Genomic DNA, 121,451 nt, shown 5'->3' on the forward strand with positions numbered 1-121,451 from the left:
GTCCATCGGCTTTTTAGTTATGAAAGAAAAGGGCAGCCACCCCCTGGGAGCCCAGCTGGACTCGCAGCCAGCACGAGTGAGCTGGAACTCGCACGGACATAGCAGACGGGGAGGCTCTAACAAAAGGTAACGTAGCTCTTCAGTAGCCAAGATGAAGTGTTTCTTTGACGTTCCCAAACTGAATTTTGCATCCACAAGTGAAATATAGCTGGCTTGATAAAACATCTTCTCAAAATTCTGGGCATGGGAGAGAAAAGCTCTCCTAGGAGGAAACTCGAAGCCAGAACCCTTACGCCGTCCTCGAAATGCAAACACAGCCCACGGCGTGTGAGACGACAGCTTTGGCTCGATAAGTAGGATCTAAAACAAATAAACAAACAAAAACAGCCTTTTAAAACTTAAGCAGGAAAACTATGAGGTCTCTGTGTCTATCCGGATGTCTGTCCGTGTGTATGTTGGAAATCTGATACGTTTCTATCTCCAGAAGATATTATCAATATGAATTTATAAATGAGCTCTATTTAATTGACTTAAAAGTAAGCGCTTACAAGTGAAATACTTCTAAACGTAACAACAAAATGAATCCAAATGTTTAAAGGATCACATGGTCTAGGACTGATTTTTAATAAATGAAAACAAGCCTAAATTGTTGGTTTGATTAAGGCAGACATGTCTTTAGGATCTTCAACTTTAAATATAATATTTTTCTTATTCCTAACTTTACTTAAAGCCAGTAAGTTCAATTTATCGCTGTTAATGATATTTGTCAACAAGAAGATTAACTTGGAAGAACAAACAAAACCCAAAGTTAATGGAAGGAAAGAAATCATAAAGATGAGAGCAGAAATAGAGACTAAAGACAATAGAAAAAAATCAGTGAAACTAAGATTTGGTTCGTTGAAAAGATACATAAAATTGATAAACCTTTAGCCAGACTCATCAGGAAAAAAAGGAGAGGGCTTGAATCAGTAAAATCAGAAATGAAAAAGGAGAAGTCACAACTGGCATCAAAGAAAGACAAAGGCCCGTAGAGCCTGCTGCGAACAGTGGTAGGCCAAGCAAATGGGCAACCTGGAAGCCATGGACAAACTCCTAGAAAAGGTACAATCTCCCCAGACTCCAGCAGGAATTAATCAAAAAAAATATGAACAGACCAAAGACCAGTAATGAAACTGAATCAGTAACAACAGCAACAAAAACCCCGAGGAGGTCCAGGACCAGAGGGCGTCAAAGGTGAATTCCACCAAACATTTAGCGAAGAGCTAACACCGCTCCTTCTCAACCTGCCCCAAAACCTGGCATGGGAGGGAGTGCGTCCAAACTCAGTCTATGAGGCCAGCATCACTCTACACAGCAAATGCTAAAGATGCCACCAAGAAACTGCTAGAGCTCACCAACGAATTAGGTAAAGTTGCAGGATACAAAAACAGTACGCAGAAATCTTTTGCATTTCTATACACAGCGGTCAACTATCAGAAAGAGAAATTAAGGAAACAGTCCATTTACAATCGCATCAAAAAGAACAAAATACCTATGAATATACGTACCTGAGGAGGTGAAGGAGAACTGGATAGACATTCTTCCAAAGAAGACACACAGATGGCCAACAGGTGCATGAAAAGATGCTCAACACCACTAATTATTAGAGAAGTGCAAATCGAAACCACAATGAGATACCACTGAACACCTGCTGGAATGGCTATTATCAAAAAGACCACAAGTCATAAATGTTGGTGAGGATGTGGAGAACTGGGAACCCTCCTACACTGTTGGTCGGAATGTAAACTGGTGCAGCCATTGTGGAAAACAGTATGGAGATTCCTTAAAAAACTAAAAGCAAAACTACCATATGATTCAGAAATTCCACTCCTGGATACATGACCCAAGACAACAAAAACCTTATTTTGAAACAGACGTGCACCCCCATGTTCACAGCAGCACTGTTTACAGCAGACAAGACGTATTTGGCCTTCACGAAAGTGGGTCATCGCAACCAGAAACGTGCTGTCCTCACGTTAATTAAATGGGCAAAATTGCGCCTTCGCTGTCCGTGGTTGCACTAACGATTTGATTAAACTCGTGATGTCTGACTTTCTTACAGGGTTAAGTATATTTACAGGTGTAGGGACAGGGCGTGTGTGTATATACACACATTGTATCTACGTTTGAATGTTGTTCTACCTGGAAAAGTGTGAAATCAAGTGCCCCACCACTACTGTCGCCGTATAATGTGTTGTCCTAACTTGAACCATTTCTGAGTGAAAGGGGACCGTCATTAAAATGCAGGCTCACATGAGCACCCTCGGGGTGTCTAGGGCCCCTGGGATCATGCTCTCTCTTGCTGTTCATGACCCAGAGTCAGGACGCAGGGCCGAGGGCAGGGGTCAGCTGGCCTTCACCCCAGGCAGGCAGTGTCCTTCTCGCCTTGCTCAGGTCATGGGACGGAGTCCCCTCCGGTGGCAGGAGGGAGTGGACGGGAAGAAGCGGGAAAGTGGGGTCAGAGGAGGGACGATCTCTGGGGTGACGGGGACCCAGGGAACGGGAGAGGCTGGTTTGCCCTGGCGGCGGAGACTCAGAGGAAACAGGGAGTTCGAAGGATCATCTCTGGACCAGGGGACGGGTCGGATGCACAGGGTGAAGGACAGGGGCCGGTCAGGAAGGGATCTCAGGGTCTGGGCTGAGCAAGGGGGTAGACCTGGGCCATCTGCTCTGCCAGGCCCTTGATGCCTCCAGGCTGTGCCTGGGCTGAGCCCCGGACAGACATGTCCCTGCGCCTTTGACTTCCCCTACGCCCACCCCGGGATCATCTAAGGATCCTTGTAAATCCGCCTATTCCTAGCTTGGGCATCACCACCAGGACCAGTGAGGGTCAGACCAGCCGAGAACCTAGGAATCAGGATCTGCGTTGTAGCAAGTTCTCCAGGGAACTCCTATGCCCCTTAGTGGGTGAAGAGCACTGGTGGTCACTCCTACCACCCCTCAGTGCTTGGCTCAGGGCCACCTCCTCCAGGGAGCCCTCCCTGATGTCCCACCCACCCCAGTCTGCTGCAGGGACAGATGGAGAGCCGGGCAGGGCCCATCAGGGAGTGTCCAGGCCACACTCGTGGGCACCTGTGTCCCTGAGTCAGTCCCTTCCACGATGTGCACTTGCTGGAGGAAACTGGGTTCATCTCATGTCCCCACGGGGAGCCTTCCAGCAGCTTTGCTCAAGGGGCAAGTGCATCACACACGGGAATCCTCACCCAGCACCCCAGCCCCTCCCCCCTGCCCAGGGAGTCCCTGCTGGGGAGCAGCTGGGGGGTGAGAATGCAAAGTTTGGGTGCAGCAACCACGTGGAGTCCAGTTAGACACGTCCGACTCCACAGTCGGCTCCTCAGAGAAGCTGCTTTCCCGGGGGTCACCCTCCTGCTCCCGGAGACTCCCCAGGGCTCTCCTGCAGAGATGTCACTGCGTTAACTCAGTGCCCAAGGGCAGCAGGGTCACTAGAAGATTCTGAGTCTCCTCAGTCCTCTTCCCGACCCCGCAGCCACCCAACACAGCCCCGCCGTCCCCCTCCTCCGTCTCTGTGACGACCCCCTCTGCCAGCACCCAGGGCTCCACGCAGACCCCTGAGCGGCTCCCCCTCCCTGGCTCAGAGGACCCCACTCCCCTCCTCCCGCCAGGCCCTGGGTGGGGGTGGGGACAGCGTGCCTGTTGCAGCCCCTGGAGCCCCAGCCTCGGTCCCCCCTCCCTCCTGCCCCCGCCCGGGACACAGCCCTCACCCCACGTTCTCCATCTGCACCCCCTGCAGGAGGCTGTCTAGGTGGCATCTGGGCTGAGTCTCAGGGACCTCTCCCTTTCTGAATGTCAGATTTAGTTAGGAAACGTGTATCTCTATGAAATTATATGCCCACAATTGTTTCTCTTTGATCACCTTTATTCTATAACATTTTTAGAAATTTGCAACTCTTACATTTCTGAGGTCTATGAAACAACTAAAATTGTCTAGTATCTGCCTTGTTGTGTGTGTGTGTATATGTGTGTGTGTGTGTGTGTTTGGCATCAAAGAAAACGTTTTTATTTTGACTGCATATATTTAGAAATGCTAAATGACAGACACTGTCTTAAACAACACAAGGAAGATGAAGAAGAAATGACAAAACAGGAAATAGTGGTTGCAAAATCTCTAAGTTTTCTCATCTATGAACTGAACTACTCCTATGAATTTAGGACAAACTATAAATTGAGACTAAGCTAATAGAAATAATACGTAGTTTGAATGGGGTTGTCTTGCTTAAGTTTTTCTTTTTGTTCAGCTTCTTTTTTTTCCTTTCTTAAATTTTTTAATTTTAATTAATTAATTAATTTTGCTTAGGTTTTCAAACCAACCAAAATTTATTTGGGTCAATATCCAGGAGTTACTGCTACCTTGTAAACAGCAGCCTAATGCACAGAGAATTCTCTTTGTCTCCAACATCTCTACCAGGACAAGCTTGGAAGATGCTGTAGGTCACAGCAAACATTTAATTTCAACCAGAATACAGTGCTGTAGACCACACTGCTAAGGGTCCAAGCGGGGGAGGTGGGCAGTAACGAGAGGGCACTAACAAAGCCCGTGTGAGTGCTGCTCCCGGCGGCTACAACGCTCCACTCCCAGGAGACGCTGGGAACGACCAGCCCTGCCACACACACCAGGGTCCCCCAGGGAAACAGAAGGGTCAGGCCTTCCCAAACCAGCAGCACAGCGGCCCCCAGGCTCTCCAGCATCAGTGGGGATGCGGACCCAGGGGCAGGGAGCAGGCCCCCTGTGGCTGCCAGGGCCCCACAGCTCTGCCTCTGAGGCCAGGGTCCTCTGGGCCACAACTGACCGCTCAGAACCCTAAGGGGCGTTCCGTGTCCAGGTAAAGGGTCCCTGACGACCAGGGCAGACCATCAGTTGGGCCGGGGGAGGGGCGGCCAGCCAGGGTCTAGGGAGCAGTTCCCCCAACTTGGCTCTGGAATTAGAGTGATGTCGCTTCCCCAGGCACCGGGGGAGGGGAGAAGGGCTGGTCCCAGCCTGGAGCTGGGCCACTCTGGCCCCCGCCCGGCCCCACAGGACACCCGGGGGGTCAGAGCAGGGCCAGGTCAGGACCCTTTCTGTGCACAAGGGCAGGTCCGACCGAGTGGGGGGCCCCGTCCCTGGGGGAGGCCGTTCTCCTGAGTGAAGTTTCCCTCCAGTGGGGAGGGCTGTGCCCCCACCCAGGGCCAGGGATGTGCCTACCCTGAGGCTCCATCTCTGCTGTGGTGGGTGGCGTGGGAGATGGGAGTGGGGGAAGGGCGACCTAAGTGTTAAGGAAGGGACCTGGAGTCCAGGCCCCGACACTCGGGAGAAGTCAGTGGGAACGGGCAGGTGTGAGAGCTTCGTGGACTCAGCGCACCAGCAGGTCCCTGTTCACCCCAGGGCTCCTGGGAGGGCGCCTCTGCTCAGGGGGGCACAGACCCAGGTTGCCCCTCTCATGGCCCTGCTGTCACCTGCACGTGCTTCTTAAGGAGGGTCTGGGAAACAGACAGTGGGGGTGAGGCTTGCAGGTAGAGAGAGTGGCAGGCCTGCGGGCAGCTCCTCGGCCTTAGCGAGTCTGCACAGACTAAGTGATTGGCTAGTAACTACACACAGACACACACACACACACACACACACGGGCGGGAACCACACAAACACAGGCAGTGACTACACACACACGGGAGTAACTACACACACACGGGCAGTAACCACACACACAGAGGCAGTGACCACACACACACGGGAGTAGCTACACACACACAGGAGTAGCTACACACACACGGGAGTAACTACACACACACACGGGCGGGAACCACACACACACAGGCAGTGACTACACACACACGGGAGTAACCACACACACACGGGCAGTGACAACACGCACATGGGAGTAACCACACACACACGGGAGTAACCACACGCACACGGGCAGTGACTACACACACACGGGAGTAACTACACACACACGGGCGTAACCACACACACACGGGCAGTGACCACACGCGCACACAGGAGTAGCTACACACACGGGAGTAACTACACACACATGGCAGTGACTACACACACGGGAGTAACCACACACACGGCAGTGACTAGATGCGCACCGTGTTTCCTCAGAGGCGTCTCATCCCACTGGAGACGCAGCTGGGGTTGACCCGTCCGTACTGTGAATTTCAGGTCCTTGTATCTGGTCACGATTCCTTCTGCTCTGGTTTATCATCGCTCCTAACCTCCATTTCTTTCCAGAAGTCCCTTTGGGGCGCTCGTCCCTGCAGGAACACGTCCCGTGTTCAGTCTTGTTTGACTCAGAAGCTTCCCCGCTCTCCCGCCTTCTCTGAGGCATCTCTGTCCCGTTCAGTGGTTTCCCTTCACCCTGGCCCGCGTCTCCCTGGTACAGAGAAGAGCTTTCGGGTTTTGCCTTTTTATTCCTGACGCATGGAGGCCAGGTAATGAAAGAATGAAATCCTGTGACTCGAAGCCACCAAGTTTGGGGTCATTACTTAGAGCAGCCACTGGAAAGTAGAGTGGTGGGGTATCGAGTCAGCAGCCGGGGGTGAGGGTGATGGTTCTTTCCAGAGACTGTGATCAGGGCCTCTCGCTGCTCAGACTTGAGGTTGAGGAGGGGCGGGGGAGGGGGAGCTGACGCCGTCTCTGTGGGGCGAGTCCATCAGGTGACAGGCCTGCCTCCCCCCATCATTCTCTCCACTATGCAGGGGAGTCCAGGGACTAGAAGGCGCTGGGAGAAGGAGCTGGAGGGTGGAAAACCTGCGTTTCAGCCCAGGCCTGGTCCCTAACCAGCAGATGCTCCACATCTGGGTGCCTCAACTTCTGCACCTGTGGAATGGGCACATCTCCCTGACCCAGGGACCCGGACACGTGGGCGCATCCCCAGGCCTGCTGGGAGGCCACCTGGGCGGTGCCGTGTGCAGGGTTGTCCTGATCCTTGACCTGCACCGCCTCCACCTGCATCTCGTCCTCCTGAAGCCACGCTGTGAGGCCTGGAGAGAAAGCCTCTGTCCGGGACCCAGGCCCACCCCGTTTGGCTTCGACTCACATGAGTGTGTGAGGGGTCACAGCAGAACCAACCCCACCCCGGTCCCCAGGCCCCCAATTCCCCATTCTGAGCCCCTTCCCTGCCCCCAGCCAGGCTGTTCCCAGCTCTCCCGGCCCACCCGCCTCACTCCATCCACAAACATTTACTAGATGTCTCCTGAGTAGGACCAGATACACGGTGAAGTGAGAACAGACGGGAAGCCTGCTCCAGGCAGCAGCAGCCCCGTGGGGGGACACGCGTTAGACCGTGTCACCTGGAGGATGTGTCCTTACCCACTGAGGTGCCGGCTGGGGGAAAGGCTACGTCCCACGGGAGCCGAGGCCACAGAAGCTGAGCTCGATGTGGGATCAGGGAAGGCCCCCCAGGACCTGAGTTTCCAGTGGAGATGTGAAGTCTAAATGGGCAGGAAGGGGGCAGGAGGCCCAGCGGGGACAGAGGCCCCCTGGCAAGGGGGAGCTCCACCCCTGGAGGAGTTGGAGGGACCTGACCAGGAGGCTGGGGTGCAGAAAGGGAGGGGAGTGGGTGCCAGAAGGAGCTGGAGGGAGGGCAGAGTCTGGGGCTGGACACTGGGCAGAGCCGGGGCAGAGAGAGGACAGGTGTGACTCAGACGAGAAGCCACAGGTTTCAGTGGGGACATGGACTGAAGGAAGTCCGGGGTGTGCAGAGACCAGCTACTCTGAGGGGGCCCACCAGGGGACTCCAGGAGCTGGGATGAGGCGGGAGAGAGACCAGGAATCTGCCAGGTTCAGAAGGTGCTCAGGACTTCTGAACACCATGGATTAGAGTCAGAGAGAAACAGACAGAGACAAAGACACAGAGAGAGGTAGAGAGAGACTAGGAGAGACAGTGAGACAGAGACAGAGAGACACAGAGAGAGACACAGAGAGACAGAGGGCAGGAAGAGGACCCGAGCCCTGGCTTCAGCAGCGAGCGCACAAGTGCTGGCTCCGGGGCTGGGCGCGGGGAGCAGAGGAGGAAGTCCTCTGAGGTCTGGGAGTGACATTCACCTGGAAGGTCCTGAGTGTCTCCAGGATGACTCTGAGGTGTTCAGTGCAGACGTTGCCCAGGCGGCTGGATTTATGGGTCTGGAAAGTCCTGGGAGAATTCCGAGCTGGAGACAAGAGTGTGGAAGGCCTGGGCATAAAAGGACAGAACGCTAGGAAAGGGGGCTGCTCGAGCCCTCCTGGGCTGGTCCCTGCCTCACCTGCAATCAGAACCCATCAGCTGTGGCCCCGTCCCCTTGGCAGAGGGCCGTCCCCTGCTCTCCACACCATGAGGGTCACAGCCTCTTTCCAGAGCTGCCCGGGGACGCTTTGCCTCCCACCTGGGTTTGATCTCCCACACAGACCAGAGTAGACACATTTTCGTGTCCATATCTCTCTGGAGGGCTCCCTCCTGCCCTGGTCTCAGCTCTGTCTGGTGACCCTGGGCCCCTGCACGCCTGTCCCTCTGAGCACTTGTCTATACCTCCATGGCACCCATCCTAGACCACCTGGATGTATCTTTCCCCAGGATGCCTGCACTGACCTCTGCCTGCCCCCCTGCTCCGCCCCCCAGACTGTTCCCAGCACAGCACCTGGGGCCATCTCTGTTCCAAGTCAGCTCCGGGGAAGTCGCCTCGGGAGTCTGCCAGCAGCTCCCATCTCAGCACAGGCGTGTCCCGAGTCCCAGCCAGGAGCCAGGGTCGACCGCCAGTGCCCATCTCCTCCTCCATGGGCCTCACTTCCTCTGCCGGATGCCCTGGCCTCCCCGCACTGAACCCATCCCATCCCCAGGGCCTTTGCACATGCTGCTCTTTACCCTGATGTCCCCACGGCCCTGTCTTCACACCCTCAGCTCCAGTGTCACCTCCCAGAGAGCCCCCGGACCACACGGGTTTGAGTATCCCCTTGTGTCTTGAAAACCCTCAGACAGTCTGGTTCGCACACACTCCTTTGAGACTCAGCCCAGGTATCACCGTCAGAAACTCACGCTGGGTGTTGCTGTTCCGACTTCTACTGGGAATCCCCAAGACTCCAGGCCAAACGTTCCCCATCACTCGTGTGCTTAAAACTGGAAAGCTGGCCAGCGGCTCCTCACGCTTTCAGTACAAAGGGATCCCCGGGGATCGGTCGGACGGCAGATTCTGACTCAGTGACCCCCCGGCTGGGGCTCTGCACCTCTTCCCCGGGACCCGGGATGTGGCGTCGCTACTCCCAGCCCAGCTTCAGGGGTGGGGTCTGGACAAGCAGACGATCCTCGCCCACGCATCTGGGACACCCAGGGAGAGGCTGGGCCCCCACCCTCTCTTCCCACCGCTGGACGAGTCACCCCACCTGCCAAGTGTGGGGTCGGCAGCGCCCACTCTGCAGCACTCGCTCCACGATTCACAGGAGGGGTGATCTGCGGCTGGACACGGGAGAGGGCTCAGTGGACATACTCCCGGGGCCCACATCTGGGGCCCAGGGCTGACCTCTAGCTCTCAGCACCGGCCGTGCCCGAAGACCCTCCTGGCTGTGCGCTCCCTCCCGCTGAGTCATCCAGCCCCTCTGCCCCGGCCCCAAACCCCCCACCCAGACAGGCCCAACAGCGGTGCCTTCCCGGGCCGTCCCTCCCGGGGAACCTACACATTCACCTTGACTTTCTCCTGACCCAGACCAGTCCAGTCAGCCTTGGTGATGGCTGAACATGACCATAATGGCCTTACCCTATGTGGGGACCCTCTCTGTGCCCAGTATGGCTGTAGCCCTTCCACACTGTAATCTGGCCCAGTCCTCACCAGGGTCCCGAGGGAGGGCTATCCTCACCTCCTCCAAGACGGGGAGATGGAAGTGAGAGGCTGGGACCACCTTGCCGGGACCACGATGCTGTGGGGTGAGGGGGGAGGCAGGGTCCAGGCAGTGGGCAGTCGGCTAGTCCCGGGGCCTCGCCTCTCCACTGGCCACCGAGTCAGGGCCCGGCGAGCGAGGGCAGACGGGGGTGGGGGTGAGGAGAAAGGACACGGTCCTGCCCTGAGGGTCTCCCAGGCCCAGCAGAGAGCACAGGACACACTGTCCTCCCTCAGGTGCACACGCGCCCCGACACGCACACACACTGGTCCACACTCACTTGTGAGCCCCGTGTGCTGGGCGCAGATGAGCGGGAGGTAGAGGCCACTCAGAGACATGGGGCTTCTGTCCGGGGAGGGGATGGGGCAGGAAGCAGCAGCTCACATGTGGGGACAGTGATAAAGGACGTGTTCCCATATGGAGGTGCAGCAGGGCGTTGTGGCTTATACATGAGTTACCTTGGATCTGAGGCTGAAAAAGCCTGTCTGTGGCCCGTCAAACATGCGCTGTCCACCTGCTCTAATTATTACAGAAAAGGGTGCACTGACCAGAAGTAAAGAAGGTCCATGTTAAAAGTAAATACGAAACGCCCCTCTTTGCAGGACACCAGTGCTGGCCCTCCTTTGAAAATAAGACCCCCTTCGCGGGTGCCGAGGCCACACTGACTCACCGTGCACGTGCTGGGCTGTTCTTTTTCACTTTGAAACCTTGAAGAAATGTAACACTGACTTGTTTAATGCTCTTTGTTCTGACAAGACAGAAAACTGTGCTGGAAGCCCTGCTTCTCCGAAGCGGTTTCTGGGAGGAGCCTGGGAAGCACGCTTCCGGACTGGTCCTCAGTTTGGCTCAGATAAAACCCTTTTCTATTCTTATTGTTGATTGTTTCTTATTTTCACTGACAGTAGCCATGTCTCCTGGGCAGATCAGATGGACTCTGTAGAACTAGACGGGTGTTCAGAGTAGGCTTTAACTCCTTCTGCATTGGTTTGCCGGGGCCCCCAGAATTAAACACCACGAGCTGGGCGGTGTAAACGACGGACATTTATTTTCTCACAGTGTTGGGGGCCAGAAGTCAAGGTGAAGGTGCCAGCAGAGCTGGCTTCTCCTGAGGTCACTGTCCTCAGCCTGTGGGTGGCTTGCTCCCTCTGCGCCCAGGGGCCCCGGGGCCGCTTCCTCTTCTTGTGAAGAACGCCTCATGTTGGATCAGGGGCTCCCCAGGGCCCTCATCTTGTCTTTTTTTTTTTTCAAAGTAATATTCTCTTACTATGATTGCTATTTTACTTATAATTTTATCTGAAAGAACCAGCAAGCAAAATAGACAAGAAAATTCACAAATAGTAATAACAAAATAGTATTCTTTTTTTTTAATTGAAGTATAGTCAGTTACATGTCAATTTCTGGTGTACCGCACCACGTCCCAGTCATGCATATATATACATACATTCGTTTTCATATTCTCCCTCATTTTGTCTTAATCACCTCTGTAAAGACCTCATCTCCAAAAACGGTTACGGTCTGAGGTGCTGGGGGGGTGGGACTTCGCCATATGAAATTTTGAGGGTGCACAATTTAGCCCTTAACAACTTCTTTTGGTCCATGAAAAATATGTTAAAAAGTAAAGATGTTAAAAAGTAAAGATGTGAAAACCTATAGTGCGTAATAAACTGATGAACATAGTTCAGATTCTCTGCCGTGAAGGGAAAAAAAACACCCTCTTTTCAAGAATCCACAGAACATGGAAACTGGCCTGTGTTAAGCCACAGTCAGTCCCAAAGTTTGGACATATTACAGATAAAACTTACTGATCCCAGTACAACCAAAGAGGAACCTGGTAGGAAACAAAAAGTTTTCCAAAAAATTCTCTACATCCCTACGGTGAAGGAGGAAAGAAGCTGAAAAATGACAGAGTTTGTAGAAAATAATGATAAAGACACTGCATGTCAGAATGTATGAAATACAGTTCAGCCAGCACTCAGAGGGGTATTTACTGCCACCAATGCTTTTATCAATAAAACAGAAGGAAAGCAAATAATCAGTCAAAAATTAGAAGGGAGAGAGGAATAAAAGTAAAAATGGAAATAAATAAGAGCAGGAAACAGCAGAACTAACCAAGGGAACCTTTAAAAAATAAATCCCTAACATCAACAATAAAATGGACAAGTCATGAGCCACCTGATATACATACTAGAAAATGAACACAAATACACAAAACAGGAAATAAGGAGAAAAATGACTACTACAAAAGCAGGAGAAATGGGGGAAGGAATCATAAGACAGTTGTGCCCAACTTTTAAATGTAATTTGGAAATCTGGATTAAAATGGATGCTTTTATAAGAAATATAATTTATCAAAACACTTTAGTAGAGAGAGAAAAATCTAAACAGATTATTTCCATAGCAGACAGAGAAAGTTGTCAAGGTGCTAGCTCTGCAAAGAACACTGTGCCCAGAGAACTTCTTAAGGGAATGCTACCAAACTTTTAAAGAGCAGATATTCCACTTCTGTGCATACGCTCTTCCTGAACACAGGAAAAAAGATTAAACATCCAATTCTTTCTATAAAGTGAAGGCAACATTGATCATACCACCGGACAAACTGCAGAAAAGAAAACTCGGCCTGTGAATGTGTTTAGAAAATTCTAAGGAAAACATGGGCAAACAGAACCTAAAAGCACATGAAAGGAACACCACATCATGACCAAATGAAGGCTACTGCGGAAGTGCACATGGTTCAGTATTAGGAGATGTCATAATGCAACTCAGGATGTTATTAAATCTAAGAAGGTAAAACCCAGTAATCTCCCCTAAATGATGAAAAGGCACCTAACAGAATTGTAAGATTTATGATGATGTTTTCAGTAAAAGCAGACTAGATGGTGTATGAGTCAGGGTTCCTCAGAGAACCAACAGGAATTTGGTTCCCGTAATTGTGGAGGCTGCCAGGTCCAAACTGCAGGGCAGGCTGGAGGCTGGAGACCCAGGGAATTGTTGATGATGCAGCTCAAGTCCAGTCTGGAGGCAGAATTCTCTCTTTCTTCAGGGACTTCAGTCTTTCTCCCTTAAGACCTTCAACTGATTAGATGAGGCCCACCCATATTCTAGAGGGTAATATGCTTTACTGAACATCCACTGATTTAAATGTTAATATCTTATAGTAGCTTCATAGAAACATTGACACATAAAGTTAATCATCACAGATGTGGATATTCCTCAATGTAATAAATTATATCTTTCTCAGCCACTGGTGTCAATGTTTAAAGTTGGGAACAAGATAAAGATGCCCATTACTATTTTATCCTCCATTAAATGTACTGGGCAATGTAATGAGACAGGAGAAAGGAAACAGGTGTAAAATTGGAAAGACTGATGTGATACTATCACAATCTACATGATACAATTGTACACCTGCAAAACCCAAAATACTCTTGAAAAATCTCAAACAAAAGAATTCACTAAGAAAGCACAATACAAAATTAATACACAGAAATCATCAGCTTTCATATTCCCAAAAAATCAACCAGTTAGATTTAACAGGAGAAAAGATCTCTTTCACAATAAAAAAAAAAGACTACATAGAAATGAATTTAAGAAGAAATTGGCAAGACTATATCAAGAAGCTTAATGTTCTGAAGGAACAAAAAAGAAGCAATTAACGAGTAGAGACATATTTCCTCTTCTTGGATAGGACATCTCGACATCAGAAAAGTGTCAGGTCTTCCTAAGGTAAATTATTTATGTGATTTATGTGTATTTTGGGGGGCATCTTTATTTTTTTAACATTTTTTATTGATTTATAATCATTTTACAATGTTGTGTCAAATTCCAGTGTTCAGCACAATTTTTCAGTCATTCATGGACATATACACACTCATTGTCACATTTTTTTCTCTGTGAGTTATCATAACATTTTGTGTATATTTCCCTGTGCTATACAGTGTAATCTTGTTTATCTATTCTACAATTTTGAAATCTCAGTCTATCCCTTCCCACCCTCCACCCCCCGGTAACCACAAGTCTGTATTCTCTGTCTGTGAGTCTATTTCTGTCCTTTATTTACGCTTTGTTTTTGTTTGTTTGTTTTTGTTTTTGTTTTTTAGATTCCACATATAAGTGATCTCATATGGTATTTTTCTTTCTCTTTCTGGCTTACTTCACTTAGAATGACATTCTCCAGGAGCATCCATGTTCCTGCAAATGGCGTTATGTTGTTGGTTTTTATGGCTGAGTAGTATTCCATTGTATAAATATACCACATCTTCTTTATCCAGTCACCTGTTGATGGACATTTAGGCTGTTTCCATGTTTTGGCTATTGTAAATAGTGCTGCTATGAACATTGGGGTGCAGGTGTCATCCTGAAGTAGATTTCCTTCTGGATACAAGCCCAGGAGTGGGATTCCTGGGTCATATGGTAAGTCTATTCCTAGTCTTTTGAGGAATCTCCACACTGTTTTCTATAGTGGCTGCACCAAACTGCATTCCCACCAGCAGTGTAGGAGGGTTCCCCTTTCCTTGGGGGGGGGCATCTTTAAAAGCTAATTCAAATGTTGATATGAGAAAAATAAGAACAGCCAGGAAAACTTTGAAAAAGAAGAATGTTGTGAGTGAAGTAGCCACAACAACTATTAACACATAGTATAAAGTTTTAATACCACAAGAAGAAAACATGCTTATAAGTTTCTCTGTAAATCTGGAGTTGGAAAACTTTTTTAATAGAATCAAATCAGAAGACTTACTAAAAACTGTTTAGTAGATTTGAACATGTGTGTGTGTATACACTTTTCTCAAAGGTAAAAACAGAAAACCAAAAACCCAACATAAGGAAAGCCAGAAGACATGACAAATGGAAACAAAAATTTCAAGTGATAATCTCACCCCTTTTTTTGAGCAAAACAGTTAACCATCACATGTGGTGCTTCCTAAGCGGCAGGCATTGTCCTGAGCACTTAAAAAGATTGAGCTCAGTGATGCAGTATTATTATCAACCCCATTTCATGGCTGGGAAAGTCAAGCAGGAAGGGTTATTTTGCTGAGTAATTTGCTGAGATCACAGAGCTACTGCAAACAGACCTCCGTATATAAAGCTGTAATTTTTGGGGGGTGTCCTTGTGAAGATCTTATTTTCTTTTTAAAAATTTTTAAAATAATTTTTTTTAATTAAAGTAGAGTCAATTTACAATGTTGTGTTAATCTCTGGTGCACAGCATAATGTTTCAGTTATACATACATATACTCCTTTTCATAGTCTTTTTCATTGTAGGTTATTACAAGGTGTTGAATACAGTTCCCTGTGCTGTACAGCAGGACTTGGCTGTTTATCTATTTTATATATAATCGTTTGTATCTGCAAATCCCAAACTCCCAATTGATCCCTTCCTACCCCATTCTCCTCCCTGGTAACCATAAGTTTCTTTTCTTTGTGTGTCTGTTTCTTTTTCCCAAATAATTTCACTTGTGTCATTTTTTTAGATTCCACACATAAGTAATATCATACAGTATTTATCTTTCTCTTTCTGGCTTACTTCACTTAATATGACAATCTCCAGGGCCATCCATGTTGCTGCAAGTGGCACTGTTTTATTCCTTTTTATAGCTAAGTAGTATTTCATTGTATAAACACACCACAACTTCTTTACCCAGTCATCTGCTGATGGACATTTCGGTTGCCTCCATGTCTTAGCTATTGTAAACGTTAAAGCCTGTACTATTGATACACCAATATATATGACTTCCTAGAAAACAACCCAATAGAAAAACGGGCAAATGATTGGAAGAGTTTATAGAAAAGGAACTCCAGTTGGCTGTCAAATACATGAAAAGATGTCTAAAGTTGCTCATAATAAAAGACAGGCAAATTAGAACTTTGCTGAAAAATCATTTTCCACTAATCAGCTTGGCAAAAATTTGAAAGCTTAAAAATCACCTTCCTGATGAGAAAACAGGGAAACAGGTATACTCACCCACCACTTGTGGGAGAATGCCTTGGAATTGCTCCCAGAAAGGGCAATTGGACAGTGTTTGAGGGGTTACAAATGCAGGCATCTTCTAACCCAGCAATTGCCTTCCTGGAAATGAATCCTCCAGGTGGTCGTGGCCACATAACGATGTTTGGATAAGGTTATTCACTGCAGCAATGTTTGTCAGAGCAGAAGGTGAGATGCTGGCGACATGAGACTGGTGAGACGGAGAGTGACACATGCACTCAGTGGCTGTGATGCCTCTGGAAAAGTATCTGGAGCCATTTCCAAGGTAAACTACGTGAAACCAGAAAGAAAGCAGACCAGTGTATGTAGTCTGTTACCTTTTCATGGAAAAGAGAGGGAAAATAAGAATGTATGCTGATCAGTACCTAAAGATAAATTGGAAGGCTGCTGGCAAACTCATAAGAGGTCACCTTGGCAGAGGTGGGGGGCAGTGGGAAGGGGTTGAAAGTAGGCAGATGAGAGGTGAGGGGTGGGAAGGAGATTTTTCACCATATATTGTTTTGATCTTTGAAATTTGTGAATGCATAACCTATTTAAACTTAAATTAAAACTGGCTTAAGCATTGTGTTATATGCCACAATAGGCATTAAAAAAAAGAACATAATATAAAAGGCACAAATATTAGAAAGGAGCTATGATTACCATTATTTGCAGATGACATAATTTTCTTCTCAGAAACCCCCAGAAGATTAAAGCCAGGAAGAAACTTGTTAGAAACAATAGTTTACTAATGTGGTCAATTACAAGATGGACACAGAAAAATAGGTGTTTTCCGATATTTGACAATAACCAATTTTAAAATGTTATAGAAAAAAATATCCCACTCATAGTGTCAACAAAAAATTCAAAACCCTTGGGAACTAAGTTGTCAAGAAGTAGGCATGGATCAACGTGAATTTAAATTTTACTGAGGGACGTGACAGGTGCCAAACAAAGACACAACTACACCATTCTGTTGAAGTCAAAGGCTCGGTTTTGTAACAATGTAAATTCTCTCTAAATTCATCTGTAAATTTAGCATGATTCCAAAACAGCCCTGAACAGGGTATATCAGAGACATCATCCAGCATTTCTGAAGGATATCCAGAAAAGAAACACATGGTAATGTCACCTGAGAGGACTAACCAGGGGGATAGCATATATTAATCCTGTATTAGTATTAATAATATTATTCCTCCTAGGAATTAAGTCACATCGGCAAGTGGACCCAGGTGCAAAAGCAGATCCACATGGAGAATCAGAGGGGGACAGAACTGGCCCTAATAAGTGCAGGAATCTAGAAAATGCTCAGGGTGGCAATTACTCAATCAGCAGGATCAGTTCTGTTGGCTGGTCACGTAGAACGCAGCATGAATGTGACTCTGGAAACATGGAAGCAGGTACCAGGGCAAACCAGACTAGGGGGCTGCCTCTGCACAGCAGGCTCTAAAGGTGGGTAGGGGTGAGGCCGGCGACCACTGGTTTTTGTGATATGCCTCTCTTGAGATTATTTGAATTTTTTAAAATGATGTAAATGTGTTACTTTAATAAAAATAAAAGTTAAAAATCCCTAAACCATCCTTTTCTATCCACGAGTCCCACTTCGTGGCGTAACAGGTTAGTGTGAATTTCACATACTCACTAAACTGTTACATTTTATACTCTCACATTCATATTAACATATTTCTCTTTAACCATGGATGCGATATTGGCATATTATTCAGCAAATTGCTTTTCTTGCTCTACCCTAGTTCCTGGTCTGTCCACATTTCTGTTTCTTTAGAACAGATTTCTAAGAGAAGCATCGATCCAGCGATGGCTTGGCTGTTTTTCGGGCTCTCTAAAATGACTTCTCCAGTTTACACTCCTCATCAGCAAAACAGGAAATCGCTCATGCCTTAGGCAGCTTTGTGCATAAAACCTTTGTGCATTTGATTTTTAGCTACTTCAACATTTTGCATACGTTATTAATAAGGCTGAACATTTGCATGTTTCTTAATCATTTATATTCCCACTTTTGTTAGCATTTGTTCATAATCTTTCCATTTCTACTGGGCTCTCATGTTCTTCTTTGGTGTTTTAAGGGTCCTTGGGGTTTGTTTAAATGAGGTAAGACACACAGAAGCAGAAATAACTGTCCTGATGGCAGAAGTGTGTTTTGCTTACAGATCACTAGAGACAGGAGGCGGCTTGTGCCCGGGGGGAGCACCATGTTGAGGGAGGGGGCAGCGGGAGGCAGAGAGGACACAAGAGCATTTATTGTGGTTTCTGTAGGATGGAATGGGGCAGGAAGGGTTAATGGGCTTAGGGTTGTCTAGACTGAATACCTCCAGCAGTCTTTGGGGCATAGGGACTGTCTTAAATGGTTGGTACCTGACCCTGGGGTGATGAGGGCAGGGAGACAGTGGCCCAGTGTGAGAGTCATAAAGGATAAAGAAGGTCTTAGGGATGAGGGTTCTGGATTGGTTGGTTTGCATTTGAAAGACACACACCCAGGTGATTTGTTTGCTTGCAGGTGAGTTTCTTGTTCTCTCAGGAATTGGCCAACCCTAGGAGTCCATTTTCTTCAGGGTCAGCAAGTTCCCAGAGGTCAAAGCATCAGAATATTTGGAACATTTGGATGTAATTTTTATATGCAATGAAACTTTTCAGTTTTATTTATTTACTGCGATGACACTTAAGACCTTGGCCTGTGGAATCTCATTCTGTGGACTGAGATCTTCCTTTCTCTGCACCTGGAATCTGTCCTCTCTGTGTCCCCTGCCTTCCACTCCAGGATTTAAAGAAACAATTTTAGGAACAATGTGTACTTGATAGGGCTGTTCTGAGGATGAAATGTAACACATCTAATATGCCAGAATTTGCTATTCAATAAATGTTAGCTTTTTTCCTTATATTTGTTACAAATATTTTCCCCAGTATTTTCTCTTGTAGCATTTTAATCTTAGCATATATCCTATTTAATTTTTAAAAGTAATTTTCCTTCCAGTCTTTAACCTTAAAAAGACGGTAGCTGAATGGTTGAGCTCATGGGTCTGGTAATCAGACAAGCTGGTTTTTCCAGTCTGGACTCTGCCAGGGCAGCGAGGGCCTGGGGACTTTTTGGCCCCTCACTGACTCAGTTCACTCCACTGTGCCATAGCCAAGGACCTGGCCACCAGCTGGAGATACGTGTTTGAGAATTGCTTCCAAGATTTACTACACATCCAGCCAATATATTTTGCAGATTCTATTTTGGAGAAGAAGGGAGAAGTGGACATCTTTAGTTGCTGGATGTAATTTAATTACAGACACACTCGATTAAAAGTTGCCTGTGAAAGCCACAAGGAATGAAAAAAAAAAAAAGCACGTTAAGTCCTTCCATAAAGTTTGACAACAGCCCCACTTAGCGGCAAACACGCGGAATCACATCCGCAACGCCACCCACAGCAGGTGGATGGAGAAACTGATCAACCTGGAGTTCCGCGTAAGTGAGAACTGCAATCAAACGGTCTCCTTCGTTGTTAGAAATTAAATCTCCTATTCTGTTCCTCCAGTAACTATTGCTTCGCTTCCAAGTGGTTAGACCTTCCTCTTTTTTTCCCCCTTGTCCAGGTACTGTCAGAAAGCGTCTAGTCACTGAAAGTGTCCTTTTCCGGGGCTGGTGCAGCAGCTTACTCCTGGCTCGTGGATGAAGGGCATCTCCACTGAGCATTTCTGCTTTCTGTGAGTTGGCGCACACCCCTCCCTGAGAAGGACCCACTCACCTGGACCCTTAGGCTTCTGGAAGGTATGACTTAGCACCGCACCTGGGAGAGAGTGTGGGGCAGAGAGAGCTTTGGTCCTGGCGGTGGACAGAGCGGGGTCCACTCCAGGGACAGCCGTTTCCTGACTCTGTTCTCCGAGGCACCTGACTTGGAGCCGCTTTCTCACCTGCAGAATTCAGAGAACACACCATCCTTGCTAGGTGGTTGTGGGAGTGGGTCGGCTTGGACATTCTCAGTCTGGACATTTTCAGCCCCCAGCCCACCCCTAGCCGCTTACCTGTGCTTTCTGAGTGCCTTTCCTACGGGTTTCTCTCCCCTCCTCCCCGGGATGGTTCTCACTTTCTCAGGTAGTTTATTCTCCCTTTTCCAGCATATTTTATACCTTAATGATTGGACTTGGACTCTCCCTTCATTCAACTTTATCTCTGATACTTTCCAGGAACCCACATTAAAGCAGTGGAGGTAAGCAGATGATGACACGTCGCCGACTGTAATTCCAGAAGTGTGACTTGAAATAAGTGTTAAAAAATAAATCCAAACCCAACACGTTGGAAGTATTATTTATTCAAAGAAATCAAACTCTTTTATCTCCTTTTCAATGGTATACATCCCAAATTAGTGGAATATACAGGTATAAAAATAAGACTATTGTAGAAAATTCCACTTTTGAGGTACGTAACAGTTTGGATACTGGTCAGCAGCTCAGATGGCATCTTCTAAAGTGGAATGAAAACCTCTGTACTCCAGCTCTTGGTCCTATTACAACTTCAATTTAAATTAACACGATATACTAAAAAATAGAGGAAAATTCCAAAGCATTTTCAGAAATACAAGTTACACTTAAGAATTGTGTGTTAAGAATGTAAGTCCGAGATACACACATAAAAGACATTTTCCAAAGCACTACTTTTAGCTTTTTTTTTTTTTTTAAGAGTACAAGGTTTGCAGCTTTTCAGCCAGTACAATTAACACTGCCAGTGCAGAAATTACTCTTTTTGAGAAAAAAATGAGTGGCTTCTTTAAGTGACTGAACAAAGGGATTTTAAACTTTAAGTATATTTAAGTGTGTGAATCAACACAAATAGCAGGAAATACAACATTCTAGATGACAAAAAGTCGTCTTTCATCAGCACATGGTAAATCTCATCCATTCTTTTCCCTCTCATTGTACCAATTCCAACCCTAAACAGAATTTGCAGCCTCACTGATGAGAATGTATAACGTTACATCCGCAATCAGTAAAATGAGAAAAAAACAATTCCAAGTCTGTTACCACCAGCAGCAAAGAACACAAAATAGTACAAGAGACTGGAGTCATGGAAGTTTATTTTTGGTGACTTTCATTACAAATCAATAGATCCTTCATTAGCTTTGCTTATTTTTCTGTTTCTCACAAAGACAATTTTTTGGGAATGTGAGGCTCATGGGAAATTTTATTTCAACAGGTGAAATGACACAAGCTGAAAACTTACACCCGGGAGCTTTCAACTCCACCCACATGTAGCGTGTGACAGAGGAAAAGACAAGCCCTTTTGGAGACATTTGCCTTCTCATGCTCTCCTGACCCATGCCTGCATCCTGAGTAAAAATACAAATATGACAACCGAAGTGCGGAAATCCCATGGGAAAACCTCAATGTCAGATTGGGCCAGGTTGCAAAGACTTCCAAGATTTCGTCTCCTTTTTGTGGTATCAGTTGTATGACAGCTGTACTCGACTTACTCAAAATCATATTTTATAAATCTACAGTTTGTAATTACATCATTTATAATGATAAATCTCCATTGGCAAAATACTCGACTCAGACTGATATGAGCGGGTACCTCTGTGTGCTGTGCACAGTTGAGACTTCACCCAGTTGATCTGACACAAGTAACTCTCCAGCTGCGGAGAGAGCCGCCCACTTCTCACCCCTGCTCCCAGGGCACAGGCACTCTCCAACCACCAGGGATCTAGAGGCGAGACAGACATTTCACCCTGACACCCTTTCCGGGATCCTGAGATGCTAACTGGACATGTCAGGAATCACCGGCTCATCAGCGACGCCCCAACAAGCACCCGAAGGCTTCATGGGGCACGTGAAGGCCCTGGAGCATCAAAGATCAGGCGCCCAGAGTCGCTCGTGCTATGGCTGTACGTGGGTCTATCAGGAGCCTTCATGTGCCTCGTGCCAGCCTTCAGGCACCCGGTGCCCTGCAAGAGCACGTGCGCTGTGCAGACACACAGCACGACGCGGTTTAGGAACACTGGGCACCTGTGTGCCTCCTCTGGCTCTGAGAGCCCAGAGAGCGGAGGGACTGGGAGGAAGCACTGTGCTGACTGGGTGATGTCGTGTCCTTGAGACATTCGTGCTTATTAACTCCAGAATCTGCTGCGCGCAGAGGTTTTGCAGACACACTGCAGCACCAGGACGCCTGGCTGTGCGCCCACGTCCACATTCCACAAGGCTGCTGACTCGGGGCATCGGGCTGCCTCCACCCGCCCCGGGAAAGGCACTCTCACCAACCCAGGGCGCAAGGCCAAGGCAGGGGCTTTGCGTTCATGGCTTCACGGATTCTAATTAGGACCGGTGTGCACTTGGGGATGGCGAGGACCACGAGGACACTGTGCACAGGTGCTCAGAGGGGATAGTGGTGCCCCGCGGGAGCCTCCCGCTGTTCCTGAAACTCTTCTTTCTGGAAGCGCCCCTGACAAAAGGCGTCCCGGAGGAGTGCAGTCAGGAAGCTGCTGGACTCTAGGTCGGCGGGCTGGCCAGCAGGCCGGGTGGGAACGGCTGTCTGAGCTCCCTGGAGGCCGCGGTCAGGAGCACTTCCCCGATGCTCAGATCCCAGGCTTGGTCAGCTCCTGACCCTGCCCTATGAACTTCCCAGGTCACAACCTTGAACCCGCAGTCTGAGAACAGTGTCCTGCTTGGGAGCTCAGGTATCTCTAGTTTTGTTAGAACAACAGAAGTGACAGCTGCAAAGAACGTTTCTCTTAGACAAATTATAACTCCTGAGAGGTTCCTTTGGAAAATTCCTCACGAGGCGGCCGTGCCAAAAACTTGGGGAAACGAGTTTCCAACGTCCTGGGATGTCCTCAGTTTGCCCAGACCTCAGCAGTCATCTGCTGACCAAGGGATATGGCTTCTGACCCCATCTCCCTTCCCAGGTTCTCGAATTTTCCAAGTCCCAACCATCGCCTGCTCTTCCTTGAATGAACCAGTCTTCCTCTGGCAACGTAAGGGTAAGGGGCCACCTTTTCTCACTTTGTCCACGACCGGGTCATCTGGCACACGACGCCAGCTTGAATGTTCTTGAAGTTTGGCATCTGAAGCAGTGTCAAAATAAATCACATCTCCAACGGATCCAGCAACGTCCAGGGTGAAAGAAATGTGAGGATTCCTGACATTGAAGCTCCTTTTCCAAAAGAGCTAATCCTGCTGATTTTGTTAAGCACACTTTTGACTATATTTTTATTTTCCCTCCCCACTCTCAAAACATATTCTTCCACCTCACTATTTAACTGGTTGACGGCCATAAGTTCAAATCTGAAATTCTTAAAACCCACTAGAAATGTGCACAGTAACTTCTGTTGTGTGCCAGTTTCTTGGCACCAGACATCTAGTCTCTCTCTTGGCAAAACCCATAATTTTACATTTTATGATGTTTAGTTGTTTTCCCTAAAAAAGAAAAAAAAAATTGTAGTGGCAAGTTTTTCCTCAGAACAGTTCTGTAATCAATTCTAATAAGTTTGTGCAAGAGAAAAACTCCCTGGGATTCCACCCAATTATTTGGTTTCTACTAATAAGGATAAAGTCTGGGGAACTTGATTATTATTGTTCATGGAACAGGCTGCTGGGCAGTGATTTATTTCAATGATATGCAGTGGCACATGGCCAGAACTTGGAACTGAACATGCTCGGCAGCCCCACCAGTGCAGGAGTGGGGGGACCTGGTTAGAGGCACTTAACACGTTTCCATTTGAGAGGAGAATCTATTAAATAAAGAAATAATCCTTCCTCTCCTCTTAAAGGAGATAATAGAACCCTCGAATCAAAACTGCTTTGCAAAATCTATTACCCAAAGCTCTGAGGAGTTAATGCCGCATGGCTGTGAGTTACTTTCATCGTTTTCAACCATAACTGACCCCAAATTTACTTCCATCCCAAACCGCTGCATTTCACAATGAATCAGATTTAAAAAAAAAATCCTTTCCAAAAGTTTGGGAGTCAGCTGTGTTCAGGGAAACGTTCCCTGCCGTCACATACAAGGAATCTGTTCTTTAAAGCCAAGTACTTGTTTTTGGTTATAAGGAAGATGAAACAGTATATGGTAGATGCCAGGTGATCTGACACCAATGACTTGTGGTGCTTTTAAATTCCAGAGGAATAAACAGAATCAATCCCCATCACGTTTCTTGCTACGCTTCATAAACAGTTTTGGTTCCTGAAGAAAGGATTTCATTTCGGGCTTCTGAATAACTTATCAAGAATATAAAGCATCAGCCTATTTTAAAAAACGATGGTTCACGTAGAAGCATCCATTCCCATCAGAGAGCTGACAAGGTTCTGACAACAGCCTAATGCAAAGTTGCATCTTTCAGGAGAGGACCATCCTCAACACCTTCCACAGTGCAGGGTAAAATCAACACCCCCCAAAGGACCGCTGCCTCCTTTCCTGCTCAAAGCAAGCCTCCTTGAAGCTAGGCCAAGCTAAGTATCAATTCACATAAGTGGAGGAGGTGGGTGTCACGAACAGGGCTTTGACTCAAAGTCCAATTTTCAGCAGCAAAGCATGCCAGGAGAATGTCCCGCAGTCAATTGTCTGTTTCATTCTTGTTGCTAAGTTATGCTTTTGTAATTTAAGTCTTTCCATTAAAATGTCACATCCAATGACACTGGAGATGAAAAGGTAGAGAAATCTGATACGAAATACAGAGCATCAGCACAAACTCCATTCAAATACCCAAGCTTGAAAGCAACCCTGCTGTTCTCAGATACTCTGGGCACACTGCCGGCTTAGTGTGCTGTAACAGGAACGCTCCCCGGCTCGGACACTGCATCTGAGACGATGAAACAGAAGACGCCCACGTGAAGAAATGAGCAGCAAAACTAACCGGGTCATACCTGCAATTCCCTCCTTTTATTTCGGGGGTTTGGATTTTTTTCAGAGCAACAGGAAGGCACTGTCTAGGGGTGTTGCCTTCACTGTTAGGTCAAGTGGCCCACAAAATGGGAGCCCAAGAGAAACCAAGACGGCGAGGAGAAAACTGGACTTCCAGAGGTTTCTAACTCTGAAATGTATTTTGGAATTTTTACCTCACAAATGGCAGAGACCAGAAGTGATGATGAGGTTCTGATAACAGAATGTCCTGCTCTCATCCAATTTCAAGAGGGCGTCCCCGCCATGGCCACGCCTGAACTGCATCTTGAACACACCAGATTCGTGTTCTAAGATGCAACGCAAACCTTCTCCACAAGAATCCTACAGATTCTTGTGGCTGCTGGAGAGTCTGTGAGGACACCACGACACACATCCATGGCTCCACAACTCTTGGGCACAGTCATGCATTTCTCAATACGGAGGTGACCTGGGGGGACAGTGAGCAGGGCAGGTGGCTAGAATGTCCATATGGAACCTGCTTTGAACACAGATAACACTCCAGCCAGAGGAGACACCTCCTAGTTAGCCCTTCCAGTGGGACTGGATGATACATCCAGCCCATTCCAACAGCAATGCAAAGGGAACACAGCGAGAAATGGGATACTGGCTTTAAACCCTTCTTCTAATGACATCAAGTTAAAGGCTTCTGCTTTTCTTGGCCAAAGGCCTCAAATAAATGACGGCAAGGGGGGAGTTCCCCAGATAAGGACACCATTGCACACCCAACTTGTCCCAAAGACTGAACAAGCCAAAAGGAAGCAGCAGGCAGGTCAGCTGCTTGACAGGCTTGGTTAGGCTGTTTCAGACGGGTGTGCCTGAGCCTGGGCGGGGGTTCAGGAAATGCAGCACATGGTTTCAAAGCACAAGGACAAGCAGAAGCTCCCCCACATCCTCTGCATGTCGCGTGCCTCCCGTCCTCTGAGAGCTGGTCGGAAGAACAGGCATTCAGGCCTGTCTCTATTTCCCGAAAGAGTAATAAGCAACCTGCCTTCAGAGAAGACTTGGAAAAAGGAACGAGCTAAGTGAAATAGAATTTGGTTTTTTCTCCTTAAAAACAGTGTTTATTCATTTTAAGTGAAGAGTAAGCACATGTGATGATAACCACCTTGCTGACAGAGCTTCTCCAGGCCGAGGTGTGGTTCTGCACCGGGGACGTCTCGCCTGCTGGAACGAGGCTGCTGTTCGGCGAGGGCAACGGCTGGAACCAGGCTGCCTGTGCCCCCGCCCAGGCACAGGACCCCGGGCAGAGGCTCAACAGAGGTAGTTTTTGCTTTCATACCCACAATACTATGGAAGTACTGAGTACAAAGGAGAAGGTTTTCTCCCCACTCAAAGGCCTTCCATCTTCAGAAGAGGCTGGTGAAGACGTGAGTGATTCTCTCTTCCTAGTGGACTCCAGCTCCTGTTCAGAGCGCAGACACACCCAGAAAGGGAGCCTGCCACTCTTTTTCTGACTCAGAAGGGGACAGGATGGTTAGATCATCCAGCCCCAGCCTTCTCCTGCCATCTTACTGGGAGCCTTCTTGTACCGTCCTGACCCAGGTTGAGGCCTGGCACAAAACACCCTTAAATGCAATTAATACAAAAAGCTTCCCATTAGTTAAGAGGAGTTATAAACTATATGCACTTGTTTTTTCCCCAGAGGTGGGAAGGAGAAGAGAACTAGCCAAGGCTTGTGGGGTTTTTGTTTGGTTGGGTTTTTGGTGGCACACCTAGATAGTTTGGCATAACCAGCTACAGAAAGCCTGAAGCTCAATTCACTCTGTTTTGATTAAGAATGAGGTGTCTTTTATTGTCATTTTCCTTGGAAGTAAGGGAGAAAAGAGGAAACTTTAAAATCAAGGATCAAAATACAGTGAACCTGGAAGGCATCTGGGAGCAGAAGAGATTTAAGACTAATGGACACAGGAAGAAACCCTGCCTTATAACCCCTGCCTGCTGCGCCTGAATTTAATTGTCTCCATAGTTGAGTTCAAGGTCGGGTGGGTTCAGCCCTGCTCTTCATTTCCAGCGATGCCGGACCAGAGAGGACTCGTCGTTGACAACCTCGGGGTCGCGGGGGAGATGCCGACACCGCAGCGGAAGTAGCAGCAGGACGATTAAGGTAAGAAGGATGACTCCACACACGCTCATCAGAGCATAGGAGACAATCCACAGAACAGGCTCATTCAAAGGCAGGGCGGGGACGCAGTTGCTGGCTGTGTCGTCTGTTGAGAAAGGCCCAGAAATTTCAGACACCGGAGCACCTGCGATTTCTGAGGAGACAGAAGCGGGAGAAATCCACAGCTATGAAATCAGCAGTCCGCCTCCACCCCACGACAAAAGAGAGAGCCCTTGGCTTTATCAGACCACAGTCACGTCACATTGGTACCCGGGCTCCAAAGGCCTTGGCACCTGAGCTCGCACCGAGGGAGGTCTCGGGGGCTGTGTGTCTCCAGAGGGTCCGTCCCCTCTGTACGGACTGACAGCCTGCTTCAGGGTCTGCAAGCGCTGAACCCACGTGGCGAAGAGCAACGGTGCAGAGGGGCACGTACGCAAGCATCAGGCGCTTGGTGGGGGCTGGCAAGGCCAGAGCGCTGCGCTGGGTGGGGCGCCGCACTGGGGGAGGGGAGCACCGCGATGGGGGGGGTGCCACGCTGGGTCGGGGGGAGCACTGTGCTGGGGGGAGGAGCGCCGTGCTGGGGGGAGCACTGCGCTGGGGGGGGGCACTGCGCTGGGGGGGGGGAGCACCGTGCTGGGGGGGGTGCCACGCTGGGTCGGGGGGAGCACTGTGCTGGGGGGGGAGCGCCGTGCTGGGGGCGGCGCCGCGCTGGGGGGGCGAGCGCCGTGCTGGGGGTAGCGCCGCGGTCAGTGCCCGGCAGGGAACTGTGTTGCTGGTGCTTCTTCAGCGGAGATGAGCAAAGAAAAGTAAGGAGAAGAGCAGGAGAGTCTGGAGCAGAAAACTCAGCCGCACTTGCCTGAAGCCTGGGGCTTTCCCCGGGCGGAGTCAACCTGAGCGCATGTCCCGTGGTGGCTTCCACGTTACGCAACACCCTCACAACAGCCTCACCCACACTCCCCCTAGGTTCCAGGACCAGAGGGGTCGGCCTGGCTCCGGGGACCCTTCCCCGCCCCACACTTGTCCTCTGTCACGTCTGCAGTGTACGGAGCACCCAGAAACAAGAGTGGTAAGTTGGTGCGATACTATGACATAACTGGTAACCAAAAAACATGGCTGCCATCACCTGGTAACTTTTGCAAACAGACTCTAGAAAAACTCTCTTCCTGGGGAAGGAAGCTGAAATGATTTCTTAAAGCAGGTTTGGGGATTACTAGCATTTCATTTGTCTACACTAGACTTAACTGCTCCTTTCAGAAGTATAGAATTTGTTTGGCATCCCAAGTTTTACTTGGAAAAAGAAAAAAGTCTCATGACCCATTTACTCATATTTAATTGCAGAAATGAATATATTTAGGTGCCAGAAAATAACATTGCTAAGCATTTAATTTTCCTGTAACTAAAGCCTCAAGATCCTAAGCCCTGCCAAGTAAGATCCTTTTTTATTGAGGAAAGAAAAAGTGGAAAAAAAAAAAAAAAAAGGAATAGCAGCCTTGAAAATAAGCTTTAAAACGAGGGAAAAGACAAAGTTGATTGCTTTGCAAAGAGGCTACATTTTCTTGCTACAAATGTGGATTTGGTTGATGTGGATGCATGGCTTTTTCTAAAAGTGCTGGAAGAGAAAAGCAGGGACCAGAGTCTGCAAATACCTACGAACAGAGGGATGCTGGCTGTCAGTTAATCTAGACACCCAAGTGCCTACGGCCAGTCAGCAAATGACAGCCCACGGGCCAGATCTGGTCTGCCAGCTCCTTTGAAAATCAGGTTTTCTTGGAACACAGCCACTTTCATTCATTTACATATTTCCTGCGCTTACTTTTGTGCTGTAACAGCAGAGTGGGGCGGCTGTGACAGAGACCATCTGTCTCGCAAGCCTAAAATATTTACTACCTGGCTCTCCATGGAAGAAGTTTGCCAATACTTAGCCTATAGCATTTAACAAACATTTTAAATAACAAAAAATAACCCCACTCTTCTTATCACAAAGGTAATGCATACTTATGGTAGAAAATTTGAAAATACACATAAGGAAATAAAAACCCACTCATAAATTCACCCAACTCAGAAACAGTCAATAATCACATTTCAGACATAATCATTTTCTAGGTATCAATTTTTTAAACAAAGATGGAATCACGTAGTAATGCTGTTTTGTACCATGGCTTTCACTTTATATGTGATAAAAATAGCTCATATCATTTGATTTTCAACCATGCCACTTCTTTGACTACACAAAAACCGTACTATAGATGTATCAAGTTTGTTTACCAGCTTTGCTTGTGACCATTTACGTGGCTTTCAATATTTCCACCATTATAAACACTGACCTATGAAACATCTTGTATTTAAATCTTTGCCCATATTCTTATTTTTTTCTGAATGAGTTAATAAAGTAAAACCATGGGTCAAAGTACGGTCACTTTTAAGCATCTGGATGTATGCGGACAAATTGCCCATAAGAAAGGCTGAGCCAGTATGTGTGTAACAGGAAAGAACAGATCTGGCTCCGTGTGAGATCTGTCCCTCTGGCTCTAACCCTGTGCCCTGCTTTCCAGGCTTTCTTGCTGGCTCTGCACCTTGTGTGAAAGAGTGTTGCCTTTAGCCTGAAATACACAGACAAACCATTAAAAAAAAGACCTAAATCAAACTTCTAGAGATTCAACACTGCATTAGGAGAGATGAAAAAACACACTGCATCGTGTTAATAGCAGATAATACACCACAGAAAAAAAGATTAGTGAACTTGAAACCGTAACCGTAGGAACTACTGAAATGAAACACAGAAAGAGCAAAATACTGAAAAAAATAGAAAACCAGTAAACTGTGGGACGACTGAGAGTAATCAGAGAGCCTAAATGAGAGGAAGGGATGGGAGACAGAAAAGTACTTAAAGAATAACTAAAAAATTTCCAAATTTGATAGAAACTATAAACCCATGGATTCACACGGCTCAAGGAACCCCGAGCACAAGAAATACGAAGCAGACTACACCAGTGAATTGCTGAAAGCCAGGGATAAAGGAAACATTTAAAAGCAGAGAGAGGAAAAAAGAAATATGTACAAAAGAACAAAGAAAAGGATTACAGAAGATTCCACGTCAGCAGTAAGACAGTTATAAAACCATGGAGCAAGATGTTTACTGGGAGGAGAAACCCTGCCAACCTAGAGTTCTATACCCAAGCAAAACATCTTCCAGAAGTGAAGACAAAGATGTCTTCAGACACACATAAGTGGAAAGAATTCATCACAAGCACATGCACACGCATGCGCGCACACGCGCGCGCGCACACACACACACACACACACACAGAAATAGTACTCAGTCTTAAAAAAGGATATCTTGCTATTTGCGCCACACGGATGAACCTGGAGGACGATGCTAAATGGCACAAGCCGGACAGAAGGACAAATACTGCTTGATCCACTTACATGTGAAATCTCAAAAAGTTGAACTCGATTCAGAGAGAAGAATGGTGGTTGCTAGGGCCTGGGGTGGGGTTAGGAGGCGATGGTGGTCAAGCACCCAAAGTTTCAGTTGTGCAAGATGAGCAGGTCAGGGGTGTAATGTACAGCCTGGTGACTATAGTTGACAATATTGTATCATACACTTGAAATTTGCTAAGAGGGTAGCTCTTAAGTGTTCTCACCAGCACCAAAAACAGAAAAAGAAAAGCAAAGAAACTACTAAGTATGTGAAGTGATGAATATTTTACTTAGCTTGAGTGTGGTCATCATTTTACAACGTACATGTATATCAAAAGTTCAAGCTGTGCACCTTAAATATACGCAGCTTTTATTTATCAATTATACCTCGATAAAGCTGAAAAAAAAGCAAGCAGGCATCACGGCAGATCTGCACTGTAAATGCGCTGAAGGAAACCCTTCAAGCAGAAGAAAAATGGTATCAGGTGGAAAAACAGATTTATGCACAGAAATGAACACTAGAAGTGGTAACTACGGAGGCAACTGTAAAGCCTTTATGTCTAACTTTAAATATTTAAAAAGATAGCTGACTGATTAAAGCAAAAATAATCACGATATACGGGGTGGTTTGTAAGTCACATCTATGACAGTGACAGCACACAGGACGGGGGAGCAGGGACGCACACTGTGTAGGTTCTTTTACTGTAGGAATTGGTAGATGTGACGAAGTGAAGGTGGACGGTACAAACCCTGAAGCCAATAAAATAACACAGCAAAGAGTCACAGCTAATAAACTCGCCGAGGGGAGCAAAATAAAAATACTCAACTCAAAGGAAGGCAGAAAGAGAGACAAAAGTTGGGGGTGGGGGAAGAAGACATGAAGACAGAAAACAAATAGCAGGCCTGTAGACTTACACCCAACCACACCAATCATTGCATTAAATATAAACATTCTAAACTGGGGATTTGCTAACTTTTTCCATAAAGGACCAGGCAGTAAACATGTTAGGCTCTTTGGGTCACATGCCATTTCTGCCACATATTCTTCTTGATTTTTTTAATAACCTTTTAATAATGTAAAAGCCATTCTTAATTCATATACAGGCAGGCTACATGCCAGATTGAGCCTATGGGCTGTTATTTGCTGATGTTTGGCTTAAACAACCCCATTAAAAAAGAGAGATTGTCAAACTAAACAAAAAGCAAGTCCTGATTTTATGCTGCCTACAAGAAACCCACTTTAAGTATAAATACTCAATTATGTTGAAAGTCATCGGATGGAAAAAGACGTATCAGCCCAATGCTGGTGAAAAAGAAACTGGGAGTGGCTGTGTTCGTATCGGACAGAACAGGTCCAGGGCAGAGAGTCCTACCAGATAAACACGGTGATTTCATAATGATAAAATGCTCAGTTCACAAACACATATCAATACTAAATATTTTTGCACCTAATAACAGAATTTCAAAATACATAAAACAAGAATGGTAAAACCGCAAGGAGGAACAGACAAACCCACAAATATAGTCAGATTTCAACACTCTTTTCTCAGTAATAGATAGAACGAGAAGACAGAAAATGCGTAAGGAGATAGACCAGCTGAACGATCCTATCAACCAACCTGACAATTACAGAACACTCCACACACACAGCAGTATATATACACTGCCTGCAAATGCACACGGAACATTTACCAAGATAGACTGTATCCTGGCAATTACGAATTAGTACAAGTTTCAATACATTTAAAAGTATTCAGTTCATGCTAACTATGTTCTCTGGCAACAGTGCAATTTACACTAGATACCAACAACAGAAAGATAGCTGGAAAATCCCTAAATATTTGAAACTAAAACTATAAAAAACACAGGAGGAAATCTTTGTGTCATTGGGTTAGGCAAAAAATTTCTTAGCTCTGACACCAAAAATCACAATGTATGAAAGAAAAATATTGATACATTTTATTTCATCAAAATTAAGAACTTGTCCTCCTTGAAAGATGACGTGAAAAATCTGAAAAGACTGGGAGAAAACATTTGTGGGTCACGTTCCTGATAAAGGATTTATAGTCTGAATATAAAGAATCCCCAAAACTAAAAAAATCAGAGGACAAACAACTCAGTACAAAAATAGGCGAGAAATTCTGAAAAGACACTTCACCAGAAAAGACGTGTGGAATGGCAGTAAGCATGAGAAGATGTGTAAGACCTTCAGCTATTAGGGAAATGCAAATTTAAATTAAACCAAAACCTATTAAAATTAAAAAGACTGACCATATCACTTGTTGGTGAGGATGCAGAGGAACTGGAACTCTCATGCTGGTGGAAATGGAAAATGGTACAGTCAACTCTGAAAACCAGCTTGGCAGTTTCTTAGGAAGTGAAACATACCCCTCTCCCATGACCCGGCCATTTCGCTCTTAGGTATTTACTCAGGAGAAATGAAAATTATGTCCAAGGACTTCTACCTAGCGCTCAGAGCAGCTTTACTTATAATAGCCAAAAATCCTGGAAACAACCCAAAAGTTCAGCAGGTGAAGGGGGTAAGCCAACTACGACCCAGCTATACAATCGAGCACTGACCCTCAGTAATAAACACGAGTGAACTACAGACGCGTGAAACAAAATGGGTAAACCTCAAAATAACTACTCTGAGGGAAGGAAGTTGGAAAAAGGAATGCACGTTATTCCATTTGTATGAAATTCTACGAAGTAAAAAGTAAGCTATAGTGACAGAAGGCAGATGAGTGGCTACCTGGGTTTGGGGTCAGGGTCAGCGAGGGCTGGGAGGCAGGCAGAGCGAAAAAGGACAAGGACACTGGGCTTGATGAGAACGTATGTCATCTTGTATGTGGGGATGGTTTCCAGGCTGCGCACCTTGGTAAAACTTATCAAATTGTACCCGATAACACAAACTGTTCGTTTTATGCCAATTATGTCATCATAAAGCTATTTAAAAAATCAGAAGAACAAATCAAAAAATATGTCACAGACTAACCTAGGTGATACGACTGCATTTCGGTTAAAAAAGAAAAACAAAACTAACCCCAGCCCTGCTGGGTACCAAGTGGAATGCCCAAGTTTACACATGTTGGCATATATGACACACACACGCACACACCTTCCTCAACTTACGGTGGGGTGGCGTCCCAGTGAACCCAAATGTCATTGAAAATATCGTTAACTCAAAAATGCATTTAATACGCCCAACCTACTGAGCATCCTGGCTCAGCCTCGCCTACCTTAAATGTGCTCAGAACACTTACATTAGCCTACAGGTGGGTAAAATCATCTGACACAAAGCCTATTTTATAACAAAGTGCTGACTGTCTCCTGTAATGTATTGAACACTGTACGGGAAGTGAAAAAGAGAATGGTGGTCTGGGTCCAGAACGGTTGTCAGTGTACTGACTGTTCACCCTCCTGATGGGGAGGTTCCCTGGGACCTGCGGCTGCTGCAGCCCAGCCTCACAAAAGCATCAGTCTGCATAGCGCTCATCTGGGAAAAGATCGAACTTCACAATTCGAAGTACAGTTTCTGCTGAATGTGTATTGCTTTCACACCATAGTCAAGTTGAAAAATCGCAAGTCAAACCCTCGTAAGTCGAGGACCATCTGTACAGATATATAAATACAATAAACCCAACAAAATCAAATTTTCTTTAATGTACATGTACTATTTTTATCATCAAGAAAGTTCTGTATTTTGTTTTGAGTTTCTGAAAACTAGGACCAATTTAAAGTTGTCAGACATAATGCATTGTCTGGAAACAAGAGCATTCTCACATTTGCTTACTAGCTACTCAACGTTGAAGGAAAGTTGATTTAAAATTACTTCTGGAGGGTATTTTCTAGAAATGCCATTCACTGGATGGTCTGCACATTTATTACATATATTATTAATTCTGTGGTCACAGGACAGATTTTAATTTTTCATAGTGGATCTATTTATGAGAGGCCATGGTGTGCCGTGGCTAAGACCACGGTCCCTACGGTTCAAATGCTAGCTGCCACTAATGAGCTGTGTCATTCTGGTCAAGTAACTTCTTTGCCTCTCAGCTTCCCCATCTGTGAAGATAATAATAGCAGTCTTGTCAATAGACGTTTAGACTTTATACAGTGCCTGGGGTAAGGTCAGTGTTCACTAAGTGTCCGCTGTTAATATACTGTTACTTTAAATTTTCATCAAGGTCTTGGGTTAAAATTTTAATTACGTATTTTCCGTCTTGTCTCCTGGAAGGTCAGGATCATTTGGTAATGAATGCCCGGGGAATATATCTCCTTTTACCGACTATAAAAATCATACGGTCAGGTCTTTTCCACCATACCATACAAAATAAAGTGACTTGTCTCCTCGGATGGGTTGGGTGGTTCTGAGATGCTTTTTGAGCAGGTGTGGTTTACGTGTAAGAGTGCCCTGGACCCACGGCCACTCTGCTCTGCAACCGTGTGAAGCCACTTACTCTCCCAAGGCACCAGTGTCCCTTTCTGTAAAATGAGAAAGCAGGGCTGCCTAACCTGTGTCTTGAAGGGTCCTTGGTTTGGGCATCTTTTGGTTATAATTGTAAGTATATGGCAGAGGCATATCTCTGAGACTCTGTTCTTAACAGCTAACTTTCCTATTTTTAGACATGAACCAGTTGATCCAATTTCAACCTGCAGCAGGGAAAAATTCCCAGTGAGACGACTGTCACAATCCACACTGCATCGCAAGTTGTCTAAGCTGAAATCTACAGTTCTTGGGTGCTAAATGTCTCAATCTATAAAAAGGGATGGATGGTATTTCAGAAGCTTTGGATACATTAAGAGAGAGTTGTCAATTTTTACACTCTATTATTTTCCGAGCTATAGGACCCTCGTCCCAGGCAGCAGAGAGGCAGTTCAAAGTGCTCCTGTCCCCAATATCTGTTCCAGGTATGTGAGACCCAGGTTGGCCAGCTCCATGACACACCTTATTTATCTGGCTCTGGTGTGAGACTAGAATAACAAATGTCCGTAGGAGTGGAGGGTGAGTTGAGGAGAAGCAGGGGCAGCATAAGAGAAGCATCTGGAGATCTTTTTTCAAAATACCCATCACCCTCCCACCCACCACCATTCTTATATACCTTGGCTGAAAAAGGAGGTGAGGATGTAGAACGTGCATCCTTTAAAAAGCTCCCCAGGAAATTCTAATCAAAGAGCTCCCACTCACTGCTCTTCCCCTCACCCTGCTCCAAGCCTTAAAGAGAAGCCTAGTCCTACAAGCTAAGTGTTGTCTGACAAACAGATTATTATGAAAACCAAAATAAAGATACTGGGGGAGAAGGGCAGCCCCCCCAAATTTTTCAAGTGCTGGTTTGTGCAAAGCTAGAACTTCCTCCCACTATAACACATAGAGCTGAGGATAAAACAGCCCTCAATTTTAAATATGTAGCTGAGCCCAGAAATAGTCCCTAGGGGTTCCAATAACCAGAGGATGGGGGGGGGGGGGGGCGGTGGACAGAAGACTTGACTCCAGCACCAAGGACAGGGGCGCTAGAGATGGGATGCCAGTGAAGGCTGGCCCAGCAGTGAGGGAGCCAGGAAAACTCTGCCAACAAGGAAGGCGGGCTTTTTCCAAGACCTGAGCAGGGGTGGGAGCTGAGGGCAAGGAAGGCTCTCCCATGAGAAACGGAACCTCCAAACAGACACCTCGAGCATGGCTGGCAGCTAAATTTACACAGTTTGGTGTAGAAATCCTGCACTTCTCATAGTCTGAAACCACTCGACAGGAAAATGCAAAATTGCTTTATAGTAGCATTTTTACAATCCAAACTGCACTGAACTCTCTTGGGTGAGGAAAAAAAAACACTCTTGCTAAAGATTAAGCTCACAACAAAAAACGACAACCAAGTGAGAAAAACATCCCCCACAAGAGAACAGGCATCAGACACAAAAACAAGCAGATTAGGTTTCATAAATGACAGAAAAGACAACAACCTGCTTGAATTATACAATAGCTGTGTTTTATGCGATTAAAAATTCACTGAAATGCCAACAAGTTTTTTTTTTTTTAACTAAACCAGCTAATTTGAAAGTTCATAAAGGAAAAGAAAATTAAGAAAGAATAGCACGGAAGTTTTGAATAAAGAAGAATAATGAAATGATTACTTTAAGACATATCAATGGAATAAAATAGGAACTCTAGAATAAATATTTATCTCCCAGTATGGAATTTGGTATGTAATAATAGTGGGGCTTCAAATTAGTGAAGAAAAGATAGATCATTTGATAAACGTTACAGAAATAATCTGGCAGTCACCTTGGGGAAAAAGATTTAATCCATACATTCTATGCCAAGGGAAGTCCAACATAAAAGGTCTTAAATATCTCACAAAATAATTTCAGTGAGGACGGTACTGAAAATGGGACATTAAACCCAAGAGCCTTAAAAGACTGATTTATTTAAATGCATGAGAGTAAACATGTTTACACTATAATTCATCATAAGCCAAGTTTAAAAATAATTTATTATTGAAATACGAATTTTACTGTTTTTTTCTCCAAGTGGTTACTTACTCCATTACATAAAGAGAGCCTACAAACTGATACAAAAAACTAATAACCCAACAGGAACAGAAATGGGGAAAAGAGTGGATAGTTCACAGACAAGGAAAAACAAACACCTTTAGATGTAGGAAAGGAAACTCAACCTCATCCGTATAAAGTAATGCAACTAAAATTACACTGAGGCAGTCTTCCCCACCTATCAGATTGGCAAAATCCCCCAAAGCATGACACCACGTTGGTGAGTCTGACTGGAGAAGCAGGCCCTCACATGCCTTAGCGGAGAACTGGTGTGGCCAGGTACAAAGGCGTGTAACCCCGTGCAAGGCCACACGCCACGGTGTCAAGGTTGCAAATGCTCCACCCTTCACCCCAGGAATTCCACTTCTCGGAATCCAACCTAGACGTGTATGTTCTTACTTATGGGCGTATGTAAACGGTGACCACCACAGGGCTGTCATAACAGCAAGATTAGGAACCACTGAAATGTCTATCCATAAGGGTTAGTTAAATAAACAAGGAAACATCCACACAACAGGAGATCATGAGGCTCAAAAAAAACAGTAATGAGGGAAGACTATGTACTTATGTGACTGACTCAGAGAGTGGGGCACAGTATAACTCACTGTACCTTTCCAATACTGCCCAGCTGCTTTTTAAAATTAAATAAAAAATGATAAAGGAGATAAAGGGAAGCATAAGCCACCATGAAATTATTACAGAACACTACAGAAAAGTAAAACAGTACGTTTGAGAAAGTACAGAATAGTTTCTGGAAATGAACAGCACAGTCTGTGTAATGAAAAGCTCACTGAATAGGTTAAGTAGTAGATGGAATGTAGCTGAAGAGAGAATCCTCCAATCTAAGACGCACCCGAGGAACCTTCACAAGATGCAGCAAAGATACAGAGGAAGGCAGGAACGAAAGGTCAAGGGATGTGGAGGGAATGATGAGACCTCCCCACGTTTACTTCTTCCAGGACATCCAGATGGAGAGACTAGAAAGAATGCGTGTGAGGCAAGAGCGGAGGAGGTGATGGGGAGAATTTCCTAGGGCTGATGGTGAAAACCATGAATTATCAGAATCAGACAGTGAGTCTTGAGCAAGATGAAAAAAGTAAGCTCTATCTAGATACATCACGATGAACGTTCAGAACACTGACAGTTACAATAAAAGGAGTCTCAACAGCAACCGGACAGAAGGAGCACGTTGCCCTTAAAGGTGAAACAGCTGAAACTCACCGAGGTCTGTGCATCAGCAGCTGTGACGGCAGGAGATTAAGGACACAGCATCTTCAGAACACTAAGGGAAGACGGCAGACTTAGATCTGCACGCAGCTCAATTATGATTCAAGAGTTGCGGCAAAATAAAATTTACCTTCCACAGACTTTTATAAAAGAAATCCTAAGGTTCATTCTTCAGCAGAAAGAAAATTGCTGTGTAGTGTAAACAACTTGTTTATCCATTCTCTTTTGGAGGACTGTGGGCTGTTTTTCAGTTTGATAAGAGTCACAGTTTCACGTAATTGCTAAATGAAAGCAGCCTTTCGGTTAGTTTTATGAACAAAGCCGCTTCTGGTCAAGTCCGTGGGTGGTCACGCACATGCATCTCTCCTTTGCACACACCTGAGAGCGACCTTGCTGGGTCACTGAGGACGAGTTTGTTTAACACTAGTAGAAAATGTCATTTTTTTTTTCATTCATACTAAACAATTTCAGCAGCTGGGAATCCCTTAACGGAGAATTAGAAGGAGATTCCACAAACCTATCCAGTGCATCATGCTCCGTGGTGCAGTACGATGACTATTCTGATTAAAGTAAGGAAAGAGACAAAAATGTCCATCACCATTTCTATTCAATGTTGCCTCTAAAGGCATCACAGAAGAAAAATAAAAGATATAAAGATATAAACAAAAGATCTAAAATGAGAAATTATTAAAAAAAATGTGTTATTTGCAGATCATGACTGCACTGAATTTACAGACGAACTGGTCACGGAAAATCCAGCAACCGTAACGCTGAGCGGTGAAGGCAAACTGACAGCCTGTGCGCACCACCACGGAGCTCACGGGAATTAAGAAGTAGCAAAAGGCCCAAACCAACCATCCCGTGTTCAGTTGTGAGCACTTCTCCACAGGGACATGGCAGGCAGCTTTAAGGTGGCCCCCGCCAGCCTGCTGCCTGGTGTGCCCTCCTGTGCAGCAAAGCCGCCACCCGTCTGGCCCCAGGGCTGCTCTGTGAGACATGGGAACGGGGCAGCGGGGACAGCACATCGCCCCTGAGATCAGGTTATAAACACCTGCGGTTCTGTGCTGGGGCTCTGTTGGGCGGTCTCTCTCTCTGGGGTCTCTTGCTCTGGGGCGACCAGTGCCCCACCTTGAAGACATTCACACAGGCCTGTGATGAGTCCATGTGGTGGGAAAAGAGGGCTTCTCCAAACAGCCACGCGAGGCAGCTTGGAGGTGGCCCTTCCAGCCTTCAGGCGGCTGCAGCCTCGCGGGAGACCCTGGGCCGGAACCACCCAGTTAGACTCCCCCTGGACTCCGGCCCTCAGCACCTGCACAAGGCCCCAGGATGCTTCTAAATTTGGGGTTAATTGTTACACAGCAATAGATTACCAATCCCGGGTACTGATAACCACATAGTGAAATTGTAAGTGCACAGTGATTATGAGAAGAACATACACCAATTTCAGGATAAAGAGTATTCCTGGGGAAGGCGGTGCGATGGGGTGTAAGCCATATTTGTTTTTATTTCTGTGACAAAATTTTGAAGAAAACATGACAAAATGTTAGCATTTGTTAAATCTGGGTGCTCCATAAGTGTGTACACAGTACAGGATTTCTTGCAACTTAAAACATTTTGTTATATAAAACATGTTATAACTTAAAAATAAACACTTTTTAAAAAGGACAAAAAAAGGCAGGGCATCTTTTCCATTGACTCTGGTGCTTTAGAACACAGTCTGGCTCCTAATTGCTGTCCTGAGGGAAGTAATTACTTGAACGGCTAAACAATTTGCACTAAAGAGGAGGCATATCATGGAATATTCCCATCGCCTATGAAACCTAACGTTTAAGTACCCTGACCTTAAACACAGCTTTAAAAAACAGCAACAAAGAACTTGTATAAGAGCACCTAACAGAGGATTCACGATGAAACACAGGGAAGAATGCTGCTTTGCTTGGAGATGCTTAATATTAAACTATTTCCAACAGCAATTCACCCGGGAAACATGCGGTGATTACGCTGTCTGCTGATTTAACTACAGTGGACGCTGCAGCAGCTGTTGCCATAGCACCCTCTGCTTGAGTGGTACTTAACCGGAGAACAGGACTTGTGGGGGGAGTGCTGTAGTTCTTAGATCCTCTGCGTTAACAGAAGGAAAATACTCATAGCTGGGAGCCACAGAGAAAGGTCTCCTTCAGTGATAACCTAACAGACTGAAAGAGTTAATACGCATCTGAAAAGTAAACAGTTACTCGTGACTAAGAAAAAAATGGCAAGCCTCAAGAATGTGGGGAGTCTGTTCACTGATACAAAGTCAAAGAAATCTGCACTGGTATTTAAGAAGATATATTGCAACTTTCCAAATATGTACATGGGGTTGGGTGATTTTATTTACATGGAATATGAACTGACCTAATGTTCCAGATACAATTTTTCCACTTAACATTTCTCTTCTTCTGTTCTCCAAACTGTTATTTTACTTTGTGGGAATAGACAGCGTGTTGGAAGAAGGCTATAAAGCATCACTTAACTGCTTTATTTACCTGGCTCCTATTTGAAGACCACGATTGTGGTAGTTAGAAATAATAACTGAACATACTTCACCTCCCGAATAAATCAGCTGCGATCACCTGGCATCCTGCCTGCACACCCTCCCCTCCCTGGCTCTCCTCCAAACTCCTCAGGTGGTTTTAAATCAGCGAAAGTCTGGTCAGAGCTGAGGCTGCCAGCGCGGTCAGCCGGCATTCCTGCCTGTCCCACAACTCCATCTCATGTTTAGGACTTTTTTCCCATCAAATTCATACTTCTTTTCCTTCACTCCATGGGGGTCTTGGATTTCGCTACAACCCCCAATTTTTGGTTGTCAGTTCTTTCCCTGTCTCATTTTTTAAAAATTATTTTTACCTCCTTCATTGTGGTATGGTTCCTGCACAGTAAACTACACACACTTACATATTTCAGATGTATTCTTTGATGCATTTTGACAGATGGACACACCAATGAAACCACTACCACCATGAGGACAGCTAACATTTCCTTCACTCCCCAAAAGGTGCAATTTTCAAATTCCCAATTTATTAATTCCCCTTTAACCCTGGTACTTTTTTTTTTTTAATGGAGCTACTGGGGATGGAACCCAGGACCTCGTGCATGCTAAGCACACACTCTACCAGTGAGCTCTACCCTCCCCCAAGTATCTCACGTTTCTTAATGGTTCTCCCCCTTAGCATGGTACCAGCACGGCTTTGGGATTTCCTTCTGTTCCTGACCCCAAATCCAATGTCCTGGGATGCTTTCGGGCCTCTGAAACCCCACCTTAGGCGCCGCAGCCCTCCCCGCTTCCCCCTGGGTGCTCCTTCTCCACTCCCCCCCCCCCAATTCCGTCTCCTGCACTTCTGTGATTTGCCTTTTCCTCACTGGCTTGGGCTGTTCATCAAAGGACCTGATCCTCCCACTAAACCGTGTGCTGTGTCAACACTCCACTTCAAGCATGCTGCTAACTCTGCAGGCATTTCCAGGTGGACGGGGGTTAACCGTCCTATCAACTTTATTGGTCTCTCCTGGTTTCTCTGGAGATCCACCTAGTCTTCCAGCTGGACTTTGCAGAATAACACTGCTGGGTCACCCTCATACCATCTCTCCAAAAAAAATTCCATGGGGGCAGGAGGGATAAATTGGGAGTATGGACTGAACAGACGCACACTGTTGTATACAAAACAGCCAAACAGCAAAGGTCTACTGTGTAACACAGGGAACTATATTCAGTATCTCGTCATAAGCTATAGTGGAAAAGAATCAAAAAAGAATATATATACCCCCCCCACACACACACCAGACATACGTATAACCCAATCACTTTGCTGTACCCCTGAAACTAACACAGCACTTGCAAATCAACTGTGCTTCAGTTAAAAGAAAATACTGTGAGAAGAACAGGCTCCTTGTTCTCATTATTTCAGGACTTCGGGAGATAACAATGACAGGTGTTTACTTCTTATTTCTCACAGAGGCTATTGTCTTTGAGGAAAAAGTACACACAGCTTATCTATGAAGTTTCTATTTATTCATCTTGCTTTCACTGTCAGAAACCTGAAATTCATCCCCAAGGTCCCACAGAGTATTTTCACTGCTGGTATGAAGTGCCGTTTTAAGTTTAATGTGAGAGATAATTGTAATAACTAACGTTTATTGTGTATTTGCCATGTGCCAAGCACTGGGCTAAAAGTTTGCCATGGATCGAGGGAAATACAACATTATCAGAGACCGGCCAGAGCGATGCTTTGCCACACAGCAGAGAGACGGAGCCTGGTCAGTTTCAACAGGGGGCACAGGTCCCGGGCCAGTGGCTCCTTCCCATCGCTGATGCAGGGCAACTGTCCTATGTGCGCCCTTCTGGTGTTGCCGGGGAAAGACCCTAACCCTTCCCCACAGCATCTAGGAATACTGAGAGCTGGGGGCCTTTGACATTCATGCTTCAGCAGAACAGAGGTACACTCACTGCACCTAAAACAGAAACCACAGTCCCGCCCAAAGTGATGAACCCAGAACAGGCTGTATGGCTTTTCTCTCTCGGTAGGGCGGTATTCCAGCCCAACGCTCACTCTTACGTGGCTGAATGGAGGCTGAAAATTGCGTGCACGAGGCTGCCTTTCACAGCAATAATGATGTATTAATATTGGTTAATTTACTGTGACAAATATACCGTACAAATATAAACTGTTCTATGGGAAATTGGGGGTGGGTGTATGGGAACTTTGCACTCTTAACAATTTATCAGTAAATCTAAAACTATTCTAAAATTAAAATTTTAATTCAAAAACAAACAAACAAGTTTGCCATGGATCATTCTCGCCCGTTCCTCTCTGCAATCCCATGGTACATTTTATTGATAAGACTAATCGCTGATCGCAGGTATGACGAAATAACTCAGCGACAACTGATTTGTCCCTAAGAGTTGCTTACACCTGGCATGAAGCGCCCTCGTCGGGCCTCCCCGCCCGACGCGAGCATCGCTCACCTGCACAGGGGCTGCCTGCAAAGCCCACCCGCTTCCGAGCTCTGTCAAAGACCACGTAGAAGCCCTCCATCACGGTAGCACCGATCACCAGCGCGTTCGTGGACGGCGAGATGCCGAACCGGTAACATTCATAATTCAGGCCAGCCCCCATCATGGGCTGGATGTAAAGCTGTTTAGAGGGAAAGAGGAAACAAGAAACACGAATCAGGCAGTGTCACAACACCGTTGGGGCTGCAGTGTGCTCAGACTCTCCAGGGCGCCCTGGGTCACCTGCCTCACCTGTAAGCATCAGAGAACTCCAGGGCTCTGTCCTCCCCTGTCTTCCCTCCCCGGGACCCAGCAGCCCCACGGCCCTCTGCACCTTCCCCGTGCACTGTCTCCAGTCGAGACCTTTGCTGCCATAGCTGTAACTTTTATGTCTACTTGCCTACTCACCCCTCAACTGGCATCTCAAAGGTAACATCTGAAAACCTGAACTCTGGAAATCCCCTGCCCCCACCCAGATCTGCTCTCCTCTCAAGGTCCTGTGTCTCAGTAAGTCCATGACTCACCCAGTTACTCAGACCCCAGGGCACTGGTCAGTAACTCTTACCCTACCTCAAAGCCCTGGCCAGAGTCTGCAGGGCTTCCTCTGAAACTGAACCTGAATCTGACCACACCTGCCATCTCCATCACTGCTCCCCTGGTCCTCTTCTCTCAGGAGCTACTGCAGGGGCCCCTAAGTGGCCCCAGGATGCCATCTTTTCAAAGTGATCATGTCACTTTCTGCCAAAGAGAATTTCCCAAGTAGGCAGCATGACAGAGGTAGGGTGGTTTCCTCAGTAAGAGAGAGAGACCATCACAATCAGAGAGGATGCAGCATCACCAGAGGAGGAGTCTGACCCGTGCGGGGACCATTTCTGGCACGTTCCATGCAGTGTTCAATACACACAGGGTGTGGCCCTTGAGATTCCCCTAGAAGCAGAAGTCTTTGGGGAAATGAGTCAAAACTTAAAGCAATCAGCGGGCAAATCAATTATCATGTCAGGAATAAAAATCTCTGTTTAACAGCCAAGTGTTCAAAGTTAGGGAGTTAGGAGAACAGAGTGGCTTAAGAAGACAAAATGGCAAATATTTTTTTAAAAAGTTAAAAAAAAAATAAAGTGCAAAATAAGTAGGAAAAAGGGACATTCTTGTAATGATTAGTCCTAAAGGGCAAAAGCATCAAGAAAGACTTGGAGGAAAAAGCTGAGATTCTCCAAGCAGCCAAGAATTCTAGGACTTGCGGCTGGAGGGTGAGGGGTGGTGGTTTTGGGGGGAGCAGCAGGGAGGGGCTGCCCTGTGATGACCGAAGGAGAGGATGCTGTGTAGGGGGCAAGGTGAGGATGGGCCTGGCAGGGCAGAGCGCTGGGCATCAGGACTGGGAAGCACAAGAACAGTAAATCTGAGCAGAAAAGGCAACCAGGCGTTGTGCTGCAGAAAAGGTCTGCGATCAAACTGACACACGAAGAAGATGACGGTCATTGCACTTGCCACTCACAGGGAGATGAGCAAGGACCCACTGGGGCGGAACCTGGAGTCATTGGTCCCCACTGGACATCAAGAAGCGGCCGTACCCAGGGGCCGGTTCCAGTGGTTAGAACCCTGCACTGACTGGCACATCTGCCTGTCAACCCCTCTTCAAGACAAGGGCTCATTCTAGTCTTCACTGTATCCTTGGCACCTAGTACGTGCTGGGCGCACAGTAGGGCCTCAGTAAACATATGCTAGATTGATGAATGATGCCAAGCTTGGTCGGTGTGATGAAACAGACAACTGCTCCTGAGGGTCAACATCAACCAGGGTAAGGTGGCAGATGTACTCAGCTGCCGCCGAAACATGTGCACTTCGGGCTCTGTAAGCAGGGACCAGGTACGTGTGCGCACACACAGACACCACCTCTGAGTGAACAAATTTCATAATAAAACCCCCCAAATTGCCAAATACAACGCAACCAATGACACTGATGCAAACACCATGCAAACTGTTTGTATCTTTCCCCCGTCCTCTGTGTGTCCTCGCTGACTTCCAATAAAAATTCCAGACTGCAAATTCTGCACCACGACGGGAAAGCTTCAGTGTTGCTGGTTCTCAGAATAAAAATGCCTGCCTTAAAACCAAAATAGCACAAAGAGACAAAGCCGTGGTACTGAGACTGAAACTATGTTACGTTTTTAGGATTATGTGGAAAAAAACCCCAGAATCTGCCTGGGGGCTGGGGCTGGGGCTGGGGGCTGCGTTTTTAAACAAGTCAAACAGGATTCAGCCCATGTGTTTTGGGCAAATAGTGCAGGGGCAGAGACACTGTGTCTTTTGTCATGGCTCTTCTGGGCACTAGCAATCCTTGGTCCGCCTACTGCTGCTGATGCCCGAGTGCTTCTGGGCAAGGGCCTTGTTCTAAAACGCTGGTGATAAGCAGGCCTGATCGCTGCCCTGGATGCTAGGAGGGCTTCAGTTGGGCGGAAGTGCGGTGCTGGGAGGGCGCCCGCAGCACTGCCCCCGTGGGGTATCGCTGGGGATGCGGAGCTGGTGGGCTTCTCCCCAGGTGATGGTTCACAACTGCCTGTCACGATGAATAAGAAATCAGGAAAACAGAGGGGAAAGCAGATTTTTAAAGACTGAAAATGTGGACATGTCAAAGTCAACCCAAAAAATATCTACAGTCTCATAAGTGAGAACAGAACTGGATTCTTATGCAGAGATATGCAAATTAAATGCAAAACTGCCAACCCTCCCTCATTATACGGTTACACTCACCCAGTGCTCGTCCTAAAAGGGGCTGACGGTCCCCAGTGAACCTTCAGCTCTGATGGCTGCTGCCTGCCCTGGACGTAGTAACCGATCTCCCCCTGAACGCCTGCCTCCTCCTGCTTCTTCTGAGTCCCTGCCTCCGCTGACCAGCACACATGCCATTTACTCTCCAGTCCACAGTCACCTGTGTCCTCAGGCTGGGTTGTAACTTCCGTTACAAACTATTGATGAAATAATGTCCACATTTTGCTCTTCGACTGACCAAAATTTAATCACCAAGAGCACATTATTTTAAAGATGCTGAAAACACATCACTCTAATAACATCACTCTATGCTGGGTTGTTCATCCAAGGATACTGCAGGCTTCCAAAAATGCCTTTGGCAGGGATTACTATTTCTCCTTTACAGTTAAAGAGACAGACAGAAAGGGCTAAGTGATTTGCTCAAAGTTACAGTGTGAGTCAGGAGCAGTGCTGAGAATATAACTCAAGCCTCCAGCTCTCAGCATATGTGTCCTCTGTTGGGCTGTATTTCTCCTAAAGCTTTCAATCCTTTCCCCAACAACTCTCCATTTCTGGAACATACTTCTCCACCCATAAAGTTGAGAACAGGGAAGAGGCAATATTATCATCTACCTTTTTCTTCCAAAATGGTTCCTCCCTCCCTATCCCCCAACCCCACTCCTTTATCCCAAATTCACCAAACTGCAACCAAGACACATTGCTCTCCCACAAACACCATCACATGGCTGTGTGAGGGAAGGAAATCTCATGACTGTCATCTTCAAGGAATTAATAATTTAATGGAGGAAGAAATAAAAGTGTATGTGTGTGTATATAAAGAAAAAAGACGTCAAATGAAAAAGGCAACAGCATAAAATTATACCCTAAAGATATGATTCCACGCCAGAAGAGTAAACTAGGAGACACGCATTATGACTTTGAAGGGCGAGCTCACAAATGGGTCATTCTCCTCAGCGGATGTTCAACAAAGAGGGGTTGTTTGAATTGGGTCTTAAAGGATGGGAAGAATTTAGACACGCAGATGGAGTGGGGAGGAGACAGCATTTTAGGCAGAGGGGTTGGTGGAAGCAAAGGTTAGGAGATGGAGGCGGCACCCAGAGCTGGAGAACAGCCACCAAGAATGGACGGTCAAGGGCAAGCAGGAAATATGTTGGAGAGCCAGGAGGGATCCCATGAGGTCACTGAAAGCCACACTGGCCAATGAGGCCTCCGGGGTTTAAGGAGCGGGGCTGAGCGTGCTGCGGCTTAGGAAGATGAATCTGGGAATAGTTTCAAAAGGAAGAGGGGGGGTGGCATGCATGGAGGACACACTAGAGGGTCCTGAAATGGTAGTGGGTGGGGGGCATGGAAATGGAAAGGAGGGGGATGTAGTGAGACGTGTGACTCAAGAAGATGGAATTTGGTCTATTTGACCAGATGCTTAGGATGAAGGAGGAGTTGATGATCTACTGAATATGGAGAAAAAAAAGTCATCTCTGAGAATCCAGTTTTAATCTTCACTTAGAAATAAATCAGAACTAAACATATATGGGTGTGACTGTAGATACTGCAAAAATGCGCTCAATTCTTTATGTTTCTGTGGACCCACACCCTTGTGATGTGACTCTGCAGTTCTTTCCATGGAGGGGCGGCATCTATCTTCTCACCTTGGGAGTCTGGGCTGCCCTCGCCTGATTTTGGAAACACCATGTAAGAGATGGTGGCCAGTGCCAGGTCTAGACTTCAGGGACCCCTGTGTGTTTCTTCTTTCTCCCAGGACTCTCCCAGCACTGTGCGAGCCAGCCGGTGCATGATGAGAGCCAATGGCCCCATCACGCTATCAGCCGAGCCACCAGATATGCAACTAAGGCCATCTGAGACCATCCTAAACCGAGACCAGCCTATCCCTGGCCAACTACCAGCTGCCCAGAGACATGTGAGCAAGCCCACTGAGGCCAGCAGACCTGCCCAGACTCGGAGCAGAAATAAAGCTCACAGATTAAAATAGCCAGCTTTCGAGGTTGTTTGTTACACAGCATTCTCGTGGCAAATGCTCTCTAATACAGGTGCAATATCCCAATATGCCCATCTTGCATGAAGTGCTTTACTTTTGCACGGTCTGTGTTAGAAAGAGAAAAGCACAAATCCAAGTTCATACCTGAGGCAGGATAGTTAGACGGAAGGATCTGCTGGAGTTCTCGTCTCTCAGGTAGATGGAGATTTTGGGGAAGTAAGACCAAGGTGTATCAGAATTTGCCCAGCATGCCAGCTGGGACCCAGTCCAGAAACCATCAGAGAATTCTGGAATCTAGACAAAACAAGATCATGCGACAAACAATGACTAGTCTGGCACATCAACAGGAAGCAGCTCTCAGCTCTCCTCGTCACCTCGCCAGATGCCCACAGCGATAAACAATGCTTAATTTGGACAGCGAAGCGGAGACATCAGTCCTCTGGAAGAGTGATGGTGATGACAAAAATCACAATTACTAAAATTACTGAGACATGCGGAAGACTTACTGGTATTAGGCACTGCTATAAGCACTTTGCAGCAATAATTACTTTAATCCTCAAACACCCGAATCAGTGCAGTAACAGTATCCCCTCCACTTTACAGATGAGGAAACCAAAGCACAGAGAGGTGAAGTAACTTGTCCAAGGTCACACAGCAGTAGGCAATGACCTCTAAAGAGAAGAGAGACCAGATCTTCAGTGTGGCGCTTATCACCTCTCCTCTGAATTCCCTGAGCCCAGCGAGTTTCCTCCTGTGTGCATTCTCTGTTCTCCTGGACCATCTTTCTCCTCCTCCAGATCTCAGCTCTGATGCCACCTTGCCCAGGGAACCCTCCTTGGCTGCCCCAAAATATGCTGGTACCTCACCATGCAGCTCTCCTCCTTGGCCTTTCTCCTTGCAGCAGCTATAATTCTACATTCATTGGTGTAATTGGTTAGCTTTTGTTTCCTGCACTCGAATCCGAATCCTCTAAGGACTCAGGTCTGCTGTCCGTCACCCCATTCCCTTTCCATAGTCCTAACCGCAGCCCACAGGAAACACTCAGGTAGTGTTTGTAGGGGAAAAAAAAGAATGGCCAAGAACACAGAATGTCCACCTGCCCCTCTCATCAGGGGGCTAGGAGTGCGAACTAGCTTGTCCACTAGTGGCTGAATCTGCAAGTTTTTACGTGTTGCTGCTGTGCCAGCTCACCAAGCCCAGGGAAGTCTCCCGAGCAGACCTGCCCTGTGCCTGCCGGCTCCCAGACGCAGGGGCTGTGTTGAATGTGCCTCTTTGAACACATGCTGCACAGAGCCCTGCTCAGGTCGGAACTAAAGGAGCATGAGTTGGGGGGGAGCCAGGAAAGCAACGTGATGGGCGGAGCTAGGAAGGCGTGTGATGGGCGGGGCTAGGAGAGCACGTGATGGGGCGGGGCTAGGAGAACACGATGGGTGGAGCTAGGGGAGCACGGGATGCGGGTGTGGGCCGGAGCTAGAAGACTACTGACTGGGAGGCAGTGCTGTCCCTCAAGGTCCCTGAGGAAGAAGCACACGAGCTGAGCTGAGGGGCGGGTGGGCGTCAGGGAGACGTGGTGGGGGCGGGTGGGCAGAGCAGGGAACCTGCCCCGCTGGACAACACGATGACCGCCAGGGAGGCTGGCGCTCAGGACAGGAAGGGGCGGGAGGTGAGGCGGGGAGGGACGCACAGGCACCATCATGCATCCACCCGAGATCATTTATCAGGGATCTGAGTTCGGCAGCACGTTGTGGGTGATGAAGGCGCCCACGTGGTATTTGTGTCTGTCACTGGTTCTCTGAGTCTGACCTCCAGGGAGTCGGCCCGGGCTGGACAGACACATTTGAGAGTCAGTGACCCGGGGTGGGAAGCGATGGTTTAGCCGAGGATGGGGTTGCTTAGGAGAGGCTACAAAAAGAAGAGAGGGGCGTAGGCCCCACCCTGAGAAACGGGCCGGCCCGCAAAGGAGACGTCCCCCTCCCCCACAAGAGGAGCAGGGACCGGAAGAAGTCCGGGAGGAGGGTGCTTCGGAAGCGGAGAGAAGAGGTAAGTCAGGTAGGCAGGGCTGCTGCGGAGGTCGAGGGGGACAGGAACTGGTGTCTCTGGATGAGTATGAGTGAGAGCTGCCTGCTGCGGGGCCGCAGGGCAGGTGCTGCCTCCCTGCCGGGGGCGGATGACGGGGAGAAGGCGCCCTGCGGGCTCTTCACCCATCCTGGGTTCTCCACTGAAACTGTCACTGCTGATCTGTGAAGTCTCTAATGCTGGCCTTAATACAGCTCCACCTTTTATAAGCATTAAGTAGGTCTGAAATATGCATCACAGGGAAGAACCCCTTGCGGGATGAGTTGGTAAGCGGTGGGGCAGTCATTTTGCTGGATTCCAAGAAGAGCTAAGTGTGGTGGGCTCAGAGCTCAGATTCCCAGATGAAGAATGAGGCTCAGAGGGGCCAAGTAATTTGCCTAAGGAGCACAGCTCAGGACTGGATGGGGGACCATCTGGAAGACCTCCCTGGGGGCTAAGCTTCATGCCCTGGGGGGACAGTTTTGACACTCGGATCACAGTTTAACGTCAGAAGTCAGCTTTCAGAAGGTGTCATCCTGCTCCAGGGTTTTACAGATGGAGAAGGGTCCTGAGCCACGAGGGTGCCACAGCTGGGTAGGAAGGGAACCCAGATTCCCACCAAACACAAAACTCCCTGCCAGGTACAGCTCAAGATACAGACCAGTAAACCATTCATTTCTAAAATCCCATCTGAAAAGTCCAGGCCCAGAGTCAGAGCCCAATATCTGTACTGCGTTTAACTCCCCGAAGCCACTTCTTTCCTAACTAGAAAAAGAAAAAAAAAAACAACCCAAGCCAAGAGAACTGGTTGAGATGACGCCAGCAGAGAGAGAACAGGAGCATCTTTGGTCCATCACACGATGAGACAGAGACAGCACCCACCCTCGTGGAGCCCCCTGCCCAAGACAGACAGCCTCTCCAGGCTTCTCCTTCCTGATGCAGGCACTGAAATCAGAGGATAATTTTAGACAAGGCAAACAGATTTCATCATCTTGTTCCTTCTACCTCGTGCTTTTTTTTTTTTTCTTCACAAAGTCAGTCACTGCTGAACACATGCTTCGCTGACCTCAGAAGTGCTGGCACCCCTCTGCCACAGACCCCCATCCCACTGAAGTCCCAGACTCTGCCCAGGCCCGGGCTGGTCATGGGCTTGTTGGAGTTCCACACTGATGCTGTAAGCAAGCATGCCCTTGGGATGGTTGTAAAACATTGATAGCTTGGAATATTTAATTGGAAGATGCTCTGGCTGAACTACAACGGTGTACACCAGAAACTGACACATTGTAACTGACTATACTTCAATTTAAAAACATTCTGAAGATGCTCATGTTAATTTTGCTGAGGACCTTTTTAATATCGGAGAAAACCAGCCTATTGCTTTGCATTTCCAGCACCGTCTGCTTTTCAGCCAGTGTTCTAAATTTAAGGAACTAAAAAAGTTACCTGTCTTTTTTTTTTTTTTTCCTGATTCAGCAGATATCAGACAAGACAGCAGTTGGCTCTGGCTTTTTGGTCCACTGCTCTCTTGAGCTTTTAGTTCACGGAAGACCTCGGTGTTGCCTCGTCTTGATTTGCCCCGCCCTCATCCTTTGATTCGCCTGCTGCTCGGCCCACAGCCGTTTTAGACTTTTGAGGTTTTGGCCAGGGACGACCACAAGCCCACTCTTCCTCCCCTCGTCCCCTGTAACATAGCACCTGTAACAAAGCAACCGCTGTGCATCTTCTATCAATTGTTCTTTGAATTCGGCCAGCCCAGTGGAGTAGTGGGACTGTCAGCACCAGGATAAAGACTTCATGCAGGAAACACTCAGTTTGGTGATCTTGCAAGAGTGGTCCTGCGTGAACAGATGCTCATGAAAGTGCCCAAGAAGCCAAGAGAAATGCTTCTCTTGCGTCCAAGCAAATAGTAGTAGCACTGTGGTTTGGGTGTTAGGTAGAAGCTCTTCTTAACTGCATGCCCATCATACCAGGCTTTTACCCTCAACCCTCCTAACAACCCTATGATGAGAACACAGAGGCTCTCGGGGGGCATGAACCCCTCCCAGACACTCAGCTACTACGTGGCAGAAACTAGACCAAATTCCATTCCTCTGCCCCGGAGGCCTTGGTCCTTCCAATCAGTCAGTATCTTATGGTCCATCCTTTTGCACTGAACTAACTGGAAAGTTGGGGTCACACTGGGAACACTGTTAACCAGGCCCTCAAAAGGCATGTGGTCCTTGACCATGATTTTAACTGTATTTCAAACCATGGCCATAAAGTAATGATTACATTGGCAGACTGACCTTTGTTTTCTGTGAATCACGTTCTTTTACAGAAGTAGGAATTAAAATCCCAGCATGGCTTGAATGAAAGTCAAAAAAGGAGTACAATTTTTGGTTTGTTTTAAAGGCTACAAACATATTCCTGGTTTACTACTTACTTGAATATAGTGTATTACCAAGGGTTTTCCCCCCCCACCTTAGATTAAAAAGTGCTATAGCAACTAGACTATTGCTCGAAATACTGAAAAGCCTTGCACCTTCAGATCTGAGTCCTCTGAGGTTGAAGTGAAGGCATGACTGGCTGGTTAACATCAAAGAATAAGACTGTGAACTTAATAAGTAATAGTTGAAAAAAAACCCCAAATCCTCAGAGGCTGTTAGAATACATGGTAGTACTCCCCAGTATGCGGTCATGACCTGGTGTGACCTCCGAGATTCGTCAAGCATCTTGAGGACTCACCAGAGACGTGCTGGCCACGGCGTCCACCACGGCATTGAACACTTTCTGGGGCAGGCGCAGCAGTGTGGTGCCGCTGTCCACGATGGCCTTGTCCGCGTTATACTAGAACCAGGGAGAGGAGGTGGGGAGAAGGCACGTGAGGGACCTGGCACCCACCTCGATGCACGGCTCTAGCCTGCCATCCCAGGACATCGGTTATAGACAACCTTGGTGGTCATGGTCCCTCCTTGGTTCACTTCGTATTCTCATAACTTGGGGAGCCAAGGACTCTCCAGCCCAACATTCTCCCTTCACAGATGAAGAAACTGAGGCCAGGAGAGGGAAGTGATGGGACCAAAATCAACAGCCCTCCTAAGACAGAGCATTGCTCTTATTCAGAGGTGCCCAGATTCCTTGTCAGGGATCCCCCAAAGACAAAGTTTTATCTTTAGAGGCTGAAATGACACACTAAATGCCATTTATACAAATCATGCAAAATCAACTCTCTACTCCCCTAATGGAGACACAGGAAGAGGAAGGGCAATTTTTCAATAGACTCTCCCAGATTTGCATTTAGAATGGGACCAAAGCCACGTTCAGGAGGAGAACCTCGCACACACGCAGGCATTGCCAGCCCTGTCCCCGCCTCAGTCTTTCTTCATGTAGTTGAGTGAGATGAACAGAGGTCAGTGGGCCAATCCCAGAGAAGCCACTCCAACCTCTAGGGACATAACCATATGAACAAGGCTGCCCAGGAATGAAATGGGTCATGGGCAACTCCATCCTCCTGCTTCCAGGACAAACCCAGGAGTCATGTGACCAAATACGCCAATCAGGCCAAAATGAAATAAGGATTTGTTTAGGTAGCAGGTGGCAAGAGGGAAGAATTTTGAGAAATTGACATAGAGCAATTGATTCGTATGCTTTTCAAATGTAAAGCTAACTGCAGTTTAAAAACAAGTTCAGTGTAGATATGATCTAGTTTGTTCACAAAATTATCGCATTTGTATGTGGAAGAGAAGCTAGCACGCCGAAACGCTGGGACGGGGCATTCTGGGTTGTGTCGTCTGCTCTGCTGGGGTGTGGCTGGTGGACTGGCGGGCAGGAAAGAAACAAGAATATAGGATCAAACTTCCAAATACCTGCTTATATTCTCCAGCACACCCTCTCACACACACACACATACACGTGGATTTTGTGCTTCATTTTAGATTCTCACATTTGATTCTACCACTGGGATTCTGGAATGGCAAATGCCTTTGGACAATAAACACAGATCTGTGGACCCTGAAACAGCACCACAGTGGAGTGCACCATCACTTTATCAACCTTTGTTGGTTTTTCAGAGGCATCGGTGTCTATGAGAATTTATGGTGCAATGTGATGGTTTAAATGAAAGGAAGTGATGGCCAGTAGGAATATAATGAATGCTGATGAAGAGCTGGTGGTTTTATGAACCTTTCTGCAAATGTTGCAGAGGACCAAGGCTCCCTCAGATCATCACAGTCATGTCATTATGTATCACAGGTCAGCCCAAACCCAGCGGGGGTGCGAACAAGGTTAACGAGAGACGTGATTCACAGCTGTGCATGTCTGCCTCCTTTTAGCCTCAGCAAGCGTCTTTAGAGTGTAATGTTTCTTCGAGTGAGAACTGTGTACTGGGGGGAATGGGGCGTAGCTGTGAATGGAGGGTAAAGCTGACAATTTATTTCTGGTTTCATTTTGCTTGTTTTTAGTCCCCCTTTGTCCCCTCACGTGGACAAAACCCCGCTCACTTCCTCCCCTAGGACAGAGTTCAGGTACCATCAGGCCAAGACGATGTAGTTCTAGACAGTTCTCTTCACTCACCATTTGATGCTAATTCTCCCCTATTAAGACAAGCAGTTGGAAGGAAACATTTTGGAAGGGGAGGTCATTGATGTGAAATTATCTATAAAAAGGCCCTATAGCTTTTAATGTCATCAATCTTTGATTTACCTTGTAATGTAATGTACCCTCTGATTTCAAATTCAGGTTCCAGCTGTAATATGTAAATGACCCAGGCACACACAGACAGTCGACAGAAGGAGATCACAGTGGAAATACCTCTCTGCAGTCCAGATTAAGGCTCTGGCCTCCGATTTCCAATTTCAGAATTTCTATCTGATAATACCACTCCTCCTTAATAGGGGTATACCAGATGTCTCCCTTGTACAAAGTTGGTTCAATTCCACCCAGGACCTGGGAAGAAAAGCACTTAGATATGAGAGGAAAGGCATACAGGCATATAGCAAGGTACACAGAGAGGCAAGACTGCACTTGAAGCACTTTATTGTGATACTGTAATCGAATACATATGCCTGAAAATTAAACAGGGAGCATTTTGGGGCCATGTATCCAAAAGTCAAAGAGTATTATGCCCCAGTCTAAGCAAGGTGCTGTGGTGGCTTCCCTCATCTAAGGGAAGTACACAGAATTCCAGCTTTATTATATTGAGGTCCCCACCCTACCCCCCCACCCCCAGCAAAGAAATGCAATAAGATGGTTAACCACTTAGATCGACTAAAGTTTAATTCCTTAGAAGACAGAGGATGCCTTCCTGCCCCACGCATTTGGCATGGGAGTAGAACAAAAGAGCTTCCTTAATCAAAACTTCATTTTGCGAAACTGTGTAACGGCACACTCCGCAATCCTAGGCTACCTTCTCCCCTGAAAAAGGGATGAAAAAAGGTGTTAAGAGTGGGTGTATTGTTAGCGAATGGAAGCAGATGAGAGTGCTTCTCACAGCCGGAGAGCAAAGGGGTCAGCAGCACCCCGCCTGGGGCCCTTCTTGTACACTCCACCTCCCCATCACCTCCACCTAGCGATGGGAGGGCGCCCATCACTACCTCCTGGGTGCAGGGTCCATCAAGGGGGCCTTGGGCTACAGCACGTCCACGGTGTTGACTCTCTTTCACTGTGTGTGTGTGTGTGTGTGTGTGTGTGTGTGTGTTGAAAGAGAGAGGATATGCAGGTGTCCCTGTCTCCCCACAAAATTTATGGCATTACAGGCATCCCCGTTACCTCCTCTCCCCAGAGCAGGGTCCTCCTGCCACAGCTCCCACTGTTCCGCAGTGCCCCTCCCGCACCCAACAGAAACAGTTATCTTTCAAAGGAACATTTGAAAAAAACATTTTAATGGAATTTGGAATCATCTTACTAGACAGCAGGATGATCAGGAAAGAGAAAAATAACACCTCATTTTATCCCTTTTATAAAGGCTCTATAACCAAGATTATCGAAATTTTGCAGAACCTTTGTATGCCGACATGTCTAATATTTCTATCCGGGTCTGAATAAAGCAGAAAAAACTGCCCACTGATTTGTGATTTTCCCCCCTTTAAGACTAAAAGATACCCACAAGACTACCTCCGTTGGTACCAGATCCGGCTACCGGCAACCCAGCCCCGCACATCTGCATGGAGAAAACGTTGGGGATTTTTGCTTGTGCCACGAGGGAATCAAAGAACGTCTCCAGAGAACTTGACGGCTGCGGGAGGGTGAGAAAGGAGGACAGGGCTTCAGCGCAGCACTTGGAGGGATCCCACGCAGGCACCAGGCATGAAACACAACATTGCATTTCTTCCTGTGTCGTATTTTTCACGGCTCAACAAGAAACAAGCTTACAATTAAAGGGCAGTAATTCAGGAACCTCCAGCAGAGCTACCTACTACTTGGTACTTTTCCTTTAGGTTCAGCCCTGTTGTAAAAATGAGACAGTGTTTCCAGAAGCTACTGAGATGCTGCCCTGCTCACCCCGCCCGACAGCCTCGTGAGCCGGGCGGGAGAAGATGTGGAAGTGGGTTACCGAGGTAGGTGGTGGATTCTAATCTTAGACATTTCTGAGTAAGGAGAGAGCAGTGTCTCCAGGAGCTGCCTTGGCAGCTTCAGAAACAGTTTTGATTCACCCGTTTTCAGCCAAGGTCGTGCATCACGCCAATGACACGTACCTGACCCTGAGGACAGTTCACCCCCGATCCTGGACCCTGGGCTGTGGCTCAGCTCTGCCAGCTGTCGACTGACCTCTGGGGATCAGTAAAGGAATGACGCTATTCTCCTGAAGTTTGAAGGCTTGATTCCCCACAGCCATGCTTCAGTAATTTGCTCGGTGCCTCCCTTACGTGAAGCGATACCTTCAGGGAAGAGTCCTATTTCTCCAGGACTGAAAAGAAGGGAGGGTCTGTGAACAGGTCTTAGTTGGGGTTGGGCCACAGGTGCTGGTGGTCAGGAGGGAAGGTTACAGACTTACACTTAGACTTGGCTTTGACAACAGGGAGCGATTAGAGTTGGTCACTGTGAGTGAAAACAGTTGAAACATCATAGATGCTCTAGGCATACTCTGACCACCTGCGGTTAACATAGGGATTATTTATTTTCCAGAAGTGCTACACATCTAATTCTGGAGGGAGGGAGGAGAGCCTTGTGATCAAACAGACAGAAATCTCCCCATCTGTTTAGTTCATTTGTATTTGGCCCCCTACCTGCTGCTTTCTCAGCTTCCGTGGGCTCTCTGGCAGAACCTGGCACCATCTCTATGTGTGATCTTTGTCTAAACACTTGGGGTTCAGGTCAAGGAGTGGGATGAAGCCCCCTCTTGAAATGGGCTGGGTCTGGCAGTGACCGGGTCTGTGTCCACCTTCTTGGGGGGCAGCCAAGTCAACACTGCCTGGAATTGCATCCTGGCTCCAACGCCCACCGATAACCATGTGATTTGTTCCTTTGTTTGCCTATCTGTAAAACGGGGAGGACAGTAGCAGCCTAGAGCTCCCCTGGGGCTTAAATGAGGCCGTGCACACAGAATGCTTGGACGAGTGTGCGGCACACAGGACAGGTATCACTATTACCCCTTTAAAGGTTTAAAAGCACACCAGCGGCCAGGACCCACCAAGAGAGCCCGATCCAGCCGGGGTGCTCTGGAACCCAGGCAACGGTGATGTCAAGAGACCTCACAGGTGGTTCTGACCCACATCCTTGGTGCAAAGCACCTGGGGCTGGTACTCTGTGATCAGCACTGGGTGTTCAGTTAGCCCACTTCAGAAACGCCTTTGGGCCACCCACCCGGACCCCTCTGCCAGCCCTGTTTCTGGACCTGCTCCACTTCCTACGAATCCTGTGCTTGTCTCCTCAGTCCTGGGGAAGTGAAGCCAATTGTTGGAAATCTTGCAGCTTCAGAGATAAAAAGGTAAAAGATGACATGGGGAGTCCAGACACTCAAAAGAACCCTGAAGCAGCTGATTCTCAAGGAAGCTTTACATGTTACTAATTCCAGATAATTTAGCTTTGCACTAACCCCTTCCAAACAATCAGCATCAAATCAGTCGTACTGCTTTCATTTTCAAAGTCATGTGAAGATCAAATGTTCTGCCCAAGGTCACACCGTCTGTTACAAGTAGGAATCTAAGTTATTACAGGGCCCCAGAAGCCATCCGGGCTGCACAGACAGGGCTCTGTGCTCTGACTGCCCTCGGCGAGGGCTGAACCCCTCTGACGCTCAGCCCACCCAGCTCCAGAACAGAAATGACTTGGCCCTACAAAGTCTGCCTTGTGGGGAAGTCCTGAGCCTCCAGTGAAGGTGCCCTGTGATGTTCTCAGCCCAGTGCCTCGTGAGAAGCCACAGCGCTGGCAGACACACCCTGCCCCCTGCCTGTTGCCCCCACCCGCACTGCCTGCACCACTCGCTAGTAAACTTGAGCTGGAACAAATTCCTTATGGAGAGAAAACAGGCCTTTCTGCACCCACGATTCTGTTTCACACTTAGCTCTGGCTCAAAGCCCAGCTCTGTACAAGGAGCTGTGGTGCCTGATGACAGGCCAGGGGAGGGGACCTCTCAAGTGCATGCAGACCCACCCGGTCTCCTGGAACCCGGGGGGCACACCCAGTGCCAATTCCGCCGCCTCTGACATCCCTTCCGGGTGGAAACCCCCCCCAGCCCGCCGCCCTCCTCCTGCACACCATCATGACTTCCTTTGGGTCGCCACAAACTGGAGAACGTTCAGTTCTGTCCTTCCCTGTTTTGTGAAGGTCCTGATGCTAATGAGCACAGGGGATCCACAGTCTCTTTGATGCATGGTTACTTAGAGTGCCCGGAGACCCCCGGGTGCCTGCAGCCTGCCTGTGCTCCGACTCCGGGGTGAGGGGAAGGCCGCGTGATGCCCCCCCCACCGCCGGCCTGGCCGCGCGATGCCCCCCCCACCCCCGCCTGGCGGGGGCACCTCTGCCTGCTGTGGTTCCAGTGCCGCCTGGAGGCTCCGTTTTCATTCGACCATACAAATTTAATAAATGTGTTTTCTTTTACTGCTACCCTAATAAAAACTCCTAAACAAACACTATAATCCAGGTGATTCAGAGTGTGTTAACATCTGTAAACTGTACAAGTAAAACAGACAAAAGACAAACAAGAAAAAGTCATGCCATGGGTGTACCTTGAAGGAAGTTTCAAAGAACCTTGCCCTTTACCTTAAATTGTAAAAATGCCTAGAGATATATAATTCATCGTGTGAGCGCTGGTCTGCTTCAGCCACGCGACTTTCGCTGGCTCCCGCAGCCAGGCCCCACTGTCAGCCCTGCAGCCACTGCTTTCAGAATCTTGTCCCATCGCTGGGTTTTCTCAGATCCGATTATTCTTACCTTGGCCAGGGTAGCGTAAGCCAGTCCCAGTATCCCATTCCATTTAATCCCAGGCAAGAAGAAATTCTCTGACTCGAAGATTGTGGCAATGTTGACAAGAAAGGAACTATTGAAGCCTTTGGGGATGGTGACAACGTCCTCCCCGACGAAGCCAGTCCAGCTCCCTTGTGTGTACTTCACAGTGACGTCGAAGCCCTTGGGGCGGTAGGTGCTGGACCTGGAGAAAGAGAAGAGGCATCGTGATCTGCATCCCGTCCACGTGTCCCTGTTCTGACAAGACGGCCGGTCACGGCTGCCCAGGCAGCGGTCAGTAAGCACAGAAGGTCCACGTAAGCAATTCTTCATGATGATCGGGCCTGTGCTCTCCAGGTGGCATTTCCCAAGAAATAACTAACATTTGGGTAATGGCGTCTTCTGAGCTATGTGTGAGGGGGTCCTGGGGTTAACATGTGGCCCCCGAATTTAAGTCTTTGCCGAGCCTTAGTTCAACCGCATAAGTCAGGTGTTGACTTAACTGCATTGGCCTTGGACAGCACAACTAAATGTGGGCACCCGCCTGGCCCTCTGGCTCTGCGGGGACCCTGCACTGCTGCTCTGGAACACAGAGAAAAGCTGGCAGCCCAGAGGACGGTGCCACCAGCTTGCGCCCGCAGTGGCCTGGGTTTCAGAGTCACACACACAACCAAGGTGACGAATAAAGACCAAGCCACAGCCCGACACCAGGGCTGTTCATCCCCAGGGCCCGTGCTGCCTGCTGGTGTGTCACAGGTCCCTTCTCAAGGCTGCCCCAAGTGCCCGGAAGCTGGTTACAGTCATACCAAAACACGAGGACGACATGAATGATACGCTGTGACACAGATCGCTGTGACAGCCCCACACGCACACAGCCCTGAGGGTAAGAGTTACTGAGACAGTCACGTGAACAAGACCAGACAAGGGGAAGGGTGATGGAAATCCTGCTCTCGGGATTTCAGAGACAGACAATGAACAAAGGAACAAACAGGCAAGGACAGTGGGAGAAGAGCTGTCCAGGGAAGGGAGCTGGGGGAGGGGAGGGCAAGGGCCCTGTGGGTCACTGAGGCCTCTTTGAAAGGATGACACTTGTGTAAGACCTGGATGAAGACAAGGAACCACATGGCTGCCTGTGGAGGGGACATCCTGGAGAAAGAACAGCAGATGTCAAGGCCCTGGGTGTCCAATCCTATAGTCATTCTTACACTCATTTGAGTTTGAAAACTTTGTCAGACTAGAGAAAGGAACACAGTGAACAATCTAGGCAAATATGTGGGCATTCCAACCATGCTCTCCTTAGGAAAACTATGCAGTTTCTAAGCCAAATGTCAAATCAGCAAACAGATCATTGCTACGTGTTCCTGTTTGCAGTTTTCACTTCACTTTGTTTTAAGATTAAATCTCTGAACATTAATACATGTTAATAAGTCTTTGCTGTAGGATTATATGAACTAGTGTGGTCTTGTTTGGAGTTAGGCAGGAAGTCAGAGAATATATAACCTTTTTTGGGGTACATATCATAAGCTTTAAAAATGTTAACAGTCTTTAATTTGATAATTGTACTTTTGAGAATCAGATCCTACGGAAATGTCCATTTTGCAGACAGAAATTCATGTTTTATTTATAACAGAAAATAGATGGAAACAATCTAAATGCCCAGTAAAAAGGAAATAGTTTAGTAAATTATGGTATATCCAAATGGTGGAATATTATGTAGCACTGAAAACGCTGTTGACTAAAACATTTTCAGTGACAGGAAAAAATTAAGGTCAAAGAAACATTTGTACATCTGGCAGAATCTTCTTCAAAGCAAATTTATTACACTCAGATAGTAACAGTGCTACCTCTGGATGGTGGGGTTTTGTGGAGGGAAATTCACTCTTGTGGTTGGGCCCTTCCATATTTTCTGCATAGATAAATTTTATCATCAGAGAGAAAAAAGGTTATTTTTAAAATGTCTGGCAGACACACTTTGGAGAAATTTAATTTATTCTAACTCCATCATGGGATATGAAATATGAAGAATGTTTAGTTTTAATGTTTCCTTACTATTTTGGCTAACTCCACCATGATCTTCAAGAGAGAACAGCATTAAGTGAACGTTTTCTGCACACATATTTTCTAATAAGGGCAGGCACAGACCAAAAAGTAAGAGTGGATGGACCCCAGGCACAGGGACCACTAAGGGACCCATCAGAAATTACACATATAAAGCACACAATGAGGGCACTGAAATGCAGGCGCTTGAGGGCTGGTGTTTTAGTGCCAAGTTCTAGTGCCAGCATCAATGCAGCTACGCCTGGCACACAGCAGGGGCTGCACACACTTACGCTGAAAAGCAATGAAAAGACTGAATTGTCAGTCCCTTTTGACAATTCAGGGTCATTCCTCAAGTTCAGCACCAAACTGTTGTTAATGGAAGAGGCTAATTATTTTGAAAGGCTTAGAGGATATCAGGGAGCATGGGGTTGGCCAACTTTTCCTGTAAAGGGGCCAGACAATAAATGTTTCAGCTTGGTGGGGGGGGGGGGTGTCACGTGATCTCCGTTACAACCACACCCAGCTCTGCAAGTATCCTGAAGAAGCAGCCACAGATACAGATCAACAAACGTGTGTGGCTGTGTGCCAATAAAACTTTATTCACACAAACAGACAGCAGGCTGGATGCAGCCTGTCAGCCCTAGTTTGCCAGCTCCTGATCTAGATTATTCGTTATCCCCCGAAGCACGCTATAGTAGCATGCCTTTCTTTTAAGAAGTTGTTTTGTCTTCCATTTGATTTTTTTTTAAGTTGAAGTATAGTCAGTTACAATGTGTCAGTTTCTGGTGTACAGCACAATGTTTCAGTCATACTTGTACATACATAGATTCGTTTTCCTATTATTTTTCATTATAGGTTACTACTATAAGACATTAACATGGTTCCCTGTGCTATACAGAAGACATCTGATTTTGAGAAGTTGTCTTCTTCTTACTCTGTCCAGCCTACAGAAGACTCATCAGCATCTCAGCGTGTCCTCTATGGTGCACTGATCTACTTGCTGCTTCCCTCACGGGCAAACATCCTGGATACATCGGTGCCATTTGCAGACAGATGTGAGGCAGCTGGAGTTACACTGCCTGGGGTCAGACACGACTTCAACCTGGGGCAAGTTATTTAACTGCTCTGCACCTCAGTTTCCTCAGCTGAAAAGTGGGGGAAATACAGTTCCACACCTCATTGGGTTAACATTGAGGATGAAAAGAGGTCATGCTGTCAACCATGTAGAACAAAACCCTGGAACACAGCAGGTGCACAACAAAAATAGCTGCTAGTATTATAATTATCCAATCACTTGCTACCTTTAGTCAATCTATGAGCTGGTGTTAGAAAATGTAAGAATTTTTTCCCTAGAAAATGTTCCTATAGACTTATTCTTACTGACTATCCCAAACTTCCTCATTATGAAGTCCAACAAGCTCCATGAAGACAGGCAAGTCTTGGGTATGACTTGGCTACAATGGTCAGGGGAAGAGAGGGGCCTTCACATTTCTAAAAAAACAGAGTTCTTCTGGGTTCTAGCCCAGGACTGTCCAACAGAACTTCTACAATGACAAATATTCTCTATTGATGCTTCCAACACAGTAGCCACAGGTGGCTATAGACCTGAAATGTGATTCAAGATCTTCAACATGTGACGAGGTCACATCCTGATAAACCCATCATAAGTTGAAAATATCGATGTCAAAGATGCATCCAATGCACCTAACCTACCTCACATCCTGCCCTACTTTAAACACTCTCAGAACACATACATGAGCCTACAGGTGGGCAAAATCATCTGACACAAAGCCTATTTTGTAATGACATGCTGACTATCTCCTGTAATTTAGTGAATACTGTCCTGAGAGTGAAAGACAATGCGGTCTGGGGCCAGCACGGTTACAGGTGTATCTGTCGTCCACCCTTGTGACTGCGTGGGTGCCTGGGAACCGCAGCGGCCACTACCTGGTATCACTGGACAAAATCATCCTGCATATCAGCAGCTTGGGAGGAGATCAAAATCCAAAACACGAAGTGTGGTTTCTACTGAGCACGACTGCTTTTGTACCATCGTAAAGTGGAAAAAACCCTAAATTGACCCATCATAAGTCAAGGACTGTCCGTTCTTTTTAGTTTGTCTAAAGAGCTGAACTTGTATTTAACATTAATTAATTTAAATTTAATTGCCACCTGTGAATAGTAGCTACGCTTGCAGAAAGCGCAGTTCTAGATAATGTGAGAGAAAGTAATTCTTAGTTCATACTCCCTGGGCTCCTCGAACTAAACCTCAAAGAGCAAAAACCCCAGAGATGAACCGTAAGCAGCTCTCAGAGTTATTAATATTTACTCCCCAGTGCCAGGCTTAAAAAAAAAAAGTGCATTTCTCCATTTGGTGCATTTGGCACTAAAATGCTTTGGCTCTCGATTGCGCTGCACATTAATTAGCTACATCGAGAGCAAACCCCAGATTGGCTGCTTCTTGCAGTGTCCATCCTGGGTATGCAGAAAGCCATCCATCAAGGATGTGGGGAGCCCGGGAAAAGTCCGCTCACAGCAATAAAACCACTTTGAACCAAATTCAGGAGACATTCTGCCTCTGATAAGAGTGTTCGGGAGATGCAGGATCAAAAAGTGAAATCAATTGAACTGAGGAGCAAAGAACCACGGAACGTGTTATTATTTTAAAGAAACTCATGTTGCTTTCAGAGAACATACAGTCAGACAGTGGAAGGGCAGAAGTCAGAAGAGCTGAATCCTGGGGTCGGCTCTGTTTCTCTGAAGCCATCCGACCCCTGAAATGCCGAGTCTCCTGAGAAACTCTGCCAAGACGTGCCTGGGGCTCTTCTGCACATTTCAGAGTCTGGAGTCTATCTTTGAGGATGGTTGGCCTCGACCAGGTGACCAGATACCCCTCTTACTCTTGTGAGGTCTGAAAGTGGCCAGAGTGAAGGGCCCGCAGACAGCCCAGGGATGCTCAGTCAGCCTGCTCAGCCCGGAGGTTTCCCAGTATCCTCGGCAGCGGCGACCGCTGTGGCTCCAGCACGGCAGGGCCCCCTCCTGGACAGGCAGGTGCTGGGAGGCTCCATGCATTGTCCAATGGTCAGTCAACGGAAAGGTGAGACATTTGGCCTCAAGGGTCCAGCTCCTTAAGGAAACGACCTACTAACTTACTAATATTCCAATTCTACTTACCAGCATCAGTTGAGGAAAAGAAATGGCTCCCTTGCCACAGATACTCTGTGGGCTTCGCCCCAGACACAGTACAGGAGGAGGAGATGTTTTAATGAAGATATGCTTAATTTCCTGAATAGATTAGTATGAGGTCAGGGGGATAAATACATTGAGTCTCTCATCAAGTCAATCTGCTGGGGGCTATTTTACTGCCTAAAGAAGAAAAACATCTGAAAAAACTTACATGACTGTCTTTTTGCTATATAGTAATTCACTGGAACATTCACCACCACGAAAAGAGGGCTCCTGATGGGACAAAGGGACACAAATGACTAACGGTAGCCTGACGGCTCATTCCACAAATCAAAGAGATCTTGTCAAAGAGCCCCAAGTCAAACCTCCAATTACGGGGAAATGTTCCAGGAAGCGTTCAGCCTGAACACCCAGAGACGCGGGACTTGACTCAGCAGCTGACGAGCCCAACCGGAGGCCTTGTTATAACAAAGAGATCAGAGGAACAAGCAAATGCGGGAACATCACAGGGCAGGAGCCACGGCTCAGAAAAGAAACCTTTGTCAAACACTGAGAAAGGAAGTGAGGACATTCTCTCCGCTTCCATCAGACACAATGGTGGACGGTGTACCTTAGGCCAATGCGGAAGTTCGCTGAAAGCATCACACAAATTAATCGTACATAATTGACATAGGAAATTACGTTCATCATTTGTATCGTCATAAGAATAAATCTGTGTTAACAAAAGCCTGTGAGAAGCATGGAGAAAAAACAGAGGAAAGGAAAGAAAGAAAGGTTAATATAAATCTAACCAAGTATTTAACCGGCAACATGCATATGTTAGTAGAAATGCAGTTGATGGAACAGAACTTCCTAAAACTCAGAAATGTGAGGCTTCACATCTGATTCAGCTAAGAAGAAATCTGATAGCCCCGTGGAAGCACTGATCTCCTTAAAAGAAGGGCAGTACCAGGGCTGGGGGCCCAAAGGGGGTCAAGTTTCATGAGGACTCAGTAAATGTCAGCAATACTTGCAAATGAGGAAGGCAGGTCAAGGTCTGAATGACGGAAGTGCCACTGGGAAGAAACCGACAATGCAGGGGTCCTGGGTTCAGGCTGGCAGGTTCCGCTGTATCTCTTTTTATTCGCTCACAAAAGGAGAACTCGATGAGAAACTTGAGCGCTCAAGCTGGGAGGGACCCCTGAATTCTCTTGTGGGGTTAGCAGGAAGGCAGGCCCAGTGGTCATGGGAGCTAGGGAGGTTCCCAGGAGCCTTCACATTAAATCAGGTGTGAAGAAACCAGAGAAGCTCAGTCTTTAAATAAGAAAGACAGGAGCCACTTGCCACCCGAAGCCAAACCTGGCCAGGAGGAAAGCTGTAAGGATGGGCCCCACTGAAGGCTGAAAGAAAACCATGATTCAGGCAAACAACGAGCAAAGTCGAAGACATGAGGAGGACACCCAGGTGTCTACCGCCCCGATTAAATATTGTACACATATTAAATGACACCGCATCCAGCATTTGTAACACGGACTATTATTTACCCTTGAAAGTTTCAATAACTGCATCTGCACTGCAAAAGGATGACGGGGTTGAAAAGCACACTCCGACCTTTATCAAAGCCCAGCACTTACCTGCTGGGGAGGAAATGACCACCCACGGCACTAGATTCGCACATTTAAATCTATAGAGTAGATGTACACCCACCCAAACTTGGCTTGACTGTCCTGCACTTTTCCCCCCCCATTTGTATCACAGGTCTACAGATGTGTGATGGAAAACAAAATTACTCCAGCGGAGGAAAACCGTTAAAGATGTACCTGAGCTCCAAAGATGTCTATTCTTCCTCGACGGCAGGCAGAGCCCGCGGTGGGCGTGGGGAGGCGGGGTAAGTGTGCGGTCTGGGAAGAGCCTTGCAGTGGGAAAGACGCAGAGCTGGGACTGCTCTGCCACCAACACATTCTTCACCTAGTGTAATAGACATGGCATTTCCCGGAATGTAACTATTGTGCACATTGAGGGAAGGTGATACTTTGGGGGGAAACTTTACCAAGAGTCTTCACCCATCTGGAAGAATCATGTCATCAACCCAAGCTGCTCTGGGTGTCGGAGTCAGTTTTAATCAGATTTTATCAGTCTGTGCTGGGCGCTGCATGGTTAGGTCGATGCTCACAGCCTCACACACCCCCCGACTTCACGTGTCTCCTACCCAGAGTGCTTACATATTGAGGTACTGATCACCTGTAAATTGCCTTCTTTTATCCCCCCACCCTCCCATACTGCATCAGGGCATTCAGAATTACATACATTGGTGACATATTACCTTTGCATAGTTCAAGGCATTACAAAGCACTTGTTACAAACAGGGGGTGCCAGGACTGAAGTTTTGCACCTGCTGGCCTAGCAGCCTGGACTCGGGCCAGTCTCTAGGCTCCTGGACCTCCTGTGCTACATGAATAAAGAGAGGTTTGGTTCCATGATGAAGCGACTGAGGGCAGGAGGCTGTCTGGGGCCGGGGATTTGGATGAACCACAGTCTGAGCGGGAACAGGCCAAGGGTAGTGGGTGCATCATAAGCCAACCTCCTTCCCCCGCCTGCACACCCCTTGCCCCATCTCACACACATCTGAGGTTACACCAGGAACTTCAGGGTGCACGTCGGCCTCTTGATCGCAACCGGGAGTTCCATCGGGAATTTCAACGATAAAAGGTGGTCAACACACTGAGTCCCACATTAAGCCATTGATTCCTTGAAGGAGGGGCCAACCATATATCATGGTAGCCCCGGAGGCCCACAGAGCACCAGCCCCCACTCCCCTCCAGCTGGACTCCCAGGGGACCACTCCTCTCTGTGCCACCAAAACGGAGACCAAGACGCACAGGGAGGAGGTAGGCGGGCGCTTCTGTGTAAAAGATCCTGCCTCATTAACAGGACTTTCAGAAGCTTCTCAGTTGTCACTTTCCCTCCTGTGTGTCCTTTCTTTTCTTCCCCAACTAAAGTCGGGGTTTATTCCCCCAAACAAAAGATTGAGGGTGAGGAAAGCGAGAAAGGAAAGACACAAGGATTTGCAGCAGGGAAGTGTGATGTAGCAGTGCCTGACCCTAAAAGGCTAAGTCTGTGTCAGCTTGCCTGTGTTAGCTGTGGCGTCCACACCTTAGCGTCACAACAGATGGGAAGTTAAAATGCGCAGAGCATTAAGGCAGAAACAGGTACCAACGACAGTGACTCTGACCCCACGGGCTCCTCCAGAGGTGACCAGTGACACACACAAGGACCCGGTGGCTCTCCTGAGGGCCCACCCAGAGCTCCCCGGGGCCCAGGGTCCCAGGCCTGCACTGTGCAGAGCTGGCCTCATTCCAGAGACCTCCATCCAGGCTCCACTCTTTCTCCCAACCCCGCCTACAACTGCGGAGCCCCGTCTCAGGCCTGAACGCTGTGTGCTCACAACACATCCTTTCCAAATGGGTCATGGATTTCTCTCTCCAGGCACATCTGCCTGCATAGAAATGGTTTCTGTGAACCACCTTGACCCCACTGAACACTGGGGCGATGCAAACGTGGCTTTCCAAGCCACCGCCCACAACAGTCTCACACTCACATCCAATGCTCCCCTCCCTGCTGGAGCCCACCTCCATGCTAGGACTGGAGGGGCTCGAGAAACAGCAAAGGGTCATGTGCTCCCTGCAACTCCAGTATGATGACAAGGCTCCTGTCTGACTTGGATTTGCATCGAACAGATCTCATGAGGATGCACCAAGGTTACTAGGAGAACCCTCCTATGTTCATCTGGAACGAATGCACACGTATACACGTGCACGTACACATGCTCGCACATGTGCACCACACACAAGTATACACGCCACCACACGCACGTGCACACAGATATCTGCACGTGCACACAACTATATACGCATATACACAAATACACATGCCGCCATGTGCACACAGATACCTACATACGCACACACGTACACACACACCGACAATCACAGATACGCACATGTACACGTCTCCCTTGACATGAAATAAGACTTTTGGCTGCTTTCTTCCCGGTGCTTTCTGCAGGGCTCCTGCGGTGCCCCCAAACCTGCCACGCCAGGCGCGGACCCGTCACTCACCTCTCCGCGTCGAAGTACGAGTCGATGTAGGAGTGCGGGGCTCCCGCCACCGCGAAGTTGCTACTCCCGGTGTCAACGAGTATCTGCAGCTTTTATTTTTTAGGGAAAAACACAGAAACCATCAGGTTACACTCCTGAATACTTCTTCTAAAAATGAAGTACCAAGAACAATTTACTACTTGGAAAAACTTCTATCGATCAGAAATTTATTGAAAAAACTGTTACAAAACTGAACCCTGAACACAGTCCATTAGGAAGTTCGCACAGGAGGGGGAACCAGTTTTGCCTCAGATACATGCCAAACCTTAAAAGAAGATAAATTCAGCGAAATAACTGGGGTTTCCTTTCTCAGTCCCTGGTACTTGGTAACAAGGCAAAGCCCCTTCCCACCCCAGACTGTGGCTGGGGTCGTCACTTGGCTGGTGGCCCTCCTCCTGCCTTTCCAGTGTCACTCAGAAATCCTCACTCAACAGTGCCTCCCCACCAGGACGCCTCCCCGGCCCCCTCCTGGCAGTTGGTAAGCACCTGGGGAACACCTGTCACAGGTATTTTTTTTCTTTTTAGTTTTAGTGAGTTATTTATATACAATAAAAATGCAAGATCTTGGATTTTCCACTGGGGAGTTTGGACATGGTGTTTTCCCAAACCAAAATACAACAATTCTGATTATTCCCAAAAGGTTCCCTTATGTCCGTTTCCAGTCAATCCCTCCTGTTCCTCAGAGGCAACCACTTTCTGACTTTCTATCTCCATGGACTGGTTTCACCAGTTCTTGAACATTATTTAAATGGAATCATGCGTGTTGGGTTTTTTTGGGGGGGTGGGGGCTGGTGAGGGGAGGGTCTGGCTTCTACTCAGTATGTCTTTGGGCTTTTCTCATGTTGTCCTGCGTACAGGTGCTCTTCACCGTTGAGTAGGGTTCCCCTGCAGGAATACCACGACTGGTCCATCCTTCTCTTGATGGGCATCTGGTGGCTTCCAGTTTTAGGCTGCTATGACTAAGGCTGCCATGGACCTTCTTGTGCAAGTCATTCTGTGGACGTAGTTTCCATTTCTCTTAGGTAAATACCTAACAGTGAAACTTGTTGGGTCCTGGGCTAGATGGATTTTTAATGTTTTCTAAAAAACTGCCAAGCAGACCTCCAAAGTAGAGGTACCACTGTACTCTCCCACAAGCATTTATCAATAGTCCATTTTATCCAATAGCTCCATGGTGCTATTAGTCTTTTATAGTACAGCCATGCTAGTGGGTGTGGCATGGTATCTCACTGGGGTTTTGATGTGCAGTTCCCTAGTGGCCAGTGAGACTGAGCTGTTGCAGCGCCTTTTAATTGTCTCACCCATCTTCCCCAGAAACAGTCGTGTCCATGGGGAGGTCCAGGCGTCTAGTATCCATCCTTCAATGCTCAGCCTCTACCCCAAGTCCAGACACATAGCCGACTGTTTACCAAATAAAGAAATCTTCTAGAAATAGACATAGAACACGAAAAATACAGCCCCAGAGATGGACACTCAAGGTTTCACGCAGGATAATCCCATCAACAGGGAAGCTGTAGTTTTTGTCAAGACCCGCAGGGGGGCCAAACCCAGTGTTCTCCAGCCTCCTCTGACTCAACCCATCAGCCGAATTTGACTCAGTCCCTCACTCCCTCCTCCTGGAAACGCGCTCTTCACTTTGGATCCCGGGACCCCTCGCTCTCCTAGTGCTCCTCCTCCACTTCTAACCACCCATCTCAGGCTCGTTGCTGGGGTTCCCATCTCCCCCACATGCTGCAGCTTCCCGGGGGTTCAGCTCTGGCACCACTTCTGGGCTCCAGCCTCACTCCCTCTCTCGGTGACCCCATCGAGTCTCACAGCCTTAAGCACCTTCCATGTGCCCACGACTTCCCCAAGCTTCATCTCCAACCCAGGCCTCCCCTCTAAGCTCCAGGCTTTTCCTACTCAACACCCCCACCTGGATGTCGAATAGCCATCTGTTACGGGTTCAGTTGTGTCCCCAGAAAGATATGTTGAAGTCCTAAATGCCCAGGACCTCATCAGGTGACCTGACTTGGAAGCAGGGGTTTTGTAGATGTCTTCGAGCTCAGATGAGCTTAGAGGCCGGGTCCTAATCCAACATGACCCATGTCCTTAGAAGAAGAGGCACAAGCCACGCAAAGACCAGACGCCCAGGGAGAAGGCCACCGGACGACAGAGGCAGCGATGGGCGCGATGGGAGATGCAGCTGCCGGCTAAGGACCGCAAGGGTGACCGGCCATCCCCAGAAGCTGGAAGAGGCAGGAAGGATTCTAATCAGAGTCTCAGAGGGAGTGTGGCCCCACTGACACCCCGATTCCAGACTTCTGGCCTCCCAAATTCCTGTGAGAGAAGGAATTTGTACTCTTTCAGACCAGTTCGTGGTACTTTGTTTCAGCAGGAAACAAATACACCCTCTCAAGTCCGATACATCCAGAACTGAACTCCCAGCTCCAAAACCTGTTGCGCCCACAGATGTCCCCATCTCAGTGGACGGCGGCTTTGTCACGTCGGCTCAGGGCAAACAGCTTGGCCTCGCCTGCCATGCTTCCCTCTCCCCTGTGAACAGCTGAGCCTGAGTTCAGTAACACGGCTACGTGTTTTTCTTAATCCAGTGACGCCCTGTGTCACATTTTCTGCTTTACTCCTGCCACGTAGTTTTCTGGGGGCCTCATGGGCAGGGATGATTGATCACCTCACTGGCCACTGGTGATTGATTTAACCTCCAACGGCTCTCCCCTCCCTGGGAATGAAGCTGGAAGGGCCCGATCTCTAGTCTCAGGGTTGGTTCCCCATCCTTAGGGCCTTTCCAAAAGCCAGCTCGTTGGCATAACTCAGGGCTGCCAGGAAGGGGCTTTTTCTGAATAACAAAAGACCTTTATCACTCTTGTTGCTGAGGAACTTCCAAGGGTTTCAGGAGCCCTATGCCCGGAGTGGGGATGAAGATCAAATATAGATTTCTTTGTATAAAGATGTATTTGTTCATATAAGTCACAACATCACACAGGGGTGATGGGAAACCAGCAAGGTCCAGAACCTCACCCATCGTTTAAGTAAAGTTCCAAAACGCTGTGTGTCAAGCCTGAGGCTGCTGTCCTGCCAGCAGACAGAGTCCCAGCTGACCTGATAATCCATGTGACTCACAGGGCCCTGCGTCCTCAGCCCGGTTTCCATGTCCTGGATTTAAATGGTTCCTGAAGGCAAGATGAGCTTTCAAAGTTGCTTGGGTGAAAATAGTAGAGAGGTGAAGAAGAAAGGGAAAAAAAACAACAGAATTCCTTCATGGGGCAAGTCAGGAAATTTCGAACCTTTAAAAGAAGTGTGTGAAACAATCGGATAAGACACATCAGCCCCGCCCCCCCCCCAAAGATACCCGATTGCATAACGGTGAGAAATACTTTTTCTCAGTCATTGAAAGTCACGAATAATAAAAGCTGCAGATCCTGCACAAGGACGCCATGCTGCTTTTACAAGCCTTTCCGGGGTCTCACTGGGAGACAGCCCAGCAGGATGCGTGTGGAAAGGCCAGGCCTCCTGGCAGCCCGGGCTCCCAGCTAGCGCTCCACATACTGGAGGCTGCTGCACAGCCAGTCACGGGCAAGGCAAACAGGACTCCTTTCCTGGGGATAATGGCTCCGGTGACCAGGGACTTTCTCTGCAAGCATTTCCTCGGGGTGGAATTCCACCCACCGCCTCCACATCACAGCAGGACCCAGTCCCCTTACACACCCCTGTCCTCACTTCTGCCACACTGCACATCGTGCCCCCTCACAGAGGCAGGCGACACAAAACAAAGTCACACCAAAACACAGACGGCATTCTTTGACACAGAGGACTTCTAAGTGCCCAGGCATTCGGCACCAGCAGACTTCTCCAGCTGTTTCAACAGAAATCAGCTTTCAAGAAGATTCAATTCGGAGTCATGGCTTGGCCAAGCTGGTCCCCACCCCGGCTCTTCCTAGAGCATATGATTAGAGGAGAGAGATGGCCCCATAAACGAAGCAGCCGCAGAGTTGGGCAAGGAATGGATTTCCAGGGAGCAGTAAAGCCTCTGAGTTGGGCTTCAGGTAACGAACGTCTGAGCTGCAAACGAGCCAACAGTTTTTTCTGTGTGATGACCTGGAAACAGACATTTCTCACGTTGACTTCTTGCCAGGGCCACAGCTTCCCTTTTGCAAGTCCTAGTCTCAACCACAATGGGAAAAAAAATGCAGTTACTTGTCCTATAAACTTTACAGGATCCACCCTGAAGCCAGTGACATGTGAAGGCTCAGAGCGCAGGCGCCTCCTGGCCACCTCGCCCTGCTCCACATGCACAATATCACCTGCTGAGTCCTTTACCCTGGGGATTTCCAACATCATCTCCTGCCTCCTCGGGTTCCACTCCAGGCAGACACAACAGTCCAACCCTGGAGGACATCGTTCAGCCCCATAAAGGGACACTGAAAATACATACATAGTCTCGAATTCGGGAAATGTTTTGCACTTTCGAAACCCAACTGAAAATGACTCAGAAGCGTGTAAGGAACAGCATCCTCGCTTGACAACAAGAAATGCAGAAATGCCGGGGTGGGGGGTGTGGAAGCCCCACTTCCTTCCCAACACCAAGCAGCCCACAGAGCCAAGAACCCAGCAGCGAAGTACGAAGTGCCTACCTGCCTGTCCTCAAAAGCTACCCATGATCCAAACCATAAGACCTACAGAGGTTTGGAATCACAGGAGTTGATGGGACACATTTACTGTCCACTTTTTAAAAACAGCAAAACCCAAACACTCTTCCTGGAGCTACTGCTTCTTCACAGCCGAGCATCAGTGGGCTTGCCTCATCTCAATTCTTGCCTTTCTCTCCACAGTCTGCTGACAGGCGGCTTCTGCCTCACCCCTCCAGGGCCGGCCAAGCCCACCAAGGACCTCCGTGCTTTTAACCCATGGTCACTTGCGAACGCTCTGCTATGTGGTCTGGCCTGCACGCAGCACCGTCCACCACTGACCAGTCCCTCCTGGAAGCTTCAGAAGCTCCTGGTTTTCTCGCCACGGCCCCTCCTTCTCAGTCTCTGTTGCAGACACCTCCTTCCTCTAACTGTGCTCTTGGAAACACCTAACAGGCTGTTCCTGAGAATCCCACGTCCCCAGCCTGATGCATCATTTTCACACTGGAGCCTTTCTTCTCCCTAGAACACCCCAGCACAGGGCACCGCCGTGAGAGCAGGGTGGGGTGGGGGGAACATGGAGTTATGGGCCTCACCCATCAGTACCTTGGACAGCGCCCAAGGCAGTCGCCGAGTAAAGGGGAAAGCTGGGACTAAGAGACTTGCACCGAAGGTGGATTAACAGGAGAGACGCATGTTCCAGGGAAACAGAATGTGTTTATTCACTTATAAAAGCAACCTGCACGGTACACCAACCAATTATACTCATAACTTGGAGACGGCAAAAGACCTTAGATGATCGCTTCCGGAGGACAAGAAGGACAATGTGTGGAAATTCTATTATCCTTCAAACGAAGACTTTCTTCTTTGAAAGATGCCTCTTTGATAATACTCTCCAATTCCAGCAGTCCCACTCAAACTTGCAGAATGGGATTTTATAAAATAATCACGAAACGAGGACAGCCGTTACACACAAATTACTAGTGAGTGGGAACCAGATACCTTTCAAAGATGAACAGCTGTATCTCCGTGTCAGGAGGGCAGTCCTGTCTTCATGTCACCATGGCTCTTCACTTTGCTGAGCAGTGACGGAGCGTGCGGCGTCTGGGACCAAGTGGCGGTCCACCGCGCCCGAGCCTGTGCGGGGCAGTCCTTCTCCTGCCCTGCCTCTCTGCTCCCTCATCTAGGAAGCAGGTAACTGACCTACATGCAACTTTCAGCGGGAGGCAGGGAAACCTGAGGTCAGCTGTTGACATAAACTCCATAACAATCCCAATGGCTGATTCTGGAGCAATTCGAATCTAAGAGATTCTCCAGGAAAATTCCTTCAGGAACATTCTTGGGGACGGTCAAGACTTCACCACCATGCCTTGCTCTGCCTGGACAAAGCTTACTTGTTTTTAAAGTGGCCCACCTTGTGGGGTTTCATGTTCCTCGTTTTGTTTTGACATAATTGGAAGCCACCTCTCACGCTGTCTGCCAGGCAGCAGAGGGTAAGTACAAACCACACACGCTGCTGTCTTTGAGACCCAGGCTGTCTCACGCCCTCCAAAGGCCTTTCATCTTCAGCCCTGATTCATTCTTCTCCCCTGACAGTCGTGCCCTGAGTTTTGGCCCCTTGGTTGCCTGATATCTTTTCTGGCCTCTCATTTCTCCAAAGTGCACATCTTTCCTCTCAATGAGCTTGTAAGTTGCTTGAGAGCAAACCATTTTTTCTTAGTCTCTTTAGGACTGTCTCCATTAATGACTGCCTCTAATAGGAATTCGCTAATCACCATAAGGTGGGGAAGAAGCAGGCATGAGCTCCGCCCAGGCGTGGAAAGCTGACAAAGGCGGCCAACCTGCCAATAAGCTGGAGTTCACCCAGCCAAACTCCTGCTACGGTTGTGCACAGACTTCATTTAGCTTTTCTAGACTTGGCGAGGGTGGCTAACTTAACTTCCCAGCTGCTGTCTCCAACAGTCACAGGCTTCCTCTTAGATATCCAAAGCTAACCAGAGTTAGGAGGGAGGGGATGAGCAGGGTGCCCCCCACATGCCTGGCACTCACGCCAGCTGCGGGGGCTCTCCCAGCATCCAGGGCAGGCCTGAAGGGCCAGGGAGTGAGCACTCGCTCCTGGGAACAGCCCTGAACCCCCCCACATGACAGCTGATGGATGAAGGCTTCCACCTCCTTGATCCCCAGGTGGACAGCCCTGCACTGCCTCCCAGGAGGCCCCATAGGAGGCCCTGAATTAGCCTTCTCCTCCTTGCTGCCTCACTGCCCCGTCCCCACCAGTGTCTCAGGGTAGAGAGGAACAAGGGAAGGCTGGCTCACACAGACCTTGCCTAATGCCCCGCAGAGTCCAACATCCCTCGAACAAGCTACCACACCACAGCCTCGCCACCCAGTTGACACTTAGTGCACACCTCCCGCTGTCCCTCCTAAACTCTGCATTGGGCAACAGCCCCACAGAAAGCCACTTGCTAATTGCCGGACTAAGGTAAAAGGTTGTATGAAAGGGCAGCACTGTTTAGGCATCCAGTCAGGGACAGCAGCCTGAGATGTCTCAGATATCACTGCCTCTTTTTCAGCAGGTTAATAGATAGGAAAATTAGCAGATCATTTAAATAACAGCTCGTTTAACACAACGATTCCTAATTACATTAGCAGCCCATCTGCTGAAGTCTGCCGGCAAGCGGAGCCCCCAGCAGCGGGATCCTCCCCGGCCCAGCTGCACGGGGCTGTTTGCCCACAGTTACCACATGTGATGCAGGCACTGATCCTGTTAATCAGGTTTGCTCAGCGCTTCGATGGTGGAAATGAATCTCATTTACTTAAACACGTCTTGTTGAAGGAAGTGAAAATAATTGCCACACGCCATTTCTCCACGTTCTAAAATTAAGGTTGTTTTTATAGAGAAGGAAGAAAAAAAAATCATTTTGCAAGGGCTCCGCTTAACCCAAACAGCTGTTACAGAAGTCAGCGACAGGGGCTTAATTACACACCGTTCAGGGGCGGGGTGGAGGGGGTGTATGCGTGTGCGTGTGTGAGTGCGTGTGTGTGTGCATGCATGTGTGCACATGGGCTTCCCTCTTACAGACGGGGCTCTTACTAGAAAAACACAGTCCAGAGACCCGCAGATTCCCTGGCTCCTGGGAAGACCGCAGCTGCCAAGCGGCTGCTGGAGAGAGGACGGGCACCAGCTTGGCTGCCTGACCCGAACGTGGTGACGGCTTTCCTGAACGCTTAGGGCTTGGCAGGTTAGGACTGGCTGGGGAGGTTGGGGGTGTAGGAGGGCTGGTGTGGGTGTCTCTGTTTTAGAAAACTAAAAGTCACCCTGAAATCAATCCTTCTGGACATGGGAGCTGCCACTACCTTTGCAGCTGACACCTGTCACTGGGGTAACAGGCCAGTTACTGGAGGTAGGGGTGGCCCCCGTCTGAGTTGTCAAACTTTTCAAACAACCCATCCCTCTTAGGATGAACGGAGAGGCTGGATCTCTGAGGTGGGGGAGGCTTTATCACAGACCCACGGCTGATGCCCTTAAATGTGCTGTGACCATGTCTCTTCACAGGAGGCTGGTTTCAAGTTCATTTCCTACCTGTGGTCCCAGGACACACCCTGTACTTTCTCCAAAGCAGAGGAGCATGAAAAAAGGAAGGTTTTTGCGTCTCTTAGACCTGGATTTGAACTTTGGCTTAGCCTCCTACCCGCTGTGGAAGCGGCGTAAAGCACCATTTCTGAGCCTCGGTGTAAGGGAGGGTGGTCCCTGGGGGGGGGGGCCGCCAAGAGTGCCACTTTGAGGGGTCCAGGAGATGATGTATGTGTGATGCACCCAAAGTGGTTCCTGGCACCTCGGGGTGGTTCAATTTCTCAGACAGGGGCAATGTGACGTTTCTTCTCGCTGCGGGGCTGACATCTCAGATACCTCACTGCGCCAAACACGACACGCATCGGATTCCCCAGCAGACTTTCACTGCAAGTCTCCGCACTGCAGCTAGTCTGGACGCAGCCCAGAAGTGATGTGCACACGCTCCAGAATGGACACTGTGTATTTAGCGGTCAGTCCCCTGGTGCACAGCGGATGGTCCTGCGGCAGGTGATGGACGTGACCGCGTGTCAGCAGCACCGGCAGCAGCTGGGACAAGGCAGGGATCTGCCCAGGGGTGCTCAGATACAAGGCCACAAATGCTGTTTTCACTAGGCTGGCCTTTTCTTCCTCACCCTGGTGAGCAGCATCCCCACCCCCAATGCCCAAGCTCCCTCGTTCCCTTCCCGTGCTCTCTGCCTCCACTTGCAGGAGTCTGTGTGTCCTATCAATCTACTTCCAGAATATTCCTGGAGCTGGCTGTGTTCCTCTCTCTCCCCTTCCACCTCCTTGGATCACCCCAGTGATCTTCATGTGGCTAGCTCTGAGCGCAGTGCCTGGCACAGTGAGTGCTCCGTAAAGGTTGTTGAATGAATGAGTGAATGAATGGTGCCCAACATCACTGAGGCCATCCTGTCCCAGGAGACTCAAGTCCAGTCAGTGTCAGCTTTCTGGCTGGCTTTTCTCAGGGTCCAAGCCTTCCCGGGGCTTTGGTGAGCTCCAAGGTCTCCCAAGCGCAGCGTCTCCTAAGCTCTGAGGACAATTTTGAACAGTGTGGTAACGGCATCAGAGTGCACCTGAGAAAGACGAGAAGACCGTCCTCTAAACCCACCGCCTGATGAAGCTGCATCTGTAAACTCTCCAGCTCTGGGTCACATCCTCGCAAGTGAGTACCAACCCCGGGCTTTTTCACGTAATAGTCGGAAGCTCCAGGCATCCGTTTAGGCTGCTGGGAATCAGAGGCGACACCCGCACACAAGTCTAGGTGTGACGACGCAGCCGGGCTGCTCCTGGACCAGCAGAGGCAGGGTCAGAACCCGTGCCACTTCACCCCTGGGCTCAGAGCTGAGTCCCCAGCATCGCAGGTGAAGAAGGCGCCTGGTTGTTTGCCAAGAGGCTACACGGGGTGGCACTGTCTCCAGGGATCACAACAGCCAGCGCCTGGTTCTCTGCCTCTTGGACGGAGAAGCCAAGGATGGACTGAGAGGGGAGCCACTGTAAGCCGCCTCACGTCCACCAAGCTTCTGGAAGTGAGAGTCGGAAGCCAGAAAGTCCCTGTAAGTTTACAAGGGGATATTCAGAGACAGGTGGGCTGGGTGCTTCTGTCTGCTTTGCCAGCCCCTCTGTCTCTGGAGGCAAACTCGGGAGGGGGGTAGGGATGGGGAGAAAGAATGCAAGGGACAGCTTTTCTATGGAGGATGCCAAGGCCCCAGGGACCTCCCTGGGCTGCAGAGCTTCCCTCAGCCTCTGAGGCTACACAATCTACCTGCTGGCAGAATGCAGCCCCACTGATTGAAGAGTGAAGATGGATATTTAAACAGACGTGGCTTGGGAGTCACAAGGCTGGACCTCATCACTGCCAGTAAAACGAATGATCCTTTTTCCCACTGAAAGGAAAGTGCAAGCTGAACTGCTTCTCAGAAAACACTACTAAAAAAGGACAGAAGCAGGCCTGTCCCACATTCTGGTGATGGGGCGGGGAGGGGCCAAGTAGGGAAGTGTCTGTCAACAGAGGGGAAAGCTAAACTTTTCCTCCCCGAAGGGTTAACTAAGGCTGCCCCCCAAAGCCCATCACACATTTCCAGGGATTTGAGAAGACATCATTTTAGCTAGAAATTGGTTCTTTCTGCACATTTTCCAAAGGACTTTAAATAGATTCTCATCAAAGGTGTAATGTCTTAACTCTTAAGACGTTTCTGGAGTTTCACGAAATTTTCTCTTTTGCTCAAGAGTTGATAACTGCAAACAGAAAGTCATTTCAGATCTGAACTTTCAGAAAAAAAAAGACACAGGATTAACTTCATCCTGGTTCCCAACATTCAAATATTGTTAGAATTTTCAGTAATATTAAAAAAAAAACAACGAAGATACAGCATGCAGTCGCTGGAGCAACAGGTAAGATTTTCAAGTTACTATTATTATAAAATGGCTACTCCTCGGTATGATTCCAGGTGTTCAAACTCATTTTTTAACGGTAGTAAAACACGTATAATGTGAAATATCCCATCTTAACCAACTTTTAGTGTACAGTTCGGCAGCATTAAGATGCTCACATTGTTGCTGATATCACCACCATCCAGCTCCAGAACTTTCCATCATCTCAAGCAGACACTCTACCCACTAAACAGCTAACTCCCTGTTTCCCACTCTCCCAGCCCCCAGAAACCACCTTTCTACTTTCTCTCTGTTAATTTGACTCCTCTCAGGACCTCTCTTAGGTGGAATCCAGTATTTGTCCTTTTGCGACTGGCTTATTTCACTTAGCATAATGTCCTCAAGGTTCATGCAAGTTGTGGCATGAGTCAGAACGTCCTTCCCTTTTAAGGTTGAATAATATTCCATTGTATGCATAGTCCACGTTTTTTTTTTTTTTTTTTTGGCCTTTTATCCATCAGTGGACACTTGGGTTACTTCCACCCTTTGGCTATTGTGAATAATGCAGCCGTGAACAGAGGTATATAAATATCTCTTTGAAATCCTGTTTGGATTCTCTTGGGAAGATTCAGTTTTCAATAAATACTTGGTAAGCAGCTACCATGTGCCTGGGCCATGGAGACAGAAGGGGCCCCTCATGGAATTCACCACCTCACGTCCAGACCACAGATTGGCCTTTTCTTCAATGATAGTTTTCAGTCTCTGTTGAATTGGCTATAGGACTAAGTCACAAGTAACCATAACTTATTTGAGGTTTTCCTTCTGAATTTAAAGTTTAATTTCTAAGCCCATTCCCACACCAATCAACACACTGAAAAGTAACTCCCTCTGTTTACGATGATGTTTGTCAAGGTTCTATAATCGATTTTAATACTGTGTAAACACAAAAGGATGAGGAAAGTAAATTTCCTAAAGGGTGATGGACTGCCAGTCACACAGCCCATGATTGTGGATGGAGCACACAGATGGCTAAATCATGACCTCACTGTACGTGACACTGACCCGCCAAAGGCCTTGTGAGGTTGGTCTGCTGGAGTTTATATGAAATAAACTCCGTGTACATGTAGGGAAAATACACGTACAACACTATCATTAAGTGCTTTGAAAGCAGAAAATGTGATTTAAGCCCCAAGTACCACGAGGGTGCAGACACCTTCTGACGCAGTGATGGCTGCACGCGGCCATGTCGCTGGTGATGACTGATGACCTAACACATCCGCATGCATCTCTGTGTGGAGGCTGTGACCTCGCCTTCACAGCGACCTCTTCTTAAAATCTAAAATGGTATCTCCACGTTACAGAACCTCTTCACAGACTCATCCGGTCCACCCAAACTTGGAAAGTAAGACACAAAAAAGCCATTGTTTTCAGATCTGCTACCCTTTTCAGCCCAGCCATTTACGAAACAGGCTATTTCTGTGTGGTCTGTAAAGACTTTGATGTTTTTTTCTTATTAAACACATGAGGGAAAAAAAGGTTTTAATAGGCATATAGCGATCAAAGATATCATTCTCTGCTAAAAAGATTTTTTAAAGGCCTTCCAAGTAAATTCCTCTTAGGAAAGACATTAACTCTCCGCTGATCTCCGCATATTTACGGTGTCCAGGTATGTTGAATGTATGCTTGCCCAGGAGAGAAATGACAGAGGCGTCCTCTGTGGTGCCCATGCCAGCACAACACAGATGTTTTCCTAATTAGGGTGTAGAACCGTCACATGGAAATCTTCCAGAACATTTCAGGGATGGGAAAAACTAAGACAAAACTGCAACATATTAACCTTGGCAAAATCTCCACCACACTCGAGAGCTCTTGTGTAACATCATTAAATACGACCAAGGACCGACACAAAGTAGAGGCAGCTCCACCTCCTCCCAAGTCCAACCTCTTCCATGGGCACTGGACCCAGCCCACCACCCTCTCAGGACACCACAGCCCCAAGTGCCCCGTCTCCCCTCTGCGTCATCAGTTTTCCCTCCTCTACCAGCACCCCCCCACCTGCTGACAAGCAGGTTGTTACATTTCCCATCTTAAGAAAGACAAGGCGCAAGTTTCTTCATCCCACGTCTTCCTCCCACCCCGGCCCCTTTTCTCTGCACTCCTGTTACAATAAAGCCCCTAAAAGAGTTGACTGCTCTCAGTCTCCAAATCCTCCCTTGTTTGCACTTGAACTCACCACCCCTGTGGAAACAGCTCTGCTCTACGCCAACCATGATCCTCATGTGCCTGAGCTGACCATCAGCTGACCCGTTGTGGGATCTGGTACTGATGACAACTGGGCTTCCAGCCATACCTCCTTCTAGCCTCCTCTCATCTGATTCCTCCTCCCCTCCCCGACCTCGGAGCTTTGGAGTATCTCAGCAAACTCGTCCTTGGAGCCCACCACCTCCTCTGTCTAGACCCACCCCACGGGGATTGCATCCAGTCTCACGACTTTCCATGTCTCCCCTGCACAAGGGGCTCTCAGATTTAAACCTCCATCTGAGACCTCTTGCTTGAACTCCAGACATGCATTCAGCTGCTACTGGCCACCCACCTTGGATGTTACAAAAGGCATCTCAATTTGGCTTTTCTGAAACTAAACTCCTAATATACCTAGTGAACCATGTAATATTTGTCAACAGAATGCCACCCCTCTTTTTCCTTACCTCCTCTCCCACAACTCACCCACTACACTCCTGACTAGAGATGCCTTGGGGTTCCTCCAAAGGCAAGCACACACTCTTCTCAAGCAGCGCCTTTGCACTGGATGTTCCTTCTGCTGGGAACACCCTCCCCCACACCCCTCACTCCCTCTTTCTTTACATCTCAGATCCCTGTCAGCAGCACCTTCCCCGGCCACCCTACAGAAGTAAGTACCACTTCCCCCTCCCAGCGTGGCTGCTCCCACGTTTTAGTGTCGTAACATCTACCGCCATCCAATACATATATTCACTTGATTTGTCCATCTTTCCAAGATAAAAGGTAAGATATGAGGAGGCAGGACCATGTCCCTGCAGGTCACTGCTGCATCCTCCACGCCCAGAACAGGGCCAGGCAAGCAAGTGCACACCGACTAATGGCTGCGGGCGTTTAGTCACATGTGAACTACAGAAACTGCCTTAACAAAATGGTGACCGACCTCAGCCACTAGACTAGATTTTCCTTAAATACAAAAACTGAAGAACCGAAATGAACCTTAGAGGTCACTGTTTTGTCACTGGAATCACTTCTAGGAATTAAAACAACATAGGGAATCTCCAGTGCAAAGAATGGAGTCTGGAGTTCACACACTTCAATAGGCCCCAGATGGCTAATGACCAGCCAGGAACGGGGACCACGGATGCGGACCAGCCTCCCGGTAAGGTGGCACTGCTGTCAGGACCGCCCTGACGGGCAGCCGCCTTTCCGCCCAACGCCGCAGTGATGGGAGGCTCACTGCCCTGTGCCCTCGCTTGTCAGAGGCTCAGGGCAGTGATTCTGGAATGCGCTTCCTTTCTGAGGTTAATTCAGCAAATATTTTTGAGGACCTCCCCTGTGCCAGGTGTGGTACGCCATCCTGGGATGGAGGGTTAGCAAGAGGGACTTGGTGCCGGTCCTCGGGGAGCTTCCTGTCGGCTAAATAGTCCCCCGTTCCCACTGCTTCCCGGCGGACCCAGCCTGCCCTCTGCAGCAGCGACCCGTGAGGCAGCTGATGGGCTCTCTGAAGGGTGGGAGGGTGTGCCTCCACAGAGCCGATGGCGCCCCTCCCCTGGCGGGGGGTGGGGGGAGGGGGCGGGATGTGCATCTCCCTGGAATCTTCCAAGAATTGGTCATGTGACATGACCTCCTGCTCCTTCCCCACCACAGTAGCTTCTCAGAGTCCCATTTACAGTAAACATCCCGGGGGAGGGCAGAGCTCAGGGGTAGAGCGCGCTTAGCACGGATGAGGTGCTGGGTTCAATCCCCGGTGCCTCTGTTGAAAGAAGTAAATAAATCAAAAAACCTAATTCCCTCCCCCCGCAAAATGAAAAATTAACGACGTCCAATAAAATTTGAAAATAATGAATTAAACAAAATACATACCCAGCCTTCATACCACCTTCCAACAATCCACTGATCAATCATCTAATTATCAATGTCCAAACACGGCAACTAAACACTGCCCGCGCCGTGGTGCACACACCCAGCGCTGACTTGCGGTCACACCGCCCACTCAGCACAAAGGTCTGTGAAAACAATCACAGTGAAAACTACTGCACGACTTCACAACCCCCTAAAACACTAGAAACTAGAGAGAAGCCAGCGTCGCGCAGAGAAGGGCCCTGCCCGTGGTACGGCCTTCTCAGCTCTCCCGCACACCTGCTCCGCCCGGCCAGGGCCTCTAACCGTCAGCATCTGGCCCAAGGCTTAAGATCATCAAGGTTTCATCGCTGACAATAATCCTAAAAAATGCTGGGCTTGCGAGTTTGGAAGACATTGATTACTGTTTGAAACTGCCAAAATTAACTCAAACTTGAGCTCCTCGGCTGACAAAACAGATCCCCTTCGGAGGTGAGTGTAAGAAACAAACTATGGTTACCAGCGGGGAAGGGGGGAGGGGCAAATTAGGAGTTTGGGGTTAGCAGATACACACTCCTACTAGGTACAAAATAGATAAACAAGGACCTACTGTACAGCACAGGGAACCATATTCAATGTCTTATGATACCCTGTAGTGGAAAAGAATCTGAAAAAACTTGTATGTATGTACATGTATAACTGAATCCCTTTGCTGTCCACCTGAAACTGACATTACAAATCGACTACACTTCAATAAAAAATAAAATTTAAAAAAATGAGTGTAAGACTTTGGGAAAAAAAAATTTCCCTGCACAGTTTCCTGAGCTCTGATTTACCCGCAGAGCCTTGCAGCCTCACCAGAGCGTTAATATGCTCCTAACAAGAGCACCCATTACACCTCTTGGTTTCTGGACCAAATGGAGATTTGAGCTGCTCCGTCTTAAATCTTCTCTCCCCGGAGGAGGCTGCCAGGTCTGAGATCAATGAACTTGCCCAGACAGAGGTGAGGCCGTAAGAGTCACAGCCGAAAGCCTCAGACTCTTAAGTGCCAGGTTTTGCACAAAACATCCCAATTCTTTTTGTTTCAAGTGCTCAGAAGGGCAGGCAGCTAGATGGTCTTGGCCTCTGGAAAACTGGCAATGAAAGAAGCCATAATTTTCTAATTTACTTGAATGTCACGATTTTGCCCCAAGTGGATGTGTCTTGATTTGTGAAAAACAAACTTAACTCTATTAACTGTGTTTCTCTTAAGTCTACCTTCAGTGGGGTAAGAACTGAATGGGTCCTGGCACACGGTGGGGGGTGTCCAGTGTGTTGCTGTCATGTTAACATTCATATATTGAAGAACAAAAGACTTAAGACGAGAATTTTTTGTGGTCCAGAAAATAAGGCTAGGTAGGTTCTTACAGCAGAGGGACAGTTCCATCCCAGATGACCTGCCCCGCCTCCTGCCAACACAGAATGTTGGGTGATATGCGATGGGAGGGGTGGGGGGCCTTGGACACCAGAAACTCATGGAATCTGAGTTGGTGGGGTGGTCATATGCATTCTTCCCCCCATCAGACCTCAGAAATTCATTTTCTCAGTTCTGGGGGCTGGAGGTCCCAGATGCCAGAAGGGTTGGTTTCTCGGGCCCCCCTGGTGTTTCCACGTGTGTTCTTATCTCTGCCTATAAGGACACTGGTCAGATGGGATTAGGGCCACCCTCATGGCCTCACTTTAACTTCATTCCTCTTTAAAGGTCCCATCTCCACATCTCCAAATGCAGTCACATTCTGCAATCCTGGGGATCGGGGTTTCAACATACGGATTTGGGGGACACAATTCAACCCATAACAGGGGGCCAGGCCAGTGCGGTGCAGGGACAAGGCCCTGAGATCCTGTCAATCACAGCTTCCATCTGAGACCCTGTAGACACGCAATCATGGTCGTCCAAATCCAGAGCTGGAGGAGATGGCGGTGAAATCTGCTAGACACTCACCCGAGGACCAAACACACTGACTCAGTTCAGCAACACGCAGTTTCTCTCAGATCAAACCAGGCCCACGGTTCCTTACAAGGTTCCTGAATTCTCACAGATGAGTGATGCTGGAAATTTGAGAATGAACTGCCCCATCAAGGAAAATATTTCTGAGTACTCAACCCCTGTACATGTGTATATCCAGCACTTATGTGCTAAGAGGCAGCTTGGTGAACTGGTTCAGAGCATGTGACCTGGGACCAGCAGACCCGTTTTCATATCCTGGCTCTGTCCCCATGCAGTGTGCTGCCTCAGGGATGTCACTGTCTGTGCCTCTGCTCACTCATCTGTAAAATGGGGAGAGTGAGTGGTAACCTTTCATCTTCCTTAATGTCCATCAGTAGCTCCAGCAAACTAACCAGACGGGACAACTCATCTTGAGTTTGTTATTTTTCTCAAACAGCTGAAACTCTCTGGAAGACTTTTACCCAGGTAGAAAATTCAGCTTAAGGGTTCAAAACTGTCTTCACAGGTAACAAACTGATATCATTTTTGGTAGAAACCAAAAAATGACAGAAACATGTAAAGATACCATCTTCAAAAGACTCTCCATACATAGGAGTTCCTGTTGCAAAGCTGTGTTTCCCACTCAGTGTTAAAAGATCCCCTTAAAGGGCATGCTTTAATTGTATCTAGTATTTTTTCAGTATCTACGAAGTAGCGTGATGCAGACATCCACCTGTAATCTCAGTAAGTCAGCTAATCTGGACCTGGGGATTTCTGGGAAACAAAAGCACGTAAGTCACTGTCAGAAGCCTTGTTTTTAAAAACAAACCAGACTGATGGCGTGCTGAAGCCTGAAAACCGTGGTGGCGGCTGGAAGAGAGAGGGAGCGTGTGTGGGAGCAGAGGCTGCGCTCGCTCGGCTGCAGCATCTGCCCAACCTTGGAGACGTCTGACCTGGACACGCGCGAGCGAGACGTACCTGCGCACACTGGATCTTCTTTCTTAAACGCACGCTGTCCCGTCTTTCCTCCCCCTTGCTGTCCTCACTTGAAGTTTTTTAAGACCGTCCTCATCTGTCTGCAGCTGCCTCGAGTGCCTTGGTGCAGACGTGCCATGGTTCACTCGCTGAGTCCACATTCCATGAGCATTTGGGTTGTTTCCAATCATTTGCTATTACAAGTAGCATTACAAAGAATAGCCCTGTGAATTGCTTTTCATGTTTTTTGCCCAATATAACTTTTATGTAAATTCCTAGGAGTGGATTTCTGAGTCAAAGGATAAATGCATATAAATTTGCCTAGACATTTCCAAACTCTTCTCTGTAGCCTTTGTATGATGGGATAACATTTTAATAGAACTTTCTCTTGTCATACAAATGCCTTCAAACGAGCTCTGTAGATTGCTCTTCCCCTTCTTTGAATGAAACCTTGGGCAAAGCTATATTTTTCCAATAGCTTTGGGGCAGTACATTTATTTTTAGGTATTGTGTAAGTCCAGTCCTACTTAACATCGAAGCTTCTAGCTGGCATCCAATATAATGAGCCTACCTTAGGATCAGCGCTACAGAGGGGAAGGGAGGTGTGGTCGGATTTACTTCTGTCTCCCCACCTTAACCACAACGATGCCTCTGATTTCTCCAGGACTGGAACAGGGGGACTGGAGAGGGAAGGGGCAGGAATGTGCTTATTTGACTTGTGGTTGGTAGACTCTGGATGTCTATGTGCTAAACCTTCCTCTTGTGGGGTGTGCAGTGGGCTCCTCAGAGCCACTGTCCTCCCTCCCCCACCATGGACGGCTCCCACCTGCAGCTTCCTGATGTGGGCAGAACCACTGCTGGCCAGCTGGCCACTTGCCACTCCCCCCTTAGTTTCTAGCACCTGAAAGCCCAACCCAGAGGTCAATAGACTTTTTCCACAAATAGCCAGCTAGTCAGTATCTTAGGCTTTGGCAATATGGTGACCATCTCACGCGCTCAATTCCACCACCGTGGTATGAAACAGCCACAGACGACCTGTGAACAAACACAATGGCTGTGTTCCAATTAAACCTTATTTACAAAACAGGGAGATCTGGCCCATGGAGCTTAGAATGCTGACTCCTGATCTACCCCGTACAAACTCCCTCTGGTTGTCCTCTCCTGTGGGGTTCCTTCTGTGGTGACCAAAGTCTAGATTCCTGTATCAAGGACATACCTTGTCCACTGGAAATAAGCACCTGGCCAAAAATAGCAACAAAGACAACAGTGACAGGACTTTTACACTTGCCCTTCTCTTCTCGGGAGGGTTCAAGGATAGGAAAATAAGGGCAAATTGCCTTGGACTATTTTTAAACTACTATTAAGCTATTACTTTTTTCCAAAGGCAGGATGATAATGTAATAGAGAAGAACAAATCAGACTCCATAGCAGATCTGTTCCTTTGACTTTAACCCTGTGCCCTGTTTCTGATAAAGTTGCTATTTCTTGTCCTGACACCTCGTCTCCTGATTTACTGGCCTGTTGTGTGCCGAGCAGGACGAGTTTAGACTCAGTAATACATCATTTGGAATGTTTTTGGCTGCAAGTAAAACATAAAACTAGATTTAGAGTGGCTCAAATGAGAAAGGATTTATTTTTCTCCACATCAAGAAGTCTCTAGAGACAGTTGGTATCAGATCAACATATCAAGGAAAGTCAGTGTCAGCTCCCTGCTGCTCCCCTGACCTCTCTTTCAAGGTCAGAATTTGGCTGCCCTGGTTGAAGGCCTTGCATTTTCGTCAAAGGCAGGAAGGAGGAGAAATTATAATCCCAGCCATACCTGCCAGTTTTATCAGGCAAACATAAGCTTTCCCTGAAATCTCCCAGGAGAACCCCATTTAGGTCCCCTAGCCCATGGTTAGCTATGCCCTTAATCACAAAGGACGTTTCAGTGAAATGATTCAGGCGAGAGAGAAGTGAATTGGGAAAGTGTGTGAGTTTGATCAGCTAACTGAAAATACCCACACAGACCAGGTAACAGAATCCTCACCATTGTCATGTTTCAAAAACTAGAGACAGACATAAGTAATGAAAATATACTCCACACCCTGCCTACACACAGAGAAGGTCCAACATCTGAACAGGAGGTCCAAAAGAGCACAATTACTAGAAAATTTCTTGAAACTGAGCATCATGAAACCCCAGACTGAAAAGACTCACCAAGCATCCAGCCTAAGAACAACAGAAAAAGACACCTTCATGAAAGTTCAGAATACCAGGTCTAATAATTCCGCATTCACAGTATCTCATACATAGTTCATACACAGTTCATATAGAAAAATTAGAAACCAGAATTTCATCAGGCTGACCAACAGCATCAAGGCAGTAAGACTATGTAAAAATAGCTTCAAGACTCTGAAAGTACTTTATACAGAAAACCCTAACGTCTCCACCAAAAATCTAGTAGAACTAATAAATGAACTCAGCAAGGTTGCAGGATACAAGATTAATATATAGATATCTGTGCTTTCCTGTACACTAATAATGAACCATCAGACAGAGAAAGTAAAAAAAAAAAAAAAAAAAAAAAAAAAAAAAAACCCTTCTAAAGTCAATCAAAAAGAATAAAATACCTAGGAATCAACTTAACCAAGGAACGGAAAGACCTGTACTCTGAAAACTGTAAGACGCTGATGAAGGAAACTGAAAATGATACAAAGATATCGAAAGTTACCCCATGCTCTTGGACTGTAAGACTCGATATTGTTAAAATGGCCACACTACCCAAGGCAATCTACAGACTTACCGCAACCCCTGTCAAAGTACCCATGTCATTTTTCACAGAACTAGAACAAATAATCCTAAAATTCATACGGAACCACAAAAGACCCTGAATTGCCAAAGCAATCTTGAGAAAAGAGAACAAAGCTGGAAGTATCACCCTCTCAGACTTCAGACTATATTGCGAAGTTACAGTAATCAACATAGCACGGAGCTGGCACAGAAAGGGACTCATAGCTCAACACAGTAGAGCACAGAGCCCAGGAATAAGCCCCACACCTGTGGGCAATTAACCTACGACAAAGCAGGCAAGAACATGCAATGGAGACACGACAGTCTCTTCAATGAGTGGCGCTGGGAGAACTGGACAGCCGCCTGCGAAAGAACGCGATTAGAACATTCTCTCACACCATACACAAAAGTAAACTCAAAGTGGCTTAAAGACTTACATATAAGAACTGAAACCATAAAACTTCAAGAAGAGAACACAAGCAGAACACTCCTTGAAATAAATCATAGCGATTTTTTTTGGATCTGTCTCCTGAGGTAAAAGAAGTAAAAGCAAAAATAAACTTAATAGGGCCTAATTAAACTTAAAAGTTTTTGCACAGCAAATGAAACCACTGACAAAAAGAAAGGACAACCCTTGGAATGCGAGAAAATATTTGCAAATGATACAATCAATAAGGGATTAATATCCAAAATATATAAAATGTTCCTACAATTCAATACCAAAAACAACCCAGTCAAAAGGTGGAAAGACTTGAATAGGCATTTTTCCAAGGAAGACATACAGATGGCTAATAGGAAAAGATGCTCAACATTGACAATTGATTAAAAATGCAGACTAAATGAGGTATCACTTTACAACTGTCAGAATGGCTATCATCAAAAAATCTACAAATAACAAACTGGTGAGGATGTAGAGAAAAGGAAATCATCTTACACTGTTGATGGGAATGTAACTTGGTGCAGTCACTATGGAAAACAGTATGAAGGTTCTTCAAAAAATAAAAATAGAACTATCATATGAGCCATACACTCCTAGGTATACATCCAAAGAAAAAAACCCCAGTAATTTGAAAAGGTACAAAAGGAACCCCAATGTTCATTGCAGCATTATTACAATAGCCAAGATATGGAAGCAACCCAAGTGTCCATCAACAGATGAATGGATAAAGAAGATATGGTGTCTACACACACACACACACACACACACACACACACACACACACACACGTAATGTAGTATTACTCAACCATATAAAAAAGAATGAAATTCTGCCATTTGCAGCAATGAAGATGGAACTGGAGAATATTATGTTCAGTGAAATAAATCAGAAAAAGACAAACACTATATGATATGCTTATAGATTAAATGTGAAATCTAAAAATTAAATGAATGTATATAACAAAAGAGGGAAGGGGAGGGGATTAAGAGACACAAACTACTGTGTATAAAATAGATAAGCAACAGGACATGTTGCATAGCACAGGGAATTATAGCCTAATTATCTTGTAGTAAGTTTAAGTGGAGTATAACCTGTAAAAATACTGAATCACTATGCTGTACACCTGAAACTAATGTAATATCGTAACTCAGCTACACTCCAATCTAAAAAAGACTCTGAGGGATACGTGAAGGTGCTTTTGGCCAGAGGACCCAGGAGTGCCAGTTTCCGTGTCTACACTCACTCTTAGGTGGGGATCCGAGGTGGTGCAGACCTAAGGAACTGCAGGCAATGAGAAAGAGGGCACCAGTGACCACTGGCTGTGTGACCCCCCAAGACCCCCCTGCAGAGCTCTGGTGAAGCTGGGTTAGAGCATGAGGCTCAGATTTGAGGTTCAGCAGGTCCCTGCCTCCCTCGAGGTCTGGACACAAATACTGGGAGTTTTCAGTCCTCTGTTCAACCTCATGGCTCATAAACCCAGGACCACGAGGCAGGTGTTCACAGAGACAGGGATGAACAGGCTCCAAGTGCAGCACCTGCTCATATGTGGAGGGGAAAGCGGGGACTCCACCTCTACAAACAGCCCAGCCCAGTGGGCACTGCAGTGTCTCCTATTTGGGGGTTCAAGCAAGAAGAGGGGGGAGAAGTCACCCATGTCCCACAGGGTGAATGCGCCAAACTGTACATACACTTACTGATCAAAGGACGATAAAAAATATTTCATCTGTGCTTGAAATCTGTGCATACTGAAGAGCTGAGCTAGATAGTAGCGCCTCACACATGCCGGAGCTATGGTAGCCACACTTTGATGAACATGGTTATGGGTTCAATTGCCTGAAGTGTCCGTGCGTCGGGGACTTGACAGTCTTGTGACCTTGGCTGCACAGCTCTTCCACATCACAAGGCGCCAGCCATTCCAAAGGTTTTGAAAATCCTTATGTTCAGAGCATTCGATCTTCAAAGGAGGTTTTGTGGTTGTTTTTAACCTCAAACAAAATCTCCCTTTGCCCCCCGCCCCTAACCATTTTCTCTCAGTGCCTGCACCTCCCATCTTCCTCTTCCAGAAAAAAGTTCAAAGTGCGCGCACAGCCATGAGAGGCTCACTCGGGACTGACTCACAGAGGCTTTCGGAAGTTAGATTCTGGAACGCCCTAGGAAGTTGGGATTTTAAAGCAGAGCTGTGAAACCCTGTTTTGGGACTCCTGGACTAAAATGATGCTCTCAAATGCATTCAGTGGTAGAGAGTAATCATTCTTCTATTCTTCAGATATTAGCCTAGCCTGTGCCAGCCATGGTTCCAGACAGAAAGATGCCATGGGCAACAATTCTGTACTTGTGACCCCGAAGCCTCCTGGGACTCTGCCTGCTGGCTTCCCTGGGCCTCACCCAGGACGGACAGGAGTTGATGATAAATGCCCAGCTCCTTTGTCCTTCAGCTGGGACGGCTGAGCCCAGGCACTATTCCCTCTCAGAGATCCCAGGGGATGGAGCCCACTGCTCACACCCGTAACCTCTCTGTCATCCACACTTCCCCTCCTGTCACTGCCCCATCGCTGCACAAGATTCCTGGGACCACCTCCCAAGGCAGCCCCCAACTCGCATCCTCATCTAAGTCTGTTTCTGGGGGAGCCCAACCCAGGATACAAGTCTAAGCCGTCTCCTGCACCCCACCTTCCCAGGCACCCTGACTTTAATTTTCCTAATTCAGAAACTCTCCCGGATTTTACTCCCCTCCCCTGACCCCTCACACTCTGCACAGACATGGCCAATAAGCTTGGGGCATGAAGTTTTCACCCTTTGCAAGGCCTTTGTTCTGATAAATCTCATCTCAAAGCACAATTTTCAAAGGAGCTGCTCCGAAAACCGGGCATGTCAGAGCCGATCTCCGCAGCCCCTGGTGCTGGCGCTGTGTGCCCTCCAGGCTGTAGCCTTCACCTGCCTGGCTTCATCCTGGAACACGGGGCCCCCAGCTGCTCAAGGGAGGTCTTTCCCTCCTGCTACTCACAGCTCAAACTGCACCTGCTCAGAGAGGTCTTCTGGAACCACCCTTTCCAACACGGCGTTCACTGACACCCATCACCACCAGGCTGTGCAGCCTCACAGCACCGACCTGAAATTCTGTTCACTTTCCTTACAATCTGTCTTCCCAACAAGCACATCAGTTCTCAAAAAGGCAATGGCCATCTTTGTCTAGTTGGCTGTTGAGTCCCAGGGCTTAGATTAGGGTCTGGCATACAGTAGGTGCTTAATAAGTACGCTGAAAGGAGGAATAAAGCATGTTCATCATTTGCGTCTAGTTCAAAATTCTTTCATTCTTTAATCCCCAATCACCCGAGTTAGAAGTGCCTTGCTTACTGCATCTGGCAAGAAGAACAGGACAGAACTATAAACATCAGGGGAGACACGCCGACACTGCCCGCTCGCACCCACAGGTGCTGCTGACAGACAGTCTCCCTCCCGCTCCGGGCGCCGCTCCCGGCCAGCTGAGTCAGAGTGCTGGGCCCCCGGTGCCTTGGTACTGCTGACATGGGCGAGCAGGTAATCCTTTATTGGGGGAGGGGCTCTGTCCTGTGCTTTGTAGGATGTCCAGCAGTGTCCCCGGCCTCCATCCATTAGATGCCAGTGGCACCACCCAAATGGTAACAACCAGGAATGTCTGCAGAGAGTGCCCAGTGTCCCCTGAAGGACACAACTTCCCTGAGTGAGGAACCACTGAGTTAGATTTACTTGCTTCCCCTGGGGTAAAGCTCTGTACCCACCCCCTCGTAAGAGGGCTGGAAGCAGAGGACCCAACACTCATATTTCCCTTTTGTGTTTTAGGGGAAGTAACCACTGTCCCACTAAAGAGAGGATGCAATAAGGCAAATTTGTTACTGGAACCATTTGTAACAACTTCTAATTTGCACTCCTCTCAAGGAGCAAGCATAATTTTTATAGCTGTGCGCCCCGCAAGCCAGGCTCCCAGCCACAAACAAGTGTTACATGTTGGCAATAAGGTAACCACAGGATGGGGGGGGGCAGAAACTTTGGGGATCAGCGCCACAGAGAAGTGACATGTCCGCTCAATCGAATCATTTTTAAAATGGTGCTTGTATTTGTATGTCTTTTCAGCGTTTCCCTAGTAATGCATGCTTATTGATTTACAAATTATGGCTCCAGGACAGACTGGAAATTTAAAAAGGACACAGTCGGCCCAGAGACTCTGAACAGCACGGCTTTAGAGCTCCTTCTCTGCCGACCGCCCCTCCCCACCTGCCAAGCGCAGGGCAGCTTTTGGAACACAGTCTGCTGCAGGAAGAGGTTTCCTTAAAACTAAATCAAACAACGGCCTTTAGGAAGACGCAAGCGCCTGCCGATTCTGATTCCGCACAGGAAACCACCCAGCAAAGGACGCTCTGGCCTCCGTGGTGGCCCCCAGATAGGATCCAAAGGCTGGGGCCTGACTTGTTGCTTGAGCGGGGGAGGGGCGGGTTGTGAGCCGTAATAAAATGCAGGTTCTCAGGCCCCAGTGCAGACTGTCTCCCCTGGTAAGCCTGGACCGGGGCTTGGGAATCTGTATTTTTAACTCGCCTGACAAGGTGTGCTCAGTCCTTCCCACGGCCAACTGGTCTGTGAAGTAAGGCCTCCGGCCGTGCTCTTCCAGCCAGCAGCATCTACCCTCCCCGCTCGCCAGGCCCTGAACCAGACCCTGCATCTTACCAGGGCCCCGGTCCCACACCTGCGCACAGCAGCTGCAGGTCAGAGCCACTGCGAGCGCTCACACGTAGACCAGGTGACAGTCGCCGAGTGGCAGGGCTTCTACGAGGCGTCTCGGGTCGCCTGCTCACATCTCCTAACTTCAGACGAGGAAGCTGAGGTTCCGGGAGGCTGAACCACCTGCTCCCCCACACCGGTACGCAGCAAGCCTGTGCTTCCACAATCAGCACCGGAAACACCCGATTCCTCCCAGCTGCGAGACCCACAGAGACCGGCCTGCTCTTTGGTGGCCTCTCCGATTGGGAAAAGCTAGTGGGCTTCCCCAGGAGGCAGCCTGAGGTAGTGACAGGGCTCCGGGTGCCCCTCTGCGGCTTCGGGAATCCTCGCCCGCCTTCACGAAGCAGCAACGTCCTGCCTGACCTCTCCAGGCTCCCTGGAGCACCTGTTTTTAACTGGGGCGTGGTCGGTCTGCAACGCTGTGTCACTTTGTGGTGCGCAGCATGACGCTTCAGTCGTGCACACACACTTAGATTGCTTTTCATACTCTTCTTCGTTATAGGCTGCCACAGGACGTTAATATAGTTCCCTGTGCCCTACTGTAGAAACCTGTTATTTATCTACTTTATATACAATAGTTAGAATCTGCAAATCCCAAACTCCCGATTTATCCCTTCCCACTGCCTTTTCCCACCAGTAACCATAAGTTTATTTCCTATGTCTGTGAGTCTGTTTCTGTTTTGTAAATAAGTTCATCTGTGTCTGAAAAACTTTTTGATTCAATACCTCCCACCCTTCCCTCCCCTCCAAGCCCCCTCCAAGCCCCTTCTGAGGGGGCTGCCTTCTGGGTGGTTCTCTTTGGCTTCTGGCAGGGGGTTTGCAGGGCAGACAAACTAAAGTGGTTCCCAGCCCCCTGCCAAGAAGATAACATGCTCAGCACAAGCCTGGGAAGGGCTGCGGGTCTGCAGCGGGAGCGCGGGGGACCCTTAGTGAGGCCAGGGGAATAAATCCTCATCCTCTGCCGTCCTCAGGCTAGTGTGAAATGGAAGGAGAGGTTTCCTTCTGCCCTTTACAGCTCGCCCGAATGATGAAGGCGGCCAGGGCACCACTTTCGTTACACTTCAGACAGTCCTCTTCATCTTCCTAAAACGGCAGGGCTGAGACTGCGTCTTGAGGTCCGGGTACATGGTGGCCCTATAATAAAACTCTTGAAACCTCCAACCTGAGACCTGGGCTGGGTAGCAGGCACTAACTCAGGAACAAACCTACTAGTTTTACTTCTTTAATGGCGTGATGTCAGCGCTCCAAGAGTATCTTCACCTCTTTGAGAATTCCAAGAGCCAAAAAGCAACTTTAAAATAAAAAATTGAAATAGCAATAGACAAAAAGTCAAATAGTCCATCTGGGCGAGGAGGGGACAAGGGGAGCCACCTGACAGCCACACCAACCGTGTGCCCGCAGTCCTGGACGCTAGCCCAGAACAGGGGACGCACGCCCCTACTGATGGCGCGCCTGTGGACGTGTATGCACGAGGCACAGAAGCCACGGCGGGCCAGCCACCTGCCTCACAGTTGTGTTCCATTTTCCAGGTGGTATCTGTCGTCACTAACAAACAATAAAGTCCAGGGTCAACACCGAGTTCACGCTGGGCGAGCAGAACAGAGTGGATGCAGGGAAGAAGCTGTGACAGACGGCAGTGGAGCCAAGTGTTAGTCCTAAAAGGAGGCTCTTAGGTTCAAAGGACAAGTGTCTTGCTGACCATCACACAGGACCTAAATGGGGCCAGGACAAGAGTCAGCAGCCACCAGCCCCCACCATCAGCCCAGGTGATCCTGAATCCGGGGCCAAAGGCTTGGCCTGCTCCATTCAGTGTCTGAGATGTAAAACAGGCCCCAAGGTGTGCTACTGCACCTGCTGGGGACAGAAAACCTGCCTCCAAACTCCTCTCCTTGGGTCCCACACAGCCTATGAGGGAGGAGGGATCATCAGCATGATGGGTGCCCTTCACCCTCCTCTTTTGGCTTTAGTTCGAATGGGCTCAGCAATCAGTGGAGGAAACAGGAAGCTGGGAGGAGATTAAGCCCCTTACCGATAACACAGGAAGTCAGACGGATGTCAGACGCGCTGGGCATGCTGAGGGGAAAGGCGTGTGTTTCATATCAGATATATTCGATTAAAAAGCGGTGACGGGTGCCTCACTGAGCTTTCAAAGCACGAAATACAAGCCTTCAACATGAGTGTTTGTGACTCAGAGATAATTTAAATACCAGTGACCTGAGCTGGTCTAAGTGGGCTTTTCCCATGTTACACAATACTTCCAGCAATTCTAGAATTAATGCAACGTGACAAAAGACAGTTTATTTTCTTTGGGGGGGGTGGGTAATTAAGTTTATTTGTTTTAATTGAGGTACTGGGGATTGAACCCAGGACCTTGTGCATGCTAAGCATGCACTCTACCTTCCCCCCTCCAAAAAAAAGACATTTTTAAAAACTTAAGTGATTACTCTCTAGTGAAGAAACTGACACCAAAATACAGAAAATAACCTGAAAACCTCCCCTCCTCGACCTCCCGCCTTGTCGCCTTACACACTATCTTGTCACCAGCTCCATGTTGACATGGCACTGAAACCACCATTTGCTGCTGCCTCTGATGAAAATTATACTTGAATTGCCGTCCTCCATCGGCAATTCAAAGATTGACAGAATGAAAGAAAAAAAAATCCACAGAATAAGAAACTTAAAAGGAACTTGTGAGTTAAATTATGCCCCTCCCCCCAAAAAAGATATGTTGAAATCCTAAACCCTGGTTCCTGTCCTCGATAGAAGTAATCAAGTTACAGTGAGGTCAGAATGCCTCAGGACCAGCCCTGATCCAATGACTGGCGTCCTCATAAGAAGAGGAAAATTTGAACAAGGAAACACACATGAGGAACGGGGGGTTGGGGGTAGGCGTTGGGTAGTGGGCAAGGGCTGCCAGGAGCCACCAGAACCTGGAAGAGGCAGGAAGGAAACTCCCAGAGAGACTTCAGAGGGATCCCGGCCCTGCCCACACCTTGACTTTGGATTCCTGGCCTCCAGAACCGTGAGAAAGTACATTTCTACTATTTTAAGTCAGCTGGTTTGTGGTTATTTGTTACAGCAGCTGCAAGCAACTAATAAAACCTTAAAAGGTCACCAACCGATGAGGACAGGGAAGCAGGGGGAGACTGTCACCTGCCACTGTCACATGTGTGATGTCACTAGGACCCACGACCCTGCAGGACACTTCCCACCACACCCCCAGGTCATTCACAGATAAATGCAGGTGGTTCTTTGAAAAAAAAAAAAAAAAGTTGCTGCTGTTGGAATTGCAGCAAAGATGTGAAATGCTCAGACTGTGGGCCCGGCGAACCTGATAAGCCAGCCCTGCCACTCAGCAGCGTGGCCAGGGAACAAATTATTTGGCCTCTCTGAGCCTCCTTTTCCCCATCTGAAAACCAAGTATATAACTGTACGTCCTTGCCAGGGCTGTTGTGAAGATAAAATGAGGTGATCTGCACAAAATGCTTAGCAGGGTGCCCAGCACCCAGTAAGCCTGAAATTAAGGTTCACTAATAATATACAGTTGTTAACAATTTCTCAGACTGTCTCTCCAAGTTGTTTTGAGCAGACTCCTTGGCTCCCATCTCTCACCATCCTCCATAGGATGGCCTTTGATGATGAATTACTGCTCCAGAGCTCAGGGAGGGCGCCTTTCTCCCAAAGGAGCCAGTGGGAACCTAGCTTTGACTTCCAGGCTCTTTCCACCCTGGTCATCCATTCTTCCTTGTCCTTCATCATTTACCTTCTCAATTTGTTCCATCAAATTTCTTCTTGCTGGCCTTTTTTTCAGCCTCCCTTGCAGTGAGCTTAATGCAATTTGGAGACACTAGATGGCTTATTCCAGAAAAGACAAACTTTTAAGTTGTATATGATGGATACCTGTTTTCCAATCCAAAATCTTCCAGGTAATTGTGTACTAAGAAACCAAGAAGACAATGTGGCAGGATTAAAATGTGAGTCCCTGAAATAATTTGTTAGCTCTCTATATTCATATGTTTAAATACAAAAATCGTTTTTGATGTCTGTTTGATCCATATTAGTGGAGATAACAGAAAATCTTTCAACAGAAACCCCAAAAGCCTTTCTGAAGCCATTACAAGGTATATACTCTCAGACCTTTAGCTTCCTCAGTTGAATTTATTGTGTTAGCATGAAAGTCTTTTTTTTTTAAATAATGGAAGTTGCTGTAATTATAATCACTTTAGAGCACCATTATTATTATTAATAAGACCAAATTACACGGTTCAAGCAGACGCTGGTTCTCTGCTGTTCGAAAGAAGGCATGTAATGGTACCAAAGCCCCGGCGCTCATCTCCATGCCAACGCGAGGCTGCTCACACACAGGCTTCTGGGCAGATGCCTGCGATGTCTTGAAGAGTGTCAGGCAGAACAAGGGACCCCTGTTCTTGATGAAAGCATTCAAGGAACAAGCACATTTCCAACAGTTGCCTTTCCCATGGGAGAGTGGGGAACACGGGGCCTTGGTTCCTGCTGAAGCTTCTCTCGCGTTCTCTCCCATGCACACCTGGATCCAACACTTCAAGAAGGCGAGCATTGCCCTGAAGGAAGGGAGAGAGATGGAGGGATGGCCGGGCTCGGAGAGTTAAGTTCCTAACACCTTGGGGGTGTACGGTTCAGGGATCTCTGGCTGGAAAGGGTAATTTAAGGCCAAAAACCAAAGAAAAGAAGTCAGGAGGGAGGAAGGAAAGGGAGCAGGTATCTGCCAGATCATTCAGAACTTGGGTTCTGGAGTCCAGCTGCCTGGGTTTGATTTCTGGAGCCCTCTTTTTGCTCTTATCCTGTTGCCCTAGGAAAGTCATTCAAACTCTCCAAGCTTCAGCTGTCCCATCCCCTAAGTGGGGGTAGGAACTTGAGGCCATTGTGAAGATCCCCAGGGACAGCACCCCCCCCCCATAAAGTGCACAGCAAGGGGGAGCCGTCTGCACTTCCTGTGACTACTACTCAGTTTTTGAAAGATTCTAGGTTATTTACTGCTTGAATTTACAATTCCATTTTTTCTCTCCACCTAAGCAAGTTTTATTTTAGGCTTCAGAGGATCAGCAGAGAACATAAGCATGATTCTTGGGCATTAAGACAGCAGGAAAAGTTACTTCAAGTTCAGATGTCACCCCTTGGCCATCTCTTCTTGCCTGCTGCAAACACCTGGCTGGTGGTAAGAGACATTTCAGGGGAGACAGGCCAGAAAGGACTCCTGAGGCTCCTGTCAGTAACAGCTGAGAGTTTACAGCAGGCATTTGGAAAGCATATACATGAATTCTGATATAAAGCAGCTTATTACTAAATCAGGCCAAGAAGGAGGCAAGGAATATTTCATTTCCTGTCAAATGTAAAAATTAAATCAGGATTGTTAAAAACAGCCTTCCCTGGAAACATGCTAATGTTTGAGAACTAACCTTGAATGAACTACTTCCCTGGCCAAGGTAAAGATACCAGCATAAGATACTCAATACACTTCTGTTACTTAATTAAACTTCACCTTAAAAAAAAATTTGTTATTATTGAAGTATAGTCAGTTTACAATGTTGTGTTAATTTCTGGTGCACAGCACAGTGATTCAGTCATACACACATATATATTCCTTTTCATATTCTTTTTCATTGCAGGTTGTTTTACAAGACATTGACTATAGTTCCCTGTGCTGTACAGCAGGGGCTTGTTTATCTATCTTGTATATATATTAGTGTAGATCTGAAATCCCAATTTATCCCTCCAGCCCCATCAAACTTCATCATTTGAAATTAAGAGTCAATGGACCAATTAATAAAGACAAAGTATTATTTAGGAAAGCCTCCCCCCCCCTCCCCCCCGATTGCCTAAGAGAAATCTTTTTCCATTCTTCTTAAAGCCTTTTCCCGTCCTCTCTTCTCTGGAGGGAGGCAGGCATCAGCGCTCCTTTTATTAGGCGCCGGAACTGCCCAAATCTGCTTTACTCCAGGGGAGAGAATTCCCTTCTCCTCAAAAATCAACACAAGCTGTTTTTCATCAAGCCACACATTTCCCAAGTGGAGAATGATTTAAGGCCTGTTTCAAAGGGTTATCCTTAGGCCTCAAAGAGAGATTTATCCTCAGTCATCGTGTGAAATCTTGTGAAAAGCAAAATGTCCTAGCTTCTGGCCACCAGCGCGTGCTCTCACGTGGAAGCTTTTACCAGCACCACATCTTGCGGGGCGGTCAAGTTAAGCTTCCTCAGCTGACTGCTCCCCCCCCCCAACCCCCTCTGCCCTCCAGCCGCCAGCCACCCTAGGAGATGCCCGAGTCAGCACTTACATGAAAGGAAACTCCAGTCAAAAGTTTTGAGCCGAACACATTTTCCAAGGCTTTAAAAAAAAACTAATTAAACAAGTACAGAAGTTACTCAGTAGAGTTTTTTTTAAGGATTAGCGTGACACGTCTTTCCTCTTAAAGTCTTGAATAATTTAATTAGAATTACACCAAAGTCATGAGTATGTGCTACTTATGGGGGAATCATAGCTGAATTAAAACAGAAGTGATAACGTTAAAAATATATTTAAAATAAAGTTTCTTCAGACAGTGTATTCAATTGGTAAGAAAAACCTGACTTCAGATCACACTTGGATTAGGTAGTTTGGACGCAGGAGGAGGGCCAAACCAGCTCCTGAGGATTTTTTTTCCTTACGATTACCGAGACTGGGCACATTTGTTTCTTGCTTCACAAAATGCTACAATTAAAAATCGGGATGAGCGAGCTGTTTGATTTTACTTTGTCACTGGGAGATCACTTGGTCCCCGGAAGCCGAGTTCAGCCCGTAATTTTCGCAGGACCTGAACTGCGTCCAATACGTTGCGCACAGGTGTGTAGACTCCTGGGTCCGCGCAGAGAGGCTGGGGGCAGCGGCACCAGCCCGCAGGAAGCTGACAAGCCAACGCCGGGAGAGGAAAGTGGCGCCGAGGAAACGCGGCTCCCTCCGGGCGCAGCGAGCGAGCGGGCCTCCCTGGACAGGGCTGCTTTCAGCTGAGCTTAAGTATGAATTCCTTTCAAGGGATACTGCGCCGTTGGAGGCCGTCCACCAGCCTCCTCAGCGATGAGACAGCATGGGGGTGGGGGGTGGGAATATTACCGCCAAGTGATTTCCCCGGGAACCACAGCATCGCGCCCAGGGCCCAGCGCACGGTCTCCTCGCTGAAAGGAGTGTCGCATGCCAGAAGGGAATCCCGTTAGAAGCGAGTTAAGTTACAGGTCTCTCGCCGCCCAGCCACACCGAGAGCTAACAAGTTCTGAAACACTCGCACACACCCCCGGCGGCGCCCGGGGCCGGGCTGCCACCGCTCGGCGTCCCGAGTGCGCGCGCCCGTGCTCCCGGCCCGCAAGCCCCCCTGTGTCCCCAAGATGTGCTCTCTGTGGACGGCTGCCGCTTTGGGGGCGACGATAAGCTGAGCGGAGGCATAGCTGGGAGCCCCCACGAGCCCCCGAAAAGCCCGCGGCTGCAAGGCGCTAGGTCCGGGTGGGCGGGGGAGCGCCCACGGACCTACCTTCTGCGGAGGGGTCCCGATCAGCATCTCCAGGTAGTAGCCGCGGCCAGAGTCCCCCTGCAGGTTATCCACCATGGCCAAGAAGTTGGCCGCGCCCCCGGCGGGCTCCAGGGCAAGCGCCAGGCCGTCTGCGCGGGGCTCAGCGGGGGGTCCGGGCCCAGGGGTGGGCGCAGCCCCCCGGCTGATGGCCGTGGCCACCCGGAGAGGCAGCGTGAAGGGCGCGAAGGCCAGCGCGGGGGCCGTGTGCAGGAGCCACTGGGCTAGCAGCGGCAGCAGCAGCGCCCGGGCCAGTGCGCCCATGCCCGCGGCGGGGCCCGGGGGGCGCGCCCGGCCCGGCCCAGCCCGGCTGGTCCGGTGGCAGGGGCTCAGCGACTCCGCGGCGCGCGGGGCTGCTGGGCAGGGTTGGGTGCGCAGCGGGGCCGGCGGCGGCGACGGCGGCGGCGGCGGATGGGAGGAGGACCCGGGTGGAGGCGCGGCGGGAGGAGGAGGAGGCGCCGGAGCCGCCCCAGCCCGCGCCAAGTTAAGCAAGTTGGTCGCCGCTGCCCCCTCTGGCGGGCGGCGGCTGCCCCGCAGGGGCCGGGCCCCTCCCCCGCGGCCAAGGTCAAAGCGGGGCGCGGAGTCCGCCCGCGTCCACCTGGGTCTGCCCTGGCCACCCTCACTCGTCTCGGGCCGCGCCTCTTCTCCTGGAAACTCGAGTCCCCAATTTCCTCGGAACGCGCCCCGCCGGCTGCGGCCAACGGATGTGACGAGGCTCATCTGATACCAGGGGGAAAGTTTCGGGAACACTTAAAGGGGCAGTGAGGGCCTGAACCAACCCCCTGGCCACGCGCGCCCGGGTTCCCCGCTGGTGTTGCCTGGCCCCCACAGTGGCAGGGACTGCCAGGGGTGACTTGGGGGTCAGAGAGAAGAGTAGGGAATCGTAAAAAAGCCGCGAGCATCTCAAGGAGTGAGAGAGTCTGCGCCTTCTCTCGCCAAGTACATCCCTGCAGCCCTGCAGCCCTCCAGGGTCCTGCTGCTTCTCGGGGCATTTTCTGCTCACTGCCTCGTTCATTTTCCATCCCCACTTTGGGGGCCCCTGAGTGATTTTGAAGAGGTCTGGGTGGAGACTGGGAGAATCAAGTGTTGGGGGATCTAGGCGAGGACCAGAGCGCTTTGGAGACTTCTCCCTAGAAATCCTGGGGGAGATGGAGGGCTGCTGTGGCTGCCCCAGCCTCGGATCTCCCTTGGTGTCCACCGTTTCCGGCTGGGGAGGTGGCGTCCGCAGCTGGCTTTGAGCCTGAGCTTCTCCGCCCCACGCCCATCTGTCCGTAATGCAGATAGGATGCCGCTAAGAGCTGCGCCTCCACCTGCCCCAGGACTCCCTCAGTCCACTTAGCAAGTTGCAGTCACCGTCCAAAATCAGGGGCACCATACTTCCAGCGCTACACCAATCTTTCCCCTTCCCCCTTCCCCCCAGCTTTCAGCCAAGGATTGTCTAATTAATACTTGTTAGCCGCAGACACCAAGACCCAGGAATGCATTCAGTAATGCAAGCAATGAGGGTTATTTTAGTTTAGATACTAAACGCACGGGGGACAATTACACAAGCTGAAGTCCATCGATTTGTGCTGAAAGGAGGACTAGAAAAATCTTTCTACCTCCTCCAGCTGAATTATACTGGCTGTCTAAAAAACAAAAACAAAAACAAAAACAAGCCAGCGCATCTTCAAACAGTGGGGAGGTTGGAGCAAAGCTTTCCTCCTCACTGCCAATTTCCAGTTCTTTCTACTCAAGATTTCATTTTCATTCCTGTCTTCCCAATTTTAAAATCAGGTCTAGCTCTGCAAGGGACCCTTATGTCAGAGATCTTCAGCTGTATTGATTTTCAGATGACTTTTACTATAAATCACATTTTCCCCAAACAATATCCCAACTTTGACAAATCCCCAGCCACACAAAGAAAGGCCTAGCTGGGTCCCATGATGTAACCTAACCTGATGTTCCCCGTAAATCTGCACAGTTATCCAGAGCCATTACATTCACATATGCACATTTCAAATTCAAGGTTGTAGAAGTGTAATTTTTAAAAAAATGGTTATTTATACTCCTCAGTGTCCAGTCTTGAGGGGTGCAAAAAGACATTCAGACAGCTCTCAGAAGACTGCAACCTTGTAAAAAGCACATGGAATTTATTAAGGACATTGACATAGGGGCTACGTGACATATAAGTTCAACATGAGAGACATTTGTTCTAATAATTAAACACTGCAAGAGAACTTTTTAAAAATCAAGTCTAATTAAGGTTTGTCCTTCATGAAACTCCTGACTGCATCTCATATGAGTACATATGAGATTTTCATTCTAAGAGGGCTACTTTAGGTTTATGACTAAACAGATGCATTAAGATAAAGTCACAGAGGAACTCGGGCAGGTTTAATGGGTGGTAGAGCTGCCTCATGAGAAAATCACGCAGGCTCGAGTGACAGCATCTCGTGACTGTCCCCTTGGTTGTCTCTGTCTTTATGAGTGGTCTTAGAGTGCCTGACCCCTCCCCAGAACTGCGGTGCTGGCTGGATTTGGGAAACAATAACTTTACCTTCCAGGTGTTTTAACTGAAATTTGAAATTGTATGTGCTGGTCCTCTCTCAGGTAACGTCATCCTTGAAGCACTTCTCCAAAAAAGAAGCCCCTTCCCGTAGTGTTGGTGAGCAACGCAGTGGGGAGGCGGGAGGTGAATCTCCACAGCACCCCTGAATCCTCTGCACACTGGCCCAAGCTCCCTCACTGCATCCATAGCTTCCTGCTCCTCCTCTCTCTCCTCCTCCTCCCCATTCTTCCTCTAGCCTGAACACCTCCATTTTCAACCACACACTTCCTTGGTCCACTCAGGAAAACCGAAGCACTCCAGTGAGATGGCCCTCCCTCCTTGCAAAGAGCACACATCATCATTTTCATGTCACTGGACAGCAGAAGGTGAGGAAGAGTCTCGCCCTCTAGCCCAAGTCGCTAACCACTTGTCCGTGGTGCCTGGCCAGAAAGCTTGCCATCCACGTGTGTGCCGACGCTCCCTGGCTCTTCTGAGCAGCTCAGAGTTCCTTTAACACCAGCAGTTCTCAGACTTGTTGGTCTCAGGTCCCCTTTATAGTCTTACAAACTGTGGACCCCAAAGCACTTTTGTTTATGTGGAGCCTGTCAAAGTCACCAAATTAGGAAATAGAACTGAGAAATTTTAACAGTATATAGTAATTCACTTAAAAATAACAATCAACCCATTATACAGCAACATAAACATTTTAACGAAAACTAACTTTTGAAAAAATTTAGAAGAATGACATGATTTTATCTCTTTGCATTTTTGCCAATCTCTCTCTGGCTTAATAGAAGGCAGCTGGATACTTATATCTGCTTCTGTATTCAGCCTGTTAGGAGGCTCTGGAAAATTCTGTCCAACAGGCAGGAGACAATGAGCATGAACAAGGCAAATAACATTTCCGTATTATCATTAAAAAAATGTTTTGAGCTAAAGGACCCCCTGGAAGGGTCAGCCACACTTGGAGAACTGCTGTTTGGCACTGTCTTTCTTTGGTTTCTGTTTGCCTCTGAAGTCATTTCCAACATATAATGAGTCCTTTGTACCAGGCACTGTGTCAACAACTGGGAGGAAAAGGTGAAATAAGACCTGGTCCTTAAGTTTGCAAACTAGATCAAGGGGCCCTTTCCTCTACCCTAGAGCCCCACCCCCTCCCCCATCCCCATCCCCAGACTTAGCAGGAGGAGGACACCAGCCACCTGCAGCCCAGAGGATGCTTGTGGGTTCATCTCTTCACCCTCCAGCAGCTCCATTTCCTGCCTGCCTCCAGACCTCTTCTCAGCAACTTATGGACCTGCCTAAAAGCCCCCTTCTCTCTCTTTTTAAACCTGTTTTGTTCCGCCCCTCTGCTGCTGCTGCACCGTATCCCCCTCCCATAGAAAGGGCTGCCTCCTACGTCTTCCCCCTTCACTCACCCCTCACCTACAAAGCTCTACCCACAAACTGACAGGCTCTGTAAATGTTTCTCCGTCCTTATCCGTACCCACCCGCTTGGCAGCATTGCACACCGGGCTCTCCATCTAGGCCTGGGGTCTCTGAGCTTGGCTGTTCCCTAGAATCCCCTGGGGGATCCTGCCTGCACCTCTTCCCTAGAGGTTCCTGTTCAGCTGGCTTGGGTCAGGGCTCCAGAACTGCTGGTTGTAAAGTCTTCCAGGTGAATCTGGACTTGAGCCGGGAGAAACGGGGTGAGATGTCAGGCTGAAGAGGCTCAGCGTCGCTGGAGGCCTGAGCTGATCTGGGAACTTCGGGGTGCATTCTTGAGGTCTTCCATATTTAAAAAACAAAATAAAAAAACTATTCCTTGCTGTGTTGACCAAAAAAGACCTAGAAAAGATGAGCATCCCTCATGCCCAAATTATGGTTTCTAAATACCCTTCCCTCTGCGCCCAGCCTCCTTGGAGAAGGCTGCTTCCAGGCGTGGAGCAGAAACTGAACAAGATGACCCTGGGGCAGCCCATCATATCAGAAAGCGAGGATATTGTCAAAGACTCCCGAGGTCCTGTCAAGATCTGGGGCAAGGCTGCAACAATTTAAACACCATTAAAAGTAGTCACTGCAGTGGCTCAGACACGGCAATGATATTGAAACCTATTTCTTCATAATGTTCTTTTTAAAAGTACATTGATTATCTTCAAAGAATGCTAAGGAACCCAACTCATTATTTTTAAAAACTGGCAGAGAAAGGAAAAGAATCAAGCATTTATTATCATGACTTTCTTGTACAAACCATCCCTCAATAGACTCAAATAATTGATGAAGGGAAATTTCCCTTTGTGGAAATTTTGCAGCTAATAAATGAAGGAATGATGGAATTAGACTGTTACCATTTTGCAGCCCCTAATGAGTTAATGGAGCTGGGCATTGAGCACTCGTGGCTGGTAATGCCACCTGACATTCTGTGCCTCCTGATGGAAGACCACAGTGCTATCTGTGAAATGTTCTTGTGAAAAAAATCATATCTGAACCTAATTAAGTCTCTACATCCTGAGTGCCAAATCTGGCCTGCTGCCAGTTTTTGTAAATGAAGCTTTGTTGAAACACAGCCACGCCTGCTTGTTTAAGTAGCTGCAACAGAGACTGACCATCAAAACCTGAGACATTTACTGCCTAACCTTTATGGACAAAATCTGCCAACCCTGCTCTAGACCATGAGTCCCAAGACCCGTATCAATCAATCATGATTTAAGGACCTTATTTGGATCCCTATTTGAGTATATTTAAAAAGTTACTGGCGAGATGATTAGAGAAATTTGAACACTAGTTGGATGATGTGATGGAATTATTGTTAATATTTTAGATGTAATAATGGTGTTGAGTGTGTGTGTGTAAGAGTTCTCTATAGAGACATATTGCTACAATGTTTATGAGTGAAATAAGATTTGTTTCAAAATAATATGGGTTGGCTGGGAACATGCCAGGCAGTGTTCTCAGTGAAATGTATGACCCTAATACTAACCCTATCAGCAGGCACTACTATTATTCCCATTTTACAGATGCACAGATTCAAAAGCTGAGGTCTGGTTTCGGAGTCTGTGCTTTTCACCCCAGGGCTTGGGTCAGCCCCTTGATGTGACCTTTCTAAAGATCACAGGATGGTCAAGTTGGGGAGGACCTCCCGAAGAACACCTGGCCAGGAGATCGTCCCAACAGTATCCACGTATCCACGTCTTCGCTCTTTTAACAGACACACGTGGAGCGTCCCTCTGTGTCCGACACCACATTACAGCCAATAAGACCAGACTGAGCCCCTCCCATCAGAGACCGCAGTGTAGCAGGAGACAGACTGTAAACACACTTCCTTTTTGGAAACATCACTCCAGCTGCTGGGCGAAGGAGAGTTGGGAGCGGTGAGCCTGGAGACAGGGAGACCAGTTAGGAGGCCACTGCAAGAACCCACGAGGACGGTGGCAATGGGCACTGAGAGGGAGAACCTCACGTTTCGTGTTGAGAGGGTCAGTCTGCACAACACAGGGAAGAGGCCCGGTAGGACTCGCGTTTGGACACTCAGCGCACAGAGATCTGCGCCATTCCTCTGTTTGCCTGGGGCTGGTCCGCTTGCAGAGCAGCACACAAATCCCCTCACCTTGGCCCTCAGACGGCAGGAGGCGGGGAGGGCAGAAGTCCAGGTTTATGGAGGGACTTTGAGGGGCAGGAGCAGCGAGCTCCCACCGCGTCCTGGATGCTTACTGCTGCACGTCCTCTTGCTCTCTGACACTCTGAGGCGGGCATCGCGTGCCCAAGCCACGGAGAAGGGCACTGAGCACAGGGAGTCGGAGGTCTGCCTGGTGATGGTGAGTACACAGCCCATCTGGCTCGAACCTGGTCTGTCAGCTGCCCAAGCCTGAGTTCTTGCCCCTGAACCACGCTGCCTTCGTAAAATGACTAATCAGGCACATCGTGGGGGAGAGGGGAGAAAGGCTCACCTCAGACTCCTTGTACCACCTTCCCCTCATGCATTTACAATAGGTCGCCCTCTACAAACAGACCTCCCTCTCAGGAACACATCGGTTGGATAAATAAGGATCATCAGTATTATATTACATCAACTGGTTCCCACCTGGACGAGGCTCTAACTAGAGAGGTGGGCTGCCAGAATCATGGGGGTTTCCAAATGTTTGTCCACCACCAGCTCTGCTCTTTGGTCGAGCTCAGAGATAACAAAACTTAAAGGATGGCGCAAAGGCTCTGAGCCCAGAGATCCAGGACCAACTTCTGCCACAGACCATTGGGACGTCCGCAGGCAAACTTCTGCTCCCTGAGCCTTGGTTTCCTTATCTATGTATCTACTGCCCTCCTCCAGGGGCGTGTTCTCATAGAGTCAGCATGGATGGCGCCCCCTAAAGTTGTGTGTCAGTAAGGTCTGTTTACTTACTTTAGTGGGCTCCTTGTTAGGATTCAGTTACATTCCACCATCCCTTGATTTGATCTGTTCATATTTTAACACCTCCAAAGCCAGGATGCATGTGTGTCCCCTGAGAAGGCACGCATTTGATTGTTATTCCTGTGCCACTTTCCTTGACATTTCAAACCACTTAAGGATCATTTAAGAAAGGTGTATGAGTCTTGGGATCGTCTGAAGCTTTTTGCTGATACTCAGGTAATGTCCAGAAAGTCCAGCCTAAACGCTTGCAGGAAGGTGACACCACCATGGTGGCAGTATGTGCTCCCCTAAAGATGTCCATGTCCTCGTGCCTGGAACCTGTGAATACATTACCTTACATAGCGGAAGGGATTTTGCAGCTGTGATTAAATGAATGCCCTTGAGCTTGAGAGAGCAGCCTGGGTTATCCAGGAGGGGCCCAATCTAATGATGCGCATCCTTAAAATCAGAGAACCTTTCCCAGCTGTGCTCAGAGGGAGCCGTGGTTACAGAAGAACTGTCAGAGAGAGACAGTGTTGCTAGCCTGCAAGAGGGAGGAAGGGGACCGCAAGCCAAGGAATTCAGGTGACCTGAGAAACTTATAAAGGCAAGGAAACAAACTCTCCCCTGTAAGTACCAGAAAGGAAAACAGCCCTGTTGGTACCCTGATTTTAGCTCAGTGAGACCCAAGTCAGACTCTGACCCATAGAAGTGTAAGATAATAACATTCATGCTGTTTTAAGCCACCAAGTTTGCAGTAGTTTGTTACAGCAGCAATAGGAATCTAATACACCCCTCCTAGGAAACTGTATCCCCTCATACCTTAACGGCCCAGAGAACGATACTGTAGGGAAAACACAGACATTGATGACTGTGAGTCCAAAAATGATTCAGGAGAGTTTGCTGGAGTGTGGAAAAATCTAAGAATAAGTTACCGGTTTATTTCACCTTTATTTTATGTTTGCACAGGAATACCCACATTGGGCTGAAAACCTCTTTCATAGGCATAATACAAAGCACCTAAGAGATAAGAAAGTATCACATCACTGTTTAATGGTAACTTTGTTTTCCTTAGTGGTGCATGAATAGTGGTTGGGGTGCAGAACTTACCAGCTCTGATCTTATGAATAGAGTCAGAGAAATAGGATGTGACTTGTGGAAAGTACTTGCTACATAGTAGTTACTCAATAGATGTTAGTTTACCTTCCCTGAAAATGTTGTCTTAGATTTTAAGACTGTGACCCCTTGGCTGTGTACATCTGGGATTTTGGGGTTGCCCATCTCTACCGCGGTCCTTCCTGTCTCTTGGTTCCTAGGGCGTGTTCGGGATGACCTCCCCTGCCCCACCCCCTAGGTGGGTTCCTCAGCTGCCCTGTCTTTCCTGTCGCATTAGGGAAGGTTTCCATTTCTCATTTGAGAGACTGAACATCATTTGGTTGTGATCACACAGGGAAGAGAGTGGAATCTTCACCACATTCGGCATCCTTTCACAGCTCTCTCGCCTTCAGCAACTTTTACATCATCAAAATCAACTAATATTAGTGCCAACGGAGGCAGTGTCCTTGGGTGGTGAAATCAGAAGTGGGTTGCCGGCCACAGACCTATTCATTCGCTGCACCAGTGTCTTCTTTAATGTGCTGTATTTATTTTGGTCACTGTCTGAAAGTCTTAATCGCTTCCTTTTCCTGGTAGAAGTCTGGAGAAGACAAATTCAAGCTAGCGCCTGCAGAAGCATCTGCTCCGACAGGGGCCGTTTAGAGAATGGGACTGTCCTTTGTGCGGATTTATGGGTTTGTGGGAGGAAGAAAGTAAAGCGTGATGGGAGGGAGTGAAGGAGAAGGAATACGGAGGAAAGGGCAGGAGAAGGTGTGGATCAGACTGCAGTGGGGGTGGGGGTGCCTAGGGCTCTGCTTCGGCCTCCCCTCCCCCTCCCAGGAGAGTCCTGCGCCCAGTGGGGCTTCAGAACCCCTGCTGTTTGGTTCAGATAGGATCAGCTTCATTTCACTCTGGAGGAAGAAGCAACGTGGGCCTCGGAAACCACCCTGTCCCTTGAGCTCAGGGCACAGAACCCCCTCCCCACTGCCCTCCCTGCTCAAGCTCAAGGTGCAGCGGCCCACGTGGGATGTCTGGGTGGGGCTGGAGGACTGAAGGCAAAGGAGATCAAGAGGCAAATAATCAGAAAGGCCCTTGTCTCCAAAAAGTAGCTGACTGCGGCACCAGACCTCAGATGTGCCCCTGTCCTGCTCTGTAATGTGGGACATCCGGCCTGGCAGGGTCCTTAACAGACAGCAGGGCCCCAGCAGGCTGCAGTTGCCTGTAGGGTGCCCTTGTAAAAGAGGTGGGAGCAGGGCCCCAGGCAGCAGGGGAAAGTCCGCGCATGCCTGGCCCCTGCTGCGAGCCTCTGGGCCCTCTTCCTGACACCAGTAAAATCCCACCAGCAGAGAGAGGCTGGAAGGGCGAGTGGGCGAACCTGGAGCAGTTGTAGGAGGACTCATCAAAAATCTCAGAAATCCCACACGCAGAGTGACTGCCCAGCTGTTGCCTGTGGACTCAAGGACCCCTGGGCAGCCCCCACATCCCACTCCCAGCTCAAAATGGCACCACTCCTGCTCACTGTTCTTAGCTGTGGCCACCTGCCCCCATCCTGCCTCCGCACCATCCCCAAGAGGAAACCTGCCTGCTGGCCCCCAGCCCCCAGCCCATCCCCTCCCCTCTCCCAAAGACTCTCACTACATTAGTTACAGAGAGATTCCCACACTAGCTTCCAGGATCCTTCAGTCTTAGCTTTTACTTCTGAATACGTGCAGGCAACGAGAAGTTCTCAGACACACGAGGAGAACCGGCAGCTTAAGGAGAGCCACTAGCGGGGAGAGCAGTGGAGGATTTAACACAGAATTCTCATATTTCTTTTCCTTGGGGAAATTTCAGAAGCTATTATAGGAAAGAAATAAGAGCTTTTACTGTAAAAGAAAAAAAAAAGGCAATTGGAGCTCAAAAAAGAATCCTCGGAGATAAAACACATAATTTTTGAGAAGAAAAGGAAAACTCATAGAGGCAGGAAATGGCAGGAGGGGCAGAGCTGGACTCGGGGGTGAGAAATGAACAGCTCAGTGTAATTCAAGCAACGGGTGCAGGCCCAGGGCAGAGACAAAGAGGTGGGGGCCCTGAAAGGACAGATTCGTGGGGAAGGGGGTCTAGGTTCCAGGAAGGAAGATCTGAAATAGTGCAGGCGAAATCACGGCCAAAGAAACAGACTTTCCTTGAGCTAAAGATGTCAGATCAAAAGTCCTCACCACGTGCTGGGTGGGATTACTGGAAAGGACACTTGGGAATTCCAAGGACAAAGAGAGTGTTGTTTAAACTGCGTGTCTGCTGGGAATGGGGGGTGTCTCCAGGAGACTGAATGGTGGTGGAACAGCCCAACCGAGGGAAACGGGACGGGTCCCAGGGTCCTCTTCCCCCTGGGAGGGAATGGGGGAGGGCAGTGTACTTTCATGTGCTGCTTCTGAAAAAGTTCTTACTGATGAAATCCGTCCACCAAATGGGAAAAAAAAAAGAATTAGAAGGAGGAATTCAAGAAAAGGAAGGTATGGTATATAAGAAACAGTGACCAATGATACAAAGAAACTTAGAGTTTGAATCTGAACAGTGGTTGAGAACATGACTGAAAGGCTTAATGCAGTTGTTGAAAAAGAAAGGATTCTTGAAGCTAAGGAGGTCTGATATGAAAAAATAAAACCACTTCACCGCCGAGAACCTGAAGTCCTGATTACATCACCAGGCTCCTTCAGTGGGTGGGGAGAGGGAGTGAGGGGGGAGGGGGAGGGGTCTTGCTGGGTGAGGGGGGGCTGGACCAGGATGAAGGCGAGGGGTGTAGGGAGGGTTCTTTGAGGAGGGAAGGGAGGCGCCCTGGGTCCCACAGCAAGGACTGAGTCCTGACGCCAGGCTCACCTGCTGTATCACGCCTCACACAACTCTACCTTCCTTGTCTGTGAAATGGGAGCGAAAACTCACTTCACTGAACATGGTGAAATTAACCCGCAAGACACGCCGCACCTCACACAGAGCTGGCTGGCACGTTTTAATCGCTTCACAGTCACTAGCTTTGATTTTAATTAGTAACAATTATTATTGTTGATGGTGATAGGAAAATACAGGTTCAACCATATTCAAGTTTTAAAAAGTTTAAAACCTAGAGCTTTAGCTCTGCCACTATAAAATCTTACCAGAAACCCTTTCGTGTACAATCTGGGTCTGGAACACTGACACTCCCCACCAGGTGACAAACCTGGGCCCCTGTGGAGTCCTGTGGAGGAAACACCTTCTCAAGACCTGGGGCAGGTGGGCAGGGTGCCCTGACCCTGAGTGAGCCATGCAGGTGGAGATGGCGGGGCTGACCCTGGCTTGGCTTGGCTTGGGTTTGGAGGGTGAGTTTGTTCAGTTTTATCAGGGAGACTGGAGCCTGTCAGTCTCAGGTGGGTGGGGGCTGAGTCCAGAGTCAATAAGAAAGCACCTGAAAAAGAAAGTCACACATGAAACTCCCTCGGGGCAAAGAACAGGGCGTTGACCTGTGTACACAGTGAGATGGCAACCATCAGCTCTTAAACCACAGACCTGGTATTTGAATCGCAAGCCTACACTGCCTTCAGGAGCTCCCTCCAGCCACCCAAACTCCCGAGAAGGGTCCTGCTGCCCCATATGAAGAGGGGAGAAGGTCCAGATGGGCCTCTCCCGAACAGCGGGGCACCAGGCGTCTCACCTGGGCAACCCTCCCATAAGAGTCACTCCGAGCAGTGGGGGTTTTGGTCAGGGAGGGTGGACCCAGTGCTGTCAGGACTGGACTTTGGGGCTTCTTGGGGGCTTGGGGGATGAGAATGCTGGTGAAATTTATCTTCTTGGGAAGTGTTTAAAGTCAGACAATCACCGTTATAATAGTTACTATTGATCAGCTGCCGTATGCCAGGTTCTTGCACACTTTATATCACTTGATCCCTAAGCAATGGTGGGCAGTGAGCATTGTCATCCCCAGTTTACAGGTGAGGCAGCTGAGACCTGGACAAGTTAAGGAACTTGCCCCATAGAAGGTGGAGAAGATGTTGGACCCCAGACTGGAGTAACATGTCCATTGCATAACTTCAGGAAGAATTTGAAGGCAATATATTTGCCTAGGCTTTTCCTCCATCAATATCTTTAGATTACATCAGTTTGAGTTAGAGTGTTCTCTGGATATCTGCCCAGGAGTGGGACTGCTGGATCATGTGGTAAGTCTATTTTTATTTTTTAAAGGAGTCTCCATAGTGGCTGCATCAAGGTACATTTGCATCCACAGAGTAGGAGGATTCCCTTTCCTCCACAGCCTTTCCAGCATTTATTATTTGTAGAGTTTTAAATGAGACTTTGAGACTCTACTCAAAAAGATACATGCACCCCAATGTTCATAGCAGCACTATTTATAATAGCCAAGATGTGGAAGCAACTTATATGTCCATTGACAGATGACCGAATAAAGAAGATGTGGGGGGGGGGTGTATATACACACACACACACACACATACATATGATGGAATACTACTCAGCTGTAAAAAAGAATAAGATAATGCCATTTGCAGCAACATGGATGGACCTGAAGATTGTCATACTAAGTGAAGTCAGCCAGAAAGAGAAAGAAAAATACCATATGATACCACTTATATATGGAATCTAAAAAGACGATACAAATGAACTTACTTGCAAGACTGAAACAGACTCACAGACACAGAAAACAAACTATAGTTATCAAAGGGGAAAAGGGTGCGGGGGATAAATTAGGAGTTTGCAATTAATCTATACATACCACTACATATAAAATAGATAAACAGCGAAGACTATATAGCACAGGGAACTACATTCAATATCTTGTATTAACCTGTAATGGAAAAGAATCTGAAAAAGAAAACATATGTATATATATGCATGTAACTGAATCACTGCTGTACACCTGAAACTAACACAACACTGTAAATCAACCATACTTCAATAAAAGTAAGTAAAAAATAAAAATTTGCATTTTACATTTAAAAAAACCCTCTAGATTATTTCCATCTAAGTGAAGCTTGGATGGATGAAGTTTTTATCTAGTTTTGGAAGAAAGTACTCTAATGTCTCTGCAGTTTACAAGGGCACAGAGCAGAACAGCTTCCCCCATGAAGTGAAAACAGCCCGACCGTATCAGGTCCTGAAGGCTGGCGGTTTTCTGTTTATGAATGGGGGTGGTGAGCTTGCCTTTCTTTCTGCCTGGGAGTCTGATGGCTGCAGTGGGGTTCTTTTACTAGCTCTTTGGAATAACCTTGGGCTGGGCATTTTGTACTTGCTCAAAGCTCAAGGCTGAGTAAATAAGCACCTAGCCTTGAGACCTGTTTTCACGACATTGGACATTGAACTTGATGGAGTTCCTTGACGGAAGCCAAGTGTGAACCAAGTGGACGAGCTTGCACAACCCACAGAAGGACAATCAAGGTGTGAAAGTAATCTTTGGCTCCGAGCCCCAGAATGGAGTTGGTGAGCTCAGTTCCCTTCTGGCCTGGGTCCTTGGCAGGGCGTGATTCAGGGCTGACCATTCGACCTTCATTCTCTTTTTTCCTGACTGTCACCCCTCTCCCCTGGTTTTCCTCTATTCTTGCTGGTCTCTCCACAGATCCCGGTCCCTCTCTTCTCAACCCTTTAGTGTTGGAGATCCCAGGGTGCAGTTCTCGGTCCCCTCCTGTGCCATGAAGGGTCTCACCCAGAACTGTGGCTTGAAATATCATGTCAGTTTACAGCCTCAGCATCCTTGCTTTTATTTCTCTCACACCCAATGTCTATTCATCAAGAATCATCTGACTCCACCTTCAAAATTCACAAGAAACTGACCACCCACTTCTTATTCCTTCACTGCCACCTGCTCCTAGCCACCGTCATCTCCCACCTGCCCGAGCCTTCCAGCTAGTCTCCTGGCTGTTGCTCCTGCCCCTCATGGTCTGTTCTCTGCCCAGCTGCCGCAGGGGTCCTGGTAAAATATGCCACATTGTGTCGCTCCTCTGTTCAAACCTCTGCAGTGGTTCCCAAGGACCCAAGTCTCACAGGCCCCCTGGGGTCTCCACAGCCCCTCCTCCCCAAACTCCCAGGCATCCAGCCTCACTGCTATTTCAGCAAATGTTCAAGTGCCCTGCGCCTTTAGGGCCCCTTTACTGGCTGTTCCCTCTGGAATGTTCTCCCTCTGGACGTCTCCACACTGCATCCCTCCCCTACTTCAAGCCCTTGCTCAGAGGTTACCTCTCTCTGTCCCTTCACAGCCAGCCCCTGCTCCCCAGCTGCCCAGGTGCTGGCTGACCCTCGTCCTCCTCTGCTTCCTTCTTTTCCAGTCTTCCTTCCTGTCCCTTTCCCCTTCCTTCCTTCCTTCCTTCCTTCCTTCCTTCCTTCCTTCCTTCCTTCCTTCCTTCCTTCTTTCCTTCCTCCTTCTTTCTTTCCCTCCAGAGCTCTTGTCACTTTATAACCAACCAGACAAGTGAATCACTCATTCTGTTTGCTCTTTACTTCTCACTGTCTCTCTCCCTGCATATCTCCCTCCCACAGGACATAAACTTCATGTGGGCGGCAGTCTTTGCCTGTTCTGTTTGTTGACACATCCCAAATGCCTAGGACAGAGGGTGGCACACTCTAAGTACTTAGTGTATATTTGTTGAAGGAAGGAAGGAATCGAAGGGGGTCCCAAGATTACCCCCAGGGACCCTCTTACTTCCTAGAGTCCCAGGATGTCTTGCAGCCTGGGTACCCTTAAAAGTTCTCCTGGCAGATGTGGCTCCTGCCACCTTGCGCTGCACTCAGGGCACTGCTGGGGTTGCCTCAGCCCTGCTGGCCACTCTAGAGCCCAGGGATGTTGCTCTCTTGAGTGGGAGGCTATGGTGGTTTGTAGGAGCTGAACTGTTTATTAAGCTATGGAAATGGCAGTGCCTTGGACCCAAGACACGTGGTTAGAATCCACTCTTCATTTTCTCCTGGGCAGGAGACACTCCGGGTACCAACCAAAAGAAACTCTATCAAGGAAAGGCTAGAAGAACAAACTAAGGAAGCCAAAATTCTTGTTTGGCTTCTTCAGATGTTAACAAGAATACCCAGTAAATAAAACTTTCATTAAAAATAATGTCATGACGCTTTAAGTCATTTTCAAGTGAGTGGGCACTGAAGCTTCTAATTTTTGGCAAAAGATTGATGGCAGAGTTTTTTTTTTTAATTATTTTTGTCACTACTTATTTAGGATATATGTAACACCTCCTACATATGTTTAGGTGAATCCAGCTGATTCACAGAAAAAATGTATGTTAAACAGTTTTTTAAGGGTCAGTTCTTGTAAGTCCATTTATTGATTTCCTATTTCCCATATTATACAGTTTTGTGCTAAAATGTCTTTTTAAAAAGTCATTGTGATATGTATGTTCCCTCTACACCAACTCTGATGAGACTTTTTATCATGAATGGATGTTGAATTTTGTCAAATGCTTTTTCTATTTCTATACAGATAATCATGTGATTTTTATCTTTCCTTTTATTAATGCATTGTATCATGTTGATTGATTAGAGGATATCGAACCCATCCTTGCAATAAATATATATGTGATGGAATATTACTCAGCCATGAAAAAGAATGAAATTCTGCCATTTGCAACAACATGGATGGACCTAGAGGATATTACGCTTAGTGAAGTAAGTCAGACAGAGAGAGACAAATACTGAATCTTACCACTTACATGTGGAATCTAAATGATAAAACAAATGAATATAGCAAAACAAACAACTCACAGATAAAGAGAACAAATTAGTGGTTACCAGTGGGGAGAGGGAAGGGAGGGGGAGCAAAAGAGGGGCAGGGGATTAATAGATACAGATTACTATGCATGAAATAAATGAGCTACAAGGATATATTACACAGCACAGGGAATGTAGCCAATATTTTATTACAACTTTTAATGAAATATAATCTATAAAAATTTTGAATCACTATGTTGTACACCAGAAATTAATGTAGTATCATAAATCAACTATACTATAGTGGAAAAATACTTCATTGTGTTGTTTTGGAGTTAAGATACATAAACTCTGAAAATACTGTTAATGTGAGCAGACCTGGGTATGGACATTCATAGTAGATGGTTTTCAACTCTACTGCCGGCCAGAGAGAACACAGAGAGATGCTGGATTTGGCCCCAGCTTCTGAATGCTTGGAGATTCTGTTGGGAAGGAAATCAAAGAGGAAAATGGAAACATACTACCTGGTACTTGGGTCCATCCCTGGTCTGATTATCTTTCCCATTTATGGTACATGGCCTGGCTGGCCCCCTCTCTTTCTCTCTTTCTTTCTTTCTCTATCTCTCTTCCTCCCTCAATCCTTCTTTCTTTTTAACTTCTCACTTTCCCAGGTTCACCTTCATGGATGTCTTCTATCAACCAGAATGACTGACCCTGGACCCTCAGGACCAAGCACCTGAGGCAGAGCAGAGAACCTGCCCAATGCAGACCAGCTTGGGAGGCTGGCTAACATTTATTGGGCACTCACTGTATACACAGGTGTGGATGATCTACTTTTATGAAACATTTATATTGCACTTACTGTGTACACAGTTGTAGATACTCTATTTTTATTAAGTCATTTATAAACCATGGACAGAAGAGGAAACTGAAGTGCAAGAAGTTTAAGTAAGTAGCCTGCAGAGGAAGTGGAGGGTAGATAATTGGTGTGAGACGATTTTTCATTTGAGAGTATTTTGCAAAATGTAAAATCCTATACAAACCTAAAGGAAGCACCAGGGCCTTGTTATCTAGAGGAGAAGAAGAATAGATTATTCCAGTGCCTGAGTGAAATATTTTACTGCATGAATGTTTTACAATATTAAAATAAAAATACCATTAAGGGCTTCACTAGCTACTCTCAGGCACTCTTACTGCGTGACAGGAGCTCTACACGCGTCCTCACTCTCCTGTCACCGTGTCTCACAGGGGATGAGACCTGGGCTCAGTGACCAGCCGGCGAGACTCACCGCCCTCCACCTGGTGCTGAGAGTGACCTGGGCGTGCTTTCCCCACAGCAGTTCAAACACGGCTCTGTCCACCCCCCTGTTTGCGAAGCACCAGCAAGTCCTTAGGCACTCAGAGGGCTTCCTGACCACCCCAGTTCACTGTGACCCCCGCCCTCCATCATCACACACGCCACACACATTATACACCACACCACACACCATATACCATATTACATACCACACCACACACCTCATCACATGCTGCACCGTGCACACACCCCCCACAGCACGCACACACCACGCACACAAGCAAACAGACTATCTCTTGATGGCTTATAAGCCACAAGCGCCAGGGCCGGTGCTCCCAGCACATGGGTGCAGGTTTGTCCGGCCCTGCCCAGCACTCTGACTAGGACTGGCTCCTCTAGAATAAAAGAAGGGCTCATCTACCCAGGTCATCAGCAGAGCTGGGTTGCTCAGAACTTCTCCAGGCATTGGGGTCCTAATTTTGGGGGAAGTGCAGGGTCTCCTGGGGGTAGTCACTTACCTGAGAAGCTGGGATTTGCCTGCAAAGGAAGGGTTCTGTCCCCCCTCCCACCCCCAATCTGGGCCCCACTCCCTGTCCCATTCCATAGACCCTCTTCCAGCAACAGCAGCTCTGTCAGGGAACTCGCATGAAATGCCCTGTGTTGGAGGACAATTAACAGAGTTTCTTATCCAAGATGAATCTGCCTGTAATAGGAATGTATGCACCTGGGAGCACATTTTGTCTGCAAACACTTCTCTTTGCTAGGCAGGGGTTTGGAGGAGCCGGCCAGCTTGGCAGATCTCACCCATTGTCAGTGCTTTCTCTTAAGCCTGTAGGTTTGGTCTTCTGGGCAGAAGGGTAGGCCTCGGTCTCATCTGCCATCCGCTTTCACAACGGAAGAAACAGTTGAAAACAGTTCAAGTGAGTTTACAGTCAGGTCCCTCTTGGGAATCTCTCTGGTGTCAAATGCTCACGTTCCCCGGGGTCCCCTGCTGGGTGGGCAGGTGGCTGTGCCTGGGGCTCCTTTTAAAAATATGGATGTAGGTTTCAGATTAGTTTGAATACGTTTGTTCAGTCCCTGGTTGATTTTTCCTCTCCCTGAATCACATTTTTGCCCCCCTGGCTAGAAATGTTTTAGAAAAAAAAAACAAAACACAGGCGTAGGTCGGCCCGTCTGCTGCGGGCCCGGCTTTCCGCGGGCTGGCTGAATCCCTCTTTGTTCACTACCACAAGCCCCGCTTTGACCTCCCCCCATCTGCGTCCATGTGAAGCCCTGTACCAGGTGATGAAAGGGTTTTTCCTACGTCTCCCTCCTTTGTTTTCCAGGAACAGCTGGGAGGGCGTGTTTTCAGACGAGCAAGTTCCCAGAAGCAAGTGGCCGAGGAAGCAAACCCTGGAGAACGAGGATGGACTTGCCTTGAAGACACCGCGTCTTTTACTGAGCTGCCTGTTTACTTTTTACTCCAAGCGGTGACCTCCCAGGATCCCCACTGTCAGGGCTGGCAGGGTCCGTCTCTGTCCTCAGAGACCAGCTCCCGAGGAGCCGGACTTCCAGACCAGCCAGCGGGGAGCGGACAGCCCTCAGGCCGTCGGGAGCACAGTCTGTAGCAGTGAGGGCCCTGGGCCAGGGCCCGCACACCCTGCTCCCAGAGGCCTCACGCGCCTGGTGTAGCTCCCGGCCCAGAGCCGTCTGGAAATACCAGTTTTATCACGCTAATGGCCCAGGGCTGTGACCGCCCAGCTCAGCAGGGCCACGAGGGAGGATAAGAATGGCGGTGTGTTCAGAAGAGACAGCACCCCCCCACACACACACCCTTCCTTGGGAACCCCTAGCAGCCCTCTCTGCCCCTTCCCCAGGAATGCATCCAAAAGTCACCAGCTCTTGGAACTGCCTCCTTCCCAGATGGCACCTGCTTCATGACCCTGCCCTGGTGAGGTGCTCCAGGACATAAAGGTGACACTGTAACTGCATTCATCTAGCACAGTCACATCCATGGAAAGCAGAAGTGAGAACGAGGACAGGTTTTGGCAGCTGCGGTCTCGAAGATCAGGAAGCAAGATGGGTGAACACCTGGTCTCAGGACTTAGACCTAATGGCTTGACTGTCCCCTGAGGTGGGACCAGTGTCTCAGAACTCATGTTTTGGGACCTTCACTGCATCAGGGGTCCGGATGCTCCTGTCCTCTGTCCAGGGGCGCCCTGCTCAGCTGGAGGCCAGTCTTTGGAGCAAGGACAGCGGTAACCATCAGGGGCTGGGGAGGGCCCCTCTCTCGCCCAGGGAACCTCTGTGCCCTCTGTCCCCTTCATTCCTTCCCACCTCCCTCCCTCTCACGGTTACCATCCCGTCCCCCCACATCCTGTCATTCCTTAGCCTCCAGTGGTGTCGTTACCCTCCCTTCTAGGGGCACTCTGAACCGGCCCCCTGCTGCCCCCAGTTCTCCCAGTTCACTAGGCCAGTGACAGCAACAACCAGTATGTGCAATGCTTCCCAGAGCTCAAAGAAGGTTTTAGCTTCACGATGTCCTTTGTTCCTCCCAAGAGCCTCGTGAAAACGGGTGGACTCTGGATTCGTTTTCTAAAGACGCGTTTATTTGGTTTGAATAAGCGTTTTGCCCCCCGCCCGACTCCAGACATCACATATTTGAAGAAAGGGTTCTTCTGTTGCTGATCAACATACAATGAAGCTTTTTAGGGGGCTGTACAGCGCACGCTACCTCCTCACCGTCACAAAACCTGGGGGTGGAAAGGGAACATACTGACACCCATTAGTCTGATACTCCCTTTACTTTGCGGTAAAA

General features: G+C 48.0%; 1 protein-coding gene and 1 long non-coding RNA gene across 2 annotated transcripts; one reads left to right on the forward strand and one right to left on the reverse strand.

Annotated features, from left to right (window-relative positions):
* Positions 1–20,136: 20,136 nt before the first annotated feature.
* BACE2 (beta-secretase 2) lies at positions 20,137–102,396 on the reverse strand. Its single transcript, XM_074352071.1, has 9 exons — positions 101,669–102,396; positions 68,547–68,635; positions 59,212–59,428; positions 55,946–56,074; positions 54,652–54,786; positions 52,588–52,689; positions 47,953–48,102; positions 43,023–43,191; positions 20,137–26,987 (listed from the first exon to the last, which is right to left on the reverse strand). The coding sequence occupies exons 1-9, from the start codon at positions 101,966–101,968 to the stop codon at positions 26,734–26,736; spliced, it is 1,545 nt and encodes a 514-aa protein (XP_074208172.1). The 5' UTR covers positions 101,969–102,396; the 3' UTR covers positions 20,137–26,733.
* Positions 102,397–117,634: 15,238 nt separating this feature from the next.
* Positions 117,635–120,799, forward strand: LOC141574064 (uncharacterized). The gene is made up of 3 exons (XR_012500747.1): positions 117,635–118,176; positions 119,483–119,574; positions 119,980–120,799. It is a non-coding gene; the product is annotated as an uncharacterized LOC141574064 (long non-coding RNA).
* The last annotated feature ends 652 nt before the right edge of the window (positions 120,800–121,451 follow it).

The sequence above is a fragment of the Camelus bactrianus genome, chromosome 1 (genome assembly GCF_048773025.1).
Source record: "Camelus bactrianus isolate YW-2024 breed Bactrian camel chromosome 1, ASM4877302v1, whole genome shotgun sequence".
Taxonomy (NCBI): domain Eukaryota; kingdom Metazoa; phylum Chordata; class Mammalia; order Artiodactyla; family Camelidae; genus Camelus; species Camelus bactrianus.

What these genes read in the sequence shown, in the direction of transcription:
- BACE2 (XM_074352071.1), bottom strand. Translation starts at nt 101,968, where the DNA reads ATGGGCGCACTGGCCCGGGCGCTGCTGCTGCCGCTGCTAGCCCAGTGG. An exon ending in TCGTACTTCGACGCGGAGAG is followed by an intron (nt 59,429 to 68,546) that starts GTGAGTGACGGG and finishes CTCTTTCTCCAG; the next exon opens with GTCCAGCACCTACCGCCCCA. An exon ending in GTCTAACTATCCTGCCTCAG is followed by an intron (nt 43,192 to 47,952) that starts GTATGAACTTGG and finishes CCCTCTAAACAG; the next exon opens with CTTTACATCCAGCCCATGAT.